General features: G+C 35.9%; 10 protein-coding genes and 1 pseudogene across 17 annotated transcripts; 8 read left to right on the top strand and 3 right to left on the bottom strand.

Moving 5' to 3' along the window:
* Positions 1 to 1,950: 1,950 nt before the first annotated feature.
* LOC108986449 lies at positions 1,951 to 3,443 on the bottom strand (annotated as a pseudogene).
* Positions 3,444 to 14,208: 10,765 nt separating this feature from the next.
* On the top strand, positions 14,209 to 17,925 carry LOC108986434. Of its 2 annotated transcripts, XM_035694501.1 has the most exons (9): positions 14,209 to 15,372; positions 15,485 to 15,530; positions 15,620 to 15,712; positions 15,805 to 15,924; positions 16,235 to 16,333; positions 16,831 to 16,890; positions 16,987 to 17,081; positions 17,222 to 17,330; positions 17,644 to 17,732. In XM_035694501.1, exons 1-8 carry the CDS (start codon positions 14,450 to 14,452, stop codon positions 17,283 to 17,285), a joined length of 1,500 nt encoding a protein of 499 aa, XP_035550394.1. In that variant the 5' UTR covers positions 14,209 to 14,449; the 3' UTR covers positions 17,286 to 17,330; positions 17,644 to 17,732. The 2 variants fall into 2 exon arrangements, with proteins under 2 accessions (XP_035550394.1, XP_018814590.2); XM_018959045.2 differs by lacking the exon at positions 17,222 to 17,330 and having other exon boundaries at positions 17,644 to 17,925.
* Positions 17,926 to 18,772: 847 nt separating this feature from the next.
* On the bottom strand, positions 18,773 to 21,136 carry LOC108986459 (40S ribosomal protein S19-3-like). Its single transcript, XM_018959082.2, has 4 exons — positions 20,922 to 21,136; positions 20,054 to 20,144; positions 19,748 to 19,931; positions 18,773 to 19,122 (listed from the first exon to the last, which is right to left on the bottom strand). The coding sequence occupies exons 1-4, from the start codon at positions 21,003 to 21,005 to the stop codon at positions 19,050 to 19,052; spliced, it is 432 nt and encodes a 143-aa protein (XP_018814627.1). The 5' UTR covers positions 21,006 to 21,136; the 3' UTR covers positions 18,773 to 19,049.
* Positions 21,137 to 21,523: 387 nt separating this feature from the next.
* Positions 21,524 to 26,567, top strand: LOC108986447 (probable mitochondrial-processing peptidase subunit beta, mitochondrial). Of its 2 annotated transcripts, none has more exons than XM_018959068.2 (9): positions 21,524 to 22,340; positions 23,150 to 23,314; positions 23,484 to 23,621; positions 23,711 to 23,862; positions 23,991 to 24,099; positions 24,608 to 24,706; positions 25,167 to 25,232; positions 25,948 to 26,055; positions 26,175 to 26,567. In XM_018959068.2, the coding sequence occupies exons 1-9, from the start codon at positions 21,672 to 21,674 to the stop codon at positions 26,259 to 26,261; spliced, it is 1,593 nt and encodes a 530-aa protein (XP_018814613.1). In that variant the 5' UTR covers positions 21,524 to 21,671; the 3' UTR covers positions 26,262 to 26,567. The 2 variants fall into 2 exon arrangements, with proteins under 2 accessions (XP_018814613.1, XP_018814614.1); XM_018959069.2 differs by having other exon boundaries at positions 21,539 to 22,340; positions 25,948 to 26,059; positions 26,175 to 26,554.
* Positions 26,568 to 28,860: 2,293 nt separating this feature from the next.
* Positions 28,861 to 29,684, top strand: LOC108986443. The gene is made up of 2 exons (XM_018959054.2): positions 28,861 to 29,261; positions 29,383 to 29,684. Exons 1-2 carry the CDS (start codon positions 28,886 to 28,888, stop codon positions 29,460 to 29,462), a joined length of 456 nt encoding a protein of 151 aa, XP_018814599.1. The 5' UTR covers positions 28,861 to 28,885; the 3' UTR covers positions 29,463 to 29,684.
* Positions 29,685 to 31,164: 1,480 nt separating this feature from the next.
* LOC108986433 (biotin carboxyl carrier protein of acetyl-CoA carboxylase 2, chloroplastic-like) lies at positions 31,165 to 34,617 on the top strand. Of its 2 annotated transcripts, XM_018959044.2 has the most exons (7): positions 31,165 to 31,651; positions 32,415 to 32,468; positions 32,559 to 32,719; positions 32,827 to 33,148; positions 33,320 to 33,391; positions 34,099 to 34,164; positions 34,282 to 34,617. In XM_018959044.2, exons 1-7 carry the CDS (start codon positions 31,493 to 31,495, stop codon positions 34,303 to 34,305), a joined length of 858 nt encoding a protein of 285 aa, XP_018814589.1. In that variant the 5' UTR covers positions 31,165 to 31,492; the 3' UTR covers positions 34,306 to 34,617. The 2 variants fall into 2 exon arrangements, 1 of the variants encoding a protein (XP_018814589.1); XR_004802502.1 differs by having other exon boundaries at positions 31,172 to 31,651; positions 33,320 to 34,164.
* A 6,954-nt stretch (positions 34,618 to 41,571) lies between these two features.
* On the bottom strand, positions 41,572 to 45,810 carry LOC108986457 (F-box protein At5g39250). Of its 2 annotated transcripts, XM_018959081.2 has the most exons (3): positions 45,583 to 45,759; positions 44,712 to 45,077; positions 41,572 to 42,689 (listed from the first exon to the last, which is right to left on the bottom strand). In XM_018959081.2, the coding sequence occupies exon 3, from the start codon at positions 42,589 to 42,591 to the stop codon at positions 41,842 to 41,844; it is 750 nt and encodes a 249-aa protein (XP_018814626.1). In that variant the 5' UTR covers positions 42,592 to 42,689; positions 44,712 to 45,077; positions 45,583 to 45,759; the 3' UTR covers positions 41,572 to 41,841. The 2 variants fall into 2 exon arrangements, with proteins under 2 accessions (XP_018814626.1, XP_018814625.1); XM_018959080.2 differs by lacking the exon at positions 44,712 to 45,077 and having other exon boundaries at positions 45,583 to 45,810.
* An 18,951-nt stretch (positions 45,811 to 64,761) lies between these two features.
* Positions 64,762 to 66,614, top strand: LOC108986436 (UDP-glycosyltransferase 83A1-like). Its single transcript, XM_018959048.2, has 2 exons — positions 64,762 to 65,354; positions 65,616 to 66,614. The coding sequence occupies exons 1-2, from the start codon at positions 64,802 to 64,804 to the stop codon at positions 66,470 to 66,472; spliced, it is 1,410 nt and encodes a 469-aa protein (XP_018814593.1). The 5' UTR covers positions 64,762 to 64,801; the 3' UTR covers positions 66,473 to 66,614.
* A 4,569-nt stretch (positions 66,615 to 71,183) lies between these two features.
* Positions 71,184 to 79,836, top strand: LOC108986444. 4 transcript variants are annotated; one of them, XM_035694526.1, is made up of 10 exons: positions 71,184 to 71,393; positions 72,534 to 72,936; positions 73,114 to 74,934; positions 75,025 to 75,527; positions 75,614 to 75,741; positions 75,944 to 77,695; positions 78,027 to 78,075; positions 78,214 to 78,464; positions 78,741 to 78,848; positions 79,247 to 79,836. In XM_035694526.1, the coding sequence occupies exons 2-10, from the start codon at positions 72,744 to 72,746 to the stop codon at positions 79,479 to 79,481; spliced, it is 5,040 nt and encodes a 1,679-aa protein (XP_035550419.1). In that variant the 5' UTR covers positions 71,184 to 71,393; positions 72,534 to 72,743; the 3' UTR covers positions 79,482 to 79,836. The 4 variants fall into 4 exon arrangements, with proteins under 4 accessions (XP_035550419.1, XP_018814605.1, XP_018814602.1 ...); XM_018959060.2 differs by having other exon boundaries at positions 72,524 to 72,936; XM_018959057.2 differs by having other exon boundaries at positions 71,184 to 71,495; positions 72,524 to 72,936.
* A 12,152-nt stretch (positions 79,837 to 91,988) lies between these two features.
* Positions 91,989 to 93,889, top strand: LOC108986435 (UDP-glycosyltransferase 83A1-like). The gene is made up of 2 exons (XM_018959047.2): positions 91,989 to 92,523; positions 92,774 to 93,889. Exons 1-2 carry the CDS (start codon positions 92,034 to 92,036, stop codon positions 93,649 to 93,651), a joined length of 1,368 nt encoding a protein of 455 aa, XP_018814592.1. The 5' UTR covers positions 91,989 to 92,033; the 3' UTR covers positions 93,652 to 93,889.
* Positions 93,890 to 100,130: 6,241 nt separating this feature from the next.
* LOC108986454 (UDP-glycosyltransferase 83A1-like) lies at positions 100,131 to 102,125 on the top strand. Its single transcript, XM_018959074.2, has 2 exons — positions 100,131 to 100,664; positions 100,920 to 102,125. Exons 1-2 carry the CDS (start codon positions 100,202 to 100,204, stop codon positions 101,795 to 101,797), a joined length of 1,341 nt encoding a protein of 446 aa, XP_018814619.1. The 5' UTR covers positions 100,131 to 100,201; the 3' UTR covers positions 101,798 to 102,125.
* Positions 102,126 to 106,977: the final 4,852 nt, after the last annotated feature.

Genomic DNA, 106,977 nt, shown 5'->3' with positions numbered 1-106,977 from the left:
TGACTGATGGTGCCTTCAAGTGCCTGATGAGAGTGGAAATTCCTGTTGCAGGTCTTGCACTTGTATTTGGTTTTCTTCCAAGAATTATTTATGATTCCAGGAGCAGTACTAGTCCCATAGTCTAAACGTTAAACATCATAAGCTCCTATATTCAAAAAACATGAGGCCAAATTACAATATAGACAATCCTCAGCTCATGAAGGCACTGGAGTTGGCCTGAAAAATTACTAGAAAAAAAAACACGAATGGGAGGCTAAAAAGAGGGCAATAAGCCTAACTAATAGAACTCCCAAATCTTCAAAACACACAATGTTAGGTACAAAATAGACTAGGCCCAGCCCATTGTGTCGCTATCATCAAAGGCCGAAGGAAGAGAAGGAAAAGACAATAATAGAAATAGTTAAAAATAAGGAAAGTTAAGTCAGATACGTAAAGAGAAAAGGTGACAGAGACATAAAATTGATACCTCATTAACCACTCCTAGGAGGCCTCGATATAAAAAGGGATTTTCCTACAAGACACCCACATGCTTCTTCTACCTTCATCTTGGATACTTGAAAGACATCATCTTCTTCCTTGATGCAAGAGGGTTTCAACCTCCATTGTACTTAGAAATACATAAAGCCACAAGGGATTGTACAATTCATCAAGTATAGTGGATTTCTCCCAAACAATCCGTAGGCATAAACTTTATGTCGAATCATATAAGTCTATATGTCTCTTAATTTATTATTTATTTTTATGGATAAACGCAAGGACACTGTATCGACACTTAAGCCACTATCGTGGGTCAATCAATCTCAAGGATGACTCTTCTTCCTTTGTGGCCTGTACCAAAATTGACATCAAAGATACATGAATATTGCTTGTAAATCAACGTTTCATATCTTTGGAAGTTTGGAACCGGATCACGAAAAGTTTCTCATAATAATTCAAAAACCCTTTTCAATCTCATTTTATCTCAATATGTAATCTCGTCTATTAATTCAGATATTACACTGGAAAAGAGAATGAAACAACAAAAAGGGACGAGAATCTTGTGAAAATCACAAAAGTCGACACTTGTATTGCTTGTAGTGTCAGTAGAAGTTGGCTTGCAATCTATATTTTCACCGCGTGGAATGAATTCAGCAGTTGACGTGAATGGTGTGTTCATGGTTACTCGGGGGTGAACCAAATTTCAGTTCAATCATACGTATTTTTTAAAAAATTTATTTCTATATGAAATTTTAACATCCTAATATATACCAGTAAACATATAATGTTGTACAGTTTTTGAAGTGTGTTGTTTGATCTTGAATGATAAAATAAAAAACTAATAATATAATTGCTCTATTTTTAATTTTGTACACAATTTTTGTTTCCCTTTCCCCTGATTTTTTTTTTTAATATATATTTGGGGAGGGGGAGTTTTAAACCCAAGACTGAAGGCTGAGAGTTTATGTCAATCAGGCCCCAGGCCTTTGACCCATTTCCCTTGACTTTTAAAAATGAGAAATGATAGTTGTAGTTGTGAGTACGCAAGTGCCGTGCAATCACTTTGAAAAAAGTGAATAAATACGGGACCCACATGAAAAAATAATAATATTTTAATAATAGACCCCATTTTTTTCAAAGCGACTTCATGGCGTTTGCGCATTCCATAACTACACGTAACATTACTTTTTAAAAATAAAGAAAATAAATGTTATTCATAAAAGATCATGAAAATTTTATCTCGAATATAAGCCAAATACAATAGTTCCCATATTGAAAAGATCACTCTCAAAATTTTAACATTTCTAATTATAATAGAAGATTTAAACCAAACAAAAGATCAAAGTTTGCTAGCAAACAAATAACAGACAGACATTAATGACTTTGAACACAAATGTAGGGCAAAACATAGAGCCTCTTACTTTCACAAAAATATAAAAATGAGATATAAAGAATAAGACTGATTGCCTCCAACTAAGATTCATTAACCCACAAGCCTTGATCGTGCATCCATTATCTTCTTCTATGCCACAGCTGGCATGTCCTTGAACCATGGATCCAGGGGCTTACCAATTGAGTACACAATGAAACCAATCTCGCGTAGTTTATCTACATCAACCATGTTCCTACCATCAAATATAAAAGCCGATTTCTGCATGTTATCATAAACTCTCTTGTAATCAAAAGTCTTAAACTCATCCCACTTGGTCAGAATGTAAACACCACGGGCATCCTTTGTTGCCTCATAGGCATCCCAAACCCACGTTGACTTGCTTCACAGTGGTTGGGCTCATTGGCTGGAGGTGAATGGGATGGTTCCAAGTAAATTTGTCCATTGTGAGGTCCCTCTGGATCTGATCTTCCGTGACCTGTGGGTCGTATATGCTCAACCAGGCCTTGTCACCCAATAGCCCCTTGCACACGTCAATGGCGGGGGTCTCCCTCCTGTCTCCAGTATCTTTCTTGAATGCGAACCCCAAAACTTCAATCTTCTTGTTTGAAACTGTGTTAAACATGGAGGCAAATACACGATTCATGAAACGGTTCTTCTGGTAGTCGTTGATCTTGATGACCTGTTTCCAGTACTCTGCAACCTTAGGACGACCATTGCACTCGCATATGTAAACCAGGTTTAAAATATCCTTTTAGAAGCAGGACCCCCTAAAGCCAACACTAGAATTCAGGAACTTGGGTCCAATCCTCGAGTCCTTACCCACAACATATGATACCTGCATTACATTTTCCCCAATAGCCTCACAAAGAGCTGACATGGCATTAACTAAGGATATTCTCTGGGCCAAAAAGGCATTCGCAGCAAGCTTTGAGAGCTCTGCAGACCAGAGATTGGTAGTTAGTATGCGTTCCTCAGGGACCCACTGAGCATAGACATCCTTCAATGCTTGGATGGCCTTCTGGCCTTCTGGGGTCTCCCGGCCTCCAATGAGGACTCTGTCAGGGTCGAGAAGATCTTGAATTGCAGTCCCCTCAACAAGGAATTCTGGGTTTGACAAAATTTGGAATTGGATTCCCTTGCTGTTGTGGGTGATGATTTTTTCAATTACCTCAGCAGTTTTGACTGGAACCGTCGATTTCTCAACTACAATTTTGTTAGATTTTGACATATCAGCAATCATTCGAGCCGCACTTTCCCAATAAGTCAGATCTGTAGCCTTCCCCGCCCCAAGACCCCGAGTTTTGGTTGGGGTGTTGACAGAGACAAACACTATATCAATCTCTGAGACATGTTTTTCCACATTAGTACTGAAGAAGAGGTTCTTGCCTTTGCATTGCTTCACAACATCATCAAGACCAGGCTCATAGATGGCGAGCTGGTCGCTGTTCCAGGTTGTGTTCCGAGACACAGAGATGTCCACAACAACCACCTCAATAGAAGGACACTTAAGTGCAATTATGGCCATTGTTGGGCCCCCAACATATCGAGCACCAATGCAACATATCTTCATCATTTTGCTTTTCTACCTTGAAACCTGAAGAAAAATGATGTTCATAAATATGCTGGAAACACAGAAAAGAAGAAAAACTTCCTTGACTGAACAACTGAACAAAATGTCTACAATCACAAGTGTCCTCAAAAGATGGAGAGAGAGAGAGAGGAACAGAGGGAAAACCCATATTCGGATCTCCCAATTGCAATCAACCCACTTTCACAGAAAAACAGTACAACTGATAAAATGATTTTAGAATTCAACTGCTACAGGAGAATTAGAAGGTAAACACATGGGGGGTGGCGGGAAAAAGAAAAACTTCTTTTGACTGAACAACTGAACAAAATGTTTACAATCACTGTTCGTCAAAAGATGGAAAAAAAAAACCGAGAGAAGGTGAGAGAGAAAATAAGAGAGGGAAATGCCTTCCATTTCACCTTCATATATAAATTTATGGAGGGAAAGTTGGTTTTCCAGATATGTGCTAACTGAAAGCTCTTTAAGATCTCATATCAAGCACTTTTGCATTACAATTGAAACAAAAACAATTTTTTTTCAAACCTCATTCTCGATCTACACATTTTGGCTCCATATGGATCTCGAGAAGGATAAGTGCAAGGTAAGGAGGGTATAAATGTGATTCATTTCCTAGTACCACGAGTCTTAAAAGGAGGGAAACTTTGCAATGATGAATTTGCTAAACTTCGAGGAATACCAAAGCTGAAAGCTGGTTTTTTAGGTTGAATGAAGCAAAGACTAGGGGGGACATGCATGTAATAGTAAAGTAACGCTATTGTTGTAACTTTAGCAATTATGGAAGAACTTGATTATCAGAGCTAAGACAAAATAAGATCTGACCCAAATTTAGAATCACCCACGATCCGCTTGGAAAAAGAAATGCAAGGGACATATCAAGGAACAATATAACCAAGGAAAAGTATTGAATTGCTAACAATTCAATATTGCAAATCACAGATTCCACCAGATCCATAGCCAATCAGCTCTATTTATATGCTCAATGCACGTATTAAAAACAAAAGTAAACGCACCCACGCATAAAATTAAACACAGGCAAACGGATTATGGATCAAAGAATAGAAATGTGAAAAACCGCAACAGATCTGGGGATTAAGAACAGAAAAGTTGAAACTAGACAAATTGGGAGGTTCATTCGTTTAGAGTTACCTAGTGAACCTAGGTTGGACCCTCTGGTTTTCTCAGAGTGGGTGAGTTTTATGAAGGAGGAAGAGCGGGGGGTGGGGCTCTTATATATGCAACGCATGGCCAAGATTGCCCCTGGCCTGTCCAAACTGGGGCACTCTCTTCTTCAAACACGTTTTATAGTTTGGCAGTTGCAGTGGCCGGTGGGAGGGGAGGGAGGAATAGAAATGTAAACTCGTTGCTCGACAAATACTAGTATCCCTGCAAGAGCACAAAAGTTACGAAAGTACCCATAATGCTCATAGCATCAAAAAGTCAACTCAACTACTACGTTAAAAAGATTTGACCGCAGAAGCATGTAGAGAATCGAGATCTATCATCTATTATTCGAGAGTAACCTCAGATTCTCCAAGTTCTATTTTATATATTAAAATAAAAACTAAAATTAAAATTAAAATAATACTTTTATTTTGATGAAATAAGTGGAGTACAAAATCAAAATATACTTGTTTGAAAGATTTTATTTGCAGGTCAGCTTGTAAAATACCCTCCATATTTTTTCTGTTTACTTCAATGTATTTATCATTTATGTATAAAATTAGCATTGATTTCATGTTCATTAAGGTGTCGTTTGGATAGTAAATTGAGATGAAATGAGTTAATATGAAAGTTGAATAAAATATTATTAGAATATATATTTTTTTTAATTTAAAAAAGCTGAGTTGTTTATTATATTTTGTTTGAAAAATTTAAAAAATTGTAATGATTAGATGAGATCAGTTGAGATCACTCTTGTATTCAAACCGGACGGGTCGTGATATTGACAACATACTATTAAATAACGATTGAATTAAATCCTATTTTGGTAAAGTAGGGATTAGCTAGGGCAAAACTTCAAAACCAAGAATGATAACCCTTTGCTTCAGGAGCAGAAAATTGGCAAGGAGTGTTTTTGAAGCCAACATAAAAAATAGGAAGGACTTTTAAAGACATGGAAAAAGGGAAAGAATGAAGTCGATCTAGATGGTCCTGGTGTCCATGATGAATGCCTATCAACAACTTTAGCAATAAAATATGTAACAAAGTCAGCCAAGAATTATGATAAAACCATGGCTAGCTTTCATTAATGAAGAAATTAAGGTACTGTGTTTTTTTTTTTAGCAGTTTTCTTATTCTTTTTCGAATGTTGGATTTGACATTCTTGTTAGTGTTATATTCTTCAGAGAATCAGATAGATATAGAAATTGAATCTTTTAATTTTTATTGTTGTCCAGATTTATATAAAAAAAAGAAGGAAAAGTTAAAAGATTATGCATGTAACGCATGCATTATGAATTTATGAGAGACGTTTTGAAAGATGTTTGTTAATGGTGTCGGTGTGTATTTCTTTTGGCTTTCACCTAACTGCAGGTTCGTTCAGTTCCTTTGTTATAAAACTGATTGGTGGGTGATCCATCTATTTATTCACTGTAGATCACTCATGAATAAGCCATATTATTACTCTCTTATTTCTTCAATTGCCCCATAAGTAATTAGCCAGAAAACTAAAGAAAGTAGGGTGGTAATATGTGACATGATCCGTAAACCCAACACGAATATGACACAAAATTAGCTGGTTTGAGTTTGATGTTAATGGGTTCAGGTCAAAACGGATTGACCTGATGTTAAGACACAATTTATAAACAGATCAATAACGGATCAAACCGCTTAACCTGAAATCAACCCGTTTTGATATGTTTAGATTTTATTTCAAAATCACAATTTTATTATTATTGAGTTGTAATATTGGTATTTATCTGTATGTTTATGCTTTTATTGTTGGGATTGTAATTCTAGACTCATGCTCATATTTTTAATTATAGGGTTTGTAATATTGGTTTTATTATATGTTAAAATTTGAAAAATATTGATATTTTTTTATTAGTAGGCAGTCTTATTTTATTTTTTAAGATATTGTGACTACTAATAAATATAAATTCCAACTTTTATGTGAAATTATGTTAATTAGACCAGGTTATGTGTGTTAGTTCAACCCATTTGCATTGAATGAGTTTAAATGAATCGTGTTGTGTCGACTTATTTTTAATTAATTATTAAACGGGTCAAATGGGTGACCCGACAGAACCTATTATTTAAATGGGTTGGATTATGATTTTTGGCTTAACGGATTAAATTCAGGTTTATCCATATAGTCGAATGTTTATGACTTGACACGACCAGAAAACATGAATTGCCACCCCTAAAAGAAAGTGGTAGAGAAATTGATTGATCACGAGAATATGAGAATAAGAGAGAGAAACTTTGAGTACTATATTGTTGTTGTTTTTTATGAATTGAATCTGAAGTTTAAGTCTCTATTTATAAGGAAATTACATATAGATGAGATAATGAAAATATTTAAAAAATCAAATCTTCTGTTGGGATTCTTTTTATCAGGATAATAATCAAATCATTGTATAAGAGAAAGAGATTGGTTTCTAGCGATGGTTGCCATCCCTCACCACCATTTATGTAACCAACTAGCTATTTATAAACTTTTGAGTCAATGCTCTTGTTTATAATTTGAAAGAGAGAAATATCATTTATAGACTCTACAACATTAACAATATGAGATTCAAATACGACGAGATTCGTTGTCTATATTAATTCAAATTATAGAAAGTAACGACATAAAAAACATTATGAAGAATATTGTTCCCTCGTCAATTTGCTCAAAATGCATTGTACCAAAAAAATAAAAAAATACATTGTTCCTCTTGATTGAGAGTAACTTGATCCAGTGATTTACGTTGTTGTCGAATTCACAATCTTTTCTATTGTATATAAGCCCTACTTTGCTCATATGATGGTCCAAATCATAATGTAGACACACTACATAAAAAGTAAATATTACAACTATTTATGCACGAATTAGACTAGCAAAGCGAGTTTTACAATATTTAATACAACATGAAATTCGCTTGGATATTTGATATTATATTTAGCGTAGTGATACATGTACTTACAATTTACTTACAAGACTCATTTTATCAATTTTATATTGAAATTGAAATTTTATATTTTAAATTTCATAATTTTCAACTATCAATAACTGACATTTGAAGAAGTAGGTTTTTTAAGTACATTTAGTATTTTCAAGCAAAAAATTAAAAAGCATCTCCAAATCGTGTTGGGATAAGCCAAGAGTATCCAATAAGTGTCTTCCTTTTTGAAAAAATGTTTTGATATTAAAAAATAAATCTAAAACACGTGGTAACCATTCACTAAGCACCAAACAAGTCATGTCACACCGAACTATTGTTATGGAGCTCGCAACAGAATAAAGGAAATGGGAGGAGTTAGGGATGAAGCTCTGGTCAAGAAGCTAAGTGAAGACAAATAAAGAAGAGTTGGAGATGAAGTTTTAAAGTCAATTCATGCCTGAAGTTAAAACACAATCGTTTAGCTGTTTATGTTTTATACACTCAAAACGCAATGTTTTATTTACATGGAACACATCGCCTTTATCCTATCACTTTGTAATTTCAATTACTTTTATTTTGTTTTTTGCTCTGGACATGTGTCGTGTAGTCAGGGTAAGAAGGAATCCGTTAGAGGATTTGTTAGAATCTCTGATGCACTTGAAGAGAAAGGAAGGGAGAATAAGGAAGTTATGCAATTTGTTGTATGACCTTGGATTTCCTGGAGGTGGAGATTGTCTCGAATCAATCTTAGTATTTTTCCTTGTTGTCAATAAAATTTCCATAGATTTTTTAGTACAAGTATTTTTCCTTCTTTACAGACTCTCAATTACATAACCCATAACTAAGACCTTAACACTTGGTAATCAGAGCCACCGATTTTATGCCTGAGTGAACCAGATCCAAACCCCAACAAAAAGCTCTCTAGTAATAGATCGAGCACCAAGAAGAATTTATTCAGGAAATGAAGACCATGATGGACCAGCTCACTAACATGATTAGGGCCCTTATAGCTACTTAGACCCACCATGCTCAAAGGGAGCACCATACAAATTCAGAAGTAGAGGGACAAAATTAGCATAGGGGCTTCACCAGAGGGGCTAGACTTGACTTGACTTTCCTCATTTTGGAGGGGACAACCCAGCTGGTTGGATCTTCAAGGCTAATCAGTATTTCGACTTCCATCAAACCCCGCCAGCCCATTGCTTACTAATGGCTTCTTACCACATGGAAGGGGAAACATTAATATGGTATTAGGATGCCACGGAGGGTGGTCAGTTCCACTATTGGGAAACCTTTACTTGGTCCTTACAGATTCATTTTGGCCTTACGGCCTATAATGATCCAATGGAGGCCTTAACACGTTTGAAGCAAACCACATCAGTTGTAGCTTATAAGGCTCAATTCGAGACTTTGTCCAATCGTTTAAGAGGGCTTTCTGATGTACACAAGCTGAACTATTTTCTCGGCGGCTTGAAAGACGAAATTCAACTACCCATACGCATGTTGAACCCAATGAGTCTGAATGCAGCCTTCGAGATAGCTAAGATACAATAGGAGTATCTCTTAAGTACAAGGAAGACACTCAAACCTACTGGAGAGAAGGCTAGTTGATCGTGGGGCAGCGACCTTAACTCAGGAGCACAAATTGGTGAAACGAACAACAAGTAGCAGAAGCTTTTTGTACTTGCAAGGAAGATATCGTCAACCCAAATGAATGAAAAGTGGAAGAAGGGCCTTTGCTACCACAATGATGAGAAGTGAAGCCCAACACACAATTGTAAAAATCCTAAAATCTATTTACTACAAGGCAATGAAGAATTGTGGGAGGATAAGGAAGAAACCTTTAATTGTGAAAGGGAAGAAGGTGAAGAGCTTTTAGTACCTGCCAAAACTACAGATGAGCCTGAAATTTTCCTAGTTGCTATAGTAGGTACTCCTACACCGAAAACTATAAGACTGGTGGGCAACATTCTGGGGGAACAGGTGATAGTTTTGGTAGCTTCGAAAAGCACTCACAACTTTCTAGATTCATCCCTAGTGCCAAGGGTAAAGCTCCCAGTAGATACTACTATAAACCTCTAGGTCAGGGTTGCCAATGGACAATGCATCAAGAGTGGAGGACATTGCAAGGTCGGGAACCTCAAGGTCCAAGGTACTCAATTTCAACCCTTTTTTTATATGCTAGAACTTGCTGGCTGTAATGTTGTGCTAGGAGTACAATGGCTAGAAACATTGGGGCCCAGAACATGGGATTTTTCTAAATTATCTATAAAGTTTTTGAATGGAGATAAGTGGGTGGAGGTTAAAGGGTTAAAATTGAAAAAATCCACAATAGAGGAAAGCCAAAAGGTAGTTAAGGCTTCAATGACCAATGGGAAGAGAATCTTATTGTAAATTATCTTTGAGATAACTGTTCCCAAAGAGACTAACACAGCTGTTGAGATCTTGCAACTGTTAGAGGAGTTTCAGGAATTGTTTTTGGAACCCATTAGGTTACTTCCTAGCCGAGCCCATGACCACAAAATCACACTTAAGGAGGGTACCCAACCCATTCCTAATAGACCATATATGTACCCTTACCACCAAAAATAAAATATTGGAAATATAGTGACAAAATTATTGAAATCTGGGGTTATAAGGTCAAGTTCTAGCCCCTTTTCCTCTCCTCTATTACTGGTTCACAAGGCAAATGGGAGCTGGAGACTTTATGTCGATTATAGAGCCTTGAATAGAAAAAATTTTAAGGCTAAGTTCCCTATTCTAGTCGTAGACGAATTATTGGATGAATTGTTTGGTGTAGTGGTGTTTTCTAAACTTGATTTAAGGTCAGGTTACCAAGTCCAAGTCATACTAGACTATATACCCAAGACGGCCTTTAGAACTCACGAAGGCCATTACGAGTTCTTAGTAATGTCATTTGGGCTTAACCAATGCCCCAATGACTTTATAAGGATTAATGAATGATGTATTCAAACAATTTTTAAGAAAGTTTATGTTGATGTTTTTTAATGACATTCTTGTATGCAACAAGTCTTGGGAGGAGCATTTAGTGCATCTAAGGCAGGTTTTGTCAATGAAACAACAACATAACTTGTATGCCAAAAGATTAAAATGTAGATTTGGAGTGGGGGAAATTAATTATTTGGGCCATGTGCTTAGTGCAGAAGGGGTTATGGCTGATTCCTCAAAGGTTGCTACCATGTTAGAATGGTTTGTACCTAAGAATGTGAAGTCTTTAAGAGGGATCTTGGGGTTAATGAGGTACTACAGAAAATTTATAAAAAATTATGGCCATATTGCAACACCACAGACATCTTTATTAAAAAGAATTCATTTTCCTAGAATAATGAGGCAAACAAGGGTTTTGTGGCTCTCGAGAAGGCTATCTCTCATTCCCTAGTTTTAAGGCTACCTGATTTCAGTAGACCTTTTAATATAGAATGGATGCCAGTGGCACGAGTATTGGGGTTGTGTCAATGCAAGTTGGGAAACTCATCTCATAATTGAGTTAGACACTAAAGGGAAATGCTCTTCACTAGTGTACTTATGAAAAAGAGTTGATGGCTCTTGTGACAACAGTTCAAAAATGGAGGTCATACCTATTGGGTCAAGCTTTTGTTGTTAAAACTGACCAACATGCACTTAAGTTTCTCCTAGAGCAGAGGGTGGGCATGGAAACTCAGCATAAATGGATTACAAAACTTATGGGTATGATTTCTCTATTGAATACAAAAGGGGTAAAGAAAATAGGGTGGCAAATGCCCTTTCAAGGCAAGATGATGAGCTCCAAGAGGAAGCCTACTTAGCTATGATTTTATTTCCCACCCATTCATGGCTTAAGGAGCTTAAATAAAGTTATAAGACCTTTACTGAGTTGACATAACTCTTGCAGAAACTTAACAATAATTAGGAAGCTCCTAAGGGATTCTCTATGCAGCAAGGGTTGATACTTAAAAAGGGGTGTTTGGTAATTGCCCCTGAGTTAACATTCAAAGCTAAAGTTCTACAACACATTCATGCAAACCCACAGGCAGGGCACTCGGGATATTTGAACCACAGAGCGAAAATGAAATTTTATTGGAGAGGTATGAAGAGGGATATCAAACAATTGGTGAAGGAATGTGACACATGCCAAGCTAATAAAAAAGAGACCACACACCCAGTAGGACTACTTCAATCCTTACCCATTCCACAGCAGGCTTGGACTGATATTTCAGTAGATTTCATTGAGGGATTACCTATCTCCATTGGTTTCAATATAATATTGGTGGTAGTGTATCGTTTCACTAAGTATGGTCACTTTATGGCATTAGCTTTTCCTTATACAGCACAAAGAGTTGCAGTGGAACTTATGAAGGGTGTCTTTAAACTACATGGGTTCCCTAGATCTATAGTGTCAGATAGGGATCCAATATTTATAAGCTCCTTTTGGAAGACCTTATTCACCTTACAGGGGTCATCCTTAGAATCAATTCAGCATACTATCTACAAACGGATGGTCAAACCGAGGCCTTAAACAAGTGTGTAAAAGGGTATATAAGGTTCTATGCAGGAAGCAAACCCAGAATCTGGTCATAGTGGCTCACTATGGCCGAGTGGTGGTACAACACCACCTATCACACGACCACCAAAATGACACTTTTCGAAAATGTTTATGGCTATCCACCCCTAAGTATCCTATCCTATGTTCTAAACACTTCTTCTAATGTGGCTGTGGAAAAATTACTTTGTACCTAAGAACAAATCATCAATATATTGAAGGAAACTTTAACAGAAACACATAATCGCATGAAGATCTATGCAGACAAGTAGAGAATTGAAAGACAATTTGAAATTGGGTATTGGGTTTACCTGAGGCTCAAACCCTATCAACAGAAAACCCTAGCTATGAGACACAACCTCAAGCTCCACCCCAGATATTATGGCCCCTTCCAAATAGACAAGATAATCAGTCTTGTCGCCTACTATTTGAATTTTCCCAAGACCTCAAAAATTCATCCCACCTTCCATATCTCATGCTTCAAGAAGAAAATTGGTTCTCAAATCCAACCTTTCCTACCTTACCACCCACGAACCAGATGGATGAAATCCAACCAGAGTCAGACTTGATCTTGTAACGTTGCCTTTGGAAACAAGGGAATAGACCAATCACCGAAGTTTTAGTCAAATAGGTTGGCGCGTCAGTGAAGGATAACAATTGGGAGCTGGTGTGGATGTTTGAAGCCCTTTACCCACCCCTTGTGGGCAAGATACTTTGAACATGGGGGATCTATTATGGAGCTCGCAAGAGAATATAGGAAAGGGGAGTTAGGGATGAAGCTCTGGTCAAGAAGCTAAGGGAAGACAAAGAAAAAATAGTTGGAGATCAATTTTTGAAGTCAAGTCATGCTTGAAGTTAAAACACAATCATTTAGTTGTTTATGTCTTAGACACTCAAAACGCAACGTTTTATTTACATGGAACACATGGTTTCTATCCTATCACTTTATAATTTTAATTGCTTTTATTTTGTCTTTTGCTCTGGACACATGTCATATGGTGAGGGTAAGAAGGAATCCATTAGAGAATTTGCTAGAATCTCTTACGCGCTTAAGGGGAAGGAAAGGGAGAATAGGGAATTTGTGCAATTTGCTGTATGAACTTGGATTTCCTGGAGGTGTAGATTATCTCCAATCAATCTCAATATTTTTCCTTCTTGTCAATGAAATTTCCATTGATTTTTTAGTACAAATATTTTTCCTTCTTTATAGACTCTCAATTACATAACCCACAACTAGGACCTTAGCAACTATTGAATAAGGAGTTACGATAGAAATTAGAGAAAATACATGTTATAAACCCACTAGGTAGAACTTACCCTTGAAAACTAGCTTATAAGGGAAGGGTGCCTAGAAGTTTATAAACCATCAACCAATCTCATACTTAGTTGATGTGGGATCGTAACAACCACCACGCTCCGCAGCCGACGTCCACGACGGTCCCGGCGCTCACACGGGCTGGTTGTGCGCTAGGTCTTTTCCTAGCTCCGGGCGAACACTGCCATGCCGACATCACCCCCCGTGCCGCACGATTGCAACCGTTGCAACATGGCCTTAGACGTGGGGTGTCTCTGATACCATTTGTTATAAATCCACTAGATAGAACTTACCATTGAAAACTAGCTTACAAGGGAATGATGCCTAGGAATTTATAAATCATCAACCAATCTCATACTTAGTCGATGTGGAATCGTAACAATACACTACTATCGTATCATTATCTTACAATGCATAAGTGTTTAATAATCTTTAATTTTGTTTTCTTTTTAACGATGATCGATACTAGGATCATCAAACACTATTAATATTAAAACAATCGGTCGATTTTGTCGGTAAGATTCTCAATTCAAATAGTATTTTTTAACATCAATAAATTAAAGTGATAATTACATTGTGACTCTTTTTTTTTAGCATTTCTCACGAGGGTACATGAACACCTCCTTTCTTTTTTACTTTTACTTTATAAGAAATAGGGATATTTGTATAATTTCAAAAAATTGGTACCGTTGTCAATCAAATCCAATCACCGTCGCTTGGATCATCCTCATCACCGAATCAAACGGTCCAAACTCAAAACAAAAAATCCAAATTCCCCGTCAACCGCCCCGGCCCAAACCCTACCAAGAAACTAGCCGTTACAAGAGCGTCCCTGTAATCTCAACGTTCCTTCTTTTCCTCCCCCTCTAAACCCGGTATTTTCCCTCATTGTTGTCATCGATTCCAGTAAGATCTCTCTCTCTCGTTCGCTCGCTCGCTCACACACACACACACAATCCCTCTAACGATACCGCTCTCTCAAATTGAAGAAAACCCCAAAACCCATTTCTTTAACGGTGAGTCTTTACGTTTTTCTGGTCACTTACCAATGAACTTGATCGGCAAGAACGCCGGGGCTGTGCCAGTGACACCAGTGAAGGACTCATATAGTTCTCGGTCCAAGATTCAAGAAAATCTTAAACTTGCGGAGAATTTGAACCCCAATGTCTCTCATTCAAGCCCTGGTCCGAAACTCGGGAGCTCGCCAGTAATCAAATCAGCCAAAGCCCAGAAACCAGCAACGAAGAATCCCAATCCGGTCCTCTACTCACGGCGTAACAAGATTCGGGAGAGAAAATTCGTGGTGGCGAAAAGGAATTCGAAGAACGAGAATTTTGGGTCGAAGGTCGAGTGTAAGTGCAAAGAGAAGGTTGGTGGTGGTAATATCACGAAGTGCTTGTGTATGGCCTATGAGAATCTGAGGGTGTCGCAGGAAGAGTTTTTCAAGAATAGAATCGAAGAACTTGGGGAACCAGACCATTTGAAGGGTTCCGATATATCCGAGAGTGAACTTGAAGTGGAAATAGAGAAGGGCTTGATGTTACAAGACCTGAAAATAGGAGATGGGTATGAAGGGCAGGAGGAGGAGAATGAATTTTCACCGGCCAACGAGACAGATAGTCAAATAGGTAGTTCATCGATTAAGAGGAGGAGGGACAAGTTGTTGGAAGAAGCAAGGAAAAGTGTGCCTGACCCTGGGTCTGGGAGAGTGATGCATTTGGTAAAGGCCTTTGAGAAGCTTCTTTCTATACCGAGTTCAAAGGACTTGGATGAGAAGAATGAGAAAGAAGAAGAAGAGACTAAAAAGAAGGCAATGAAATGGGCTTTACCTGGATTGCAGGTTCCCAAGGTTCCTGAGACGCAGGTTTCGTCTTCTTCTTTCTGTCCATCAGAGTTGTTCTTGACATCAGAGAACCTTGGTCTAGATTCTCCAATTTCGGTTTCTTCTTCGTGGAATAGCAGCCAGGGAAGGTGGGCAGCAAATAGCCTGGTTCATTTTATTTAGCTTTAGATTTGACCATTTTGAGTTCCATATACTAGCATGTTCTGATTCAATTTGCGTTGGAATCTTTTGGTGCTTCAGTATTTCAGACAGGACTTCTAGTGTGGGCTGTCGGAGCCGAAGAAATGTAAGATTTATGAACTTTGTCAAGTGCTATTGAAGATGGAGGTCGATTGACTTTATTAGCTAATACAATCTTCTTCTTTCGGGTTTCAGAGCTCCGAATCTTCTGGAACAATGGGTGGAAGGAGATGGAAGCAGAAGCAGCTTAAGGTCACCAGCCAAAAACCGTTCAAGCTAAGGACAGAGGTAAGTCTAATGAAAGTGAATTGATTGTGAAGGCTGCAGCTTAACTTGCAATGGATCTGCGTTATAACTTTGTCAACTGCATTGCATTGTAGCAAAGAGGAAGAGCGAAGGAGGAGGAATTTATGAAGAAATTACAAGAAATGATGATAGAGGAGGATAGGCAGCGGATACCAATTGCACAAGGCCTACCATGGACAACAGATGAACCAGAGGTGAGGCCAATTTGGTAATAAGCTTTAAGCCAGTAGGTAATCTGGCCTCAATTTATTAGCACCATAATGTCTGGAGGTAGTTTGCAGACCAATGTTCAAAACCGCATGAAAAGATCAAATGTTTATAGCTTGATTTTGATTTAAAGTGCCATCATGATAGTTAAAGTACTTGATTGCCATTAGAAGGCAAAAATTCTATAAGGTTTTGTCTTTACTACCATATATATGCAGTCAAGGGAGTTTATAGGTCAAGTATTAGTTGTATGTGTTTATGATCTTATTTGCGTCAGTTTGTTGCTTGTCATCTCAGTGCTTGATAAAGCCTCTTGCGAAGGAGAACACAAGGCCTGTAGACCTGAAGCTTTGCAGTGATCTGCGAGCAGAAGAACGTGCTGAGTTTGACCATCAGGTTCTTTTCTAATGATCTCAATTGTTAGCATATGCGTTTTTTATGTTATGTTTCTTTCTTACTCTGCTTAATGTTTTTTTTCCAAGTAGCTGGCTAACATGTTAAAAAGTTCTCCTGCAGCAAGGAAAGATGTGGTAATCAGTGTTGGGTGTGTTTTAGAGCAATGAATAATTTGAAATATATTATAGAAAATAAAATTCTATGCTGAACTGTTCCAACGTCTCGCTTACCAAGGGGACAACTTGGATTAATTTCATGGAAGTAGTTTTAAGAAATAGTATAGAGAGATGTTAAATAGGTTAGGGCCATATGCCTTTTCCTATTCTTTTGGATAAAACAATCCCAATTTTTGGGTTTGATAACTAGAATTTTGAGCAATGATTGATACCTATTCTTGTTTTCCTGTTACAACTTACAAGAAATGATTGAGCTAGAGAATCAAAGCTTGAATTATAACCTTTGATTTGCATGCTTTTGCCGTTTATGTGCATAACTAGGTAGCAGAGAAGATGAACCTGATTGAGCAATATAAGATGGAAAGAGAGAGATGGGAGAAGGTACATACATACATGATATGAAAAGAATGATTGTTGAGCCAAATATCATTAATTGTATCTTTACCATATGTATGTGTGCCTGTACTACTCTTGCAGTTGGCGGAAGAAGAAGATATAAGAAGGTTAAGAAAGGAGCTCGTTCCAAAAGCACAGCCTATGCCCTATTTTGACCGGCCTTTCATTCCCAGAAGGTGATCTGGTTTAATTCACCTGGTTCTAGAAGAACATGATTTCATTTCAGTTCTCTTTTTTTAGTTGGGTGATTTGAACCATAGTCACCTGTGTGAAATCACAGCAACAATAACAAAGGATCTGCTCACCAAAATTGTAGGCTGAACATGATGGCTAAACAAATCATTCAATGTAATAGCTCAACCAAAGCTATAGTTGCTTGATACGAGCTATGATCCTCTTTACCATCTGGATGCAACTTTCAGAAAGTAAGAGGACTTGAGTCAATATAGCTCATAAATCGCAGCTGAAGAGGCGGGTTATTAGAAATCTGCTTATCCTGGTGCACTGCCTCTTTACAAAATATGGTTTATCCAACCATGATATGCTGCATTATTTTCTTTTCTGAACATTTTCATTCGGAGTCATTTGCATTCGATTAACTAAGTCAGACTGCTAACTAGAGATTTTCAGGCCTGAAGAAGCTATTAAAATCCTTGTTTCTTCCCTTATAATCTTCAATATATAAGGGATATATATATATATATATGTCTCATCTTCTTGTTTTTGTTTGTTTTTTAGGTCTATGAAGCATGTCACTCTACCTAGAGAACCAATGTTCCACATTCATCAACAAAAGAAGATCAAGTGCTGCCAGTCATGGAATGACACCAGTACCTACACCTACCACGATTGAAGTACAAAGAAAAGAAACTCTGAATATCATTATTCTGTTTTCTTTTCTCTTTTTTTTTTTTTCCAAGTAAAAATCATTATTCTATTGTGACCAGTCGCTCAATAAGCATTCTTTATTCTTTCTCAAGTTTTTATATGAAGCAACCAATTTAGTTGCAATTTTTTTTATGTCCGTGTATTTTCTTGCTTTTTATTTATTATTTTTTTTAAATTCTAAATTTCGAAATGGGAAGACGATGGCAACAGAAAATTAGAATGGACTGAAATTAGCAAATATATAATATTGTCACATAATAAAAAAATATTAATAATAAACAAATAAAGAAACCTTCCCATACGGAGAATGGATGGCCGAGGGAGGCCAAGGCACCCCAGGGACAAACCACCTGGGAAGAGGTGGCCCACCTTGGCCTCCCCCATCCTCCTCCCCTTATCTATTTTTATTATTTTTATTGTTTATTTATTTATTTTTTTTTCGTGGTAATCGGATATATATTAGATCATGAATTTTGCTGTTAGCTTATTTGATGGAATGTGATTCTGTGAATGAAGGAACTAATTGTTCAAAACCAAGAAATTAAATGACAATGAAAATCTAGAGTTTATATTTTTATTGAAAAAGAGCAAAATTCAAGAATGAAAATAGTATTTAATCCAAAAGTAAATAATATTTAACTTTGAAAATGGTTGGTTTAGGCTTCTAGTACAAAGTTTGATCAAGGACATAATAAAACAGAATTATTAACTGGACGGCATAGCCCTTTCTAGAGTTGTTCAGAATCACTTACCCTTAAATGGCAAAGGTCATTATTAATGGAGAGAAGCATGGGTGAAGCTTTCCTCTCTAGTATTCATCCAAATTAATTTAACAAACATGCTTGGACTTATGGTGGGTAGGATGGAATTTTCACAAGTTAAGTTGGTTAGTTATTTTTTCATTGTTGATCGAACTAGGACGATAACCCCATATATATATATATATATATATATATAGAACAAAGAAAGATTGACATCCTTTGGAGTTTGAGAAACCTTGAATAGTTAATAAAATTGTAAGAAATGATTGTCAAAAGACATGACCCACTGTAATATCCTTTTAACCCTCGACATCTAGATAAATTTAGAGTCGCTAAATGTCAAAGAACCAAACTTGAAAAGAAAACATCAACCATTTCTATCCTAATGAAACACTCAGCAGCAGCAGCAGGAACAAAAAATTGTCTTAACTCAGTCATTGCCACATTTCTCCAACAAACAAAAAGTGCTCCCACCAGACCTCAAGCATCAATTGATCAAGGGGCAACCACGATCCGCCCAGCAACTTGGTCAAGATCCCGCTGACCAGTTGAGGTGATTCTCCTCCCACTAAGAAAACACCACAAATAAAAAAAAGGTCTCAGCAAAGAAGATTACAAAATTCAGTTGGCGATATCAACTCCTTGGCACAATTCCATAACATAAATAAATTTCATAATTGCATAAATGGAGTGGGGTGGGGAGAGGGAAGTTACGTTATAAGGGTCAAAACATAATCCTACCAAACAGGAAACAATCCGGCAGAATAGCCATAACAAAACAAAACTATAAATTTGGCAGTTTAATGCAAATAAAGAGGATAAAAAAGAGAATAGTGATTGTGAAGACGGGTAGAAGAAAATTCTACCAAATATAGGAAAAGACCTGCGTAATAGCCTTGACAAGACAGAAATATAACTTTGTGGCGCTTTAATGCAAAGAGAGAGGACTAAGAAAAAAATAAGTGGATGGGTGATTACAAGAGAAAAGGGCTAAATCTAATAGACGATGGGGGAACATATCTGTTAAAAAGCTCCACCTTCATTAAATTGAAATACTACATTTATGTTTAATAATGAATAGTCTTCATGGAATTGTCAACACCAAGTGCAATCACCTTGATCTTCGCAATAGAAAAATTATTTAATTATTTATATATAAAAAAGAATCATCATTGAGGTAATGTTCAGCTCACCCTTTTGGGTCAACATCAATAATGTTCATTTTCTGCAACTGTTGTAGAATGTGGCGAGCAACAGCACCACTACTCTTGCAGAAATGGGGAGGGCGACTTCCATTCCTCTGACTCCCACCATAAATCCTTTGGAAAGAACCAACACCAAGACCTCCCCGCAAGTATATCTTCCTTGCCATGGAGGCTGCACAAGATTGGGAAGCATATAACATGCACAGAAATCAGCACATTTCAAATCACAGACATAAGAGAATCTGTTCAGGATGCAGATCAAGATCAAAGAAAAAGGAGGGAGAGGCAACTTACCAGCTCTCACAAAATACCAGTCAGGGTCATAGGGAGCCAGCTCCTTGAACCTGGCAGTCTTGACAATATCCGACCACTCAGGCAGCTCCATCTGTTCACAAGAAATGAATGACAACGAAATTAAAATCAAGATCCACATGCAATAAAATAACATAAATAAAACCACCACATTACATTGTAGAATACAGCTACAATTCACTTACCAAACAAAACAATGAAAGATAGAAGTGCGTGGCAGCAATACTAACAATATCGTACATCAAAACGGCAGAGCATTTTAGACTCAGTTTCAACTACTTATCGTATTCTTCTACTACAGAAACATTATTCCAGCCAACTTTTTAGACAGAAAAGCAACTCAAATTTTAATTTTAAAGAACCAAACCATTCGAGATGCCAATTACCTCATATTCATACCTCATGAAAAAAGAATATCAAAACCGACTAAATTAATATGAAGCAGTCACTTCCTTAAATTTCCACTCATTTCAGCAACATCCAAGTTGCAAGATGTCTGTCGACAAAATAATATCTAGCCGCATCTAACTCGATAATGCCAAAGCACTCTACCGAAAGAAGATATTGACCCAAGTACATCACTCATTGCGCATAGAAATATCTTGAAATGCCATCTCTTTTCACTTGCAGTCACACTTCCTTCTTACAACTAATCAATTCACAATTTATTTGTTCATTACAGCTAAATTAACCGGAACTAAATCAGAAAATAAACTAATGAACTTCACAGAGGCACTGATAGTCACCAGCGAGAAAATCGTAAAAAATGTGACAAAGGGCGAGATTTGTATGAACAATAACAGATAGGGTGGGCAACAATAAGGAGGAATATCGATATGGACATATATACCTTGCCGGATCGCTTGAGATGAGCCGAGTAGGCCTTCACGAACTCGTGAGGTGAGACGTCCTTGACAGTCGTCGCGGTCGCCATAGCCGAAGCAAGGTGAGAGAGGCTTGGGTCACACAGGTGAGGGAGGCTTGATCGCTGGGGGGTGCCGAAGCAGATGACTCCTCTCTCTCTCTCTCTCTCTCTCGCTCGCAAGGGTTTCTGATTTCAGTAGGATCGGCTTTTATATACAGCGGCCACGTTAGGCTAGGGTTTCCATTCGTTGCCTCGGTGGTGACTTGGTTTCGGGGTTTGTTTACCCGGCCCAGTAAGGGGTTTTTGTATTGGGCTGAGCGCAGAAAACGGCTTGCAGTTTGGGTCAAAGTTGTGCAAGTATGGGCCGAACTAGTATGAACATTTTCGTGAGATTCATTCCATTACTAAAATTTATTTAAGGATTAATCACCAACGGTTCAATAAGAGAGAAAATTAAATAAATTATTATTTATTTAATTGGTGGATATATTTTTAAAATTTATTATATTCAATAAAAAATTAAAATACTAATATATTTTATTATTATTATTATTACTTGGGCAGGATAAGCATCCACTGATTTGGGCCTATTCCAGTTATTCGTCTTTGGCGACAGAGTGAGTCCAGACTCGCTTTCACTTTTGCTCTACAAAATACACTAAAAAAGGCAGCTCCTCCCACTTCTCCCCCCACCCCATTCTGTCAAACCCTAGACAGAGACGGAGATAGAGAAAAATGGCATTCAAACAACTTCTATCCTTGTCTCGCCGATCCCACAGGGCGGTCGCGTCCGCCTTCACACAGACCGTCCGATCGGCGTCGACCTCCCCCGCAATCGCCACGCCTTCATCCCTGCCTTTCTCTTCCCCTCCTCCTCCTGACGCCATGATCTACGACCGACTTGCGGAGGCCGTTAAATCCAAGATCAAGCAGCTCGACAACCCCGACCCGCGTTTCCTCAAGTACGGTTCGCCTCATCCCGCCGTCGCGGACCATACTCGAATCCTCTCCGCCCCGGAGACTCGCGTGACCACCCTCCCCAATGGCCTCCGCGTCGCCACTGAGTCCAACCTCGCCGTAGGCACCGCCACCGTCGGAGTCTGGATCGACGCCGGGTCGAGGTTCGAGACCGAAGAGACCAACGGCACCGCGCATTTCCTGGAGCACATGATATTCAAGGGCACGGAGAAGAGGACGGCCAGGTCGTTGGAGGAGGAGATCGAGAACATGGGGGGACATCTGAACGCCTACACGTCTAGGGAGCAGACCACATACTATGCCAGGGTTATGGGGAAGGATGTGCCTAGGGCGCTCGATATCTTGGCTGATATCTTGCAGAACTCCAAGTTCGACGAGAACCGCATCAGCCGCGAGCGCGATGTGATTCTCCGGGAAATGGAGGAGGTAAATTAAGGATTTCATTAGATTCAAGGGTTATATTTGTTGGAGTTTGTTGTTGGTTTGACTCTCTTTGTTTGGATAAGTAGATTTTTTAAGCTTTTTAATGGGTAAATTGTTGTTATTAAGTTTAGCGAATGTAGTTATTTTTTTAAGAAGTTTAGCGAGTGTAGTTTGATTTGTCTGATACGTATTTTATTGGTAATTATATATGGTTACACTTTATGCGTCTTTCTTTTCGAATTTTTTGCATTTGAGGGAAAGATATTCGTCAAATTATCTGGTTTAGATTTTAGAATTGCGAATTTAAGTTCGGTATTTGAGCCCTAATATCAAATAATTGCTGGCTGGAAGTATGCTGGGCGGAGTCTACCTTTTGCAGCAATTTGGAAAATGAACCCTTCATGTTTGATGTGGTGTCTTTGGCTAGAAAGGAACGGGAGATGCTTTGAAGACAAGGAAGGATCAATGGAAGAACTTAGGGAATTTTTCTTTAAAACTATACATCTATGGGTTAAGGCCGTTGTAATGAACAGTGGTGAGTTGTTGGAGTGTTTCTAGTTCTAGTTTTTTTCTTTCCTGCTAGTGGCTGTATATAGGTATTTTCTCTTGTATGCTCTTGTATGCTCCCTGTGTACTTGGGCTATGCCTATTTATGGTAATAAATCTCTTATTAATTATAAAAAAAAAAATAATTGTACTGCATTCGTGATGATGGTATGGTTAAACGTGGATTTATTTATGTTAAACTTGCTTGTAGGTTTTGCTATCTTGCTTCGTATGGTTAAAGGTTTTATCTCATGAAATCTATGTAGGTTGAGGGACAAACTGAGGAAGTTATTTTTGACCATTTGCACGCAACTGCCTTCCAGTACACTCCATTGGGCCGAACTATTCTTGGACCTGCTCAGAATATTAGGACAATTACAAAAGATCATCTCCAGAACTACATACAAACGCACTACACGGCCCCCAGAATGGTAGGCACAAACTAACGAGTTTCTTCTTCAAATTTCTGTTCATACATTGTGGATCCTTGAAATTGGTGACGATCTCATCCTGTGCTTAGTTTTATAGCATTTTACATTGATGTGCAAGACTTGCTCTGGTAAGGAATTTTTATGGGTTTTTTCGGGGACCTTATCTCAGGTCATTGCTGCTTCTGGAGCTGTGAAGCATGAGGATGTTGTTGAGCAAGTAAAAAAATTGTTCACAAAGTTGTCATCAGATCCAACCACAGCTACTCAGCTGGTTGCAAAAGAACCAGCAGCTTTTACGGGTTCTGAGGTGGGAATATGTCTTTGAGTGCTTCACAATTTCTTCTACTGCACAAAATGTGCCACTGATAAGTTAAATGTTGATGTTGTAAAAACCAGGTTAGAATAATTGATGATGATATCCCTTTGGCACAATTTGCTGTTGCTTTTAATGGAGCATCTTGGACAGATCCAGATTCCATTGCTCTGATGGTCATGCAGGCTATGCTGGGTTCGTGGAATAAGAGTGCTAGTGGTGGAAAGCACATGGGGTGAGCTCTTTAAGAAACCAATAACCTTTGTGGCATGTTAGGTTTCTAACTTGAGCCACTCAAGTTCTTCGTTAAGACATTTTCTTCTTCAAGCGCATGCATTGATAATTTTGAAAATCTTTACACAGTTCCAACTTGGTACAGAGGATTGGCATTAATGAAATTGCTGAAAGCATGATGTCTTTTAACACAAACTATAAAGACACTGGGTTATTTGGTGTTTATGCTGTTGCTAAGGTGAGGTCGCTAGCTGTTTTTTTTTTTGGCACTATTGATACCATGAAATATCTCTTTCATTTAACAGAAGATAATGAATGCATTTTTCTTCTTTAAATTGATGAACAAATGTAGACATGGTGCCCTATGAGGGGTTTTTTTGGGGGGTTGGGGGGCTGTTTCTTCTCTTATGAGTGTTTTTTTTTTTTATAAGTTTAAATGGCTTGTTCATTTGCAAAATTTGAGAGTTCTGTGTGAGCTAAGAAGAAATAGCTTCTTCATTTCCATTTCTGGCCTGGGTTTGGATATTTCCATATGATGTATGAAAACCAAAATGATAACTTCACCTCTTCCTCTCTAGGATATGTGCATGAACATACCTTTTTGTATGTCTATATGATATGATCGAACACATTAGTAGTCGTGATTACTTAACTTTTTGAATTCATTCAATTTGTATATCCAAATGGATTCTTGGACACATCTGTTATTGATTACTTATTTACTTATCTTCTGTCTTATCTTTCAGCCGGATGATTTAGACGATTTAGCATATGCAATAATGAATGAGACCACCAAGTTATGCTGCCGAGTTCTGGAAGAAGATGTTATTCGTGCGCGTAATCAGGTAGCCACAAATGCTTTAGTTTTACATCGAGCGATATCAGATCCATGGTTAGTTGTTTATCAGGAAATTTTTTTTTATTTCTTTCTGAACCGGGTCAAGCTCTTAGAATGAGAGTTTTTTTGGGACTCTATGACTAACAATCTGAATTGGACATTGATGTCAGATACATGGTGACTTTTTTAAATCAAGACTGTTTTAGTTATAAAAAGCGATTTATGCTGCATTTACTTTTTCTTATTTGTTATAGTCAAACGAAATATTGGTTAAATAAGAAGCTTCATAAGGTGGGGGCATTGTCCTGTTGTGTTGACATAATACCAACCGTGACTTATGGCAATTGAAAAGTTTCGGTTGTCATTTGTCCAAAATTATGTCCACATTAGTTAGGTTTATGTAATTCATCACATTTGACAAATTTATGCCTACAGTTATTGCCACTTACTGGTATCTTTTTTCGCAGTTGAAATCTTCTCTGCTGCTTCACATAGATGGAACAAGTCCTGTAGCTGAAGATATTGGGCGCCAGGTGTGACTTCTTTCTATACTAAAACAATGAGACAAGAATAATTGATTTATGTTTTTTTTGTATGTTCTTTTTAAGCTAGTATTAAAGCACTGCAAGCAGGGAAATAACTGAACATTTTCATGCTTTCTCCGTGTTGTTGATTCAAATAATATCATTTGACCAGCTAATTGGACTCAGTGGGTCACTCTGATCCTTTCACTGGTTGCTTCCTTAGTGCATCATGCATCTTTTTTTCTTGATAGGTTAGTTCAACATGCATCTTGTTTGCTGCTTTATGTTTGCTTTTGTCAAACCCTGGTTTGAAACATGACTCCACTGTTAGTATGATCATTAGCCATTAAAAAAATGGCTAATGGGATGATCTATTGTAAAGTTTTTGTATGTGCTTGCAAGATGATATATATGCTTTCTATATGTTTCAGATTTATGGTAACCGCTATAAATGTCCAATTTGATTAAAAAAAATTCCTTTTTTTTTTTTTTAATATAAAACCTTTAGGCTGCCCGATAATCACAATAAAATAAACAATTATACTTTTTCAAGTTCCAAAACAAAAATAATATTAAAAAAATATATTCTAATAATATTTTATTTAATTTTTAATTTTTATCTCAATTTATCTCATCTCATTTGTGAAAACAAATGAGGCATAAAAATATGTTATTTTCCCATTTGTAATTCCTAATTTTTTCCGTGGTATGCTTGTGCATGCAGCTACTTACATATGGACGAAGAATTCCATTCGCAGAGTTGTTTGCCAGAATTGATGCTGTTGATGCTAGCACTGTCAAACGCGTTGCAAACCGATTTATCTGGGACCAGGTAAAGGACCAAGTTACCTGGGATAGAAGATGAAGTTTAATTTTATTTTATGAAGTTTTTTCACCTGTCCGATGATCAAAATGCTGTAAGCTGTCTTCATCGAGTGCTTGGTTTTGCAGGACATTGCAATTGCCGCAATGGGGCCCATCCGGGGTTTGCCCGACTACAACAAGTTCAGACGCAGGACTTACTTGAACCGCTATTAGTTTGCGTTTGAAGTTTTCTTTTTGCTCTTCTTGATCCTTGCCTTTGTTGGGTTGTCTGGTCTCACTCATATAATTTCATGCACTCTAAGCGGCCAATGCCCTCCGAGAGCTGTCAGGGCCTGGCGTCGTAATTTTATTATTTGTTTTAGGTCTTTGTTTTTGTAATATTCATATACAGAAATAAGGAAAGCTGCTATCACAGTAGTTTGTGATTGTGAATTAGGGGACACTGAATTCCTCCCGCATTATTTGCTCTCAAGGGTATTTATTATATTCATACTCGTATTAATGCTCGAGGCAATACCATTTTTCTTGTCCATTTCCGTCTGCTTCTCCAACATGCCATCACAGTCTCTAAGAGCTCATAAGCAACTCCCCGAGTAATTCCTCATCATTCGTTGGAACCTGGTACGTGAATATGTGTCTTCTATGTCCCCTCTCCTGTAATTTGTACTTTATGTTCGAATCTGATAATGGCCTTGCCTCACAACATCTTTTCTATATCCTTCTAAATTATTTAGAAAAATAAAACAAACTCTCTCACTAAATATTGTCTGAAAAAACAGAACAAAACATAAAAGTTAAGTAATATTGTACAATCACACTTTAATTCCCTCACCTCCCTACGCCGGCGGTCGGTTTTGGCCTCACAAAACTTCACAAAAGAATACGAAAATCATGTTCTAAGGAAATATGTGAACAGAAATAAACGTGTCTTCTTTGCATGTGAGATATATATATATATATATATATATATATATATATATATATATAAACTTGTTCTTTTATGCTTCAATTCCCCAAATTCAATTTCCGGTGAATTTGTATAGTAGATAAATAAAGACCTAAAACCCTGCATTATCATTGGATTAGCTAAAAGTTAAATCTAATGAGAATTTAGCTATTAGGTCATAAAATCTCTCACATTGAATTAGTTATATTCTAAATATTTGGAATATAGTTACAGTAAAGTCTAAACTAATTTCCAAATTTGGAACATACTATTCATTCATCAAATCATTTTTATATTATTTCTTTCTCTCTCCTTTTAATATCAATTATTTCTCTCTCCATTTTAAATGACAATTGAAAAAATATAATTAGAATACAATTACTAATTAATATATAATATTATGAATAGTAAAATATGATAAAATAAAATAAATTCATAATTAAAAAAATTAAAAATTTTTCAAAATTATTAATTACTCATTACTATATAATGAATAAATGGATAATCCAATTTGAAGATTTGATGTGAATAGTCAAAGTTAAATTCATCTTATATTATTTTATTGTCATATAATGAAAAAATGGCTATTCCAATGTAGAAACTTATGTGAATGTAATAGCTAAATGCTAAATTCATCTTGCATTCATAAAAAATGTACTTTAATTTAGATAATCCAATGAGAGTGCTCTTAGGTCTTGTTTATTTTCACAATTTTTCTCAACTTATCTTATCTAATCATTACAATATTTTCAAATTCTCACACAATAAAATAAACAACTTAACTTTTTCAAATTCCAAAACAAAAATAATATTAAAAAAAAATTATAACAATATTTTATTTAACTTTTAATTTTAATCTCAGTTCATCTCATCTCATCTCATCTCATTTATGAAAACAATCGAGACTTTAGTGAAAAAGTGAATGTCCAGAAATTGAATATATATATATATATATATATATATATATATATATAAAATCTCGACTCCAGGGGGATTTGGAATTTCGAACCGTCTTCAAGTGATAATGAAATAGAAAATTAGAAAGGGAAAAACAATTAGGATTTATGTTTCAAATTCTACATGATCTGCTTGTCAATTGGAGGCATCACGTTTCTTTTATTTGCTTAATTATTTTGGTCAACATGGTCGGTAGTTTTGACGACCCAACTCTTGGCAACAGGTCTGACCTCTCTCATCTCTGCGTTCTGTACTGATCCTCTTTTTAACCTTTTTCTTTCAAACAACTTAATTTTGGCCTTTCTACTGCAATAATGGTTACTTAAATAATAAATCATGATCGCCCAAGTGGTTGCCAATTTGGTCGCCCATAAGTTCTTAATTATTGCTTTTTTAGTCAACATGTTCCATAATTTGGAAAAACACACAATAATATTGAATGAGATTTGACCTTAAAAATATATAAAACCCAATTCTGAGGTGGGTCTGTCTATCAGCACCTCGATTCTCTAATCTGTCCCCTTTTTAACCTATTATTTATGCAAAAATAATCCTAATTCATGACTTAAAACCCATAATTTATAATAAGTCGAGCAGGTATATATGATCACTTCTAATGGAGAGGTTGGCAATTATTTTATAGAACAAGTCATTCTCATCCATTTGGTTTCCTAGTGACTCCATTTCTGATATGTACATGAACTAAAGTACAAAAAAGTAGACATATTATTTGGAATAATTGAAATCCATTTGCCATTTGGAAGCGTTTAACCAATATTCCAACGTCCCTGCACCGATAACATTGACCTCAAAACCAAGTATTATTTCTATATAATAATCCCAAACCAGTTCCATAAGAAACCCAATTCACCATGATCTCCTACTTAAAAAGCCTTTCATGGAGTTTGATTGCAGCAGTACTCTTCAATCCAATATGGCCATGAACACAGATCATGATCACCACTATCTTGAAGTAGTTGATCAAGGTGACGAGCATGATAATAATGATATTCTCTATGCAGAAATCAGGAGACAGATTTTGCTTTTGACAGCAGATGAGGATGATGAAGATTTTCAGAAAACCAGAAGGAGAAACTCCTCTGGTGTTGCCAAAGGAAGAAGCTCAAAAAACAGCTTGACTTCTGCTTGTAGTTACCCTGCTATATTACAACCTGGAAGCTATTTCAACTGGTGGGAAAATGAGGACACTAATTCAGCACCTGCGTGGCTCCTGAACCTGTGGAAAAATGGCAATGGAACAGGAGTTTTCATCCCTCAGATTGTCAAATCCAGAACTTATTATAAGCCAGGTATGTTCCCAATAAATATCCTTTGTTGGATGACTTTAGAAAAGCAATTTTATATATATATATATATATATGTTCCTAATTCATGGGACTAACATATCTATCATGCATGCATGGTTTGCAGGTCGGATGAATAGAAGAATGTACAAGCGGGTCGAGAACATGTATCATGAACAAATCAAGAGTCGAAGAACCCAGAAATAGACTACACCACATCATGGAAGATGGATGCAAGCCAATATGATAGGATGGAAAGTAAACAACTACATAGGTTGATCTAAAACATAGAGTACTGCAGATCATGAATACTGTAATGTTGGAAATAAAATCAACTGCTGCAACAGTGGCAGCGCCTCTGGAAAATTCTACCTCATTATTAATCAAGACTGATCTATAGCAACATGCATGATAATGAAACGGAATGGTTTGTGCATAGCTGCTTCAAATTATCTAAAGCAGCAGATCTCTGTATGAAAGCAAAATAAAGTTTTTCAAGCATTATGCCGGATTTACAGCATACTTCCAGTAATGGCAGCGCATTTAATTAGTCTCCGAATTAAGTATATATATCGAATCATATGACTGTAGATTGAAAGAAGCATATCCTTTTGAAAAATAGAAGATATAAAATTATCTATCCATAACTAAAGCCTAACAGGGCAGTTCTTAAGACATAAAATTAAATAATCATTGACACTCATTCTAGTAGTATTAAATGTTCAATAAAATATTATCGAACTCATTTTATGTATCTATTTTTCACACACTTTAAAAACTCTTGATCTCGACAAGAGACTATTAGAATCACTAGCAAAAACGGAAACGGTTACAATCATGTCACAGTTTATGAATGCAGAATAATAGGAGGAAGAACAAAGAAAATTGAGGAAAATACCATGAAAAAAAAATATAATAAAATGAAGGATTGAATGGCATGGAGAGGAATTCATTGTAGGAGAGTATATATTCGATGGTTGTAAAGTAAAGTAATGGGGATGTGTTCGTGGTTTAGGACTTTCACACAATGATTTGAATACCGTACCAAAAGTCGTACCGGTCAAGATACTAAAACGAAATATTTTGATACCGATACCGTTCCGTGTACTGTTTCGGAATAGTCGATATATGAATAAATTATATATATAAATTATATTTTAAAATAATAGTCTATATATGAATAAATTATATATAAATACATATATATAAATTATAAATAGTCTAATTTGAATTGAAGGTAAAAAAATAAACTTGTACTTTGAAAAAATAAAAAAATAAAAAAATTTGAAGGCCGAAATTGAAGTCGGTACAGCCGGTATTTGAACCGGTACGAAATGTGTATAGTACCTATACCGGCCACTGGGCCAATATGGTAGGAAATTGAAAACAGTGCTTTCACGTACTCCATTTCATAGTAGCTCAACTTTCAACATAAAAATAAAGATTGCAAAGGTATTTATAAGTTTGCTTAAACACATACCAAATACATTATTGATGTGTAAACTTCTTAAATGAGCTTGTGTTAAAAAATATTAGTGTTTTTATTTTTTATTTATTTATAAATATAGTAATTAAGTACAATCTCTCTATTATAGATATAGATATATATATATCATTTTGACACTCATCTTAATTATTCAATTTTATGATTCAATAGTAAAAAAAGAATCTCTTTTTGAATTGTGTTATTATTAGATATTTTTGAAATATAGGTGATATAGTATTGATCTCGTATTTATCGAAGTAATAAATTTTAAGAATATGCTGCCCTACATCATTTTGACAGAGGAGAATTGATGGATTATTTCGAAGTCGGACGTTGTACTTTCTACCTATCACAGCATGTTATGATATTAAAATTATTTATTAAATATTAATATTTAATGTGATGATATTCTGTTGTGTTCGTAGTCAAAACATTGCGGTTGTGGTTAGTTAAACGGGCGGTGTTGATGTCCGCCTCGTAAACATCGAAGCCTCCCTATCATCCTTCCCCCCTCCTCTCACTCTCCCAGCTTCGAAGTCCCACTATTTTCATTTCTTTGGATCCGTCAGATTTCTCAGATTGTCTGTTTCTTCGATCTCATCGCCAACTTTTTTTCTTTTACGAATCCGTCACCTTTGTTCCATTTTCACTGCTTCCCCCCACCCATTTTTAAGGAAACTGAGAGAGTGCAGAAGAAAACATCAAACAAACCCACCAATTCTCTTGTTTCCTAACTTCTCTGTTTCCAGAAATGGAGTCCTTTCCGGTGCCGTGCCCCAAGACCACCTCGCTCCCACGCCGCCGATCCGGGGTGAAAGATTCTAATACGCACCAGCACACGATGCTCTCGCTTCATCGCGGTTCCAGTCCCAGACCGTGTGCCTTACACGGATCTTTCCTCGGTGACCCTGTACGTGATTTCTGGGTTTTTTTGTCTTTATTTTATTTATATTAGTTATTCTCCATCCATGATATTTTAGATCATTATAGTTTTTTGTTTCGACAATTCAATTTATATGAATCTCAAGTTTCTTTTTTTGTTTGTATAGGTAATTGTAATCATTATAAAAAAGCTTATTATTTGATGATTCTTTCCGAATTTTGCTCTTTTTATTTTTTATTTATATACACTTAAGTCTCATTTGAATAGTGAGATAGAGATGAAATGAGATAATTTTAAATGATAGTTAAAAATTGAATAAAATATTATTTTTTAATATTATTATTATTTTAAAATTTAAAAAATTTAAATTATTTATTATATCGTGAGAATTTAAAAAAATTATAATAATAAGATGAAATGAAATATTTTCAGTCTTAATACGAGCCATTACTTATAATTCCGTAAGAATACTTATAAAAAAAAAGAAAATTATTCAGAAAGGATAACAGTGGGTGTCACTTGTAAAATTTGTTGTGGGTCCACCTTGACTCAAGAGCTAGGAGAGAGTATTAATGGAGTGAATAATTTTGTTTGTAGGATAATTGAAGACTGTAAATTGAATGCAGTTTGTGGTACCCACTGTGAAACAAAATTTACAGTTTTGAAATTCTCGATTTTCTGTATGGTTTTTGACTAATGCGAATACGAATGCAGTCTACACAAAGATTGTCATGCCTAGTTTCGTTTCTGCAAAACTTTTATTCTTTTGCGGTATGATTTTGTTTTGCAGAGCCATAACTTGAAGCAATCCAGGGACTGGAAGATGTGTGCAAAGCTGAATGAGGTAAGATTGTTCTCAATAGGCAAGAAAAAAGACCTTACTTGAATGAGATATTCGGTATGAGCACCTACTACAAATCGACTTTCAATCCAGGTTACGGCCGAAAAATCTTCAAATTCTGCACCTGTACTTTCCACAAAGTATGGAGCCCCATCATCAGAAGTGAAAGTTGACTCGTCACATCCTGTTCGAGACACCGTTCCTAATGAATCATCAATCTCAGCATTCATGGCTCATGTATCAGATCTTATCAAGTAAGTAGAAACTTCTTTGGCACTCACATGCTTGCCAGTATTATTCACTGTTTGATACATGCAAGACACATCGTTCTTGCTGAAATTTGTATGTTTCTTATGCGCAGACTTGTTGATTCGAGAGATATTGCGGAGCTGCAGCTGAAGCAATTGGGCTGTGAGATCTTAATCAGAAAAAAGGAAGCTCTACAGCAGGCAGCTCCTGTTGCTAGTATGCCACCACCCCTTACCCATGTGATGCTTCCATCTCCTCTGCCACCAGCCACAGCAGCTGCTCCTGCTTCTGCAAACCCTCCTTCAGCATCAGCACCTGCACCTGCCTTACCCGCCCCTGCAAAGGCAAACACTTCGTCACATCCACCACTGAAATGCCCCATGGCTGGAACCTTCTATCGCTGTCCTGCACCTGGTGAACCACCATTTGTCAAGGTAATTCCATTTTGGTGACCACCCAAGGGCTTGTCCCCCAAAGGACCCCGAAAGGACATGGCAGATGGGAAATCATGTCTTGAACAACTCAATCTTTATGTATTCCGTAATTCACTATGAGGGTATATAATCTGTATAAAATATACTCATTATAATTTTACCATTTTCCAGGTAGGAGATAAAGTCCAGAAAGGTCAGATTGTCTGCATCATCGAGGCAATGAAACTAATGAATGAAATTGAGGTATCTCTTTCCTCGACTGTTCAAACTGAAGTGGGTTGGTCCCTACATATTTCTTTAGGCCTCTTTGGAGACTTAGAATATCTCAGTATATACGTGAATAGTAGTGAAATAGTTTGAGTAATGTTTTATTAGGTTTTGAGAAATGAGAGAAAAAAAATTAAATAAAAATATTATAAAATTAAAAAATTGTTTGAATATAATTTTTTAAGATTATTTTTATTTTGAAATTTGAAAAGGTGATATTGTTTTTTATGTTTTGTTTGAAAGTTTGTGAAAGTTGTAATGATTAGGTAATAATTAAATGAAAATGTTGAAGATTTGAAATTGAAAGTGTTTTGTGTTTGAGTGGCGTTTGGGAAGGAAATATCTGAAAATGCTTAGAACATTTGTGTTCCCAAACGAATTCATAAGTTTCATCTTTATTGGCCCCTCCTGCTGGTGTCATTTCTAGATGGATAAATTATGTCAATCTTCATCGTGGATATGGAGAATCATTCTTGTTGCTTGAATTAGGGAACATTGTCTTGATGGAAAATACTTTTAAATGACCTTAATTTTCACATATACGTTGTTTTGCTAATATAATTAATTATTTAGTCCTATTATCCCAATGGAGATTCGAATCGAGACCATGCCGCATTTCACCTTGAGGCCTAAAATGACTTAATGCCTGACATTTGTGATTACTAATGTTCAATATTGTGCAGGCTGATCAGTCTGGAACATTAACAGAGATTCTTGTAGAGGATACAAAGCCAGTTAGTGTAGACATGGTGATCTATCTCTCTCTCTCTCTCTCTCTCTCTCGCTCTGTAACACATTCACAAATGCCATAATATTTACTTCATCATGCATTTATTTATCTGAATTCCCTTTCTGTCTCCTTGCAGCCTCTTTTTGTCATTGTACCGTGAGTCACTAGGAGAGGGCCTCCTTCAAACTTCATGGTGGTAGTCTCTCTTGAATTTAGTTTTCATTGAATTTTCACACTATATTAAAGTTTCTTTTAATCTGTAATTTTAGATTAATAATGGTTGACAAAGGACATTCTCTTTTGGCATTATAGTTTGCTACTTGCCATTTACGAAAAAGACAAAGCTATATAATGTAAGAGCTTTGCATAGTGTGTTATAAAGCTTGTGATTGTTTCTTGCATCTCTGAAACTTGGCTAAGATGTAGTTGTCAAACTCTTCTATTAAATGGTAATGGTTACGAGGTTATGAAAGATCACATTCTTCCTTCTCTCATTTTCCCCTTATCATCATCTGTCGTTTCTTTCTCATTTTCCCCTCTCTCTTGGTCACTTTAGTATCCATACAAGTTTGGATACTGCAACAGATAATTTACAATCCTTTGTGAGGACTAGTGAAAAAAAAAAAAGCAGATAATTCTATGTTTCGACTCCTATTTATTGACTATAGTTGCAAGCTCTACGCCAAGAGAATATGAGACCGGAACCATGATTGCCACTCACCGGGTTCCTTTTGCTCATTGATTACTGTTCATGAAAATGGATCCTGCTTTTTATATTCACAGAATCATGGGCCATATATCCAACATCCACTTCAAGGAGAAGTTTCTTTTCCACGTGTACAAATAAAGGAAACCTCAGATCTATGATGATGAACACGCGAACCAGGTTTGCCCCGCAAAAGCAGGAATCATTCACATCATAAAGACTCGAGTGCAAAAACAACAGAAATAGCATATCAAGAAGGAATGGCATGTCAAGAATGTGCAAGATTTGCATATAAGAATTTATTCGTATTTAATAACACCATGAATATAATATGTAGTGTGAACGTGCAAGAGAAGTGTTGGCTGAGGGTGAGAGGCTGGTAATGCCTACAACCAAATGTTTATGGAAGTAGTACATGAAAGTCGCTAAGGCATATTTTTTAAAATCAGTTTTCTTCACCCACTTGATTTAATGAGCAGTAGTGTAGATCTATACTTTAATGAAAGTCTAGCTAAAAACACATAGTGATTTCTAGGGCTGCAACCCGACCAAACCGTTCAGTATCCGAGCCCGATCCGACCCGAATGATTGTGAGAAATACTTCAGCCCAACCCGACCAGACCCGATATCGGATCAACTCATTTATATATGCGATGAATATGCATGCATGTGAGAGATCATCTACAGATCGATCCGATCACGACGAGAATGCTTTGGATGGGAATGCGATATTATTGGAAGAGGCCAATTTGGCTAGCTCAAACATTATCTGTCCAGAGTGGATTCCTTCAAAACCTTACCCTGAAGTAGCACTGGATACAAAATTTAGATTCTCGCAGGTTCACATAATAAAAACTTCAGCATCAACAAAGCTCCGTCTCCAAAAAAGAAAAAGACAGAAAGAATCCCTTTAACAATACAGGTAACTAGAATGCACTCTAGGTAGATTTTTTAGACATTATAAACTGGAGAAAAGGCATAAACATTAAAAAAACACCATGTAGCACACGAAACAAAGCTACTAGATGTGTAAGCCATGTCTAGCTCTCAGCATGGGACCTATGTGATTAGAGAACAATGAAGCACCATAGGTTTTATCAGTTTTACACGATTCCAGGTCAGTTTTGCAAATTTCCAAACTCAACTTACATTTTAAAATTGAATGAATACTCACATTACTAAAAATCGACTAATAGCAAGTGCCTATGAACAGATCAAATTACTTTAAGAATAAACTTAAACAAAAACCCTGCGTGCATTCATCAACTATAATTTACAGGGGTTTTGAGGAGAAAAATACAAGTATTTACCTGACTTTCTTGACAAGAATGGCCTTGAGCTTGCGCGCGAGGTCCTGGGATCGGATCTTGCGCTCGAGGTTCTTGCGGGCCAAGATGCGCTTCTCGGAGTTCTTGATGTGGTGGGTCTGCTGGCGCTTTATAAGCCGCTCAATCCTCTAGGTTCTCGTCCCGCACCTTCACCCGGATCCCCCTCCACTGCTGTAGCTGCAGCGGTTGGTAATGAGGTGTTGGGTTAGCTCGTTTGGAGTCCCACATTAGTGGGGAGTGGTGGAGGAGCCAAAGTTCATGGCCTATAAATAAGAGGGTTTAGTCTATAGTTAAAGTATATCAAATTATAAATTTATTCTTATAAAAGAGAAAGATGTATGTGAAAGTTAAAGTTTTATTAGTAGGGAAACTTTGTGGGTGTCATTTGAGATGAGGAGAAAAATTGTGTGATTGTAATAATTTTTCACATAGTATATTTTCTTCTCTGAGTCTGGTGGTTTTTCTCTTGAATTTGAGAGTTTTCACGTAAATTTTTGTGTTATTATTATTTCTCTGTTTTTCTTCATATTTCACCAGAAAGTGTATCCTAGGGATGAATTTGAGATATTCAAATTCCTAACAAGTGGTATCAGAGCCACTAGGTTCTTTTTGGTGGGTGGAGCTTTGGTGTAGTAGTGTGGATACGTATAGTCTAAGGAGGCTCTATCTAGGAGATTGATATTTAAGTGGTCCAGTGTGACCCTCCAATCTTTCCTAGGAATTTTTAAAGTTCTGTCTAGGAAAGAATAATCTTTCATGGAAACTTACTTAGTGAGCACTATTCATTTCTACGGTAAAAATTCATCGAGGCAATGTCCGGAAGTAAGGCTTCAAATTCTATTAGATACGAGGTAGAGAAATTGATAGAAGAATCAATTTTGGCTTGTGGCAAGTTCAAGTCAAGGATGTTTTGATTCAATCAGGATTACACAAGACGTTGAAGGGCAGACCAACCCCTGAAGTCAGCAGTGATACTAGAGTGACTGATGAAACAAAGAGCAGATCTGTAATGAGCAATGAAGATTGAGAGGATCTAGATTTGAGAGCAGCAAGTGCGATACGTCTGTGCTTGGCCAAGAATGTTCTTGCAAATATACATGGAATATCTACGGCAAATGAACTATGGGAAAAGCTCGAAGAGTTGTATCAGACAAAATGCGTCTCAAATCGGGTGTACCTAAAGGAGCAGTTTCATACACTGCAGATGAGTGAAGGTATGACTATTTCAGATCATTTAAGTGTTCTCAATGACATTGTCTCTGAGTTAGAATCTATTGGAGTTAAAATTGATGATGAGGATCAAACCTTGAGGCTCATCTGATCTCTTCCATCTTCCTATGAGCATATGAAGCCTATTTTGATACATGGGAAGGAGAAAATAATTTTTTCAAAGGTTACCAGTAAACTCTTTTCTGAAGAGAAAAGATTCTGTGGTGGAAGAAATGGTCCACCTGTGAACTTAGCATTGGTAGTAGCTAGTAATGAGAAAAATAAGAACTCCATGAAGATGAAAGTAATCTGTTGGGTGTGTGGACAATCTGGGCACGTCAAGAAAAATTATCCAAGAGCGGGAGCAGGTTCGACAAGTGGCTCCAAGTCAGTAAATGAAGATACTGGTAATGAAACTAACATTGTGTCCCTCTCCATGGAAGACGATGTCTGTTAAAGGGACATGTACATCCTCATGGCATGCCGTTAATTCCCAAAGTTGCAATGATAGAGGATGTGTTAATGTTAGCTGGTCCACAAGTTTGCACACAGGCATTGATTTGGCATTAATGCAGGGTGTGTGGTGAAAATTTATGTCGATGGCTGATGAACTTCCAGGAAAGCCAAACGTGGAAGTTACACCATAATTTTTCAGCAAGGTTATTTTCGACATGTGCCGAAATTGAAATGTTTGGAATTGGTTTATTCTGAGTGGGTATACTTTTATGGTGGAGCATGATAGTAGAAGCTATGAAGATCTTCATTGCGGCGGAGCGTGGCTGTGGGATCAGCCAAAGTCGCAAGGTGGAGATTGTTGGATTAGCTCCTTTGGAGTCCCACATCGGTGGGGAGTGATGGAGGAGCCAAGGCTGATGGCCTATAAATAAGAGGGCTTAGTCTCTAGTTAAAGTACACCAAATCATAAACTTATTTAGTAATTTGTGACTCTAGTAAAATTCTTCTATTAGTTTTTTCTTGTAAAAGGGAAATAGGTGAGAGTTAAAGTTTTGCTAGTGGGGAAGCTTTGTGGGTGTCATTTGGGGTGAGGAGAAAAATTATGTGATTGTAATAATTTTTCACATAGTGTATTTTCTTCTCTGGGTCTGGTGGTTTTTCTCCTGAATTTGGGAGTTTCCACGTAAATTCTTGTGTTATTATTATTTCTCTGTTTTTCTTCATATTTCACCAGAAAGTAGATCCTATGGGTGAATTTGAGAGATTCAAATTCCTAACATGAGGCACGCAACTGCAACACTCAATGGCCTGACTCGGTCGCCGTAAGAGGCTCGACGCAAGCGTGCTCACCGAGTTCATTTCTAGGACTGTAAGTTACAATCAGATCGTTGGAGGTCCCTAGCCGAAGAGGGGCAGTGTCACCCAAAGAATTCAAAGTTTGGGCTGACCATCAACTATGGCCATGGTGCCTATTTTTGTATTTAATTACATTTTTATATAATGTTATTGTTTGATTTTATACATGCTTGAGTTTTTAATTATGTATAATAGTGAGGTCTTGTTTGGATAATGAAGTGAGATGATTTTAGATAAGTTAAATAAAATATTGTTAAAATATTATTTTTAATATTATTATTATTTTAAAATTTTAAAATTTGAAAAAGTTGAATTGTTTATTATATTTTGTGCAGAAATTTAAAAAAATTCTAATGATGAAATGAGATGAGATAGTTTCTGAATCCAAATCAACCCTGAGTGTTTTGGATTTTTTTTTTTTTTTTTTTTTTTTTTTCATACATGGGTAGAGAGATTGAACCTAATTCTCTTATTTGGAGACCAGGCCTTATGTCATCTGGTTCAAAAGACTTTGGCGAGTGTTTTGGATTAGTGAGCTTGTTGTCCAGCCCACAAGACAGTGTGGTGCCTTGGTTAATTTAGAAAATTTGATACATTTTTTGAATGATTTTTCCAATTCAAGATGTCAATTTTTGTACATATTTACAAGACCTAGCAATCCTAAGTTGTCAGAATTTCCTTACTTAAATAAGGAAGGTATTATGTGTTTTATTGCTAGAAATAGGACTTTGGTAGTTTCTACGATCCGTTTTTACCAAAAGCTCATCTATTCCTTGAAATGCATAAAACACGTGTTGCTGTCAGCAACCCTAAGTGGACCAAGCAGCCACTGTTTTGAGATTTATATGCATTCTAACTTAACAGAAATCATAAAGGCATGATACACATTCATGCACGGCATGTAGTTAAACATAAGAGTAGACTGCATGACCCATGGTCAGTATTTACTCATTACCACTAGGTAGACAACAAGCAACTCTTATGGAGTATAGGCTCAAACCTAGTCAATTAGTATGGATTTTAGTAAAGATTGACATGGAATGTGTGTGTGACTTAATAGGTGCTTGAATGATGTGATTAGTTGGTTCTCAAAGCTAAGAAGATAAGGTAAGTGGCCTGATCAAAACTTTTATGTGTGCTATATAACTTTTCTGTTTTGCATGAAAAAGTATTGTTCAACCTTATTCAATGTTAGCCCATTTTTATGAACCCTCAATAAATTATGAAAATGTGCTTGTGGATGTAATTATGTATGACATGTTGATTTGGTTGTTTGTTTAGAATGGATACCATGTCATGAAAATCACTCTTATATTATGTTATGCTTATTGATTTCCATAAGTAGATACCGTGTCACAATAAATATGCTTATGTTAATATGCCATGTTTAGTGCTATGACATGCATATGACTATGGCACAATACGAAAATCATGAAGTCAACATGTTCACATGCATTGTGATAAAATGAGAAAGAAATCATGTGAAGGATAAGTAAGCTTTAATGTTTGGGCTTATGTTATAGGTGGATGTGCAAGCCACATACCAAAGTGTGGTTCACCATATGTTATGCTATGATTTATGCAATCAATGACAATTGGACCGATGCACATATGTTATGATGGTCATTATGCAAGTGAAAGACAAGGTTAACAAGTCATGCATAAAACATATTAGATGCAAATAGTCAATCATTCACACATTAATGTTATATGAACTGCCATGATCACTTCTTAGGTTCTGCTAAGTTATTGTTAAATGATCCACATGCTATATTTATACTATACATATCTATAATTATTTATTATTTTTATTATATATAAATATAGTAATATGTATTAAGTAGAACTTTTACTTAATACTTTGTGTAAGTTGTAGTGTAGTAGGATGACCCTTTTATAGATTGTCTTCACAATACAAGTCTCACACTTAAGTAATGTGAAACTTTTGTATTGCCTTGGTAGAATTATTACCCTACAACTTATACAAAATATGCACTAGCAAATTTAGAAACTACATAATTTTTAAATTATAGTCATATTTTACAAATTTAAATTTACAATTTAGGTAAAAAAAAATGTGTTTTTGATCAATTTTAAACTCAGGAATAATTTTTTGACTTAATGGACTGTAGTCCATTATTAAAGTGGACGGGAGGTAAGGCTGATTGGGAGTCCGCCCAGGCCCATGCGGGGGTGAAAACCCCATCCCCTGGCCCGTACGGGGTGAGGGGCACGGACGGTACAGGGTAACACCCCTAATTTTTGAGATATTTCAATAAACTACGTACTATAATAATGTTGAACCTCTCTTATCGGGCATAAGGTTACGAATGTACTTAACATTCCTGACCTACGAGAAATGATTCTAGAATAAAAAATACCTAGAATGATTCCTGGCCGACTCTAGAGTTCAATAGAAGTTATTTACTACTCTGTTTAATACTTGATGCTACATTTCTTTGTTAAATGTTTGAATTATTTATTTGTTATAGCTTGCTTATTTCGTGAACCCTTTGTGTGAAGTTAGCTTTAGAAATAGCACCGAACATACGGAGCAATGCGCACCACGAGAAGTCCGCATAATCACAACACTAAATAAGTGGTTGACAAAGGATCTTCTCTTTGGCATTGTAGTTTGCTACTTACCATTTACGAAAAAGAAAAAGCAATATAATGTAAGAGCTTTGCAAAGTGTGGTTATAAAGCTTGTTCTTGGTCCTTCTTGCATCTCTGAAACTTGGTTAAGATGTAGTCACACTCTTTTATTAAGTGGTAATGATTATGAGTTTATGCACTGATCTTCTTAACGTTACTTCAAGAAGGGACTCGATACCAATTAAGACTTGAGTGCAAAAACAACAGAAATAGCATATCAAGAAGGAATAGCAGAAATTATTGGTATTTAACAAGGCCATGAATATAATATTGTACAGAGTGTGAACGTGCAAGAGAAGTAATTGATGGAGGGGGGAGAGTTTTTACAATTATTCTTAAACAACAAACCCCCCCTCTCCCAACAAAAAATAAAAATAAAAAATAAAACAAAACACCTTAAAAAACCAATAAAGAAGAGTACGTCCATGTTCCATCCAATCCAATTCAGCTCCTCTCCACTTCTTCTTGGCCACAGAGTCCAACCTTTTCACTTCCAATCAAGCATGTCTAATAACCAGAGAACCTCTTCCTTGGAAGTCGCAGCATCACAGAAATCCATTTCAATCCCAAAAACATCAAGAACACCTTCATTTCCATCTTCCATGAAAAGTAACGAAATCCATGCCCGGATACCTGAAATGAAAGGGTGGGAAGGAGAGAACTCTAAGTAGTCAAATGCCATGGCCCTATGTGCTGTCCGATCTATGTAATCAAACATGGATTTATCAATGATGCGAGCAACCCTATTGGAATCCTTGCGCCACACAAGCACCGAAACACTAACAGTCTGGTTCATAGGAACTGTGAATCTTGGCTCAACAGGAAGTGTCATCTTGTACTCAGGACCCTCCAGATGAAATCTAAGCATGTTACAGATTCCTTGGGGAAGGATCTTGATACCAGTTTCTAAAACAGGACCTGGGACTACATCCGAAAGCAATAATCTATCTTCGTTCCAAATGTCAATAAAAAATTCCAAATCATTGAAGGACAGCCTTGGGGGGAGAAGAGTTCGACTATGCTGGCGTCTACAAAAGGTTTGATATAGCTTGTAGTAGGTTAAAGTTGGTGGGTTAGGCCGTTTGCAGATTGAAGGCCATCTCTTGGCACATAGGCATTTCCAAAAGTAATCATTTCGGGCTATGTCTCTCCACTGCTTACATACTGCCATACATGAAGCAAGGTCCACGCCCTCTAAATAAGGAAAAATGACCTTCAGAATTTCTTCATACGTCATTTAAGTTTACAAACAGAAAATACAAGCAGAGAGATCTGCCCCTGCAACCACTTATGGCGTTGGAGGACCTAAAAGCAGTAGATTGAGATATATGCCCTCTGAAAGAAATGAAATGTCAGGAATTAACAAGCAATCATGGAAATACAAATGTGCTCTCAAGAACTATTTACAAAATGTAAACAAAAAAAATGTCAGCATATAAATAATGCATTAGAAATCAAATACACATCACAGTAATGGCAACAGTCTATAAATTAGCCAGAACTAAGGATTCGACATCCTCAAAGATTAAGCCTGTTTACCTAATAAAAGGATATTATCAAGCTAGCAATGGTTTAACCAAGTCAACCTGCTGAACAGCTATGAACTTTCATGTAGCTCCCATCATCTTGGAATATTTTCAGGAAGTAAGATAATTTTAATACTGAGTGAAAAGGCGGTATGCAAGTACAAGAGATCAGCTTGAGGGTTATGGAACGAGGTATTTAGTAGACTAGACTTGGGTTGGGTTATGCCTGAGACAGTAGTGGTGATGCTGGCTAGTTGGATAGATCTAAGAGGTAATCAACAGATCAAGGTTGTATGGAAGATGCTTCCTATTTGCATCATGTGGTGTGTGGCAGGAGCGCAATGAACGGACATTCGAGGACAAAGAGAGATCGATGGAGGAACTAAAAGCTTTCTTTTTTAGAACTCTTTGTACTTGGGCCATCGCCGTTAATTTAGTGGCCAAGATTTCCATGATTTCCTTGTATCTATTGCTCCTACGTAGTTAGGGCATTCTTTGTACTGAACATGGCTTTGCCTATTCTTTAATTAATATACTTTTACTTATAAAAAAAAAGTACAGAGATCAAATCTACGCAGGGTTCATTACTAATGTTTGTAAAAGTAATACTTGGCCTTTCTTGAGTCACATAAGAACTCCCCCCACCAACCACAAGAAATGTATTGTATTGCTCAATCAAACGAGATCAAGCAGCTTAAAAGGAGCTTAACTTTTGCCACTATCTTATCCACCAGATCATCCCCTTTGCACTTTTTCAATCAAAACCACATAACCTTCACAATAGTACCGAGGGTCAAGCACAAAAGCAATATAAATCATCAAGTTGAACCTACCTGTACTATCCCAATGCTTGTCATACTTATTTTTCATATTTTTACTCAAGGTATTAGTGATAATATCATTTTTATTGATGAGAAAGTTTCTAAGGCATATTTCCCAAAATCAGTTTTCTTCACCCACTTGTTTTAATGAGCAGTAGTGTAGACCTATGCTTTAGATGTCGCATATCAACAATCAAGCTTTTCCGAAACTTTAAATATTAATTTCCCCCTCATGAAGGCGGCGACCATGATGAGGCGCGCAACTGCACCACTCAATGGTCTGACTCAGCCGCCGTAAGAGGCTCAATGCAAGCATTCTCACAGAGTTCATTTCTAGGGCTGTACAAGTTACAATCAGATCGTTGGAGGTCCCTGGATGAAGAGGGGCTAGAAAGTGATAGTGCTGCACTAACTGAAAGATGAAGCCCCAGTTTACTGTTTAGAAGACAATAAAACAAGAAAAGACAAAAAATAATTGTAGGATCCTAAACCCTTAGCCAAGGAAACCATTTGAGCCAGGCTCAGTTCAGTCAAGATTTTGCTTTCTTTATCAGGTCCCAAACAATTAAGAATCTAAAGAATAAACAATTTCAGTTTCTTGTCCTTTCCAACATTTCCTTGGCAAACAAACAGAGCACAATAGAGAAACGACAACGTAGCTCCTAAACTTAAAGATTTAGCAAAAAAAAATGTCACAATGTATGACTTATGAGATTCAAAATCAAATGAAAGATAATTGGAACTGATTCAATGGAATGGGAAATGGATTCGGTTTTCAAAAGAATAAAAGGATTCAAGGATAAGAATTATTTTGTATTTCCCTCTGTGGAAGAATTTCTCTCTTGTTCTTGAAGATCAAAATGATTGTAATTCAATTTGTTTAAAAAAGTTTAACCCGGTTATGGTTACCAGGTATCAACCTGGTAACCACATTATGTAACTGTACCCACATTCCAGTAAATGCAGGTATGAAATCTAAATACCCGTCTAAGTAAAATCCGGGTGGATACCTGTGCAGATGAACCAGGTTTTCCGGGTTCCGGACCAGACCGGACCAAAAAAGGGGTCTTGGACTCCTGATGCACAGCCCTAGGTCTAGGAAATCTTGAAAACTAAAACTAGAATGCACGATGGTGCTGCCGTCCAGTCTGAGGGGATCCAAAAAAGAAATCCTCAAGCTCCACGTTTTTCTCTCAATCCTCAAAACTTTGATTAGTCAGCTCCCTCCAAATGCAACACCCAACACATTTCGTGAGGGACGGATTGGGCTTGTAATCCCGTCATGTAGTTGCATATGTACCCATGTGCATGCATACAGGTATAGAATAACCAGAGGTCCAGAGCCTTAATGTCAACGTCCGAACATTTCAATCACTCTTACAAAAAAGGGAAAAAAAAATCCAGTCACTCTAACTTATTTGTTGACCAAAATTAACACTTCAAATAACATCATAAACAAGTAATTCGGATGCCACATTCTTGTTTCAAGATCTAATCTAACATGCATAGTTGGGAAGTAATAAACGGGGAGAAACTGGAGCCACTTGTAATGAAAATCAATTATTCGCGTTATGCGAACATAATACAAAACTTCCTACAGTACATATCCCAAATCCCAAATATATATATATATATATAAAAAAATTCCCAAATCACCATCGGTGACCATTCCTCTTTTATTTTTATAAATAATTTCTTACAAACTTTTTTTTTTAAGTTATAATTTCTTACAATTGTTCACAGTCGTAAACAATAAAAGGAAGCAACCAAACTTATAAAATCCCAATAAAAACACAAATTCTATTCGAGGAAATTTACGCGAGAACTTTAAAACCCTAAAATACGTAAATTTATGGAGAGAGGGAGAGGGAGAGATCCAACCTTAGATCGTGACGAAGAAGCTGCTAAAAATTTGGGAATTCGGCTATAAAGAGCGAATATTTCAGCGAAGACGAAGCCATATAGATGTGAAATTGGAATTCTCGAAGATATTTTTTTGAAACTTAGTTCGGTGAAGCCCCAGAGAGAGAGGCGGCCGGGAATATTATAGATTATAAGGGAAAAGATTTTATTACGTCACGCCTGTTTGAAAGTTGTCGAGTCTCTCGCGATTAGGGGGGCAACCGTCCCGTTCGGTCTTATTTTGGAAAAGTTTTGAAATCTAATCGGTATATTTGGATTCTGAAAATTTAAGAATTCATAGAGATCGATTCATAATTAAAATCAAAATTTTCTATTTTTTAGATTTTGGTCTGGTTCGATCTGATTTTTTTATTTATTATTTATACATGTAACATTATATATATTTAATATTATAATTTTTTTGATGCTAAACTTAATTGTTAAAATTTAGTATTTTTTATTGACAATTACCAATATTTAATGTTCAATTATAATAGTATAATATAAGTAGTGTCTAACTTATTAATGAAATTAATAAATTTGAATAATAAAATTATAATTTCATGTTATATTAATTAGAAATATAGCATATAATATATATAATATAAAAAATTAAAAATATATATGTACTAGTCTAGCTCGATTTAAACCAGTTTTGTAAATATGAAAATCTATACCGCACCGATTTAGGACCGGTTTTTGTTTTTAAGAACAGGTACTGCACAGGACCGGTTACAAACCGAACCAAACCCACCGGTTCGGTTCTGTCCGGTCTGATCCGGTTCAACTGATTTTCTGGTTTCTTACACCCCTACTCGTGATAATGCAGTGTTTATTTATTTATTTAACTTTCTTTGTACTAGTAATATTATTAAAGTAGCGTTACTCTTGATAAATTAAGGAATTACAAGATACAAGATACAATTGAGTGGAAGTCTCCAACAATCATCTCAAAACCAGTAAATACAACACAAGCGAAATAATAATAAAAAGAAAAAAGAAATATGGAACCAGAAGTTTGGCTCCCACCCATTTCTCAAAAGGGGAGGCCGCTTGAAGTGATTTTTACATAGCCTGATAAATAGACTATAAGACTACGGCTAGAAGCCGCTGTGAAATGATGTGTGCTGCATTTTGTTGGGTTGGACAGGTTGAAGTAGATTTTCACAACCATTTTATCTTAATCCTTAGTTAGGGAAAGCATGAATATAGGAAAGTAACAACTGGAAAATGAGTCGAATCGCTGGCGAAAGACCGCAACTGGCTGTGGAGGAGCTTGTAGCTCATGCACCACCCTTGACAGTAAAGTAAAGGTCGGATCTAATAGATCCGAGACTGCTGACCCCGATGGCGTGGTGGCGTGTGAGTCTCATGCGCAGTGTGAGCCGCATATGAGACATACGCGCCTCTTTTAGTTAGTTTTCTTCTACCGTCTAACATATTGACGGCTGGAAAATCTGCTGGTGAGACGCGTGAGGGTGGTAGAAGGCTGGTAGATAGTAGATCGAAGCATATTGGTGCTATGGGCAGGAAACTGATGGAAAACCAAAAAAATAAAAAACTTTAGACAAGTCCGACAAAGGCCAGACAAGGGGAGGGAGGGTGGAGCTAACTCTCCACTCCATTCGGGCTGGAGGAAAGGGGTTATACCGAAAACGATAGTAGGAGGATATGTTGCCTGGAGAGAGAAAGGAGAAGACGATTCTGGGTGATCCCTCCTTGTAGTTCATTACTCTAGAGCAGCGTTACGTAGTTCTTATTTAGTTATACAGATAAGATAAAATGAGATAAAATAAAAGTTAAAAATAGAATAAAATATTATTAAAATATTATTTTTATTGTAAAATTTAAAAAAATTGAATTATTTATTATATTTGATATAGAAATTTGATAAATTTATAATAATTATATGAGATGAGTCTCATATAATCTTTGTAAACAAACCAGGCCTTATATAACAATATTTCAAAAAACAAGTGATCTCATCTTATGTTTATCCTATTTGTTCTGGTTTTTTTTTTTTAAATATATATATTTAAATGTTGGTTTGAATGACCAACAAAGGCTAAAGCTATAAGCATTCTATTTAAGAGTTAATGAATTCTATGCATAAGCTACTATTCACTTTTAAGCAATGTTACGTACAGTCGTGGAGTGTGCAAGCGTTGTGCATATACTTTGAAAAAAAGTGGAATCCACTATTAAAAAACTAATTTCTTTTCATGCGGGTCCCATATTTATTCACTTTTTTCAAAACGACTGTACAGTGCTTGCACACTCACGACTGCAAGTATCATTTCTCTTCATTTTCACACCCCACACTTACAGTTTTTTTTCTATAAAATGATTTTTGCTACTCATCATCCCCACACACCACACACTACATTTTTTTTAAAAGTAAAAAAAAAAATGTGGCGTATGGTGTGTTTTAAAAGTAAAAAAAAAAAAATGGTGTATGGTGTGTGGTGTGTGGGAATGATGAGTAGCAAAAATCTTTTTATAAAAAAAAAATTATAATTGTGGGGTGTGAAAATGAATAATGACATATGCATAAAATTCATCAACTCGCTTATAGCTTTAGCCTTTGTGGGTCATTTATAAAAATAAAAATAAATAAAAACAGAACAAATTGGATAAACATAAGATGAGATCACTTGTTCCCAAATTCGGTAATGAAACAAGTAATCTGGTCCTCATCCCCGAAACTTGTTGCATTAACACGTCGTACGAGCTGCTCATGAAGCTTTGCAGGCATGTGAAGTAGCATGGCTTCGCACAACTTGGGGTAATCAGAGCCATTTCTCTCATCCTCAGGATCCAATCCATCTGGATTGACACCAAATCAATGTGCGAATCCATCAGAGATTGGGCGCTGATCACCACTCGCTTGTGAACGACTTCCGTGTTCACAAATGTGATTTTGAAACCATGATTTTCTATTACACGACATAATGCCATCATACGGCTCACATGGTCTTGTGCCGGAAATGGGAGAGCTAGAACATGTCCCCTTCTTCCCATGATCTTTGATCTCTAGCTCGAGATCTGTCTTTCTTCTTGTTCCGATTTTGTGGCCCGGCGCCCGCTAGATATTAAAGATCAGAGATCGTACGTACGTTTACGAATGATCTCTGAGCAACATTTACGTACGTAAATGTTTGCTTATGCATGTTCCGATGCGACCAATTACAACGTTTATAGGCCGGAGCTTACTTGGGCATTCTATTCTGATTCAATTTTCGGGAAGAACAAAAAGGATTTGGACGATCGATGGCTGTTTATAATCTCTGTCATTCACTCGATCGGTACGTAATTGTGTCCACGGTTTTGGATTTCGAGGACTCAAACCTCAAGCGTTTTCATTCCACGTTAGGTAACCTCTTTACATTCCTATATACATCCGGATTTTAAGGCTTAAAATGTGAGAGGATATATATATAAATATATCTATCTCTTTATATATATAAAGTGTCTATTTAACAGAAATTGTTGGTTTAACCTTTTTTTGTTATTTTCCGTTAAAGTTAACGAAGTTTGTCAATTTATCTGTTATCTATAAAATTCTCATCTGTCAGCCATCATAAAAGCAATCTCATTATAAAAGCAATCTCGGTTAAAAAAGAAAAATAGAAAAAACAAAAAACTCTTCATATTTATTCTATTCAGGCATATTCATGCATCTGTAAAAGGAAAAAAAAAACTCTTGCTCGAGATACGCAGCAATTATCATCGGGAATGAAAGAAAAATAAAGATTTACACGGACAGAATAAATAGTAGATTTATTTCTGAACAGTAAAAAATTTAGAGATTAAATCCAAAAAACTTTGCATATTTTTCGATTCAGGCAGATTCATGCATTTGGCAGGATAATGAAAAATAGTCATTAAGTCAGCGTCAATCCATTCTCTTCAATATTTTAGTCCAGCACCACATTCAGAGAATAGAAAACGTTGCACATGGAAAAGATATGGGGTTTAGTCAATTACTAGCATTTTCCTTTTGCATATTGTTCTTTATTACAGATGATTTTCTGAGAAAAAAAAGTTTTACTTCTTAATTTTATTTGTAATTTCTTCTTTTTCCATTTATTTTATGTTTGAAGTATAGTATTTTCTGCATTTCTTCCCCTTTTTTTACTGCAATGCTTATTAATTTGTCTTCAGATCTTTTGGTTGAGTCTGGACATTTCTGCTTATAATCTTTGTAAGTGTATGTTGTTATTTATTTTGTAACGTTATTTGTTATATAATTATTTTCCTATTTTATGGAATTATGAGCGTTTTGGATAAGTTATTGTCACAAACTGTGTTTTGGACGAGTTTGACAAAAATGATTTTTGTCACGAACCAAGTTAAACATACAATATATACAACCTAAGAAAAAAAAAAAAAGGAACAACAAACCAACACCCATCAACACGCATTAGTTGAAAAAAAAATAAACAGCTAAAAGATCTAAACGAATAGATATAGATCTGTCAGTACAAAAAAAAAATAGGTGTTGGAATTTCTCGATTCTAGACTAAAACATCTAGATCTGATGTTGTTTGCGAAGAACAAGAAAAAAAAAAAGAGCTTTCAAGCGAGAGAGAAAGAGAGACGTAAAATATGTTAGGGTTATAACATATTTCAAAAGTAAGAAATTTCAATTTAGTCTTTTATGGCTTCCTCTTTTCCTTTTTTTTTTTTTTGGATGAATGGTTATTAAACTTCTTAAGTTTTTTTTTTTGTTCAGGTCTTTTGGTTGAGTCTGAACATTTCTGCTTATAATTTTTGTAAGTGTATGTTGTTATTTTTTTTGTTAAGTCATTTGTTATATAATTCTTTCCCTATTTTATCACTTTAGCCTTGGAAAATTCAGAAATAAAGGGTATGCGTACACACCATAGGGAGGGATGATGAATGGGTGGGGAAAAAAATTAAAAAACAAATTGTCTATGACAGAATTCCCAAAAGAAAGTAAATAAATTCAAATGAGAAGCCTAGAAGGGTGGTGGATCTACTGGATTGTTTGAGAGGTTTTCAGGTAATCCCAAAATTGCGGTCATATGGAAAATGATTCCTCTGTCTCATGTATTGTATTTGGCTTGAAAGGAATGGCCAGAATTATGAAGACTGAGAATGCTAATCGGAAGAGCTAAGATGTTTCTCTTTCCATTGTTATTTCTTTGGGTCTTTACAATTGTTTTTTTTTATTTTTTTTTTTGGGTGGGGTTAATTTTCATGATTTTCTTGTATACTTTTATAGCTCCTAAATTGTAATTATGTGTTCTCTCTTGTATACTCCCTAGAAGACACCGAAAGAGATTACCAACAACTTAGTTATGACACCGACTAACAAGCAACTTCAAAGAACATTTTTGTATGGCAAAATAGAAGTTGCATTTAGATAATGACAAGTTTGTAGTCAAGATGCCAACTGGGCACCAAATACTAAAAAACACCTTTTGATACAATAGATATATATATCATAACCTCCAATATGGACACCAAATAAGATAACGTTTGCACATCTCTGTCACTTTATTGCCAAAAGAAAAGCAAAAAGAAACAGAATTATACCATCTTAGACTTGGTTTGGCATAAAGCCACTGGGGTGATAGAGGTATGCTACTTTCTGATGCCACCTGATTTGCAATAATGAAAACTAACAACTCTTTACATCAAAGCAAAAACAGGAGGCAAAATGATAGCATGTAACACGCATAGGACTCAATAGTTCATCCTTTTGGCAAGAAATAAATCCAACTCAACAATAATACCTTTCGACTCATCAAGCAACCCCATAAGTGGTTTGTCCTCTTCATTCCCTTTAGAAGCTTCTCCTGGCAAAGTATGAACAAGATGAAAAACTTATTATGTTAAGCTTTCATTTGCAAATTGCAACTGGAAACAAACAATAAAGAAAGAAATAGCTTATAATTGTTGTCCTGAAACATGTATAAGAGCTCAGAGCTCAAGCGAAAATAGATAAAATGCTCCAAGCACTAAACCTAAATGCTCAGAGCTCTAAAATATGAAAGATTTCAGCCAAATAAATAACTAACTTCCCAATAGCTAGCCATCCTCATGGGACAACAAATCTTGGGGAAAAAATCAATGTCATTCCTGGGCACTCAAGAACTAAACCGTAAAAAACTAGAACAACCATGTGGCTATATAAACCCCTAAAATTCTGTATTGGAACAGGAAAAAAAATGAAATAAACATAAATAAAGAAAAATGATTTGAAATATGATCAATAAAAGGGAATGAAAATCAGAAACATATTTGCAGATTATGTTGAAAACCCTAATTAACGGGGTTGATTGCTCAAAAAAGAAAATGAAGTAGTACACCACAAACTATGATGTTCTAGATCAACAACCCCCAACCTCGCATCGAATCCAAATCTTGTGAACCATCGGCTACGAGGTTTTTCATTTTCAGAATCAGCCAAACCAATCGAAACCAATGAAAATCTCGAACAAATTCAAATGAAAAAGAAAAACGAAGTAGAGTGGAAGAGCGGGAAAATATCTTTGAAGGTTCAGGAGTGATCGGAAGGTTTAGATAAGATGAGATTGTCCAGAAGATCGAGCTTGCCTTTCCCCATTAATGAGTCGTGAGTGAACTCTTTAATAATGAAAAATCTCATGTGGAAGATGAAACGAGAGCGATGAATACAAAGATGCGCTTGATGCTGGAGGCGTTATTTTCCTTTATCATAAATATTCTTATACAGCAACTAATGAGACACGTGAAGTTCGATGCCCAAACAGATTTAACGGAAAATTAACGGAAAACATGCAATTAAAATTATTGTAGCTCCGTTAAAACAAGAAATTTTCATTTGATACGCTCTTTATATATATAAAGATATATATATATTTTTTTTTATGACGTGTAGAAGGAGTTCTACATTAATATTTAATTATAGCAAGCAGTCTGATCGTGAGTTTCTAGGATATAGAACTATAAACAAATAAGACCGCTCGATCGATAAGATGTTTCAGACCGACTGGGTCAAATTCAAGTTTGATTCATTTCATTGATTAAACTAGCCATTAATTGTAAATATGATAAAATTAAATTATAAACTCTTTTAAAATTTATGATTTTTATAGTATTATCTTTAACTTTATAATTAGAATACTTTAAATATTTTTAAAAAATATAAGAAAATCATGTTCTTAATAATTATATGTATATAATTACTTGAATCCTTATTAATATATAATTATTGATATAGGTATATAGATTATACAAAGATATTTATAAAGTTCAAAATTTGTTTGTTATAGTTTGTACATGAAATTTATATAATGCGTATAATATAAATAAATTAATTTATTTTATTAAAATTAAATAATTATTAAACGAACTCGAATTTGCTCAAATAATAAATGAGTTGCATGTTCGTGAATATAAATTGTATATATATATATATATAATTCCATGACAAAGTCAAGTTGATGATCAACTTATATATAATATCTCAGTAAAAATTTATAAATAAACGCGACTTAATAGTTAATTACCCCTCACAAGTACTCACTTCTTGCAAAACTACTCAAACGGAATAAAAAAGATAAAATAAACTTTAAATAGCAGTCGATCGAAGCCATGGTTGTTGTTATGCCCTAATTGCATGCTAACACGTCTTAGATCAAAACAGAAACTAAAACATCCTCGTGTATTGTGAATCGACACTACAGCAAATCAAATTCTGTTTTTTGGGACAATTTTGTTTGGGATGAAAAATAAATCATCCCAAAATATGAGTTTTAGGGACCAAATTTAAAATTCATCCCTAAATACTGATGGCAGTCGCTTTTACCGTTCGTACAATTAATATTACGTTCGAAAGTGATATTTAGGGACGAATAACTTCATTTCCATTAATAAAATTATCATTCCAACGTGTAACAAACCGTTCGATCATAAATGTAATAACCATTCAAACGGCTATTAGTTACGATCAAATGTAAAACTAGCAGGAGAAGTTAATAAATTTAGTGGGAAATTGACTAACCTTCAAAGGCTTTATTTTCGTATTCAAACGAAAAAGGAGTTTTGGTTCGAACAATTTATATTTCATTCGATCGATTGGTTTTGATACTGAAGAAGTTGTTCCAAATAATATAAGCGTTCGAACATGAATTTTACTCATTTGATTTGTACTAATACCCATTCGAACGAAAAAATATATAGTTCGAATGGAAAATATGGCAGGATCGATGAGAAAATCTTTGGCGGGATTGAAAATTCAGTTCGAAGGCTTCTACAGTGCATTCCAACATGACCATAATTTTTATTTGTTTTAATGTCAAAATAATGCCTTAATTAATTATTAATAAATATTTAATTTATACCAAAAAATAACAGTTAAAGAATAAATAGAATAAAGATCAATAATTAGTTTACAAAATAAAAAGAAGATTCATAATTAAATTAATTTTACAAAACATTGATTGTCCATACAAAAAACTTATAAAAAAAAAAACAAAAGATATAAACTTCTGCCCCAATTCTTTTACCACCTCCTCTACTGCAACTAGGCTTGTCTCCATCTGAGTCATCCTAGTACTGATCGTCAACTGAGTCTTGGCAATGATAGTCATCTCCATACGTAAGTCGGAGATGGCACTCCAAATCTCCATACGCATTGCATCAATCACCTCTCATGTTTGTGTGCGAAACTCTGCACATACTATATCTACTATCTTGTCACAAATAGCAATGTGTGATGCCCCCTAAGTAGAGGCTAAGGCTAAAAGACTATCAATTCAGACCGAAAAAACTAACCAGACCGAATAGTTTAGTCCGAACCGAACTGATAGTCTTATTGGTTGGTCTCAGGGTGTTTTGGACCAGACTGAGACCAACCGAATGTGTATATATATAATATATTATTTTATATAGTAATTGTATAAGTTAATTGTGTAATTTTCTTCCAAAGGATTATCATTGACCATATATACAATGAAATTATTTAATATTCATAAACCATATATAAAATGTTAAAGAGATCACTTAATTTTAATTTTACTAATTTAATTAATTTATTATATTAATTTTTCTATCAAAAAAAGAAAAAAGAGGAAAAACATTTATGGACCGATAGCTAATGGTCTGGTCCGGCAAAAATGATGGACCAAAATTTTTGATTTGTGATTCTCCCGGATCGGACTGATTACACTCATAGTAGAGGCCTAACCAGATATGCTAGGATCTCTTGGGTACGCATCTCCCTGAATCTAGACCGTGTCCATAGTAGGAGCACGAGGCTGAAATTCCGAGTGGCCCATACTGTGTGACAAGGTCGAGGAGCTAATCGGCCCAATCAGCTCCCTAACATGCTCATAATGATCTGCCTGAACCCCATTGCTAACAGAAATCGTGTGATCAAGAACCCAAATGGCAAGATATCTGTCGTAATATAGTGAGCCTATAATCTAATCCTAGCAAATATATAAATCGCTAGGTCGATAGGCTCTCCATGAGCGACGCGTATCATAAATTGTGCATGATTTATGCCAACCTTAGTCTTGTGCTGCCAATGATTAATGTTGTTGGCAATGATTATGTTCATGATCTTTAAAAAATCAGATAAATCAACTTGTTTGATGCTCTTGGTCCCATTATAGGGAGAGCATGATCTGAACTCATAACTAACTATCAAACCTCATGATCATCACAGCCATCGAGTCCATCTATATTAGTGCCCTCATCCTCAATCATCTCCCCATCACCATTAGATGTAGAATCTCTAGGCACCACGTTTGGATATACAGTGGGTAGTTGAGCGATACTAAGAAAATCGACGACTACATTTACTGAAAATGTAACCGATACACCCCAGATCAAGATCGTGTATGCAAGATCTTGTCCATCCTCTCTTCTTGGTCAATGATTGGTTCCTAACCACACTTTATAAAGATAGTGGCCAGGAACGTCTTCCTAACGAAGATCCTGAAAGTCTAAGAGTTTCACTTATCGCTCTAGTAATACAGTCATCTCTCAGATTTCTTCGCTGGAGGGTTGCCCTTACTTGTCATGCTTTTTCCACTATAAGCCATTTTGAACCTAGAATTTTAAAAATAATACTAAGAAAATTGGTTATAAAATGTTATAAATGAACCTACAAAAAATTGCCTTACTAAAACAAGTACAAACTATTTTGTGTGTACATCATTCGATCAAATCATAAACCATTTGAACGAATATTTGCTACACGTTTGAAGTAGAACATATTGTTCAAACGGGCAATTGGTTGTTATTCGAAGAAGAAAATATGTAATCGAACGCATTGTTTAAGCAAATGTTTGAACATAAAACCGTTCAAGGCGATGGATTTCTTTCGTTCGATCGCTTTAAAACACATTCAAACTATTTCTATATCAAACTTAGCTATGATTGAGTCAACTCAGTGGCCATTAAAAATTTAAAACAACAGGAATTGGTGGATTCCTTTCATTTTTCTACAAATAATAAGCATACAAGGCCGAGATGAGCATGGAGGCATCCCGACCTTGTGTTTTTCGACCACCTACGGTGTCCAATGGTGAGAAATAAATCTAAAAGCAATCCCTATTTTGTACAAATAATCAACCCAAACAACTCCAAATCAGCCCATTAAAAGCATGTATGTTGTTTACCTGTTGAGTCGAAGTTGTGGTTCACGACGATAGCCGAAATGGTTCTTTGGCGTTCGAACTGCAGAAGAGAGCTGGAGGTTTGGGCGTTTATGAAATGGTGCGAATGATACCGCGTCCCGTAAACTATTATATGTGTAATACTGATCGAACGTGATTCCAATGGATTCAATCCCGATCAAAGGTCTAATATTCGCGTTCGAACAATTTTGCTCGAATGATTTCTTCAACCATGCAATTAGCGTTCAAACACTAGCACACTGTATAAAACCATATCAAACCGGCAATTAAGGTTGTACACTAACGACGTTGCATGGCCTTCATTGCCGGTGACCATTACTATTGTAGAGAGTGCCGACGGCCCTCTGGGTGGTCGAGAGTTCCCTCCGATGGGTCCATGACGTGAGCCCGAGGTGGATCTCGAGTGCACAGGACGTGCACCCATCGTGCTGCGTGCCATGCATGGCCAATACGTGCACAATAGTTCACGTGTACAGTGCACTTGAGTGCATCTTAGTGCACATGCGCCCACGTTCCCGTTTCTCTTTGTGCATAGTGGTAGAGACGTGCATGGTACTGTGCTCTCCCCTGTGCACGGTACATAGTACTCCTGACATATGTAGTGCATTGTGCTAGCGACTCGGGAAGTATTTATGTAAGGACAGACTGCCTTTTACGTGAATAGTACTCGCTTGTGCATATTGCATCCTAATCAGGAAAACTGACCAGACTAGATAGAAAATCATGTTGGTCTATTTCAGTCCATGGTGTCCGAGAAATTCGATTTTCGGCTCTGTCCTGGGATGTGGTTTTTTAGGACCAAACCGAATTGTTTTTTAATATAAACTTTTTAACTATTATATATATAATATAGTATTTTATATAGTATTTATGTAAGTAAATTATATAATTTTCATCTAATCTATCAACATTAACCATATAAATATAAAATAATATATGTTATCAATTAACTAGTATATTATATGATAAAATAAATGATAATATATGTTATTATATGTAGATATAGACTCTAGTATTTACACCTAATTAAAGTAATTAGGTAATTATTTTTTAAGATACCTAAGTTGCAAGTAAGTATGAGTAATCTATAGACAATGAAATTATTTAATATTTATTAACTATATATAAAACGTTAGAATTTTAATATAGGTCATTATGAATACTAAAATACTAAGGTAGTAACTATTAACATCATAAATATAATTATAATTCATTACTTTTTTAATAAATTAGTTACATAATCTACATTAAAGGGCTTGATTAACTTTAATTTTACTCATTTAATTAAATTTTTGAATTAATTTATCTGCCAAAAAAAGAAAAGAGGAAAAAATGTTCCTAGCTCATATGGACCGAATAAGAATGATTGGACCAACCAGATTGATAACTAACGGTCTAGTCCAGTCTATAGGTGTAATTGGTCCAGTCCAGTCTGGAAAAGGGTGGACCAAGATTTTCGGTCTTTGACCCCCTCGGATTGGACTGATTACACCCCCACTTGCGACCAAGAAACCATAGAAAATGGTTTTTGCCACTGTTTTGCCACTTACTGCTATGATTGTAGACCACAACAATAGCTTTGCTACTCATCATCCCATGTTAATGCATAAAAAACTGCATAACTGGCCAAAAGGGGACAAAGAGTCATTCCTAACCTACTATGATTGAGCCCATCGACTCCTTCCCGAATGTAACCTGCATAAGGCGGTTGTGGAGCTCAGAGTCCCGTTAACTCTGAAGGCTTGTTCCCGAAGGTAACCCGCTAGCAGCGGTTATGGCTCAAGTGTGAGACTCGGCGCGAGTCTAGGGATTCATATCAGCGTGAAGGTCGAAAAGTCAAGAGACTTGTGTCTGAATGACTGTCTGGCAAGTCCTTAGATTGGTGCCCAACCCTCATTCGTGGTGAATCAAGGGACTCAGCTTATAGCACAAAGGTCGGCAAGTCAAGAGACTTGTGTCCGAGTAGTTGTTTGGGCAAGTCCTGGGATTAGTGTCCGGCTTAAATTTCGCAGCTAGTTTAGGGACTCGGCTTGGCAGCCTGAAGGTCGGCAAGTCAAGAGACTTGTGTCCTACTGGTCGTGTGGGCAAGCCTTAGGGCTTTAGACTGACCAATGCATCGTGGTGAGTTGGGATGAAGGTCAGCAAGTTAAGGGACTTGTGTCCGACCGGTCGTATAGGCGAGCCCTGGGGCTCTAGCTAGACCAATGCATCGTGGTGAGTCAAGGGACCAGGTTAGGCTGGCGCGAGAGTCGACAAGTTAAGGGACTTGTGTCTAACTTTTGTGTCGCAGCAAGTCAAGGACTCAGCTTGGCTGACGTAGATGCTTTTTCGTGCTAAAAAAGTCAACTCGGTTAGCATAAATGACTCAAATCACAAGGTTGGAAATGTGTTGATGAGGCCTGTGGGTTGTCATGTTTTGTCGATGAAGAAGAATTAGGTGCTGGCAATGCTAGGCAATTTATTCGGAGAGGTTTGGTTACTGTAGTCGATTATTGCTTGACAGAAATAGACCGAGAAAATTTGGGTGAGCAACTTGGTGGAGCATGCTGAGAGAGCAAGTTGGTAGAGCACGTTCCATGGGCCATGCAATGAGTGCTGGAGGAAGGGTTGTTACTTGTTCTCCATTACGTGTACTGTGCATGGCTCATGCATGGTGCACGTTCAACATACATGGCACACACTTAAACACTGATTGTTAGTTATCGGGAAGTTGCCTGCCGAGTGAGGTGATTGTGCCTGCATGCATATTAGTGCCAGACAATTTGTCCCGACCGAGTTTTATTGGGACGTCTGGGTAGTGCCCGGATAGAGCTACATAGTCGGTGTTCCGCACCACAGGAAGCAATTTTGTTAGCATGAATAAAATTCACACAACATTTGAGAGAGACAAACCAAGGATTTTAGTTGTTGCAGTCAATTTTTGCTGCCTGTAACTGGTAGCTATTTCTTCTTAGCTTACTCTTCTTCCATTCCTTTCTCCCTCTTTATTTTGTTTTATATTTGTTTTTAATTTTATTTTTATACCGCTGAGGGAATTCCTTGGTGCTGAATGCCACCAACTAGTGGGGGCGCTATAGCTTCTGATTTGTTACTTAAGCAGTTGGAGCAAAAGGCTTCATGCCTGCACAAACTTGGGCTAGCAACTTTGGGCAAGCAACTTATATTCTAGCATGTTATGCTGGCAAGCTTAGGCTAGCAGACTCTGGGCGAGAATGTTGGGAAGTTCCTGCTCGTACTATTTATGGTCGACTAACTTGTGGGGTGGCTGAGCAGAGTTGGTTCCCGCCACTGTGAGGCCAAGCAAGGTGCATGTAGTTGTGTGTGGCCGAGGATCATGTGGCCATGCGTGTGATGGCTGAGAAGATTTGGCGCCTGCCATTGTAAGGCTGAGCATGGTATGGCTGAGCGAAGTGTGGTCAAGCATGTGATGGCTTAGAAGAGTGGGCACCCGCCATGCACTGTGTGGCCAAGCAAGGTGCATGTGCTGGCTGAGAAGAGTGGGTGTCCACCATGCACTATGTGACCAAGCAAGGTCTTGGGCTAAAGAGGTGGTTGCCCCCCACTTAGTAGGTGACTGAGCAAGACTGTGGGCCAAGGAGGTGGTTGTCTGCCACCTGGTGGGTGATCAAGTAACACCTCGGACCAAGGGGTGTTTGCCAACCACTTGGTGGTCGAGATGCATGGCTCGCAGAGCATATCACTGACGACAGAAATCGCCAACGGGTTTGTTAGTGCTTGGCAGTGACGTCAGACCAAGACAGAAATAATAACAGGCTCGAGGTTGTCAGTTGAGAGCCTCATGTTTCTAGTCGTAGTGAGCACGACACAGTATCGTGCTCGGCAAGCTCTGAGTTCACTGGAGATGTCTAATTGGAAACAGAAACCTCCGGCCAAGTGGTGGCTCCCGGAGGGTCAGACAGGCGCACGGTTGGCCTCCATGAGCCTCTTGGTTGCGTGGGGAAACGTTCAGCTACTGCTCACCATGCACAACCTTCATTCCCAATGACCATTACGGTAGCAGAAGACAATGCCGGTGGCCTTCTGGGTGGTCGGGAGTTCCTTCCAATGGGTCCACGACGTGAGCCCTAGGTGGATTTTGGGTTCACAAAATGTGCACCTGTCATGTTGCCATGCATGGCACACGCATGGCCGGTACGTGCACTATAGTTCACGTGTACAGTGCACTTCAGTGCATCTTAGTGCCCATGCGCCCTTGCTCCCGTTTCTGGTTGTGTTAATAGCAATGCCAGAAGCTGTTGGGCAAAAGTGGGTCTTTATTGTAGAAATTCTGGTGGATTTTGGAAGCACTCATAACTTCTTAGATCCATTGGTGGTTGCGGCAGCTAAATTGAAGGTGGAGAAAGATATGGGATTGAAAGTTCAAGTTGCAAATGGAGCAAAGATTATCAGTTAAGGAAGATGTGTTGAAGTTGTTAACATTCAGGGCTCTTAAGTTTATAGTTCCATTTCATGTCCTCACCTTAGGAGGATGTGACATTGTTCTTGGAGTTCAATGGCTTAAGACATTAGGTTCCATTAAATGAGACTTTACTAACACGTCTATGGAGTTTCAGGTAGGTGACAAGAAGTTGTTATTACAAGGCCTTGTTTCTGGAAAAAGTTGAGGTGGAAGCTGGGATGAATATGTTAAAGTCCTCTTTTGTGAGGAGACAAGGGTGGCTTTTACAATTAGTAGCAGTACTTGGGGGGGGAGGGGTGGAGGGAGATACAACCAGAGGTTGAGAAAATCTTGTAGTAGTTTAAGATTTTTTTTAATACCTCCATCTCTGACTTTTGATCATCAAATTGTATTGAAGAATGGATCTGCTCTAGTGTCAGATATTCGGTAAATATTCAGCATGCCGAAAAATCGTCTTTCTCCCACCTCCGGTGTAGAGAGTAAATCAGATTCCACAAACGACGCCAACTGTTGATGTATAAAAAATTACACAACAGGCCGGAGAGGGAGAAAGAGTCATTCCCAACCCGTTGTGATTATTCATGCCTCGATCGATGTGGTATGGTGCCCCTAGCAGTGGTCCGGTGCGATCGTATGGTGTCGGTACTGTACGGCGATGTATAGAAAACAAATGCAAGGAAAGTAAGAGATTAAGACACACAGATTTATGTGGTTTGACATAATACCTACGTCCACGATCGTTTGTAGAGGAGAAATCCACTATGATATGCTAATTTATAGTCTCTCATAGCATCTCATTTCTCACTGTACAATAGAGATCTTTGATGATATATTTGCTAGAGAAGGCCCCCTCGCTGGAGCTCCCTTTCGAGAGGTTGAAGAAGTCGAAGTCCCCAAGTCGTCTTGCCCCTTGCTTTTTATCTAATTCTCATTTCGCGTGCGCCTCGGTAGTGCTGAGAGAAGTTCACTTTGCGTGTCTGACCCCCTCTCCCCTTCTCACTTTTTCCTAACACTGTCCCCTTGCCTCCTGACACTATCCTCCTTACCTCATGACACACTCTTCTCCCTTACCTTCCTACTTTTCCTATTGTCTCCTAGTGGTAGCCTGTGGAGTACTGGGTCTGGTCTTGGGTCTGGATATTTTATTCTCTTCATCCTACATACCACACTTATTTTTATTTATTTTTAATTTTGTTTTTGTTTTATTCTTTCTAAACTAGTTGAATTGATCTTCTACTAATTATTCATACACTATACATTTGGTAAGAGAAAAAGAAAATAAATTATGTGTGGCTTGTGGTATAAAGATGATAAGTAGAATTTTTTCATTAATTTTTATTAACTTCAGACAACCAGCCACTTTGCTTGACTGATGAATTTGTAATATATATTAACTTCATGAGACATCCACTTTTTTTGACTGGTTTGTAATATATACAACCATATGTCATAATTAATATTGGATGTGAGACTTACTAAGTCTCACATTGTTTAAGTATGACTATTATATTACATTGGTCTCGTATATAAAAGTTGGCCTAGGAGGCCAAGACAATAAAAAATATAATTCTAATGAGTTTAAGTTCTTGTTGCATTTATAAATTTTAATTTATAATTTTAATTATATTATAACTTGGGTTCAAAAAAATATTTTTGGACTTAAAAATAATTTTTCACAATCAATGGGTTGGCCGGGGGAGGGGGGGGGAGATGACATTTTACCCGCCCCTGACATTGGGGCGGGGTAAAAAATGCCATCCTCGCATGGTGCAGGGCAGGGCGTGGGGAAGGGTCCCCCTATCCCGCATCATGCTGGTATCATCATTATATATTAACGTCATAAGACGGCCACTTTTTTTGACTGGTTTGTAATATATACGGCCATATGTCATAATTAATATTGGATGTGAGGATGTCATTCTGTAAAAACTTCAAGAAAATGTTTTTATTTAGAATATAGTTTAATTTGTATATCCTTAATTTATCGATAAAGAGAAAAAAAGAAAGATGAAAATTAAAAAAGTCCTAACTGCTGCATGCATTATTAAACTCTACATATATATAAAGATTGTTATGGGGAAAAAAATGCTTAATTACTAGAAAATTAGATAATTGCGAAAAGTACATGGATTTGATTACAATATATAAGAACTATATATATATATATTTATTGCAAGTTGATTAGTTTGTATATCTGATCTTGTCAACACTTTAATTGTACATATGTATTGATTGAACAGCAAAAATTAAAATAGGGGGAAAACTTCTGGCTTCTTCAAGGATCGATCAAAGAAGTCGCTAATTAATTGTTAATCCATTAACATATTTTGAACAACCTTGGTAGCGAGCTAGCATTACTTACAACTATAAATTATTAACTACCCTATTATTTGCGTACCAGAAATACGTAAGTACTGAACTTAGATATCGTTTGGATGGTGAATTAAAACAAGATAAATTAAGATGAAAATTGAATAAAATATTATTATAATATTATTTTTTCATATTATTATTGTTTTGAAAATTGAAAAAAATTAAATTATTTTTTATATTTTGTGTCGAAATTCGAGAAAATTGTAATGATGAAATGAGATGAGATAATTCTACAAGAAATGTTGCCTTTCCCGATGCCAAGAATCACCAGGAATTAACCCAAAAATCGCTGGAAATAACTTTTCTCAACAATTTTTAATGCACTGAATGTTCATCGCAATTGTTTACTTAGTTATAAGTTAAACTAGCGAACGGCAAAAATCTTTGCAAATAGTTACTTTTTTCGACGATATATTTTTTTTTTTTGCCGTAATTATTAAAAAAATCGCTGGAAAAGGCCTTCCCATTTAACGTTAAATCGTTGAGGAAAGTTAATTGCAGTAAAATATCTCATCGCAGAAAGTTAACAAAATCGTTGGAAAAGCCTCGCTATTTATCCAGCAATTTTCAACGATCATCGCAATTAAGTTTTTCTAGCGAATAATGGGCATTGAAAAGAGTATTTGTGGCGATATATAGTTGCCGCAAATAAGATTATATGAGGAAAAAATTATTTTCAAGGAACTGTACTCGCGTACCAGAGATACCCTATTATTTGCGTACCAGAAATACGTATTATTTACTACCCTATTATTTGCGTACCAGAAATACATAAGTACTGAACTTAGGTGCCGTTTGGATAGTTAATTAAGAAGATATGAGTTAAGATGAAAGTTTAAAGTTGAATAAAATATTATTAGAATATTATTTTTAATATTATTATTGTTTTGAAAATTAAAAAAGTTAATTTTTTTTTAATATTTTGTGTGAAAATTTGAAAAAATTGTAATGATAAGATGAGATGAAATACTTTCACTATCCAAACGAGACCATAATATTAGATATAGATATGAGCAGTGCTACTGATCTACCGCTCAGAGTGCACTGCTCAAGCTAACAGCTAGGCTAAAAATATATTTTTTTTTTCAATTTTTTTATTCAGATTTTTTTTATTATTTTAAAATATTTTTAAAAAATATAAAAAATCTCAATACACTAATAATGACTTCTTTAACTATTAAATAAAGAAAAATATTAAAATAAATGAAGTGTCAAGATGAGTACTAAATAGACAAAATAACAATTCTCGTATATATATATATATGCAAGTAGTAGTTTGGCTGCGCGACTACCTACGTATAACTACTAGTAGTAGTACTATATATTTAATGTTTGATATTAATTTCCATCTTTCTTTTTAATTGATTCCGTTTTGAGTAGTACAGCCAAAGTATTATATTTATTGATTGTGGTATGTACTTTCGCGGACGTGGCCGCAAATTCTTAATGAGTAGCTTCAAATTTATACAAAAATGCTAGAGTCACCGTACCGATTGGTCCCGAAAAATTTATAAGCCGTGCTAGCTAGACTGAGTGAATGACATTAATTAACAGCCATCGTACGAGCATGCATGCAGCTTCTTCTTGCTTCCAAACGTTTACGTAAACATATATTCCTGATAAGAAGTTCGTGCGTGTGTGTGTATTATATATATATATATATATATATATATGTATGTATGTATGTATACACGAAAGTAGTAGAAGTAGAGGTTAAAGATCGATCAGAGAGAGAGAGAGATCGATCATGGGAAGGGGACGAATTCTAGCTCTCCCATATCCTGCACAAGGACATGTGAGCCCTATGATGGCCTTTTGTCGTGTACTAGAAAAACATGGTTTCAAAATCACATTTGTGAACACAGACTTCAACCACAAGCGTATCGTGAGAGCCGGGGTTGGGAAGGATAGCCTAAGCATGGGTTCGAACAACATTAATTTTGTGTCAATCCCAGATGGATTGGATCCTGAGGACGAGAGAAACGAACTTGAATTCCCCAAGTTGTGTCAATCCATGTTACTTACCATGCCTGCAAAGCTTGAGGAGCTCGTACGAGGCATTAATAGTAATGCTGCTGCTGCATCAGGTGGTCGTGGAGGATTAGCAGGTGGTACTGATGATGATGACGATGACAAGATTACTTGTTTCATTACCGAGTTTGGTATGTCGTGGGCATTGGAAGTCGCCGATAAGATGGGGATTAAAGGAGCTGCCTATTATCCTATGTGCACCACTTTTTGTAATGCAACGTCATTTTTTGCACCAAACAAGGAACTGGAGGCCTTTCTAAACTCCGATGGTAAATTAATTAAAGATGATCACATCTCTCTCTCTCTCTCTCTCTCTCTCTCTCTCTCTCTCTCTCTCTCTCTCTCTATATATATATATATATATATAAATATATATCTTTTATATATGTTTGACATTTAATAATTATTAAGATATTATTTTTGTGTGATTTATTTTTATATTTTAATGTTAAGATTCTGATCTTTAATTATCTATAAAATAACGATAAAAACACAACTACTTTTTATTTCAAATTTCAATATTAATCCAGGAATCAAAGGATGCGGGACTGATCAATTGCCGGAAGAGGTGCAAAAGATACTGAGTCTCCCAACAGGCGATTTAGACACACTGAAGATCATATTTGAATATTCGGCACGAAACCTTAAAGCCATGGAAAAGACGGAGTGGTGGCTTTGTAATTCAGCATATGAACTGGAGCCGGATGAGTTTGCTAAGGTTCCAAGACTACTACCAATCGGCCCAAATCTGGCAGAGATCAGTGGGAGCTCGAGGGCACAGTTCTTCCAAGAAGACTCCTCTTGCCTAGAATGGCTCGACCAGCAGCCACCCTGCTCAGTCATATACGTTGCTTTTGGCAGCGTCGCAACTTTTGAACCAACCCAATTCCAAGAGCTAGCTCTCGGACTTGACCTCACCAACAGGCCTTTCCTTTGGGTGGTGCGTCCAAATATCATCAATAGCTCAAGCTGTGCATTTCCAGATGAATTCAAAGGCACTCGTGGGAAGATTGTAACTTGGGCACCTCAACCAAGAGTCTTGAATCACCCCTCCATCGCCTGTTTTCTAAGCCATTGTGGTTGGAATTCCACCATAGAAGGTTTATCAAGTGCTGTGCCTTTTTTGTGCTGGCCCTTCTTTGCTGACCAGATCACTAACAAGATGTGCATTTGCGATGTGTGGAAGGTTGGAGTAGGATTTGACCCTGATGATAATCATGGAATCATTCGGCGCAGTGAAATTAAGAAGAAGGTTGATCTACTGTTCGGCGATGATAACATTAGGGCAAGATCTTCACAGCTTAGGGACACCGTCCTGAGCACTACTGCGGAAGGTGGTCGGTCCTCCAAGAATCTCAACAAATTCATCAATTGGCTCAGGGAATAATGAAGATAGATCGATGATCATGAGCGTGCTAGCTAGCTGGCCAGTGCATGCATGCTTTTTAATTATATGAAGTTGAAATTTCCGTCAGGGAAGAAACTCGATCTTGAGAAGACGAAGCAAATAAAATATATATATATATATATATACACACACACACAACACACACACGACACACACACTAGTAAAAGATGTTACGTGCCTTAGGCATGTATGCCCAATTGAATGTTTTCTATGTTTTTATCTCATTAATAAAATACCTCTTTAATTTACAGAATTTTTACAAGTAGGTTATAAAAAAGTTACAAATTTAACTAAAATGTAATTTTTTTTTCCTTTTAGCCAATCACTCATTAATTGAAATCTACATTAAATTAGCTATCACATAGTTTATAATAATAAAATATTATTATTATTTATTATTAATATTTCTTTAATTAAATTATATAGATGAACATTACTTATATTATAATTTGTTATAGGATAAAATTATTGCATTATTATTTACTTTGGACGATGCATGATGGATGTTTTGATCTGTCATCGGTGAGCTACAGAGAGTGAAAGAAAACAAAGAACTAGAAAAATTTTGTACTTTCTTTCATTTCCTATACTCTCTTACCCAGCAACCAAATAAAGAAAAGTTAAAAGAAATACCTTACAGTTAAAAAACCTTTTTTTCTCTCTTCTCGCATTTCCAAGCAAGCAAACAGATTAGGTAAAAAAAAATCAAAGTGGCTCAAACAATGAACAACTAAAATTCCTCAAAACCCAAGATTAGCAACACCATTTCTCCCTCACGCCACCTCTCCTCAGCAAGCCGTGGCCTCCACTACTCCAGCCCAACTCAATGTCCCTCTCCCATTCTCTATCTCTCAACTCGCGACCTCCAACCCTCCCCGTGCTGCCACCAACTACCTTAGACCGCCAAGACCCATGTCCAAGCCCACCTCTCTTAGCTACTGTCTTTGTCCCCTGCACCACCAAGAGAAGACCAAAATAAGAAGAAGATGCAGAGAATAGATCTATCACAACGTGTAAATAAAAAACAAAAAACCTAAAGTCAGATCATCTTCTTTGCATCTTCTACGAAAACATGCAAAAAAAAAAGTTATCTATATTTTCAAAAAATTTATACCCAAATCATAGCGGCACCAAGAACAAAAAAGACCCACTCCTACTTCTTAAATAAGGTTGCCGGCTGATGGAGAGAGAGAAAGAGACTCAAAAGAGAGAGATGAGGGAAATAAAATATCACTTCACATAGTATATTAATGCTGCAGTACTGGACATGCGGAAAGTAAATCACAAAAATAATAACAAAACCGTAACAAGAACCAACCACACATGGCTCAGATGAAAGAAATAAAGTGTCAAATTACATGTATTACTGTTCATTCCTTTTTATCCGTTTATAGTCCTTTTTAAATATAAGGATATATATATATATATATATATATATGTGAAGAATCTGGTTAATTTGCAATAATAATGTTATCTGACCTCTTTAAATAATTGTTGATCTTAATTTGAATAAAGTAGTGGCGTACGTACGTACTTTTCCTCGATCGATCCAGCTCGATCCTTTCAAGCCCAGTCTATTAAATTATCACATGTCGTTTGGTCATGGCAATTTGAAATGTGGAGGAAAAAGAAGAAGCTATTTGTCCGTACGGATCAATGTGGCATGCCGAGTACTGGTTAACTGGTGTGCTGGGCGTCATCATAAATATCAAAGTTGGCAGTACCACTCCAGTACTATCATCTTATACGACGTTGTTGCTTAATTGCATTTATTACTTCAACGTCCGAGCTGCAAAGCCTACAATCTTCCCACAATTCAGCGCCTTTGAAGTCATAATTCGGCTATATATGTTTAATTTGACCCATAAATATCACTGCAAGAAAAAAAGGATTTTTGCCGCTATGCTAAATCCTCGGAAAAGAACTAAAAATCGCCGCAATTAATTTATTCCCGCAATTTTCCATTGCCCCGAATTCACAGCGAAAAATCAGTCTTAATTGAGCATTTGCCGCGAGAAAAAAAAAACAAGTAGCAAATAATCTAATTTTGCGGCAAGGTAATTTATTTCGTAGAAAAAATCCAAAAATTTTGTCAATAATAATGTTAGCCATGGTTAATCATCGCTGGAATAAGTATTTGCGGCGGTTTATACTCATGAAAAATACTTATATGCGGCGAAAGTTTATCGCAAAGAAAAGACCCGGCCTAAAAAAATTATATCTAGTGAGAAAAACGCACCGGAAAATGTCCCTGAAAAGATAAAATGCACTAGGCATGATACATAAAATTAGAATGGATTCACTAAGAAGCCAAAAACGAAATATAGGACACATCTTGTTACAGAAATTAAATTTGGAGAATTAAGTATATATATACAATGTTAAAACCTTCACTTTAATATTTTTATTATAAGTAATCAAAAATTATATTCATAAGAATTTTTTGATAAGTAACGAGGCATACCAATGATGCCATATGCTATTGACTTCTACTCCATTATAACTATAAACAATATTAGAGAATAAAAACAGGAAACTCAACAAGTCAAGTCAAATTCGAGTGCCCATGTCATTTGCAAAGACAACTAAAATTTAATAAGAGTAGTACCTCAAGATCCCTTTGCGCTAGCTCGAAGTTTCATCTCAACCAACTTGTATTGCTATAGTCTGCAAGAGATTAGAACATGACATACAATTAAAAAGATACAAATTTACAGAAAGAGAAACAAAAATTGTAACAGATCATAATAAAAGCTTATGAAGACACAAAAAAATAAACCAAGTATATGTAAATACAACATCTTCTAAATTCTCACAAATCCACAAAGTAACATAGCCAACAAAATACCTGAATCAGATGTAAATTTCATGGCAGCCAAGATCACCAAGCCCCAATACCTCTATAGATGTTCCTCTATTGGGTTAAGGATACAATTACAAATCAATTAAAAAATAGCATAATAACTGGAAGATATACTTGAAAAAAACAAAGAGAAGTTCTTGATACTCAAGGTTTTGTTGTTCCTGCTTGAGTTGCGGGAATAACAAAACAGAACATATGCAAGTTGAGCAGAATTATACAGTCCTTATTTGAAACTCTCTGCTAAAAATATTACTTATGTAAGTTAATATCAAACCAAAACATAAGGCTGCACATGACAATCAAAGCAGAACATATGTTTTCAAGCCACCAAGTTTGCTGGAGGTAGGCGACAATGCAGAATGATCTACATGAAAGGAAAAGGAGATCTAAATCATCAATTCAAGAACTCCATAGCCCACATAGGCAAAATAAACAAAGCAGTATATATCACGAGTAAGGACTTCAAGAAATGGCAGTAACTTAATCAAAGATATATTCTTAACAGTGGAGGTCATAAAGAATTTGGCTAACAAGGATTTATATTGAACAGTTGCAACATTTTAAACAGGGAAAAGAAACTTTCATTTCTACCTTTTCAATCACAAGCTTTTGCTGGATTCATTTCATTTCATGCTCCAGTTCTTCCACGTCTGATCTATGCTTCAACACCCAAAAAAGCAGAATGAGCATTAGGCGCCTCAACATCCTATAAATAATGCAAAACAAGATCAAATGATTACTTTTCTTCCATTTCCAGAGGCATGCAAGCTTGAGTTTCCATTTCCTGGTGTCTTCCTGTAGCGGAAAAGGCAATTAATTAAGATAAGCCTCTAATTAAAGGTTCGAGTAAAATACAAATAAACTTTGTTATAAAGAAAAAAAGGTATCTTCAATAATATCACACCTTGAACCTTGTCATGTGCTACTTGTATATATATATATGGTTACAAAGTTTGAAAGATTTCGCAATAATAGAATAACAGTGACTGAGAACAGGCCTCTAATTATATATCATGAAAATATGAAACGTACATAGCTACATGCAAAAAAAATATGTTACTATTTTTATATGCTAGTCGCATACATATAGATCGTGCCTTTTGTAGTAAACAAAATAATAATCACTATAAAAAAATTACTTATTTGTAATCAGTTATTTTCTGTTAAAATGAATCTATTTTTATCTCAAATAATCATTATCGTCACAAATAATCTATCATAAATTATCAATTTTCTTGTAATAAATTAATTGCAAGAAAAACCCACCAAAAGCAATAACACCCAACGTTCACAATGAAATACATATATTTTATTGAAGTAGGAAGCAAATTTAAAACATGTTAACGGCCACCCTTGATTTCAATTTGATTTGCTTAACCTGGCGGCGGGAAAATAAATAAAAGCCCAAATAATTGTAAAAATCTCAAGCAATATTTACACTTTTTAGTTTCTGAAAAAAAATATAAAAAAAAAAAGCTCAAGCCTCTAAAAGTGACTTGAAAAATAAAGTTCACCATGCCCACGCGTGTCAAAAGGCGCGTGGTATCGTCGAAGAATCTCATTCCACTTTTCCACTCGCTCGCAACCCGTAGGGCCCTCCAGGCTCCCACCCCATCGTAAAAATATCTTAATCCAACGGAAGGAGTTCAATTGCGTACGTGCACCGGGGAAACACAGGACTTATCTCAATCTTAGCTCGGCTTCGGACAAGAACCTGACGCCAAACCTGAGGTGCGGAGACGAACCTAGAGCAGCGTTTTTTCCGTTGAAAAATGAATATATGTATTTATTTTTAATTTCCTCGTCACTGTTTCGATCGCTTTATCTTCGGCTTTGGTCCTAAAATCAGAACTTTTTCACTCTTCTGCAAGTCCTAGAGAGAGTGACAGGGAGAGGGAGAGGGAGAGTGGGAGAAAGAGCGAGCTTAAGGAGGTAGCCATTTGCGTCCTTTTCTTGGAGCTTAAGCACTGTAAATTTAAGCTTCACAAAGCCGCGGTTTTGATCAGCTCCTGTAAAAGTACCTTCAGCAGCGACGCCGTAAGTTCCCGCCGTTGAAAAACCTAATTCTCTTAGCTTAGATCAGACTCGGAGCACCAAGTGAACCTCCTCCTCCATTTCTTCGTCCTTCCGGGCCTTTCAGTAATTTTACTTCCCCATCTTATTTGTTGCTCGGCTAGTGTGGAAAGAAAAAAGAGTGCTAGCCTTCCTCATTTTGTGTCTTTTTTCTCCTTTCTTTGAGTTTTTGTTGGATTAGCTCGGAAATGTTTGTGCATGGGTAATTTGTTTATGTTATGTGAAGAATTGAGCTGGCAGTGTCTCCTTGTGAGAAGTATCTTACAAGGTTCTGAGGTAAAGGGTTTGGCTTTTGATTTTACTCAAAATTTTCTACTTATGCCTGAATTGTAGTATTTTAAGTCTAAATGGATGGGAGTGCAGTTCATTTTGTTTTTTATGTGTTATCTTCGCCTCGGGAGCTATCATATTGTTAAAATTTTAGTAATTTTGTGTCTTGGCGATGTTGGTGTTTTCCTTCGTTTTTTTTTTTTTTTTCTTTCTTTTTATGGTGGGTATCATTTTTCACTTAATAATTTCTCATGAAAGTATGGTGAGATTTTTGAGTAATTGACTTTGTCAATGGAAACCGGGTCTAAAATTTAACATTTTAAGAACGTAAATTTGCATTGTGTACATCCACTTGGTTACTAAAATGTTGATAAAGTGAAGGAATTTTGGAGTCTTTCTGGGGTTTTGTCTTTTTGATAGATTACTTGTTCTCGGCAGTCAGTGTATCGTATACTATCGTGTTTGGACTTGCATGGGAGTTTTGATTTTGTTGATGACGCAATTGGCTGTCATTTGCAGCATGGCTTCCAAAATGTGTTGCATCTTTATAGCTTGCTGAAAGAAATGGAATAAACTTGGTTAAATTGTAATTTTTCATCTCATATTGTGGTAGTGTACTAGTGCGGCACTTCCTTTTACACGTGTTTTCTTCTTCATGTTCGAAACGATGTCTCCCTCTTTTTGTACTTTCAAATGATTCATCATAAAATTTTAAACGTATATATTTTACCGATATTCATGTTAGGAGCAGTTCAAAATATGCTACTCTTTCTTCAAGCTATTATCAAGCATTTTTTCTAGTCTCTCATTTATCGACTGCACAGTCTTTTGCAGGGTGATTTCCTGAAGGATGCCAGAATAAATTCCCTTAGAATTTTCATTTTGGGGTTAACATGTGATGCTATTTTTTAATTAAATCAAGCATACCTGCTCGTGTAATTTTGGGTATGAGGTGTTTCGAGCCACGATGATGTTATATATGGGCTAAACCACTTTCAGAAAAAAAGAGGAGTGGCTGGGTATATCTTGGTGGCTGGCTTTTTAATGCCTGGTAACGGAGTTGAAGATAGGATCCACAAGTTATATGGGCCAGATAACTCTTACCTAGACCAGCACCAATCTCAAGCTGTCGAGGATAGTTGGCCTGGGTTTAACTGCAATCCATGGGTTGGGAAATGGAGGCAGATTGGGGTAGCTCCAAGTTGTGATGTAAAAAGCTTCAACAATAAAAAATTAGGTATCAGTTATTTCCATTATTTATGATATACTTCATCCCTTCATGCCTCTGCTTTGTCCATGTGCAGTGTTCGAGGTTTTTTCACTCTGCATTTGAGTTAAAATTCATTTATGGGAATTTGAAACAGCCATTTCATGCTCTTTGTTATAAAAACTGCATTTCTTTTGGCATTTGCAGATTCTGTGAAAAGGCATGGTGGTGAATCTTTGAGTGTGTCCTTTAACCAAAACCGTGAGTATTCCAACATTTACTCCAGAAGCCAACAGCTGAGTTCAAATGAAGATATGCTTGGATGCCACAAATTCCTGGCAAGGCAAAGACAATCAGAGGTTTTGGGTGAAAATACAGTTTATGATCCACAGGCTATAACTTCAAGATGTCTTTCCTTCCTTATTCCACAGCAGGAAAATGTGTCTGGGGATAGTCCCACCCTAACAACGAATTCGGAAAGGTCGGAAATTACCGAAGCTTCCATCGACTTTGACTTAGTTGGAGGGAAACAGCAGCTTGTTAGGGGCCAACAACTACATACTCCACACACTCACCTAATGCAGTCCGGGTACAATGAAATGCAGTTGCTGCAGCAGCATGTTGTGTTCAAGCAGCTACAAGAACTTCAGAGGCAGCAACAACTTCAGCACTTTGGTGATTCTAGGCAGCAGAATTCTGCAAACCAGATTTCTGCAATGACTAAACAGGCTGCTGGGGATCAGATTTCACCTGTCATCAATGGAACTCCTGTTAATGATGCATCACACATGCTTATGAACTGGATGCAGCAAGGTCCCTCTCCCACTGTGCAAGGTGTATCTAGCAGAGTCGTAGTTTCACAAGATCAAGGTCAGGCTTTGCATTCCATGGGTCTGGCTTCTCAACAGCTTGATGTATCCTTATACGGCACTCCTATTGCTAGTGCAAGAGGTAGTATGAGTGAATATTCCCATCTCCACGGGATGTCTCATGATTCTACAAATTTGTTGACTAAGGTTAGTGTTCAGGCACAGAAGCCTATTACACAATCATCAAGCTTCAGTAACCCCCTTGTAGGTGATCAGGTTACTGTTTCTTCAGAGCAGGTTTGCTTTCCCCAAGAAGGTTTCATATCCAAACAAAGACTTCAGGGAAACAATATGTTTGGACAGATTCCTGTTCAGGGGTTGAATAGTACTGTTGTTTCGAGCAATCTCCAACTGGGGAATACTCTGCAAAAGAATGCATCACCAACGGAATTTAATGGGAGGCCAGAGCGAGCTGGTTGGTCTGGAACCTTGCAGCAGAAAAATATGCAGCTTGGCCCTTCTCAGGGTTTGGTTCCTCTAGATCCGATGGAAGAGAAGATTTTGTACAATCTGGATGATAACATCTGGGACACTTCTTTTGGCGGGCACATTGACATGGGCACTGGAGGCTTTGGAATTACACTGGACCCAACAGACCATTCGAGTGCATTTCCTGCTATTCAAAGTGGAAGCTGGAGTGCTCTTATGCAATCTGCAGTTGCAGAAACTTCTAGTAGTGATACTGGGCTACAGGAAGAGTGGAGTGGCTTAACTTTTCAGAACTCAGAACTCTCAACTGATAATCAGCCTTCAAATGCTATGGATAGTGAAAAGCAACAATCAAGTTGGCTCGATAGCAACCTACTGAGTACTGCCTCCTTAAGTTCAAGACATTTTCCTGCGTTTAATGAGTCTAGTGTGAGCTCTAGCTTCCCTGGCTTTCATCAACCAGGCGTCCAGTTCTCAATTGAGCAGAGAGATACACTGCACCAGGATGATTCTCATGAATCAATTCGGAAGTCTCCCAAAAACAGTGGTGAGTGGATTGATTGTGGCCATAAACAAAAACCATCCATTGAAGGATGTCGACCAGTTCAACCACTTGTGTCATTGGACGGTGCATGGACTGGTCAGATTTTTGAGCACCCAGAAAGCGATTCCCATCGGCAAAGAAATGCCTCAATTAACAATGTTAGCCAACCATGCAGTGAACTAAAAGGTAGGAGCATCGTGTGTTGGTCAGCTAATTTCAGTATTTCCTTTTTTGGCTTTCATGGTACCGAGAACTGACTGGATAATTGTTGAACAGGTGATATCAATGAAGCTACATACCAGGGGAGGAGTTTTGATGATTGTCTGCGGGAGAGCGATAATAATTCTGTTGCAAGTTATTTTTCTAGACCAGCTAGAGGATTGGAGCCAGTACACTCTGGCATGGATGGTACTCTGCCCAGCAGAGAAAATTCACAAATTTTTAACTTTGCTGCTGTGCCAAATTCAAGCCCTTCCAAGGCCTTTCGAGAAACCGGTCAACATAATCAGCTTGATTATGTTAAGAGTGCTGATATATCTAGGAACAAGGAAAATCAGAGCATGGCTAAAAACCAGCATCAGATGAGTAATGGTTCTTATGTTTTGCATAACTATCTTGAGAAAGGAGGTGGAACAGATGGGATGCAGCAGAAATGCTACCAAAACGACAACTCTTATGAAAACTATGGCTCAAAAGGATTTAGTGGGCAAGAGCAAGAACATGTTGGACAGCTCAAATTCATTAATAATGTTCATAGCAGTGCCTTGACCTTGGATAAGGTGAATAATAGTTTTCTCTATCCATTGCTGATACTTTCTGCTGTGTCTTTCTCCTTTTTGATGATGTCATTTGTCTTCTGTTACAGGGACATTTACCGGATTATCAAGGAAACTCAAAAGCTTCAGAGATAGCTTCTAGAGGTGACCTTGATCCATCTACTACCTTTCGCAAATCCATTCATCCCCATTTTGAAAAGGTTACCGCTCCAACAAGGTAGTTGGTTATGAAATAATGATAGTTTGGATGCATGGGTTGTATATAATCATTGTTATGCCTACTGATTGTTATCTCACTGCATTACCACACGAACCTTTACTAATCTATTCCGTTCTTTGCTTGTAAATTTTACTGGCCTTTGTTGTTCTCTACTCATTCTGTATGTCTCATGAGTCTTTTTCTGACTAAATGATGGCAGTGAAAATATGCTTGAGCTTCTTCATAAGGTTGACCAATCTGAGGAGAACAGCAGTATACCTCATTTTGGCTCTAGAGCCTGTGATTCATTGGTGTCTGAGACAGAGACTCCTGATGGATCTGTTGCTCATTTGTATAATCAGTCAGCTGATTGTCAAGGTTTCGCCATGAAACTGGCTCCTGCATCTCAACAGCTGTCCAGTATGAACCCTTTCATTTCATCACAGGATATGCCAGAAGTAGAATGTAATCTAAGTTTCAGGCAAGCCTATTCTGAGATAGAGAAGAACCAGACCCGGTTAGCTTACCCATCTGTTCAGTCATGTTCTTCATCGCGCGAATCATCTCAAAGATCACATTGGGATAATAAATTTAGAATTTCAGGACAGACGAGCATCCCCTCGTCTTTATATATGCCTGGGGTTGCAGCTTTTACATCAAGTCCTCCATGTATAAGAAATCAGCTTCAAATGCAGGACATGCCAAATGCACCTCTGGCATGTTCATCTTCACAGGCAACATTGGCTGGTACAGTTAGCAGATACCCACCGTTTGACCTTGCTCCGTCTCAGCCTCCTGTTATGTCAGGCATGCATCAGCAGGGTTCATTTTCAGAGAGACCGCACAACGTATGGACAAATGTACCAGTTCAGCAATGTCCTGTTGTAGAATCTCTTAAGGTTCCGGCTATGGATCCGTCAACAAATCGCTGGGAAACTTCACTGGTGTCACCAGGGATAAATGACCAAAATTCCGTGAAAGTTGGATATGGATCATCAGAATTTGGCACATCTCCAAGGAATTCACAAGTATTTGAACATGGGGCAGGTCAGCAAGAGGGAGGGAGATCTCAGATACAAAAATCATCTGAGACACATGATGCTTCACAGACTCATAGTTTAGATGCTTTTGCCTCGGGCTCATTGTTGGCTCATTCACTCCAGCTGGACCTCGATAGAATACAGCATGAAGACAACAATGCTCCTTATCCCTCCGAAAGAATTATTGGAACCATTGGTCATTCTCTAAAACTATCACATGTTTCTCATCCTAATTACTCCCTACTGCCCCAAGTGCAGGAAATGAAGAATGTGGATACTGCTCCAAGTAGGAGAGTTTCGGATGTTGAGCATGTGGCTGCCACTGATGCACCACAGCTAACATATGAAGAGAATTCCAAGTTCAGAAACCAATTGGATACTGGACTGGCGTCAGCATCCCGATTCAACACATCACTATCTGGGGACACTAAAATGCAAAGTTTCGTGACAGAAGCAAGAGAAAACTTTGGCATAAAAGCTTCATCACAGCCTGCTCTTCTAGATAGGCCTCAAGCGATGGTCACGACTGGTCAAAATGATTTTTTGAGTCAATCTACTAGCAGTAACGTGTTATCAAATCATGCAGGGCATCCCCAGATTAATTTGCGCATGGCACCCTCATTGTTTAAACAGTATGAGGCTTTCAGTCATGGGCAGATGCCACTGTTGTATGATGGAAGACATGCAAAGACTGCTGCAGGACAGTTCTCTCTCTGGAAGCCTTCCCAGAATTTGGATATATTTTCTTCTGGGGGACGAATAGATGCTGCTGATGCCAGTGAATCTCTTTCAGCCCCTTATTCATTGCCTTCGGATGGTACCAATCAATGCATGGCGATTGCGAGACCAAAAAAACGGAAAGCTGCAACATCTGGTCTTCTACCATGGTGCAAAGAAGTAACACAAGGTTCTCAAAGGGTTCAAAATATCAGGTGCTTGTCATTATAGCCCGTTGTTTGATTATTACTGCTTTGATTCCTTATTTAACCATTTTTATTCCTTGGAAGATGGAATGAAGGAAAGAACTAATTGTGCTAGAAAATTCTTAATATTCCTCCCAATTTATCCATCTTCTTGGAGGGAGTGGAGGCATTATAGTCACTTCACTTCATATTGGTGGTCAATACAAGATAATATTTCTAATATAACTTGTATATTTTCACTATTTACTTAATTTTATTTAAAGCTATTATCAGTTATGTATCACAATGGCTACTTCTCTTTTCATTTTGTAAATGCTTACAAATGCATTTGCTTTTGCAGTGCTGCAGAACATGACTGGGCAAAAGCCACAAATCGATTGATTGAGAAGGTTTGATCCTACTAGGATGGTTTATATATCAAAAGTTTATCAACTAAGTTTGTCTTATATCTACTTATCAAAAAATTAAGTATTGTCTTATATCTAGGTATCAACAATGGTTGTAATAGCAATCGGTTCCAATGGCAGGTGGAAGATGAGGCTGAATTGGTTGAAGATCGGCTGTCAATGTTTCAATCGAAGAAAAGGCTTATCATGACATCACAGCTTATGCAGCAATTGTTTTGCCCTGCACCAATGTCCATTCTCTCATCAAGGGCTGTTTCGCAATATGATACTCTGGCATACTCTGTTGCCAAATTATCACTAGGAGATGCATGTAGCCTGACCTCTTGCACAATTAGTCGTTTTTTGCATGTACCGCTGAATAACAACACCTTGTAAGTATTGATATTATTGATTTTTGTGCTTCTTTTCTGAAATATAGGAAAGTTTGTCATGAAGGGAAAAGAGATGGGGGGGGAGTCTAGTGTGTGCAAATAAAGGTATCATGGGGATACTCTAAAATTGAACTACAAAGTCAAATCCTATCTGTTAAGTGTGCAAGCGAGATAGTGAATGCATGGATTTGTTATACTGGAATATCATAAATGTTTTGAAAGAACTTCATTCTAAGTCTCTGGAAAGATAACTTCTATCTGTAAATATATGTTCAGGATTTCAGAAAAGCTCAAAGCTTTTGAGGGTGTTGATGACCAGTCCTTTTCAGAAGTTGTAAAAGACTACAGCAATAGAGCAAAGAAGTTGGAAATTGACTTACTCAGGTATGAAACTAATTGTGTCATTAGTTAACTGATTTTGTCACTTTCAGCATCAATGGAATCTCAAATCATTGTTGCAAGTATGTGATAAACGCGGTTACAAGCTTATACGTATCACAACCATATACGCATGCCAGAAGATCAGCAACTTGCTCCCTTCCCAGGGGATTTATTTTACTGCTTATGAAACCAAAAAATATGCCTCATCACAGGAAATTTGAAAACAGGGAAGCAAATATAAGAAAAAGGGGGGGAAATGGATGGGTGGGTCCTACACTTTGGGATATTTTCCTTCTTATTTTACACAGGCTGAAAGAAAAAGAAACACTGATTTAGCCCCTTGCTAAAAGAAAAAGAAAATAATTGCATTCTGTTTTAATGCATTTCACTCGATGATGCAGATTGGACAAGGTAGCATCCATTTTAGACGTAAGAGTGGAATGCCAGGAGTTGGAAAAGTTTTCTGTCATTAACCGCTTTGCCAAATTCCACATCCGGCAAGCAGATTCCTCTGGAAACTCTTCTTCCTCCAGTACTGTTACCCCTGCACCAAAACCCAATCCCCAGAGATATGTCATTGCACATCCAATACCTAGGAATCTACCGGAGGAGGGGTTACAATGTTTTTCACTGTGATTATCAAATTGAACGATCCCCTTCCCAATCGAACCCGTTATACATTCCTTGTCCCGTCCATATCCCACAAATGATCTCTTTCATCTGCGTATATGCTGGCACAATGAGAGGAGCATTTCTTGATGGTATGCGAAGCAACTCAACCACAAGTAACAAAGGTCGCTTATTCAATCTTGAACTGAGATTGACTGTTATCATTTTTGAGAGAGTACATACATAGTATTTCCTGTATATTTTGATGGATTTCCAAGAAGAATAGGTAGTAATCTTTTCATATAATAGCAAGAGGATCGTTGCTATGGATGTTTCTCTAGTCTCGAGTTACATAATATATATAATAAATAAGTTATAGGAATATCGGTTAGCTATATGGTTTTGGTGTTTTCCTTTTTCCCCGTATTGTTTTCCCCCTTTTCAGATTGGTTCTAGTTTCTACTCTGAATAGTTGGCTTCTTGAAGATAGATAGTCAATAAAATATGTGGAGAGGTGCACCTGGTTGTAATATTATATTCATTCCTTTTTTGGGGAGGGAAATATCTCTGAAAAAGCATGCAGAAGCTTCCATGACAACCATTTGTTTTTTCTTTGAAGAGTAGATGGTTTTCGGACATTGATTCTGTGTCCCACCTCAAAGTCATCAAAACAGCATATTTACATGTGATGTGGAGGAAGAGACAAGGTATCGCTTTTGGTTGAATGTAAGACACATAAGCTTTGCATCTTTTGTTGGTTGGAAGAATTCAAAATACTTGATTGTCTATCAATTATCCCCTAAAATTTGACTGAAAGTTGCCGGGACACGTCAGATTTTTTGTGATCCTCTTAATCAACACTTTTTGTTTCTTTGTTTGTCCACGCTGTCTGTCTGTCTGTCTTTCTGTCCGTATGTAGCTGCAATATTTTATTCACTCATGATTGGGAGTGTGCAGTAACAAAGAAAAGTCTAGGCAGAAGCAGAATCATAATAATAATAAAAATATGAGTAATTCCTCAAACTTTCTGCAATACCGACGTGTCAGTTTTGTTTTTAATCATCAAAAATTTGAAAATTAGACATACGAAAAATCTCTCATTTTTTCCCCCCAAAAACCTCTGTACCTCCATTTTGGTTGCTGCATTTTGTTTGTTCCCCGTCTAAACTCAGCTAATAGATTAGGGGTATACACTAATGGTTTTGGTGCTAAATCGAGACCCCACCAATGTTTGCCATGAGAGCTCAGCACTGGCCGAAACTTCTCGATTGGAGAGAGAAAATCGATATTATCAATCTCAACACGGCACAGTTCGGTTCTTTGATTTGCTATCGGCATCTCTATGACGGAGGAGGGATGTTGCGTCCATTGTTGAGTGAGAGTAGAAGCATAGGGCTTAAGGTTGCAGAGGAAGAAGAAGACGCAGGAGGAAGAAGAAGAAGAGGGGAGTTAATGAAACCTAATTCAAAACGGCACCGTTTGGTTTAATGACAAAAGGCGATGTTCTATATGCTTTTTTTTTTTTGTAACTTCCACTTTTAAAAACGACATCGTTTCACTCATTTATGTGAAACGGTGCCATTTTATATACATATATTCCAAAAAAAAAAAAAGGATCGGCCGGTTTAGCAGTTCCCCATAGGTTCAAACTGGCGCCGAACCGCCGACGTCGATTTTCCCTCAAATCCTCTCGCCCGCCGACAAGGTCTTCACCGGTTTCGGCCGGTTCCTAAATTCAGCAGCTGATTCGCATCGAAGACGGTTGGTCCGGCCGGTTCTTGTACAGCCCTATAATAGATCCATTCAAGCCCTAATTTTAAGTTCATTTTGGTTTGAAGTCCAACTGTTAGAAGTAGTCTCCACTAGGTAAGGTAACCTCCAAATTACAAATAAAATAAAATAATTTTTCCATTTTTCCTTCGTTTTAGAGCTCTACTTCTGGTTTGAAACCATAAAATTGTACACAAAAAAATAAGTTGGTGTTCTCAATAAGTGAGACTTGGGTCTAGAGTTTAATCACCTAAATATTAGATGGACATGGATGGAATGAAAAAAAAAAGGTACACCTAAACTTAGAGTCGGGTCTTGCTGAGTAAGATGTATATGATTTTGGAGCCAAAAATTGAAGGAAATGTGACAGGGGGAAAGTTAGATGGGATTCCAAAGTAGGAATTACAAGATCTTAAATTGAAAGGAAAGTTTTAAAAATCGTTTCGTACCGGCCGGTACGGCTGATATTTGCCGTACCGGCCATTGGGCCGGTACAAATACTACCTGTATTTCGTACCGGCTTAAATACCAGCCGTACCGGCCTAAATTTCAGCCTGTACCGGCCGATATTTCGGCCTTCATTTTTTTTTTTTTTCCATTTTTTCAAACTACAAGTTCATTTTTTGACCCCCAATTTAGACTAGACTATTTATAATTTATATATATGTATGTATTTATATATAATTTATTCATATATAAACTATTATTTTAGAATATAATTGTTATATATATTTATATATATAATTTATTCATATATCGACTATCCCGAAACGGTACACGAAACGATACCGGTATCGAAATATTTCGTTCCAATGCCTTGACCGGTACGCCATCCGGTACGGTATTCAAAACATTGATTGAAAGGGTGGAACTCGGATGCGAGAAAGTCAAAACACACCCAAGAAGAAGGAAAGCCACAAATGGTGAAAGATGAATGTTATGTATTAATTACTATTCATTTTTACATTTCATACTTATAATTTTTTCATAGAATATGGAAGTGTCTTTCATACAATGGAGCGATAAATAATTACTAATGAGAAAGAATTTTTCATGGTAACGATGTTGGATAGGAAGAAGATAAATTTTTAAGACAATCAAACAATTTTGAGTAATGCTATATATTATATTTTTATTTTATTTTAATCATATTAAATAGTATGTGATATATTCATTATCATTATATGATAAAAAAATATGTAATAAATTATTATTTAATAATAATAAATATATTACATCATATTTAATAAAATAAAAATGACATGATAATATGATACGTAAAATTTTCTAAAAGTTTTGCTGAAAAATCGGTGTTGGGAAGTGTTGCATTTCCGAAAGGAACACCGTGATTTTGTCATCAAGCCCTCCCCTCCCCGACCCACATGGCTTGCACTTTTTGCCTCGTGCGATGTGGGACCTCAACATCAGTTCACAGTCCATGCTAGGGCTGATCTCGATCCGGTCCGGTCCGGTCTTGGGCCATAATGTGGACCGGACCGGACCTATTCGGTCTACACTTTCTCCGCCCTGGACCGGACCGACTCACATATAGGTCTGGTCCGGTCCGGTCCATTTCGGTCCGGTCCGGTCCAGGGTCGGTCCAGTCGGTCTGGACATGCCTAAAATGGGCCATTCAGCCCATCTAAATGTGATTTTTTTTTTGTCCAATTTCAATTATTTTCGGCCCATTTCAAATTTGGTATATTTTTTTAACTAAAACTATTTAAAAAACTTGATTTGCATCTCAGTTCGACCAACAAAACAAAATTTTGCTTCAACCAAAAAAAAAAACATTTCGAAGTCCCTGACCCCGTGAGTCTGTGCTCACAACAACTTCACAACAATTTTTTGACACACATCATCCAAGCTCACAACAACTTCACAAATCACAACTAAAGTCAAGATTCACCATAACACAAGCTCACAGAACCAACATCGGCGTTCGGCGCCGATAAATACCAACACCCATGATCAATATAGGCGACGATTAAATACCAGAGACTAGAGAGAGAGAGCGAGAGAGAGAGAGAGAGAGAGAGAGAGAGAGAGAGTACCAAAATCTCGACGGAGGGAGGCGACCGACGGGCTGGAGGAGGGTGGAAGTCGCGACGGCTAGGGTTTTCCGAATCGCGCAATCGCCTTTCGGGGGAGAGGGGGGCGAAATGAGGAACTGGGAAGGGGGGAACTAATGTTGAAACGGCGCCGTTTGGATTGAAATTGGACCCAAACGGCGGCGTTTCAACATGTGGTTTATTAAAAAAAAAACTGAGTTGCGTGAAACGACACGCAACTCAGTTTCAAAATCCTGCCGTTTCACGCCCTCCTGGACTTAAACGGCGCCGTTTAGGTCCTATTTTATACTAAACGGCGCCGTTTCGGCTTCTTGGCAGTGGGCAGTGCCCAGTGCACTTGAGTTATACAGTACATATGTACATATTAATTTTAATAATACATAATACATTAATAATTTAATACTATAGAGTATAGACTTATATATTAATATTAATATTACATAATACATTAATAATTTAATACTATAGAGTATAGACTTACATATTAATATTAATAATACATAATACATTAATAATTTAATACTAAAGACTTATAGACTTATATATTAATATTAATAATACATAATACATTAATAATTTAATAGTAAAGACTTATAGACTTATATATTAATATTAATAATACATAATACATTAATAATTTAATACTATAGAGTATAGACTTATATATTAATATAATAATAATACATAATACATTAATAATTAATAATTTAATACTATAGACTTATAGTGATTAGTATAATTTTTTTTTAATACCATAGGTCCATATTAGAGTCTATTAGTATACTAATACTATATAAGTTATAAATTATAACTATATATAATATAATAGATTAATAGTATTAGTAATTTAGTACTAGACTATTAGTATATTTTTTTTCTAATACCATATTAGAGTCTATTACTATACTAATAGTATATATTATATAATAATACATTAGTAATTTAGTACTAGACTATTAGTATATTTTTTTCTAATACCATATTAGAGTCTATTACTATACTAATAGTATATATTATATAATAATAGTATTAGTAATTTAGTACTAGACTATTAGTATATTTTTTTCTAATACCATATTAGAGTCTATTACTATACTAATACTATATATTATATAATAATAGTATTAGTAATTTAGTACTAGACTATTAGTATATTTTTTTCTAATACCATATTAGAATCTATTACTATACTAATAGTATATATTATATAATAATACATTAGTAATTTAATACTAGACTATTAGTATATTTTTTTCTAATACCATATTAGAGTCTATTACTATACTAATAGTATATATTATATAATAATACATTAGTAATTTAGTATTAGACTATTAGTATATTTTTTTCTAATACCATATTAGAGTCTATTACTATACTAATAGTATATATTATATAATAATACATTAGTAATTTAGTACTAGAAGTAGACTATTAGTATATTTTTTTCTAATACCATATTAGAGTCTATTACTATACTAATACTATGATACTATATATTATATAATAATACATTAGTAATTTAGTACTAGACTATTAGTATATTTTTTTCTAATACCATATTAGAGTCTATTACTATACTAATACTATATATTATATAATAATACATTAATACTATAAACTTATAGTGATTAGTTATTATCAATCATGATCAATATAAGTTATAACTTATAACTTATAACTATATAATAGATTAATAGTATTAGTAATTTAGTACTAGATTAATAGTATTAGTAATTTAGTACTAGACTATTAGTATATTTTTTTCTAATACCATATTAGAGTCTATTACTATACTAATACTATATATTATATAATAATAGTATTAGTAATTTAGTACTAGACTATTAGTATATTTTTTTCTAATACCATATTAGAGTCTATTACTATACTAATAGTATATATTATATAATAATACATTAGTAATTTAGACTTATAGTGATTAGTATATTTTTTTCTAATACCATATTAGAGTCTATTACTATACTAATACTATATATTATATAATAATACATTAATACTATAGACTTATAGTGATTAGTTATTATCAATCATGATCAATATAAGTTATAACTTATAACTTATAACTATATAATAGATTAATAGTATTAGTATTGGACTATTAGTAATATAGTATAGGCTATAGCCATATGTTAGTAATATACTAATATTAGTTATAGTGATTTAGTATAAGTTATAACTATATTACTATAACTATAAGTCTATAAGTCTATAACTATTAACTATTGTCTTAGACTCTTATTACTCTATGTTAGACTATTACTAATTTACTAATATACTATTAGTATATATTTTTATTAATACCATATTAGACTTAGAGTCTAGACTATTAATATAATACTTGTATTAGTATAAATATTAATAATTTAGTATTACTATAAAATTATAAATATTACTATTAGTATAAACTTATAAATGTGTATTAGTTAATAATTACTTAATGATGAATTAGTGATAGGATTAGGTTAATTAGTCAAATGAAAATTATATACTTAATATATATAAATTATTAAATTATATATATATTTAATTCGGTCCGGTCCGGTCCGGTCCGGTCCAAAAACCCGCCGGACCGTGGACCGGACCGAATTAATTCGGTCCTCTGATTTTTGGACCGGACCGGACCGGAACAACTCTCGGTCCGGTCCGGTCGGTTTTCCCGGTCCGGACCGCCCGATTCTCACCCCTAGTCCATGCCAAGTTGAACTTTCATTGACTGTCAATTTGGACTTTATGGTTGTGAGGTGTGAATGTGATAACTCGTTCATGTGGTCATGATTATTAATAGGGTAATATTAATACAAGTCCAAAGTGAATTTTTCATACCCAGTCTATTTTATTTTTTTTTTTATAAAGAACTTGCATTGATTTATGCATTTAAAACTTATATATAAGATTCTCTTTAATAATATTTATTAGTTGGTTCTTGCTACTGCTACTGAGCAAAAATAATAATAACGAGTATAGTTTATATTAAATGATAAGTCCTGTTAAATAAATCAAAGGAGAAGATCGATTATGATGAATAAAAAGACACATCTTATCCGTTCAGTTTTTTTAATAAGACACATTTAATGGGTTTTTCATTGGTAAAAAATATAAAACTCAAAAATTACTATTCTCTAATTGATAATAAAAATTATTATACCCACTAAAGTTATTGTGCCAAACAATTGGTTTTTTTTACTCTGGATAACAGGGGAATCCCTTGGAGTGGTTGGCACAATTTTACAATATTTTTGTCAAAAAAGATAACAGAAAAAACAGAACATGTAAACTGTAAAACTTTTCACAAATAATAGGAGTATTTTGACGGGATACGATCAAACTTAGAAAGACGAGGTTTTTGGACTTTGTATATGCTATAAAAGCTGGTTTTCTGCTCCAATTAGAGTATCAACCTGGGCCAAAATATTTTATCCCCTTCAAATGTTGCAAACTGTCTTTCTTTCTTGCTGGTGCCAACAAGTTTTTGATATCAGGGTCTCTTAGCACCCAAATCATATTTATTGTACCCTTAAAGTTATCTTCAAATATAAGGAACTTGGCGCACCCCCCTTTCGGGGGTCATATTTACATAGTTATTGTATCATTGAAGTTTTCTTCAAATCTAGGGATCTTAGCTGCTCCCTTCCCCGGGTTATATTCACATATTTATTGTACCCTTGAAGTTATCCTTAAATCTAGGGACCTTAGCTCCCTTCCGGGTCATATTTACATATTTATTGTACACTTGAAGTTATCAGGATCATATTTACATATTTATTATACTATTGAAGTTATCTTCAAATCTAGGCATCTTAGGCCTCCTTGTGTCAAAAACAATAATTATTAAGAACCAATTAGTTATTCTATTATCTAGCCGATGTGTAGAGCATACAATTCACATAATTTAAATGGTAAAATTTGATTCGTGAGATTTAAATTTTAAGATATTTGTATTTCAAATTAAGTTATGCCAAGCAAACACTTAATTATTAGATGTGCTCTACACCCCGACTTAAAGATAGAATTTTCGCTAAAAAATGACTAGGATCGTCCTTATGTAATTGTTGCTAGGATTGTTCGCCCGACCCGGAAAATGTTTCAACTAGACCGATTTTGGTAAAATCGGGATTTTTGACCCAACCAGGTTGTTCTTGTTGTTGTTGTTTTTTTTTTTTTAAATGCTAGAAAATTTTGATTACCATTCCATACAAAAATAAAAATCCTTCTAACAAATTCTCGATAACTTCTTAATGTCACAAAGTCGACTTGAAGTAGGGATAACAATATGTGACCTGCGTCGTCAACCCAATACGAACACGACACAATAATAACGAGTTTGAGTTTAGTTTTAACAAGTTCGGGTCAAAACTAGTTGACCCGTTAAGACACAATTGCACAATTGCTTAACGGGTTAATAATGGGTCAACCCATTTTGACATGTTATGATCTATTAAGAAAGTTAAAATTACAGTTATACCCTTATACCTAAAAGTAAAATTGTTGAAATTTTAATTTTGATATTTTTCTTGTTTGGATTGTAATTTTAAACTTGTAGTTAGTTTTATATTTTTTTTATAGATATTGTGATGACCCGGGCCGGGTTAACATATTTCATAGTATTCACTAATGGGTCAAAGCTGGTCGTGTTAGGATTTGAGATTTTAACACGATAAGTTTAACGGGTTGTCTTCGGGTTGACTCATCTAGTATAATATATATACCTTAACACAATACGAACACGACTCGTTAACACGATTTGACAGTCCTACTTGAATTGCACTCGTAATGAACCCGTCAAAATGCATGGTATTTTTAATTCTTGAACTTTTTTAATCTTGAATATGACGTTATAAAATATATTCATTAATCTTGTGCCGTTATAAAATATTAATGGAAGTTGGATGTAAATGAGGAACTTATTGTATTAATTACATCATTAATGTGATATCATTATATCAACGTGGCATCACATTAAAATAGAATAAAAATATATAATATACATTATATCAAAATTGAAATCAAAAAAATTGATTTTAATGTGGCATTACAATATGGTGCCACGTAGCTTATTTAAAAAAAAAAAAAAGCAAACATAAAAGGGTAGAGTTAATATAAGATTTTAGTCTTCATTTTTTGTATTTTTGGGAGTCATTTTATTTTGAATATATTTCTTTTAATAAACCACATGGAACCACGTTGTGATGACACATCAAGGGACAAACTGAATAATATAAATTATGAGATACAGTAGCATTACCCTTTTACAATTATTTATACAATTATATTTTAAATTAAATACATTTTTATAAAATAATTTATAAAAATAAAATTAATTTATAAAAATATTCTCAATTTAAAATATAGTTATCTAAAAAGTTTTTCGGATATTATTACTCTAATTTAAGAATGAAACACGATTACTGAAATGAGATTATTATTATTTTCTAAGCAAAACGTTAGGTTTATTAAATTCCTTGAGGGCTATGGAATAGTTGTCTAGTTTCAATAATACTTAAAAGGCAAAAAAAAAAAAAAAAAAAAAACAGCAGAAAATAATATGGAGGGCGAGGATTATGAGGTGGACCACCGTGACCCAAAAGAAAAAAATAAAAGATGTGGAGCTGTGATCCACAAAAAAACGATAGCCGTGTATGGCAGAGAGTCCACTTTTTTAACCAAAAAAAAGGCAGAAGAACAGGAGATGGTGGAGCCCCCACCCCCCAGGGCCGAATTGTATTGGTCTTACCAAACTTAATACCGTAATTTAAACGCTTCGAGACGAGATATTTTAATATCAATATTATTTTAAAATAGTCTACATATAAAAATTGAATTGAAAGTTAAAAAATAAACTTGTCGCTTGAAAAAATGAAAAAAGAAAGTAAAAATTAAAATCAAAATATCGACTAGTACAGACTGAAATATAGGCCGATGCGGACCGAAACGGCCTAAATTCTAATCGGTACGAAATTATATCATTCTCAATTTTTCTATACCGACTACGCCACAAAAAAAGTATATTTCAATCGTACCAACCGATATAATACAAAATTCAAAACTTTGCTCTTACCTCCATAACGAACTATTTTAAACGGAACAAAACGGAAGTAGATGCATTTACCCGTTTTGTATTTTTTTGTCAATTAATTTGGGTCGGGTTGAAAATTTGGTTCGGAAACTAGGCTTAAATGTTGAATTAGTATCCTAAATATAGTTTTGGAGTGTGCATGCAAGTCTCACGCACTCTATTTGAAATTCAAAATTTGGATCCACTGTTAATAATTTTTTTTTCCCAATGTGGGATCCAAATTTAACAATTTTTTTCAAAAAGAATGTGTGGAGCTTGTTTGCACATTCTAAATTTGCAAATATCATTTCAAGACAAGTTTCAAATTGGACGGGTGTTATTTTGAGCAATACTACGTACAGTTCCTAAATGGGTACTGCATTGCAAGCCTAATTAATTTTATCTTTAAATATTTTCAAAATTACAATAAAATCTTTATTAAAATGGTACTTTTTTTCAATTAATAAAAGGCTTGCATATGCAATCTCTATTTGGAGACTACAAATAGAATTTCTCTACATCGTAAATGCTTGTACATACAAGCAACGAGCATGTTTTAATAATTTGGAAATAAGATATTTTATAATATTTTTTTTTTTTCAAATATTATTTAAGTACAAAATATTTTTAAATTTTAAATTTTCAGTTTTTTCATTCAATTATTAACTAATCATTATTCAAACAAGACTCAATATAATTTTTTCAAACTTTCAAATAAAATATAAAAAGTAATGCAATTTTTTTAAATTTCAAAATAAAAATAATATTTTTATTCAACTTTTTCTCATATTTTTCAAAATTCAATAAAATATCTTAACTCAAATTATTTTACTTTTACTCAAATTATTTTACTACTACTCAAAACCCAATCCTTATATTTCCTTAAAATGATTGATATGTACTAAGTTTGCTTTCCTTCTCCTTAAAAGACAGTGCTAGCGTTCCAGAAAACTCAAAGACACATTGCCTTTTAAAACCAACAAAAACACAAGAGGGAGGGGAAGAGATGAGAAACGAGCACGTAGTTCTAGTCCTACCATTTCCATAAATGAATGGTAGATAATGAGTTTGTGTGTTCCTCTTGCCGTTAAAAGGCAATGCTAGGGTTCCAGAATGCTTAAAGATCCATTGCCTTTTAAAACAAACAAAGACCCGTTACGTGCCTTTTTAAAACCAACAAAAACAAAAGAGGAAGGGGGAGAGAGAGAGAGAGGGAAAGAGACGAGCAACGAACATGTTCTAGTTTTACCATTTCCAGCACAAGGTCATCATGTGAACCCGAGTTTCTCTCCAGAAACAGCAAAACATGGCCCCAAAGTCACATTTGTAAACACAGACTTTCTGCCACATGCGTATGATGAGTGCATGCGATGGGGCCTAGGAAGGATTATATAACCTCATGGGTTCAGAAATTAATTGGGTGTCTATCCCAGATGGATTGTATCCTAAGAATGATACGATTGATTTCGGAAAGCTGTGTGAAGTTATATATCTTAATTACAATGCCTGCATGGCTTGAGGGGCTCATACAAGGTATTAATGCATGCATCATGGGCGATGGAACTTGCCCAAAAGATGGGAATTAGAGGAGCTATCATTTGGCCAATGTCAAGGATAATATCGTCTCAACAATAAAATCTAGCTCACAAAAGGCCGTAAGAGAGTAGGGTCTCTTTGCACCCAAATCATATTTATTATACCATTGAAGTTATCTTCAAATCTAGGGATCTTATACCCCCCCCCCCCCCCCCCCCCAGCGCGCAAGGCCTAGATATTAGGGTCATACTTACATATTTATTGTATCCTTGAAGTTATCTTCAACTCTAGGAATCATAGCCCCCCTCCCCCAGGGGATATCAGAGTCATATTTACATATTTATTATACCCTTAAAGTTGTCTTCAAATCTGGGGATCTTAGCTCCTCCACCCCGATATCAGAGTCATATTTACATATATAATGTACCCTTGAAGTTATTTTTAAATCTAGGGATCTTAGCCCCCCGCGAATATCAGGGTCATATTTACATATTTATTGTACCCTCGAAGTTATCTTCAAATCTAGAGATCTTAGCCCCACACCCCTCTGCCACGAGATATCAGGGTCATATTTACATATTTATTTTACCGTTGAACTTATTTTCAAATCTAGGGATCTTAGCCTCTCCCCTGAAGAGAGATCAGGGTCATATTTACATATTTATTGTACCTTTAAAATTATCTTCAAATCTAGAGATCTTAGTGCACATCACACTCACACGTACTCGGAATAGCCGATAACTCATTTTCATTAGTTTAATTTAATACATATGGCAGGCATTAACATCTTCGCACGTGGAATACCTACTGATTGCTTAAGGGTAGTGAACCTCAAGCTAAGTATAGATGGATCATATATATAATCAAAAATTAAAAAATAAAATAACGGTGAAATTATTTGAATTGAGATATTTTATTAGATTTTGAAAAATAAGAGAGAATATGTTTAACAAAAATATTATAAAGTTAAACAATAGAACAGTTTTCTTTTTTAATTTTCTTTGACTATCTAGTAAATATGTATAGATACAATTTGTTTCCCTTAAAAGGCAGTGCTGGCTTTCAAGAATGCTCATAGATCCATTACCTTTTACAACAAACAGTGAGAGAGAGAGAGAGAGAGAGATGAGCAACAAGCATGTTCTAGTCCTACCATTTCCAGCACAGGGCCATGTGAACCCGTTAATGAATTTCTCTCGAGAAATAGCAAAACATGGCTCTAAAATCACATTTGTAAGCACAGATTTCCGCCACACGCAAATGATGAGTGCAATGGCGCCTAGGAAGGATAGCCTCCTGAGTTCAGAGATTAAATTGGTGTCTATCTCCGATGGGTTGTGTCCTGAGGATGATAGGAACTATTTCAGAAAGTTGTTTGTATCTATCTTAGCTACCATGCCTACAAGGCTTGAGGAGCTCATACGAGGTATTAATGAATCGAATGGTGATGGCAAAATCTCCTGTATCATCGCTGACGGGAATATGGGGTGGGCCATGGAAGTTGCCAACAAGATGGGCATTCAGGGAGCTATCATTTGGCCTGCGTCAGCAGCTTATTTTGCTTTGACAACCCGCATCCCTAACCTGATTGATGATGGTTTTATAGACAGTAATGGTAAGTTTTGGGTTCTTCACTTTTCAACAAACGTATCGGTACATGTAAATAAAAAGAAGATGAAGTTAAGTTTGTTTGCCAAAGTTTGAGGTAGGGGAAGCATATCAGAAACTAGAATGAGCTAGAATCATGCCCCAACTTATTACTCAGTTCTAGCATACTGTGTTTGTTTTTTTCAAAAAAAAAAAACTTCGTGTGATTAATGTTAAGCAAGATTGAATTTGATTTCCTTCGTTAACTACATATGCAGGGACCCCAATGCAAAGACATGCAATTCAACTGCACTCAGGCATACCCGATGTGTACCCACAAAATCTTCCATGGAATTGTTCCGCTGATCAAGCAATTCAAAAGAGTGTATTTGATTATTTCTCAAGGTGCGCACAAGCTTTGAAATTGGCAGATTGGTGGCTTTGTAACACAGCTTACGAACTCGAGCCGGCAGCCTTTTCCTTGCTTCCAAAGCTCCTCCCAGTTGGCCCAATAATGGCAAGTGACCAAACTCGAAATGTAGGGGGGCAATTCTTACCAGAAGACACCTCTTGCCTAAACTGGCTAGATCAGCAGCCACCCTGCTCAGTTATATATGTTGCCTTCGGCAGCTTCGCAGTTTTGGACCCAATCCAATTCCAAGAACTAGCCTTTGGACTTGAGCTCACCAACAGACCTTTCCTCTTGGTGGTGCGACCAGATAGCTGTAATATTCTTAATGATGCAAATTTAAACAAATATGAAGGCACTCGTGGGAAAATTATAAGATGGGCACCCCAACCGAAGGTTTTAAGCCACCCTGCCATTGCTTGTTTTATCAGCCACTGCGGTTGGAATTCTACCTTGGATGGTATTACCGGTGGGGTTCCTTTCTTGTGCTGGCCTTACTTTGCTGATCAAGTCCTTGACATGAAGTACATCTGTGATGTGTGGAAGGTTGGCCTAGGGCTTGAATCAGATCAAGATGGAAGGATATTGCGTGGAGAATTTAGAAAGAAGGTAGAGGAATTACTTAGTGATGAAAGTATAAGAGCAAGATCTTTAGAGCTAAAGGAAATGGTGAGGAGTGTTACGGAAGAAGGTGGAAACTCCTGTAGGAACTTCAACAACTTCATCAACTGGCTGAAAAAGGGGTAAAGATGATCCAATCTATTATGCTTTTTAGATGTTCAAACTCCCTCACCCAAGAATAAATTTCTAAAGGGGAAGCTCAATTAATAAAAAGAAAATGTTTTTAGATGATGATCAATTTATTCCTCATCAGATATATATGTATCTTGTCAAATTGTTCCAAATAAACATAAAATATTTTGAGTTTCCCTCTCTATTTGTACCCTCATTATGTTTTTATTTGTTCCCAAACTTTGGAATTAAGGAAAAGAGAACTCTTTGAGTGCTTTTGAAGTAGATCATATTCCACTAAAAATAAAACTTGTACACAAAAGTAGACACAGGAGCACGAATTCACTTTTTGTGTAAAAATAGGCATCTGTTTAAATTGAACAAAGTGGCTTTGGCTTCTAATAACATTTACTTATTTAAAAATTTGTAGTTATTTTTGCATATTTTTTACGCATTCTATTAATATGATTGGCTGCATTATTTTTTTTTTTTAAAAGAAAGGGTTTACTACAATGAGAATAGAGAAACGGTTGAAAAATCGAAAAATTTATATCCCATTAGAAAAGAAATTATTTTCGGTGATGGAAAGGGAAAGTTGGGGTTTATAAAACAAAAGAATGAATAAATAATAAAATATATGAAAATGGTTTTTTTTTTTTACTTTGAAGGGTTACTATTCACTCATTAAATCTATTATTTATTCACTTATAATCTCCAAATGTCTTTTTTATTCACGTTTTATCTCCAACCGTTTTGTAATAATAATGTAAGAATCAAATTAAATTATTAATTAATATATTATTAGGTTAATTGTAAAATATGAAAAAAAATAAAAATATTTTTATTAAAAAAATAATATTATGTTATTATTTTGATGAATTCGGCTAGTTCAAACTATGGAGGTTTAAAAAAGTGGAAATCAAATCGCTTACGTAAACAGACAGCAAGATATAACTAAAGTTCCTTTCTTTCCCCATTTAATTTCAACATGTGCTGAGGCTTTCAACGGCGGGACTGCAGCTAATTTAACTAGAGGAGGATATTATGAAGAGAATAGAGGATATAGCATCAGAACATAACATGCTTGGAAAAGAATGAAAATTATGAACTCAAATTGCACAGTATGTATACAAATGTTTACCTTAAAGCACAGGAATTCCAGAAGAAATGGAGAGCTTTGAGTCTGCACCGCCACTTCCCACGCCGTCACCTCTCCACCAGTCCGCACGTAGTACCTGAATTAACAAACAAACACCTTATTAATGAAAATAGACACTGTTTGAATGAAGCAAAAATGCAAAATATAATTTACCTTGTCTTTGTGCGATTCAATGACAGCTAGATCAGGCCATTGCAACATGACAAAATATTGTTCAGAAAACAATTTTTCCCACTATTGACACTGTTAGGTGCATATGAATTATAATTAAGGAGATTTGGAAAGTGAGTTGATATGAGATAAGATGATAGTTGAATAAAATATTGTTAGGATATTAATTTTATTTTAAGATTTGAAAATGTTAAATTATTTATTGTATTTTGTTTAAAATTTTGAAAAAATTATAATGATTAAATGAAATGAGATGAAATAAGTTAAGATATTTTTTGTATCCAAATAGTAGCAGCGGGGAGAAGTCAATACCGCAGTTCTTAGATCCCATAACATAACTTTCCACTCATGGGATGCAGTAACTAAATGATTTTTGTAATAGTACGAGGTTGAGTAGATTTTTTGTAATATATTAATACAAGTTCAAAGTGAATTTTTCATTCCCAGTCTACTTTTTTTTTTTTTTTTTAATAAAGAACTTGCATTGATTTATGCATTTAAAATTTGTATATATATATATATATATATATATATGATTCTCTTTAATAACATTTATTAGTTGGTTCTTGCTACTGCTACTGACCAAATATAATAATAATGAGTTTAGTTTATATTAAATGATAAGTCCTGTTAAATAAATCAAAGGAGAATCAAAGGAGAAGATCGATTATGATGAATAAAAAGACATATCTTATCCGTTCAGTTTTTTTTAATAAGACACATTTTATGGGTTTTTCACTGGTAAAAAATATAAAACTCAAAAATTACTATTCTCTAATTGATAATAAAAATTATTATACCCACTAAAGTTATTGTGCCAAACAATTGGTTTTTTTACTCTGGATAACAGGGAAATCCCTTGGAGTGGTTGGCACAATTTTACAATATTTTTGTCAAAAATATAATAGAAAAAACAGAACATGTAAACTGTAAAACTTTTCACAAATAATAGGAGTATTTTGACAGGATACGATCAAACTTAGAAGACGAGGTTTTTGGACTTTGTATATGCTATAAAAACTGGTTTTCTGCTCCAATTAGAGTATCAATATATCCCATTTATAGGTGATGATACAACAATAGGCCTATTTTTCTCATTCATATTTTATATTCATCTTTATTTATTTATTTATTAACAATGTTATTAATACATAAAAAATTGCACAACATGCAGGAATGCGAGAAAGAGTTATTCCCAGCCCGATATGACAATTTGAACCTCAATCTGTGTGGTCTGGTGCCCCGACAGTGGTCCAGTGCAGCCGTAAGGTGTCAGTGCGTACATCCATGATGGTGTATAGAAAACAAATGCAAGGAAAGTAAAGAGATTTACATACATAGATTTACATGATTCTGTATAGTGCCTACATCTACAGGTGTTTGGAAAGGAAAAATCCATTATACCATGAGTAGTTTATAGTCTCTCGTAATCTCTCGTTTATTACTATATAATGGAAGTCGGAGATCTACTTGCTGGAAAAGATGTTCTCACTAGAGCTCCTTTCACCAAGTTGAAGAAGTTGCTTCAGAAAAACCCCTATGCGGTAGTCGTCTGGCTATCCCTTTTTATTTGACCCCTCTCTCTACGTGTCTGTCTGCAGTCATGAGGCGTAATCACCTTTTTATTTTCATGCCTAACACCCTCTCCTCCTTTCTACTTTCTCATTACCTGCCCACCATATTCTCTTGACACTCTTATTTCTCTTGGCATCTCCCTATCTCTCATTCTTCTCTTTCTTTATACTTTAGTGATGGCTTTTGTGTTAGGGACCCCGATCAAATCCCTAAACACTATAACCTCCCCGTCTAGGATCTCCTTGTGATGATCGAGAGCCCGTTCCTCTCTTGCTTGGTTCGTAAACAAAGGTTATCAAGGTGGCAATTTTGGTAAGATGAGATTAGGTGTTTAGGCTTGGCTTGGCGTGTGAGTTGGTGGGAATGATGATGGCATGTGAGGGTTGCAATGGGTGATGGAGGAGCACGACAATTGATGAAACTAGGGTTGGCGCCACTTAGGGTTTAGGGTTAGGGTTGGATGAATGAATGTGGGATTAGGGCAAGGTGTTGGGCGGCTAGGGTGGACGGCAACAAAGAATGCTTGATTGATTGATTGATTGATTGATTGATTGAGAGATTTTAGGAATGACTCCTAAAATCTTGGAACTCCAATAAGGAAAGATATGGCCGATTATAGGTGAGGAAATGGTCAGCTAGGATTCCTAACTTATAGGAACCCCAATATGGAATGGGAAGTGGGCGGCTAGGGCTAAGCCAATTAAGGTAAGTACTGGCCGATGATGGGAAATTGGCTAAGGCTTTATGAGAGTGGCGGCAAGACTATTTATGGAAATTGGATTAGGGCAAACACTTTAGTTGGGCGGCACTAAGTGTTTTCTTGGATCAAATGAGGCAATTGATGGATTAGGGCAATGAACAATTCGAAGAACACAAAGTATTCTCAAGAATAATTCAAAGAGCAAACAATGAACAATGCACATAAAATAATTGTATCAATGGAGAAACAATGAAAGACAAGAGAGTGAATGGAAATTACTCATAAAATTGATAGATTGAATCACACTAATTCACGAATTGCAAAGTGTGATTCTCTCCTTAGGGATTCACGAATTGCACCCCAAAGAGCTCAAGTGCTAAGCACTGAAATGTATGATCTCAAGAACAAAGCTATCCAAAAGGATTTTGTCAAAAAATGTAAAAGAAAAGACTAAGGATCCTATTTATAAGAGTTACAACATAGAAATTCTCAATAGGTCTATTGCAAATAAATAATAATTAAATAATTAAAAAAGAAATAAGATAATGCCATGGATCTATATTGGCCGTGACATGCATGGCCCATGGTGGGCTAGAATGGTGCATGGTGGTCTTCGGGTTGGACCATGGCTAGGTGGCACAATATGGCTTGCTGATAGTCATGGCATGGTGCCATGCACGGGCCTGCTGATAGGCATGGCCTGGTGCCATGCAAGGCCTGATGATGATGAGCCATGTGTGCGTGCTGCATAACCCAAGCTAATGGCCTGGGCGCTGAACTGCAAGGCATGGGCTGGAGCCATACGTTGGATGGCATGCCTAGTGGGCATGCCACTGGCCTGCTCTGTAAGCCACTGGCTGGAGCCGTGCGCAGGGGGGTGCGCAGGCTCATGAGCATAGGGGCGCGCAGGACTATGCGCATGTGCGTGTGCTGGGGCGCGCAGGGAGGAGTGGGCGCGCAGGTGCGCGCGGATGGGCGTGCGGGCACTAACCTCGCTGGCCTGCATGCTGGGTGCCCTGTGCGTGTCAATGCATGGGCCAAGGCATGCTTATAGGCTAGCCATGGTGCTGTCCTTGCCTTCCAAGGGCAGTGTCGAGGCTTGTCCCGAGACCACTTTCCTAGGGGTTTTAACATTTTGGTGGGTTGCGCCTGGTCAACCCAGGCCAAAATATTTTATCCCCTTCACATGTTGCAAACTATCTTTCCTTCTTGCTGGTGCCAACAAGTTTTGATATCAAGGTCTCTTAGCATCCAAATCATATTTATTGTACCATTGAAATTATCTTCAAATCTAAGGATCTTAGAACCCCCCCGAAATTATCTTCAAATCTAAGGATCTTAGAACCCCCCCCCCCCCTTAGGGTCATATTTACATATTTATTGACCGTTGAAGTTATCTTTAAATCTAGGGATCTTAGTCCCTTCCCCCGACCCTGATATCAGGGTCATATTTACATATTTATTGTACCCTTGAAGTTATCTTCAAATCTAGGGATCTTAGCCCCCCGGCCCTCACACACGCGAATATCAAGGTCATATTTACATATTTATTGTACCTTTGAATTTATTTTCAAATCTAGGGATCTTAGCCCCCCTCCCCCTCCACCCGTATATCAGGATCATATTTACATATTTATTGTACCCTTAAAGTTATCTTCAACTCTAGGGATCTTAGCCTCCCGTAGATATCAGGGTTATATTTACATATTTATTAACCCTTGAAGTTATCTTTAAATCTAGGGATCTTAGCCCCGACCCCGATATCAGGATCATATTTACATATTCATTGTACCCTTGAAGTTATCTTCAAATCTAGGGATCTTAGCCCCCGGCCCGCGCACATGCGGATATCAGGGTCATATTTACATATTTATTGTACCCTTGAATTTATTTTCAAATTTAGAGATCTTAGCCCCAACCCCCGGCGAGGCCGATATCAGGGTCATAATTATATATTTATTGTACCCTTGATCAAATCTAGGGATCGTAGGTCCCCAGGCCAGGCCAGGCCGATATGGGGTCATATTTACATATTTATTGTACTGTTGACAGTATTTTCAAATCTAGGGATCTTAGCCCTCGGCCCGTGCACATGCGGATATCAGGGTCATATTTACATATTTATTGTACCCTTGAATTTATTTTCAAATCTAGAGATCTTACGAGCGATGTCAGGGTCATATTTATATATTTATTGTACCATTAATCAAATCTAAGGATCGTAGCCCCCCCGACCTCGATATCAGGGTCATATTTACATATTTATTGTATCGTTGACGTTATCTTCAAATCTAAGAATCTTAGCCCCTCCCTGACTCTGAAATCAGGGTCATATTTACAAATTTATTGTACCATTGATCAAATCTAGGGATCTTAGCCCCCCCCCCCCCTCCAACCGATATCAAGGTCATATTTATATATTTTTTTATTGTACCTTTGAAGTTATCTTCAAATCTAGGCCCCCTCTACCTTACCCCGATATTAGGGTCATATTTACATATTTATTGTACCATTAAACTAATCTTCAAATCTAGAGATCTAGGGATCTTAGAGCGCATAACACTCACAATTACTCGAAATAGCCGATAACTCATTTTCATAACTTTAATTTAACATCTTCTCACGTGGAATACCAACCGATTGTTAAGGGTAGTGAACTTAAAGCCAAGTATAGATGGATCATATGTATAATCAAAAATTAAAAAATAAAACAGCGGTGAAATTATTTGAATTAAGATATTTTCTTAGATTTTGAAAAAATAAAAGAGAATATGTTTAACAAAAATATTATAAAGTTAAACAATAGAACATTTTTCTTCTTTAATTTTCTTTGACTATCTAGTAAATATGTATAGATACAGTCTGTTTCCTTTAAAATGGCAGTGCTGGCATTCAAGAATGCTCATAACCCATTACCTTTTACAACAAATAGACACAGAGAGAGAGAGAGAGAGAGAGAGATGAGCAACGAACATGTTCTAGTCCTACCATTTCCAGCACAGGGCCATGTGAACCCGTTAATGAATTTCTCTCGACAAATAGCAAAACATGGCTCTAAAATCACATTTGTAAGCACAGACTTCTGCCACACGCAAATGATGAGTGCAATGGCGCCTGGGAAGGATAGCCTCCCAGATGGGTTGTGTCCTGAGGATGATAGGAACGATTTCAGAAAGTTGTCTGTATCTATCTTAGCTACCATGCCTACAAGGCTTGAGGAGCTCATACGAGGTATTAATAATGCATCAAATGGTGATGGCAAAATCTCCTGTATCGTCGCCGACGTGAATATGGCGTGGGCCATGGAAGTTGCCAACAAGATGGGCATTCGAGGAGCTATCCTTTGTCCTGCGTCAGCAGCTGGTATTGCTTTGGTAACCCGCATCCCCAACCTGATTGATGATGGTTTTATAGACAATAATGGTAAGTTTTGGGTTCTTCACTTTTCAACAAACGTATCGGTACATGTAAATAAAAAGCAGATCAAGTTAAGTTTGTTTACCCAAGTTTGAGGTAGGGGAAGCATATCAGAAACCAGAATGAGCTAGAATCATGCCCCAGCTTATTACTTAGTTCTAGCATACTGTGTTTGTTTTTTCAAAAAAAAAAAAAAAAAACTTCGTGTGATTAATGTTAAGCAAGATTGAATTTGATTTCCTCCGTTAACTACATATGCAGGGACCCCAATGCAAAGACATGCAATTCAACTGCACTCAGGCATACCCGTTGTGTACCCACAAAATCTTCCATGGAATATTTCTGCTGATCAAGCAACTCAAAATAGTGTATTTGATTATCTCTTAAGGTGCGCACAAGCTTCGAAATTGGCAGATTGGCTGCTTTGTAACACAGCTTACGAACTCGAGCCGGCAGCCATTTCCTTGCTTCCAAAGCTCCTCCCAGTTGGCCCAATAATGGCTAGTGACCAAACTCGAAATGTAGGGGGGCAATTCTTACCAGAAGACACCTCTTGCCTAAACTGGCTAGATCAACAGCCACCCTGCTCAGTTATATATGTTGCCTTCGGCAGCACAACAGTTTTGGACCCAATCCAGTTCCAAGAACTAGCCTTTGGACTTGAGCTCACCAACAGACCTTTCCTCTTGGTAGTGCGACCAGATAGTTGTAATATTTTTAATGATGCAAATTTAAACAAATTTGAAGGCACTCGTGGGAAAATTATAAGATGGGCACCCCAACCGAAGGTTTTAAGCCACCCTGCCATTGCTTGTTTTATCAGCCACTGTGGTTGGAATTCTACCTTGGATGGTATTATCGGTGGGGTTCCTTTCTTGTGCTGGCCTTACTTTGCTGACCACTTCATTGACATGAAGTACATCTGTGATGTGTGGAAGGTTGGCCTAGGGCTTGAATCAGATCAAGATGGAAGGATATTGCGGGGAGAATTTAGAAAGAAGGTAGAGGAATTACTAAGTGATGAAAGTATAACAGCAAGATCTTCAGAGCTGAAGGAAATGGTCAGGAGTGTTATGGAAGAAGGTGGAAGCTCCTGTAGGAACTTCAACAACTTCATCAACTGGCTGAAAAAGGGGTAAAGATGATCCAATCTGTTATGCTTTTTAGATGTTCAAACTCCCTCACCCAAGAATAAATTTCTAAAGGGGAAGCTCAATTAATAAAAAGAAAATGTTTTTAGATGATGATCAATTTATTCCTCATCAGATATGTATGTATTGTTCCAAATAAACATAAAATATTTGTTCCCAAACGTTGGAATTAGGGAAAAGAGAACTCTGACTCTGAGGGCTTTTTAATAAGTAGATCATATTCCACTGAAAATAAAACTTGTACACAAAAGTAGACACTCCCGGGAGCATGAATTCACTTTTTGGTACAAATGGGCATCTGTTTAAATTCAACAAAGTGGCTTTGGCTTCTAATAACATTTATTTATTTATTAATCAGAAGCTTCATCTTTCAAAAAAATAGGTGGTAAGCTCATGGATGCACGGGTGGGCGAAATAACTATTCTGTTTGAATAGTGAAAGTGTTTTATCTCATCTCATTTTATTATTATAATTTTTTTAAATTTCTATGTAAAATATAATAAACAATTCAATTTTTTTAAATTTTAAAATAATAATAATATTAAAAAATAATATTCTAATAATATTTTATTCAACTTTTAATTTTTATTTATAACCATCTCCTCTTATCTCAGTATCCAAACCACACCTAAATTGTTAGTACTAATTAGTCATAAGGTAGAATCTGAATTATTTTTTGTTTTTCAATTTTCTGAAAATGAGAGAGAGGGTTTTCTACAATGAGAATATAGAAACGGTTGAAAAATAGAAAAATTCATATCCCCTTAGAGAATAAATTATTTTCGGTAATGGAAAGGGAAACGTTGAGGTTTATAAAACAAAAGAATGAATAAATAATAAAATATATTCAAATGGTTGATGATATATATATCCTCTTTTACTTAAAAGTCACAATAACGTCAACAATAATAAACAGTAATTACTGTTTACGTTAAAGTGTAATAGACAATGATTACTTTTTAAGATAAAAGCAAGATTACTGAACAGTAATTACTGTTCATAAATAATGAACAGTAATTACTTTTCACGTTAAAGTATAATGAACCGTAATTATTGTTTATGGTAAAAGCAACAGTACAGAAACAGTTATTACTGTTCACTTTTAAAGCTAGCAATAAACCATGATTACTGTTCATGAATTACTGTTCACGTTAAAAAGTCAACAATAATAAATAGTGATTGGAAAAATTAAGATTTGAGACTTAAATCTCAACTCTTCATCTTAAATCTTCAGAATTGATCCAACAGTAGAGGTTAAAACATTAAAAATAAACAAACTTAAAATAGATAATTAAAATATAAATTTAACTTTAATTTATAAAATACTAATCTTTTATCATTAAATAAAAAATAGAGTTTTGTTAAATATTTATAAAGAATAAAATCATATAAATAATTAGAGTTTTTAATATAATTTAAATCTCATAATATTCTTAATTAACTAAAATCATTTAGATAAAATAATTTTTTTAGTGCTCCCTGAGTCATTGAGTAGTGTGATTAAATTCTACAATTCATATATTTTGCTAAGAAAACTATTGCTAGAATATCCAAAATTTTTTAATTTTTATATTATTCATATTACTGTAACATTTTGTTATCATTATGATGCTTGTTAAAATTTATTTTTCTACTCATGTACATTAAATTATTGACTAATTAATTTTATTTAAAAAAATATATTATTTTTACATTTTGTAGATATTAGTCACTAAGAAAACGTGTATTGCACGTCACTCACTGCTAGTATATATATATATATATATATATATATATATGTATATATTGTTTTTGTCAAGACATTAATTTTAATAGATCAGTCCAAGAGCCAAGAAAAAAGAAAAAAGATGAGTCCAAGGTTTCCCAAAAAAATATGAGTCCAAGGCTCCAAGCCGTGACTGAGGTCTCGTTTACATAATCAGTGAATATGGAATGATATGAAAAATCAGTGAATATTAATGAGATGGTTTGTAAATAATAGTAAAATAGTTTAAGTTAAGATTTTTATTAGATTTTAAGAAAGGATAGAGAAAATGTTAAATAAAATTATTGTAAAGTTAAAATATTATTATAATATAATCTTTTAATATAAATTTTATTTTAAGATTTGAAAAAATTGAATTGTTTTTGTATGTGTTATATTAAAATTTGTAAAAATTATAATGATTAGATGAAAATATATGAAAGATAAATTGAAAAGTGTTTATATTTGAGTAATATTTGAAGATGAGACGAGATAAAATGAGATAAAACAACTGGTTATCTAAACAAGATCTCCAAAGATTTAAATATTGTACCCCACAACCGAGGAGAATAGGCAAACTATGCCGTTTAGATAGTGAGTTAAGATGAAAGTTAAAAGTTAAATAAAATATTGTTAGAATATTATTTTTTAATATTATTATTATTTTGAGATTTGAAAATGTTGAATTGTTTATTATATTTTATGTGTAAATTTAAAAAAATTATAATGATAAGATAAAACATTTCTTGTATCTAAACAAAGGACCATGCCACTGACACATTTAGTTAGGCATAGGTTTTTCTATCTCTCTTTTTTCTTTTTCCTTTTTCCTTTTAAATCATGGTCTAGAATAAGTGTATTTTTTTAAAAATAATATTATTTTTATAAATTATTTTACAAAAATGATCTCATTTAAAACATGTTTGCATTTACAATTATGAAAAGAGTTACGTATGTATCACTTTTCAGTAAATATTAGTATATTATCTTATGTGAGTAATATCGTTTATTTTAAAATCTCTACATCACATTATATTTATTGGTATAATTTAATTTAAAAAATAAATTTTACAAATCAAATATTATTATTTAAGTTACCAAAATGGGTGTAACCTGCGTACCAACTAAATAATAAAAAAGTAGAAATGGTCTTCAATGTGGTATCGTTGAAAATTCAAAAGTTACACTCATTTCAACGAAAAATACTACTTAGCCAAGCCCCTCAACCTAGTAACGCACTATCTACAACCTTACATAAAGGACGAGCGTACGTACTATCTAGTTTCTACATTGAAGACTATTCACATCCTTTGGCCTAAGGGTACCACAAAGTACACTCATTTAAGTAGCACTATCTACCACTTTACATGTAGAGTAATAATATATACAGTATAAAATATACAAGTGAGATTTATTATTAAAATATTAATTTTTTTATATAAATTTCATATTTATTTATTTTTTTAAAAATAATTACACAATATTTGTATATTCATGACTGTAACTATCATTTCTGCATTAACATCCTTTCACGTCCAATAAAAAACTCTACTTACAATCGACTCGACTCGGAAATCCCCGCATAACCGGATACAATAAAAAATCTTATTTTTTCTACCTCTCTCTTCATTTCGTTCCCTCTCTCTTCTTCCTCTCATTCTTCTCAATCTGCTGCTGTAACAAAAGAGCCTCAGAGTCTTTATTCTGAATTTCAGACTAAAATTTCTTCACCATAACCTCATAGGTTTTTAGCAGGCTCTGCTGTTCTTGAATCTATGCAGCTAAACAAGAGTCATGTACATGGAGAAACACATAATGGTTTGGAGTTTTTCTCCTTGTAAAAGTGCTTAAGTTCAGATAGGTTCTTCAGCTCAGAAATTACAATTTATCAGCAACTTGGATTTTATCAGGGTCATAGGGAGTGTGAGAGCTGGATATAAGCTGACTTTAGGGAGGAGATGCTTTTAAAAATCTTGGATATAAGGGCTTCCATAGCTTCAGGATTCTGATTCGTGGCCTGATCCATGGGTTGTGGGTGGACCTTCTGGTTGTTGCTCTCACGGAGTTGGGAATCTTTTGCTCAGTGGGTAGCATAGCTAATTACCAGTTGTTCACGCAAAGACAAGCAGAGATGGACGACTCCGTTCTTTCTTTCTCTGCTTGAGATGAATGAAAGGCTCCCAACTTACTTTTTTTTTTTTGATGTAAAAGTTGATCAAGGGGAATGAGATTACAGATTTACAAATCAAGATAAATGAGATTGTAAAAATTGACCGAGGGGAAGGAATAATTGAAATCGAAAAATGACTTTGAGTCTATTTGAGGCATTTTACTAAATATTTTTCTTGCATTTCATTTCTGCTTTCTTCTTCGGTATCATCATATTGCTCGACTTGTTTTTATTTTTATTTTTTAATATATTGGTTGAGCCGATTACCCAGCGGTTCCCATTGCCGATTGTACCTAGCAGGATTGCACGTCCAATATCTACCGCACTGTTACGTCTTACACATATCGTAAATACTTGTACAGACGAGCAACAAGCACATTAATAATTTGGGAGATGAAATATTTTTATAATTTTTTTTAAAATATTATTTAAATACAAAATATTTTTAAATTTTAGATTTTCAACTTTTTCATTAAATCGTTAACTAATCATTATTCAAACAAGACTCAATATAATTTTTCTAAACTTTTAAATAAAACACAAAATAATACAACTTTTTGAAATTTCAAAAGAAAAATAATATTTTTATTCCACTTTTTCTTTCACATTTCTCAAGATTCAATAAAGAGCAATGCTACACAACCTCCACACACCACATTTTTCTAAAATTTTTAAATTTTTTAATATTTTTTTTAATATTTTTTTTGAGTTTATTCTTTTTAACTAATTTAATTTTTCTATTCACTATTCAAATATTAAATATTTGATAAAATAATAAAATAATAAAAATTAAAAAAAGTGTAGTGTGAAGATTGTGTGAATAGTAGGAAGTTGTGTAGATTTTTTGTTCAATAAAATATCTTTACTCAAATTATTTTACTACTACTCAAAACCCAATTCTTTTATTTCCTTAAAATGATTTATATGCACTAAGTTTGCTTTCCTCCTCCTTAAAAGACAGTGCTAGCGTTCCAAAAAACTCAAAGACACATTGCCTTCTAAAACCAACAAAAACACAAGAGGGAGAGAAAGAGATGAGAAACGAGCACGTAGTTCTAGTCCTACCATTTCCCTAAATGAATGGTAGATAATGAGTTTGTGTGTTCCTCCTGCTGTTAAAAGGCAATGCTAGGGTTCCAAAACGCTCAAAGATCCATTGCCTCTTAAAACAAACAGTTACGTGCCTTTTTAAAACCAACAAAAACAAAAGAGGAAGGGGGAGAGATCAGAGAGAGAGAGGGAAAGAGACGAGCA

This window comes from Juglans regia, chromosome 10, assembly GCF_001411555.2.
Source record: "Juglans regia cultivar Chandler chromosome 10, Walnut 2.0, whole genome shotgun sequence".
Lineage (NCBI taxonomy): Eukaryota > Viridiplantae > Streptophyta > Magnoliopsida > Fagales > Juglandaceae > Juglans > Juglans regia.
The sequence above is the reverse complement of the archived record's forward strand: the minus strand, read 5'-3'. Positions and strand labels throughout refer to the sequence as shown.

Coding starts and splice junctions, on each gene's coding strand:
- LOC108986434 (XM_018959045.2), top strand. CDS start 14,450: ATGAACTTGATCGGCAAGAACGCCGGGGCTGTGCCAGTGACACCAGTG. Junction 15,531..15,619: donor GCTGTCGGAGCCGAAGAAAT/GTAAGATTTATG, acceptor TTCGGGTTTCAG/AGCTCCGAATCTTCTGGAAC. Junction 16,334..16,830: donor GTGCTGAGTTTGACCATCAG/GTTCTTTTCTAA, acceptor GTGCATAACTAG/GTAGCAGAGAAGATGAACCT.
- LOC108986459 (XM_018959082.2), bottom strand. CDS start 21,005: ATGGCGACCGCGACGACTGTCAAGGACGTCTCACCTCACGAGTTCGTG. Junction 20,145..20,921: donor ATCTCAAGCGATCCGGCAAG/GTATATATGTCC, acceptor TCTTGTGAACAG/ATGGAGCTGCCTGAGTGGTC. Junction 19,932..20,053: donor CTGGTATTTTGTGAGAGCTG/GTAAGTTGCCTC, acceptor AATCTTGTGCAG/CCTCCATGGCAAGGAAGATA.
- LOC108986447 (XM_018959069.2), top strand. CDS start 21,672: ATGGCATTCAAACAACTTCTATCCTTGTCTCGCCGATCCCACAGGGCG. Junction 23,622..23,710: donor CAGCTTTTACGGGTTCTGAG/GTGGGAATATGT, acceptor TGTAAAAACCAG/GTTAGAATAATTGATGATGA. Junction 26,060..26,174: donor ATTTATCTGGGACCAGGTAA/AGGACCAAGTTA, acceptor TTGGTTTTGCAG/GACATTGCAATTGCCGCAAT.
- LOC108986443 (XM_018959054.2), top strand. CDS start 28,886: ATGGCCATGAACACAGATCATGATCACCACTATCTTGAAGTAGTTGAT. Junction 29,262..29,382: donor CAGAACTTATTATAAGCCAG/GTATGTTCCCAA, acceptor CATGGTTTGCAG/GTCGGATGAATAGAAGAATG.
- LOC108986433 (XM_018959044.2), top strand. CDS start 31,493: ATGGAGTCCTTTCCGGTGCCGTGCCCCAAGACCACCTCGCTCCCACGC. Junction 31,652..32,414: donor GATCTTTCCTCGGTGACCCT/GTACGTGATTTC, acceptor TTTGTTTTGCAG/AGCCATAACTTGAAGCAATC. Junction 34,165..34,281: donor AGCCAGTTAGTGTAGACATG/GTGATCTATCTC, acceptor GTCTCCTTGCAG/CCTCTTTTTGTCATTGTACC.
- LOC108986457 (XM_018959080.2), bottom strand. CDS start 42,591: ATGACGTATGAAGAAATTCTGAAGGTCATTTTTCCTTATTTAGAGGGC.
- LOC108986436 (XM_018959048.2), top strand. CDS start 64,802: ATGGGAAGGGGACGAATTCTAGCTCTCCCATATCCTGCACAAGGACAT. Junction 65,355..65,615: donor GGCCTTTCTAAACTCCGATG/GTAAATTAATTA, acceptor ATATTAATCCAG/GAATCAAAGGATGCGGGACT.
- LOC108986444 (XM_035694526.1), top strand. CDS start 72,744: ATGCCTGGTAACGGAGTTGAAGATAGGATCCACAAGTTATATGGGCCA. Junction 72,937..73,113: donor CTTCAACAATAAAAAATTAG/GTATCAGTTATT, acceptor TGGCATTTGCAG/ATTCTGTGAAAAGGCATGGT. Junction 78,465..78,740: donor CCGCTGAATAACAACACCTT/GTAAGTATTGAT, acceptor ATATATGTTCAG/GATTTCAGAAAAGCTCAAAG.
- LOC108986435 (XM_018959047.2), top strand. CDS start 92,034: ATGAGCAACAAGCATGTTCTAGTCCTACCATTTCCAGCACAGGGCCAT. Junction 92,524..92,773: donor TGGTTTTATAGACAGTAATG/GTAAGTTTTGGG, acceptor CTACATATGCAG/GGACCCCAATGCAAAGACAT.
- LOC108986454 (XM_018959074.2), top strand. CDS start 100,202: ATGAGCAACGAACATGTTCTAGTCCTACCATTTCCAGCACAGGGCCAT. Junction 100,665..100,919: donor TGGTTTTATAGACAATAATG/GTAAGTTTTGGG, acceptor CTACATATGCAG/GGACCCCAATGCAAAGACAT.